Source organism: Leopardus geoffroyi, chromosome A2 (genome assembly GCF_018350155.1).
Source record: "Leopardus geoffroyi isolate Oge1 chromosome A2, O.geoffroyi_Oge1_pat1.0, whole genome shotgun sequence".
Classification (NCBI taxonomy): Eukaryota; Metazoa; Chordata; class Mammalia; order Carnivora; family Felidae; genus Leopardus; species Leopardus geoffroyi.
This window is the reverse complement of record NC_059331.1, coordinates 3,567,347-3,685,673: the sequence shown is the minus strand read 5'-3', so window position 1 is coordinate 3,685,673 and position 118,327 is coordinate 3,567,347. Positions and strand designations below refer to the sequence as shown.

General features: G+C 56.9%; 5 protein-coding genes and 3 long non-coding RNA genes across 18 annotated transcripts; 3 read left to right on the top strand and 5 right to left on the bottom strand.

Annotated features, from left to right (window-relative positions):
• Positions 1–2,080: 2,080 nt before the first annotated feature.
• UHRF1 (ubiquitin like with PHD and ring finger domains 1) lies at positions 2,081–36,321 on the bottom strand. Of its 2 annotated transcripts, XM_045491622.1 has the most exons (17): positions 36,171–36,321; positions 34,699–34,865; positions 25,996–26,259; positions 25,113–25,273; positions 22,075–22,290; positions 16,570–16,670; positions 16,262–16,448; positions 15,552–15,675; positions 15,326–15,433; positions 14,936–15,040; positions 14,033–14,139; positions 10,857–11,019; positions 10,640–10,777; positions 8,792–8,951; positions 8,562–8,716; positions 6,809–6,913; positions 2,081–3,644 (listed from the first exon to the last, which is right to left on the bottom strand). In XM_045491622.1, exons 2-17 carry the CDS (start codon positions 34,849–34,851, stop codon positions 3,498–3,500), a joined length of 2,394 nt encoding a protein of 797 aa, XP_045347578.1. In that variant the 5' UTR covers positions 34,852–34,865; positions 36,171–36,321; the 3' UTR covers positions 2,081–3,497. The 2 variants fall into 2 exon arrangements, with proteins under 2 accessions (XP_045347578.1, XP_045347577.1); XM_045491621.1 differs by lacking the exon at positions 36,171–36,321 and having other exon boundaries at positions 8,562–8,951; positions 34,699–34,851.
• On the top strand, positions 34,772–52,362 carry ARRDC5 (arrestin domain containing 5). 3 transcript variants are annotated; one of them, XM_045491623.1, is made up of 4 exons: positions 34,772–34,862; positions 38,392–39,103; positions 41,010–41,215; positions 51,794–52,362. In XM_045491623.1, exons 2-4 carry the CDS (start codon positions 38,752–38,754, stop codon positions 52,319–52,321), a joined length of 1,086 nt encoding a protein of 361 aa, XP_045347579.1. In that variant the 5' UTR covers positions 34,772–34,862; positions 38,392–38,751; the 3' UTR covers positions 52,322–52,362. The 3 variants fall into 3 exon arrangements, with proteins under 3 accessions (XP_045347579.1, XP_045347581.1, XP_045347580.1); XM_045491625.1 differs by lacking the exon at positions 38,392–39,103 and having other exon boundaries at positions 34,859–35,210; XM_045491624.1 differs by lacking the exon at positions 38,392–39,103 and having other exon boundaries at positions 34,859–35,222.
• Positions 52,363–54,226: 1,864 nt separating this feature from the next.
• On the bottom strand, positions 54,227–55,774 carry LOC123605156. Its single transcript, XR_006715603.1, has 2 exons — positions 55,602–55,774; positions 54,227–54,636 (listed from the first exon to the last, which is right to left on the bottom strand). It is a non-coding gene; the product is annotated as an uncharacterized LOC123605156 (long non-coding RNA).
• Positions 55,775–64,143: 8,369 nt separating this feature from the next.
• Positions 64,144–83,114, top strand: PLIN3 (perilipin 3). 6 transcript variants are annotated; one of them, XM_045491615.1, is made up of 9 exons: positions 64,199–64,262; positions 66,660–66,839; positions 66,978–67,062; positions 70,388–70,586; positions 70,722–70,804; positions 73,967–74,264; positions 78,775–78,974; positions 80,324–80,449; positions 82,253–83,114. In XM_045491615.1, the coding sequence occupies exons 3-9, from the start codon at positions 66,994–66,996 to the stop codon at positions 82,595–82,597; spliced, it is 1,320 nt and encodes a 439-aa protein (XP_045347571.1). In that variant the 5' UTR covers positions 64,199–64,262; positions 66,660–66,839; positions 66,978–66,993; the 3' UTR covers positions 82,598–83,114. The 6 variants fall into 6 exon arrangements, with proteins under 6 accessions (XP_045347574.1, XP_045347569.1, XP_045347571.1 ...); XM_045491614.1 differs by lacking the exon at positions 66,660–66,839 and adding an exon at positions 66,304–66,442 and having other exon boundaries at positions 64,219–64,262; XM_045491616.1 differs by lacking the exon at positions 66,660–66,839 and adding an exon at positions 66,300–66,442 and having other exon boundaries at positions 64,220–64,262.
• On the bottom strand, positions 81,052–91,394 carry LOC123605152. 3 transcript variants are annotated; one of them, XR_006715601.1, is made up of 5 exons: positions 90,770–90,947; positions 90,263–90,344; positions 82,276–82,568; positions 81,885–82,000; positions 81,052–81,501 (listed from the first exon to the last, which is right to left on the bottom strand). It is a non-coding gene; the product is annotated as an uncharacterized LOC123605152 (long non-coding RNA). The 3 variants fall into 3 exon arrangements; XR_006715600.1 differs by lacking the exons at positions 81,052–81,501; positions 90,770–90,947 and adding an exon at positions 90,996–91,394 and having other exon boundaries at positions 81,513–82,000; XR_006715599.1 differs by lacking the exon at positions 81,052–81,501 and having other exon boundaries at positions 81,513–82,000; positions 90,770–90,948.
• Positions 91,395–100,331: 8,937 nt separating this feature from the next.
• Positions 100,332–102,748, top strand: TICAM1 (toll like receptor adaptor molecule 1). The gene is made up of 2 exons (XM_045491619.1): positions 100,332–101,252; positions 101,375–102,748. The coding sequence occupies exons 1-2, from the start codon at positions 100,464–100,466 to the stop codon at positions 102,623–102,625; spliced, it is 2,040 nt and encodes a 679-aa protein (XP_045347575.1). The 5' UTR covers positions 100,332–100,463; the 3' UTR covers positions 102,626–102,748.
• A 4,842-nt stretch (positions 102,749–107,590) lies between these two features.
• LOC123605153 lies at positions 107,591–109,552 on the bottom strand. The gene is made up of 2 exons (XR_006715602.1): positions 108,589–109,552; positions 107,591–108,186 (listed from the first exon to the last, which is right to left on the bottom strand). It is a non-coding gene; the product is annotated as an uncharacterized LOC123605153 (long non-coding RNA).
• A 3,650-nt stretch (positions 109,553–113,202) lies between these two features.
• On the bottom strand, positions 113,203–116,905 carry FEM1A (fem-1 homolog A). The gene has a single exon (XM_045491612.1). It carries the CDS (start codon positions 116,767–116,769, stop codon positions 114,802–114,804), a length of 1,968 nt encoding a protein of 655 aa, XP_045347568.1. The 5' UTR covers positions 116,770–116,905; the 3' UTR covers positions 113,203–114,801.
• Between the last annotated feature and the right edge of the window lie 1,422 nt (positions 116,906–118,327).

The following is a 118,327-nucleotide window of genomic DNA, read 5'->3' as shown; positions in this document are numbered from 1 at the left end:
ACTCTTCATCCCAGCTCAGGCCATGGTCTCATCATTCATGGGTTCGAGCCCGGGTCAGGCTTTGTGCTGACAGCGATGCAAGGCCTGCTTGGGATTCTCTCTCTCCTCTTTCGGCCCCTCCCCTCACTTTCACGTAAACTTTCTCTCAAAGTGAATAAAAAACTTAAAAAAAGATCACAACAAAGTCAACCGGGTGGATTTTAAAACGGGTGGTTAATCCATATAATGGAATATTATTCAGCCTTTATTTATTTTTTTTTTTAATTTTTTTTTAACGTTTATTTATTTTTGAGACAGAGAGAGACGGAGCATGAACGGGGGAGGGTCAGAGAGAGAGGGAGACACAGAATGGGAAGCAGGCTCCAGGCTCTGAGCCGTCAGCCCAGAGCCCGACGCGGGGCTCGAACTCGCGGACCGCGAGATCGTGACCTGGCTGAAGTCGGACGCTTAACCGACTGCGCCACCCAGGCGCCCCTATTCAGCCTTTAAAAGGAGTGAAACAGTGACACGTGTTCCCATGTGAAGACCCCCGAACGCACGACGCTCAGGGGGGGAACCAGACACGAGAGGCCATGCGGGGTGTGAGTTCACGCATGTGAAACGTCCCGAACAGGCTCCTCCACAGACGGGAAGGGGGCTCGTGGGGGCCGGGAGAGGGGGATGGGATTCCTTTTTAGGGTGAGAATGTTCCGGAACTAAAGGTGATGGTCGCGGGACTCTGAACATACTAAAAACGAGTTAACTTTACACTCTCAATGGGTGAACTTGAGGGCAACGCAAAGTGTATCTCGATAAAGCGGTTACATAACCATAAAAACCAAAGCAAACCAGGAAAGAAAGACGCCTAATATTGTGATCGCTTCTGCCCGGCATTTCCACAGTTTCCTGGGTTTCGCTAATTTTTTTTTTTTTTTAATTTTTTTTTTTTTTCAACGTTTATTTATTTTTGGGACAGAGAGAGACAGAGCATGAACGGGGGAGGGGCAGAGAGAGAGGGAGACACAGAATCGGAAACAGGCTCCAGGCTCTGAGCCGTCGGCCCTGAGCCCGACGCGGGGCTCGAACTCACGGACCGCGAGATCGTGACCTGGCTGAAGTCGGACGCTTAACCGGCTGCGCCACCCAGGCGCCCCAAACAGGGTTTCGCTAATTTTTAACAAGAGACGTTGTTCGTAACTTTTAAAATGAGAGGAACGTCCAAAAAGCCAACAGTCTCGACAACGCACCCACCTCCGTATGCTCTGCCCCTGGGGGCTGGGGGGCCGGCCTGGGGCACGTCTGGGGCGCTTCCTCTGCGCGTTCACACTTGACATTTGACGCACCACGAAAATGGCCCACGCAAGAAGTGTTACAACTCAAAGGACTGGAGTATTTCCGCAGAGGAGCACAACCATCAGCAAACCTAGAACATTCCCCTCGCCCCGCGAGGCGGCCCGGCCCCTTTAGCTCTCTGCCCCGCCCCCACCCGACGTGCTTTCAAGGGCACGCTTGATGCATCGCGAGGACCAAACGGGGCAGAACGTCTTCCTGGCTATTAAGTCAGAGCCGCCGCGTCAAGGAGAGGTGTGGGGACCAGGTGGACGGAAACTCTTCCCTCTGCAGGATTCAGCTGAGCCCTTCCCTGTAGTTGACGGTTAACCCGTCACCATCCTTGACCTCCAACTTCTGCTGGAGACAAGAGAGCGTGTCAGGCCGCCAGTAGCCCCCTGGCCCGCAGAGACCTCTCTAGGATCATGTGACTTCAGGCCGAGCTCCTAATGGAGGGGGTGGCTGTCCGTTTCCTCACACGTAAACGGGAACAGTACCACTGACCTTGGGGGGCAGGAAGTGAGCCCTGGTTCCAAGCCGGAAGGCTGGATGTGGCCCCTTGGCTCGGGCTGGCGGGCCCTGTAAAAGTCCCAGCCCGATCACGGCACACCGCCTTGTCGTCAGTCCGTTCTCTCCTCTGGAGGGGACGGATGCCACCTGCCAGGCCTGTCTTCCTGGGGCTTTCGTGAACAGAACGTGAAATACGGGGAACCGAAGAGGTCCCCGCCTGGCAGACCACAAAACCATTTGCCGACAGAAGACACAACCCAACGCATCTGTAAAAGGCATTTATTCCAAGAATCTAAAATTTGGACAAAGAATATTGAACTGTTTAGAAAAAGCCTACACAGGATTTCGCTGCTTCTTCCTAATACATTAACAACCTAATAATAAGGAAAAAAGAAAGACTTTTTAAAACGATACCACTCCAGTTTGTCTGCAGTTATGGGATTTAAAATATTCCTGTTCTATTGAGGTAAAAGCTGCAAACTTTGGTAAAGTTAGAAAAATTAACAAATCATTCCAAAAAAATACAAAACCAAAAAAGAAAACAAAACAAAACCAGAAACACAACCAAACCCTAAGTTATAGTTTTCTTGGTACATATACAATAACTACAAAAAAATTTCATTCAGAAAAAAAGTACTTAAAAAAAATTCCCTCTTAGAATTCTCGATCGGGGAGTTGAAAATTCAGTGGAAAGGATGGACAAAAAAGAAATCTCCCCCAAACACTCACCCGCTATCGGGAAGAACAGGTTAACCACAGTTTTAGGATCTGGTTGGCATTTTCGACAATTCAGTGCTAAAAAGAGAGCCCCAAGTTTCCAACAGAAGAAAAGACCCAAAGGCACTTGAACATGGCTTCGAACGTCCGCTTCCGTGGCGCGGCAGACGAGACAGCGGGCACTCGGCCGCCCGCCCAGCCCCGCGCGGAGGTCCGGGGGCGGCGGCTTCGGGGCGACTCCTGTCCGCTCACCCCGGGGGAGGAGGGCTCCGCGTGGGGCAGCTGCCACGTGAAAGCAAACTTGGGGGATGGCTTCGGGGCCGGAGGGGGCTCCTCGCTTCTTGTCACCCTCCCCGTGGGTGACGGCGGGGCCGGCCACCCCCGGGCCGCCAGCAGGCGCTGCCTTGCTGGCTTCTAGGCGGCAGGACGCGCGGTCAGGGAGATGCGCTCGCTTTCAACTTCGGAGGCCGAAGCCACGCACCTTGAAAAAGATTGTTCTGGGCGGCCGGGCGCCTTCTGGCTCGGCGGCGGCGGGAACTTCTGGAACTTGGCGCCGGGAACACGAGCAGCCTTCGCGCCAAGGCGTTTTGAATTCCATCTTCGGAAAAAATTGTTTGTGTTTGTTGTTCTGCTGATAAACTGCAGGCTTTGTATTTTTCTAAAACCAAAACACAACACTGAGAAGTCCAACTTTCTTTCCTTCTTTCTTCAAGCCGTAATACAAACTCCGGGAAATGTGTAGGTTAAAACAAAACAAAACAAAACAAAACAAAACAAAACAAAACAAAACAAAACCAGGAAGACGAGGCTTTTTTGGGAGTGGAGGAAAAGCTACCTGTTTAAGTTAAGCCCACTAAAAACAAAAGAGGGGGCCAAGACCCCTGTGACACGTTTTTTTTTTTGTTGTTTTTTTTTTTTTTTTTTTCCAAAAAAAAACACTACCGGCGAGAAGCGTTTGAGGATCACCGCCCGCTGCCGTAGCCGGGGAAGAGCTGGTTGAGGACGGCCTGTAGCGGCTGGTTCACCTGCATGGCATAGCTCCGGCCCAGGTCGTAGCGGCAGGCCGGGCAGCTGAACACCTGCGCCCGGAAGGATCTGTCCAGGCAATCCTGCAAGACAGAGCGGGGTGAGCGGCACCGTCCGAGCCAGCCGCCCGCGTCCCCAGGACGGAGCCGGCGACAATTACCGACGTCTCACAGGGTCCGGAGGCCCCTCCTGACCGTCGGTCTCGCTTTCTACCTCTAGCCTGGCCTCCCCGGGGCTCCTCACGGACTCCAAGCTCGTCCCGGCCTCCAGGCCTCGGTACTGAGGTCGTGCTGCCCCTCAGCTCTGTCCTCTGGCTCTCCTGGCACTCACACCTCGGCTCGGACCGCCTCCTCAGAGGGCCCTTCCTTGATGACCCTCGAATGTCAGAAGCGGCCCTCACCCTACCTGTCTTTTTTTTTTTGAGAGAGCACAAGCTGGCGGGGGCAGGGGGTGGGCAGAGAGGGGGGACAGGATCCGAAGTGGGTTCTGCACGGTCAGCACTGAGCCCGATGCTGGGCTCAAACTCACGAACGTGAGATCAGGACCTGAGCTGAAGCCAGACCCTCCCCCCCCCCCCGTCTTAAAATGGCACCTTCCCCTTCCGGGAATCATCTTCCACGAATGTCCTCGCGGGACACGGACCAGACAGTCCCCACCAGCACCAAGCACAGGACCCCCACGTGTAGCACGTGCTCCATAAACGTGTGCTGGTGGGGAGACAGGGAGGAAGGGAAGGAAGGATCTCCGGCCCTGAGCCAGATTTCCGTCTGGGTTCCAACTCGATTCTCAACCGAGCGACCGCTGGAGAAGAAAGCCGGGTGGGGACAGCGGAGCAGCGGACCAGCCCGGGAGAGCCAGCCGCCCGCTCTCACAAGCGGAGCTGCCAGGCCCCCGGCCGGGACCCCGCACACAGGGATGCGAGCACTGGTGGGCGTGTACCCGACGGATGGCGTCGGGCGCCTGGGGGAAAGGACAAACTCGACACAGGGGAAAGCCTGCCGGTGCCACGGCACATCCGACCGCCGTGCGCAGCCTGAGGCTTCCCGTCTTAGTCGCAAAACTCCCGCATCCTTGCCAGTAAGGTCTACGGCCCTGATTCCGGGGACGAAAAACACGACTAAGATTCGGGTCCACGCTCAAAATTCCGGCTGTGGACTGCTGCGTTGTTCACGACGGCCACAAGATGGAAACACCCTAAGCGTCCATCCACACACGCTGGGATATCATCCAGCCTCAGGGAGGAAGGACGTCCCGCCGCCTGCTGCCGCGTGGACAGACCTGGTGGTCACCGTGTGCAGTGACAGGAGCCGGACACAGAAGGACTCGTCCCGCGTCACCCCACGCACAGGGGGTCCCCAGAGGAGTCCCGTCCACAGGGACAGAGAGCGGACGGTGGGAGCCAGGGGAGGGGCAGGGGGCGGGGAGTCCGTGCTTCATGGGGACAGAGTCTCAGTCTGGGGAGGTGGAAAGTTCTGGAGATGGAGGGTGGGGGTGGCTGCATGACAGCGTGGGTGTGCCTGATGTCAGAGAGCTGTGCGCTTGGAGATGGTGAATAAGGCAAGTTTTACACGGTGGGCATTTTACGACAATAAGATAATTTTTCAATCAAGTAAAACCAAAATCAGGGGCACCTGGGTGGCTCAGTCGGTGGACTGACTTTGTGGCTCAGGTCATGATCTCACGGTTTGTAAGTTCAGGCCCCGCCATCGAGCCCACGTTGGATCCGGGGTCTCCCCCCTCTCTGCCCCTCCCCCACTGGCTCACACGTGCGCGCGCGCGCGCTCTCTCTCTCTCTCCCTCTCTCCCAAAAACGAGTAGACGTCAAAGAAAACAAAATAAACCAAAATCAGATGCTAGGACGTGGGGGCCAAGGCCGCCTTCCTGTAGCACCCCGCCCCCCCCCCCGAGGCTGAGGTTCTTGCCAGGGATCAGCAGCCTGTCCGTCCACGGCACCCACCGCACCGGCTCCACGGCGAGGCTCGCTGCCAGACCCCCCACCATCCGCTCCTTCTCTGTGGCCTGACCCGGAGCCCACCGCAGCACCTGTCACCTGGAGTCTGAAGGTGTCACTCCATTCCTTTGCACCGAGTCAACTGAGGCTCAGAGGGGCCGGGTGGCTCTCCAAGGCCACACAGCTGGGAGGGGCAGAGCCTTGCTTGGGGCACACGGGGCATCTCTCCCCGGCCACACGGCTGAAGGCACCGATCGGGCCACGAGGCAGGGCAGCGGGGCCCAAGGACGGAAAAGTGAAGGGACTGACCCGCCACACTGCTTGGAGGTCTGAGCCCCTCCCCTGGCGTGACAGCTAACACTGAGGCCTGCACGGAGATGGCCCGAAGGCGAGAAAGGAGGCCCGCAACTCAGACAGCCAGGGCAGGGCGCTCGGGAGGCAGGGACAGCCTGTTCTCAAACTGCCTGCCTGCGCCGCACAGAAGTCCCTACCAACCGACTCTGACCAGAAGACGCGGCAGAACGACCACGCTCACCGGTGCACCCCACCGAGCGACTCTGCCTCCGGGGGACACTGGGTGGTGTCGGGGACAGCTGTAGCTGTCAGGACTGGGGGTGCCTCGGGGAACCGAGTGGGCGGGGCCAGGGATGCCGGTAGGCCCCCCCCCCCCACAGTGCCTGAAACGCCCCCGGCCCACCCTGTCTCGGCCCCTCCCAGGCTCCCCTCCCGCCCACCCTCCTAAGACGGACTACCCTCCGGGCCCACCTCCCACCCCTCGTCCCCTCGAGGCCCCCCGCTGCCTGCCCGTCCAGGCTCCTGCCCCTGCCGCTCTGCCTACCTGGAATGCTGCCTCCACTAGGAAGCCCTCCCTCCTGCCCGCCCTTCCCGCCCCGGACCCACAGCCATGGTGGGGGTTGGGGGAGAATGTTCCAGGGGAGGGGGGACGAGAGAACACTCCCAAGGCAGGCAGGCGAGGGCCTGCTGGAGAGACAGGCACAGGGCCCCTATGGCTTCAGGCCACAGGGAGGTGGGCAGCGGCGGCCTAGGTCCCCGGTTTTACTCTGTGGCACGCTGGAGGCACGGGAGGATGAGGTGCAGGGCAGGGGGGTGACGGGAGCCCGGGACAAAGGCCGGGAGGCCACCTGGACAGCCACGACCAGGCCCTGGGCAGCCTGGGCGCCTGGAGCACGTGGCAGCAAAGCCCCCGTGCCAGGGGGTGGCGGCAGGCGCGGGGCAGTGGGAGGTCACGCCGTCCCTTCGGCAGCTTCCGGCCTGGCCCGCGGCCGCCCCTCTCACCTTGCACACGTTGTGCTGGCACACGGTTGTGATGGGGCGAAACACCAGCTCTTGGCAGCAAATGCACTGGAACGTCTCCTCCACTTTACTCAGGAACTTCTGGAACTGGAGGAAGGAGAGCGTGTGAGCCAAGCCCACCTCTGAGCGGCACGCCCACCCAGGGCGGAGGCGCCTGTTGCCCGCCCCCGGTTAACACAAGAAAACAGCAGCCCCGAGAGGCCCCGAGTCCGGGGTGGGCTCGTCAGCGGCTGCTTGGGCGTCGGGGTCCACCGCTGGGGGCCACAGAAGAAGGCCTCTCAACGTGGAGCTCAGAGGCCGGGGGAGGGGGGCCAAAGATGGGACAGGCGGGACCGGGACGCCACAGCAGAGCTGGGAGGGCGGCAGGCAGCCGGGGAGGGGCTGCCCCGGGACGCTGCAAGGAGAAAGGCGACCGGGAGGACGACACACGGCCGGCTGGGTCACGGCCCCCAAGACGCCACACCTGAATCCCGGGACCTGTGGTGTCACCTCGTGAAGCTAATGGGACTTCGCAGACAGGGTTAAGGACGCTGAGACGGGACACTGCCCTGAGTTATCCAGGTGGCCCCATGTCATCACAAGGGTCCCTGTGAAAGGGAGGCGGAGCCCGGAGCGACGTGCGGGGCCCAAGGATGCGGCACTTGCAGACGCCGGGGAAGCACGGGAAATGGGTCCGGCCCTGGAGCTTCTGGAAGGAGCCGGCCCTGCCCGCACCTGGCTTTGGCCCCTAGGCACCCATCCGGGCTTCTGCCCTCCAGAACTGTGAGAGAATGAGGGTTTGTGTTGCTATGAGCTCCCAAGTCCGTGGTCATTCGTCACGGCTGCCGCAGGAGTCCTGAGCAGGAGCACTGCGGGGGAAGGTCCTCGCGGCCGAGGGACCGTGAGGGCGAAGGCCCCGAGACAGGATGACCGGACCAAGAGCCGGGGTGGCTCAGTCGGTGAAACACCTGGCTCCCGCTCACAATCTCACGGTTCGTGAGCTCAACCCCCACATCGAGCTCGGCACTGACAGCGTGGAGCCTGCGTGGGATTCTCTCTTTCACGGTCTCCCTGTCCTTCCTCTGCTCGCTCGCTCTCTCCCCAAAGAAACTCAAAAAAGCAAAACAAACGAAAAGAGGACATCAGAGTCGACAGGCAGGCCCTGAGCGTACATGATGGACTCTGGAGAGCGAGGCAGGGGCCGCGGTGGCCCCTGACCCGTCCATGTCATTTGCTACACTCAGAGCAGGAAGACCGAAAAAAGACAGGCCTGGTTTGGCGGTTCCTTAGAAAGCTGAGCACAGACTGACCTGACGATCCGGCGCCTGGGACTACGCCCGAGAGGGGAAAGCTGGGGACGTGCCCCCTCGGCGGGGGCGTATTTGCTTTGCACTGCTGTGCGCAGGGACAGAGGCCAGACACAGAAAGAACGTCCCGCGTGACCCCACGCACAGGGGGTCCCTAGAGGAATCCCGTCCACAGAGACAGAGAATAGATGGTGGGAGCCGGGGGTGGGGGGGCGGGGGAGTCAGCACTTCATGGGAACAGAGGCTCAGTCTAGGGAGATGGAAAGTTCTGGAGACGGGTGGCAGGGGCGGCTGCACGACAGCGTGCGTGTGCCTGAGGCCGCTGAGCCGTGCGCTGAAGGTGGTGATGATGCTGAACTATCTCCACCCGTCACGTAAACAAGGGTGAGGGGAGAGGCCGCCCAGGCCGGGCAAGCGGGAGGGCGGTGGGGGGGGGGGGGGACACTCACCGGCCCGTCTTTGAGCGACTTCAGGATCTCGCTCCACAGCTTAGTGTTGTTCTCGTCCTCCTTGATGAGGCTGCTCTGCTGGGCCGTGAGGCTATAGGGCTCCACCTTGCTTTTCTTAGGTGTCCCTCGCGGGGACCCAGCACTGGTCTTGCCCCCTGCCGGGACAGAGCGGAGTGGGTGAGGGCAGGAGGCTGAGCGCGCACGTGGGCGCCGCCCGCAGACACACCTACCTCCGGACTTGCACTTCCGCTTGCCCTTGCCCTTCTTGGGGGAGGTGAAGCCCCCCTCCTCGTCCTCGTCCTCGTCCTCGTCCTCCTCCTTGGCCTCCCTCTTGCTGTTCTCCTTCTCCTTCTCCCTTCTGGCCCGGGCCTCCAGGTAGCCTTCCGGGTACTGCAAAGGGTCAAGTCGGGCGGTGAGAAGCACAGGGTCCGGGCACCGGGGGCCGCCTCGGCCGGCGCCCTTTCCGCCACCTCACCCTGTCGACATTCCGTCCCCGGTCCCCGCTCTGGCCTCCAAGCCTTGGACTCCCTCTCCCGGCTCAGCCTCCAGGGAGCCTCGGGCAAATGCACCTCCAACTGTCCAACTTCTCAGGAATAAGAGGGCTGAGGGAGCAGCGTGGCCCTGACGGGGTGGAGGGGAAGCGGTCGGACGAGGGGACGCCTGGAAAACGCTGCGCAGCAGCTCCAGCAAGCGAGAGTCTAATTATCACCCTCGCTATTTACTTTTGTTAAATGTTTATTTCTTTTCGAGAGAGAGAGCGAGCGTGCAAGCAAGTGGGAGAGGGACAAAGAGAGAGAGTACACGAGCAAGCGGGGGAGGGGCAGAGCAAGGGAGGATGCAAAGCAGGCTCCGCACTGAGGACGCGGGGCTCGAACCCAAGAACCACGGGATAACGACCCGAACAGAAATTGGACGCTCGGCCAGCTGAGCCACCCAGGCACCCCTATTTCATTCAGAGGTGGGCAAACTCCTCCCCTCCCCAGGCGCCAGGCAGGATTTCTGCCTTCAGAGCCCCGCTGAGGCCCCGCAACGAAAGGGGGCGCCCCGGGAGAACTTCATTTACAAAGAAGTGGCCTCAAGGCCCTTGCTCGCCAACCCAATTTAGAGGAGTCTGGGGCTCCTCTGGGGTCTGACAGGCATTACTGAGTTAGAACCCCGTCTCCGAGGCACCTACAGTCCTGTGGGACTTTCTGGGGTTTCGTCAAGAGATCGACAAGCTTCTTTAGGAACACAATCGTGAAGTCGTGAATATTCCGGGAGCTGGTGTTCCCGTCCCCTGGCTGTTTCCCTCTCCCGTTCCTTAGCCTCTGAAATTCTCCGAGGTACAAACATCACGTTCAGAAGACGACTCTTCGGTGACCCTCGGTGGCGGGGGGGGGGGGGGGGGGGGGAGGGGGGGCATCTGATTCTCAGTGGCAATTAAGATTCCTTAAATAGTCCCACACCGACTTATCAGCTGTAGAGACTCGCCGTACTGAACAGAAAAGCCATAATTATGGCGCAGCAAAGGCGCGCCCCGCACCGGGTGAGCCCTGGGAGATGGGATCGGGAGGTGGGCGCCCCGGCTGCTGGGCGGAGGGGAGCGAGTGCTCGGAGGGCGCACCCCTCCCCACGTCACACCGGTTTTGTGGGTTTGCCTGGAGGCGCCGTGGAGCCTGGCGAAAAGGAGGAAACCGGATGCCGCGCGGATTTCACACAAACCCCTCCCGGAACACGGCTCTCACGAGGAAGTGTGGTTCTCCACCCTCGAACCACGCACGCAAACACCCGCCCACCCCCCAAAATCCGCGGGCTGAACGATCCCAAGGGTACAGCCCGCGAGGTGCAACCAGGTGCCCGGACGTCACTTAACATCACAGGAACCCGGGGGAGCTTCCGGCCGGGAAGGCAGGCCCCCGCTGGCCGGGCCCCCCCCCCCCCGCCCCAAGCTCCCGGAGGCAGGCTCTGCCCCGATCCCCAGCGACCGGCCGGGAAGACGAGGCGCGTCGCAGGGCAGCTCCTGGCTCCGCGGGCATTAGGCCAGAGGAGTCCGGAGCGGGGCTCCCGGGCGAGAGACAGCAGACCCGGCCCGGACGCACCTGCATGGTCAGCCCCAGCTTCTTGATCCGGTCCTTCCCCTCCTTCGTCCAGGGACCGGGTTCTGCGTCGTCCCGCCGGAGCAGGTAGCGCCACACCAGGAAGCCGGACTTGCCCTTCTCCGGCCAGTACCTCACGACCTGCGGGAAGCGGCCGGCGTCGGCAACGTGGGGGGCCCGGGGCCGCGCGGGGCCGGCGGGGGCAGGCAGGGCCGCTCACCTTGTAGATGCCGTCGTACCGGTTGCCCTCGGCGGGGGCGTACTTGCTGTGCTTCCGGCCCTTGACGTTCCGCACGACCCGCACCGGCTTCCCCGACCGCCAGTCCTTGGCCTCGGCCCCTTTGCGGTCGTTGATGGGGGCGCTGCAGTTCAGGGCCAGCGCCCTGTGGGGAGAGCGAGGCCCCGTGAGGGAGAGGCCGGCCGGCGTCCACCCCCCCCCCCCCCCCAAAGAGAGGCTCACGCTCTCGCCGCTAGGGCGCGGGCCTGACCTTGTCTGGAGAGAGGGTGTGGCAGACGGGGGTCAGGTTCAAAAGAGATCAGAGCGGGCTAGCGTGGCCCTGACTGTCCTTATGGGAAAAGGGTACCGGAGGGGGGGTGTCTGGGTGGCTCAGTCGGTTCAGCATCCGACTCTTGGTCTTGGCTCAGGTCACGAATGATCTCATGGTTCGCGAGGTCGAGCCCCGGGTCTGGGTCCGGCTCTGGGCGGAGCGTGCAGAGCCCCACTTGGGATTCGGTCTCTCTCTGTCTCTCCGCCCCTCCCCCGCTTGCTGTCTCTCTCAAAAGAAGTTTTAAAAGCTCTAAAAACATTAGTTAAAAAAAAAAAAAGGAAAAAGGAACAGAGGCACAGCACCCGGGGGAGAAGCCCACGTGAAGGAGGCGAAGGCTGGAGGGACGCACCCACGAGCCACGGGACGCCAGAGACCGCTGGCGGCTGCCAGCAGCTGGAAGAGGCCGGGGGGAGGGGGGCGGGGGGGGATGCTCCCCCACAGGCTTCACAGGAAGCACGGCCCCGCCGACCCCGGGATTTCAGGGTCTGGGCTCCAGAATTACGCAAGAATGAATTCCTGTTGTTTTACGAACCACCCGCTCGTGGTGTTTTGTGACAGGAGGAGCCGCAGGACACGAACACACCACGAGGAGGTGTGCGAAGCCACGCGGGGCTGGGAGGCCCGTCCCACCGAGGGGCACGGAGGCCCCGGGACAGGCAGACCGGGGGTCAGGCTCAGCACAGACTCACTGGCAGCGTCTTCGTGGCTCAGAAGGAAGAGACGAGAATGTGGACGCACGCTTCCCGCAGGATGACTACAGACACGTGGGTCCAGCTCTCGTCCCGAAAGTGAGCTCAGGGCAGTCCCCGCATTGTCCAGGCTTTCCTGAACACGGCTCCCAACAGCCACCGAAACTAAGCTACTCCACTAGCCAAACAACCGTGTAACACAGCACGCCCTCCCCCCTCGCCATTTAGTTACTTGTTCTGCGATTTTGTTTATTTACTTAAGTTTATTTATCTGAGAGAGAGGGGGAGAGGGGGAGAAAGCACACGCGCACGAGCAGGGGAGGGACAGAGAGGATCCCCAGCAGGCTCCGCATCACCAGCGCAGAGCCCGACTCGGGGCTCGAACCCACCAACCTCGAGATCGTGACCTGAGCTGAAGTTGGATGCTTCACCGAATGAGCCACCCAGGCCCCCTGAATTCTGCGATTTTAGACAACGGTATGATAAATATCACTACGTACAGAGGTGCGGGGGGGAGGGGAGGGGCTCAGTCGGCTAGGTATCTGACTCTTGATTTCGGCTTAGGTCACGATCTTGCGGTTCGTGAATTCAAGCCCCACATCGGGCTCTGCACTGACATCACGGAGCCTGCTTGGAGTTCCGTCTCCCCCTCTCCACCCCATCCCCACTCACGCACGCGTGCACGCTCTCTCTCCCCAAAAAATAAACTTTAAAAATAAAATCTTAAAAATATACACAGGTCACTACACGTAAGATTCTCATGCTCTCGTGTCTCACAAACACGCTTCCAAAATAGAATTGCGGGGTCACGGATAAGAACGTTTTCAAGGCTCTCTATACATATAGATAACTTTCCGAGAAGGTGGCACCCACCTGTGTTTCTTTTTTCTTTTATTTTTGAGAGAGCGCAAGTGAGCGAGGGGCAGAGAGAGAGACAGAGACAGAGAGAGGGAGGGAGGGAAGGAGAATCCCAAAGCAGGGCTTAAGTTCACCCAATATGGGGCTCGAACTCACGAACCCTGAGACCATGACCTGAGCCAAAGTCAGATGCTTAACCAACAGAGCCACCCCAGGCGCCCCCGCATCTGTATTTCTACCAACGGTGGAACACTAGTCTCGGTCTTGACATTTCTCAACGTTTTAGAGGTTCTGGCCAATTTTACAGGGGGAAAAAAAAAGGAGTTCACCATCGCTTCAATCTGTATTCTCTGATTACCAACACGGAGTAAGCTTTCGCGGTCATTAAGGATGTGCGTTTCCTTTGTGAACGGTCTGTGTGTCTTTTGCTATTCCCTATTAGTTTTTCTTATTGATCTGCAACAGCTCTTTATATACGAGAACACAGCCATCACATACCATGTCTGTAGCAGACTTGTCCCCCAAACAGTCACCTGCCTTTTCATTCTACATATGGGTTTTATTGATGCAATGTGTAACATCTAGGTCATCACATCGCTTGTCGTTTTCTCGGTTTCATGATGCTTTTTGTGCTTATAAAATCCGTTGCCAATCTGCAGGGCGGGGTCGGCAATCACTGGCCCGCCACTTGGTTCTGCAAATAAGGTTTTGCTGCAACACAACCATGCTTATTCATTTACATGGGCTCTGAGGCTGCTTTTGTGCCACGACGGCAGCATTGAATGGTTACAAGAGAGACCATGCGGCCCACAAAGCCAAAAATATCTATAATCTGGCCTTTCGGGGAAAAAGTTTGCTTTAACACATCTGAAGGACTTTAGCAAAAGGAAGGTAAAAAAAATGGACGTACGTCATCCCTATGTTCTACCACTCTTTCTTTTTTTTAAATGGCAGACTTTTTTTAATGTTTACTTTTGAGAGAGAGAGAGAGAGAGAGCACACGTGAGCAGGGGAGGGGCAGAGAGAGAGGGAGACAGGACCCGAAGCAGGCTCTGTGCTGACAGCACAGAGCCCGACTGAGGCGGGGCTGGAACTCACGAACTGCGAGATCATGACCTGAGTTGAGGTTGGACGCTTAACCCACTGAGCCACCCAGGCGCCCCTCCACCGCACTCTTAATGGGACTCTAACTTCCTGGACAGGACACCCCAAAACAGAACCAACCCCGCCCCTGTGCAGCTGCCACAGGACGAGGCGGAGGCACGGCTGGCGAAGAAATAAGAAAACCCGCTTCGGCAAACCTGTTGGTGTTGGTGAGCTTCTGATCACAAGACTGCTCCGCGGTCCGCTTGTTGCCAGAAAGATCTCGACCACCGCTGCCCGTGTACGTGAAAGAGTTCCCGTGGTCCTGAAACAGAGAAGGACAGGCTGAGCCCTCCACACACAGGAGCACAGACTCCACCGAAAACAAACCCACACACGCCCGTTAGGATGTCAACAGACACACAGAACGTGACAAGTGCAGACAAGGACTGGACAAATCGGGACGCCGTGAGGGACGAGTAAGAACGCAAACTGGCACAGCCACGATGGAAAATGGTACGAAGGTTCCTTGAAAAGTTAAAAACAAAACTGCCATACGAAGCGGCAGGTCCCACTTCTGGGTCCACACCCCAAAGAACTGAAAACGGGGCCTTGAGAAGGTGTTTGCACACTCACACTCAGGGAAGCATGGTCCACGATAGCTAAACGTGCAAACAACCCCGGCGTCCGTTGGTGGATGAAGGATTAACAGTGTGTCCATCCACACGCCGGAGGATGACCCAGCCTCAGGAAGGAAGGACGTCCTGCCGCCTGCCACCGCGTGGACGGACCCGGAGGACACCGTGCGCAGTGACAGGAACCGGACAGAGGAGGACACGTCCGGTGTGACCCCACGTACAGGGGGTCCCCAGAGGAGTCCCGCTCACAGAGACAGAGAGTGGATGGTGGGAGCCGGCGGGGGGAGTCCGTGCTTCATGGGGACAGAGTCCCAGATTGGGACATGGAAGGATCTGGAGACAGATGGCAGGGGCGGCTGTAGAAAAGCGTGCGTGTGCCTGATGCCGCTGAGCTGTGCGCTTAGTGATGGTGACGATGATGAATTTTATGTGCATTTCCCACAGTTTTGTTTTATAACTCCAGACCATCTCCCCCCCACTCACCACGTCGTCCTCGTATCCGCCGGCCAGGACCAGGGAGTAAGCCCCGTCGTTGCTCCGGCCGTGGATGCCCGCCACGTGAGGTCGATGGACCCCCGACTCGCTGACCTACAACGATCACCAAGAAATAAGTGGCACCCTCGGGACGGGCTGCGACAGAGACACTCAACCCCAACGCCCTGGCTCCCTCCCACTTTCAAAGCCAGCGGCCGGACTCTTCTGCCAAAGGCGTCATCACCCCTGTTACCAGAGCCTCTCCCCCAGACACCCCGAGTCTGAGCCACACCCTGGAAGGAACCAGCCTGAAGCCCAGCCCTGCCGCCTTCCCTCGGGGTGGCCCTCGCCCAGGGGCGGGGGCCTCTGAGGCCCCAGAGCCCAGGAAGTCGGGGGTACCTGGACTCTGAACCTCCACATGGTGCCCACGGGGATCCCCGGGATGGGTCCGTAGTGGTTGGACGGGACGATGGTGCACTCCTTGGTACGGCCCACGCACGCCATGCCCTGTCGGTCCGGAAACAGAGGCAAGAGCAGTTTGAGCGCTGGCGGGCCAGGCGGGGCGCGGGGGCGGGGCTCAGTGGCGCGGAGGCGGGGCCGGGGCGCGGGGGCGGGGCCGCCCCACCTTGCCCCAGTCCCGCTGGGAGGAGGACGTGGCCGATGCCATCTTGGCCTTCTTCTTGCTCTCTTTCAGCTTCTCCCCGGCCAGCACCACCTCGCTGGCGTCGTTCCGACACTCGGGGCAATACCTGCGACGGCAGGGGCGTCACCTCCGGCCCGCGCCCGGCCCCTCCCTCGGGCCCCACACCGCAGACACGCCGGCTCCCCGACTCCCTGCCGTCCTGCGCTGGGGGAGGGGGGGCGTTTCCATTTCGATGCCGGCGCCGGCGCGTTAAACGAGAAGCCCAGCTCACGCGTGGCGAGCGACCCCACCGGGCAGGGCAGGGCAGGGCAGGGTGGGAACGTTCCCCTCGCCCCGGAACGTTCTACTGGACGGCAGACGCTCGTCCCTCTCCCACGGGAATTCCCGGGGCCTCCCGACGAGGTCGGCAAATCCGGCTGGGATACGGGACACACACGGGGACGCTCGACGGGCACCTGCTCGCGGCCGCGGACTCGGTTTCCCCACCCCGGCGAGGGCGAGGTGTGCGAACGACAGCCGCGAGGAGCGGCGGCAACGAGCCCGAACAGGTTGGAGGGGGGGGGGGATCCCCGGCCCGGAGCCGCGCCCGTCGCCACCGCCCCGTCCACGTCGACGCGAGCGTGGTGGCCGAGAGGCCGCGCTTCAGACGTGCCGTGACGCCGGCCCCCCCGAGCCCCGGCCCGCCCGCTCACCACTCGTCCTCCTTGGGGATGCTGCTGAGGGGCGGGCGCAGGCAGTAGGTGTGGAAGGCCATGTCGCACTCGTCGCACATGAGCTGCTTGTCCGGGTCCTGCTTGCCCCCGCACAGGTGGCAGGCGCACACGCGGCAGGCCTTGTTCTCGTCGTCTCTGCAGTGCCTGCAGGAGGGCCCGCTCTTCCCTGCGCACGGGACGGCGGGCTCAGCGCGGGCGGCGCCAGCCGGGCACGGTCGGGACGGGAGCCGCCCCCCCCCACCCCACGCCCCACGCGGCACACACGGTGGGGCGGGGCCCGAACTCACTTCTCATCGGGTTTTCCACCACGGGGCTCCCCTCGCCCGGGCGCTCGATCTTGAACACCTCGTCCACGAAGATGATGCGACAGTCATTGAGAGAATCGTCCCTGTGAGGCAGAAGCCGTTAGTCAGACCGTTCCAGCTGGCCGACCCGCCCCGGGGGCCTCGGCGGGGACCCTGCCACCTAACGCGGCTCGCAGAGCGCACGGGCAGCTCTGGTCCGAATGCTACGGGGGCCGCGAGCGTCCACGGAGCTCCTCCCCTCGCCAGGTCAAGTCCCACCGGCTCAGAAACCAGACGAAAACCACACGCACACCGGGGTTTCATCACGTGATGCGTCTGAGAGAATAACGTCTAACCTTGCGGCAGGCAAGACCGACGGAATTAGGCCCCGCATACAAAACCTACAGGTAAAGTCTGATTCAATTTCCTGGTCTCAGACTACAAAACTCTGATAGCTTAAAGGGACCCCCAGTGAGGGGCGCCAGGGTGGTTTAGTTAAGTGTCTGACTCTTTTTTTTTTTTTTTTGGGAGACAGAGCAGGAGCAGGGGAGGGCAGAGAGAGAGGGAGACACAGAATCCGTAGAGGGCTCCAGGCTCTGGGCTCTCAGCACAGAGCCCGAGGCGGGGCTCGAACCCACAAGCTGTGAGATCATGCCCTGAACCAAAGTCAGATGCTCAACCGGTTGAGCCACCCAGGCGCCCCCAAACGTCCCAGTCTTGATTCCAGCTCATGTCATAATCTCACGGTTCTCGAGATCAAACATCAGGCTCCACGCTCAAAATGAAACAGACATTTAAAAGAAAACAATGACCTCCAGGCATCAATCCAACAACTCCATCGACAACGTCCCCAATGGCAACCGAATGTGGTCACCAACATGGGCCGCCTGTGGAATTCTACGTTTTCTAACAACCATCCTGGAAAAGTAAAAACAGATGGAACTCGGGGTGCCTGGGTAGCTCACTTGGTTAAGCATCTGACTTTGGCTCAGGTCAGGAGCCTGTGGTTCATGAGTTCAAGCCCTGCATCCGGCTCTGTGCTGACAGTACAGAGCCTGCTTGGGATTCTCTCTCTCCCTCTCTCTCTGCCCCTCCCCCACTTGCACTCTTTCTCTCAAAATAATAAATATATAAGCTTTAAACAACAACAACAACAACAACGAACCGGGGGCATCTCGGTGGCTCAGTTGGTTGAGCGTCCAACTTCGGCTCAGGTCATGATCTCGTGGTTCACGAGTTCAAGCCCCACATTGGGCTCTATGCCGACAGCTCAGAGCTGGAGTCTGCTTTGGATTCTGTCTCCCTCTCTCCGCCCCTCCCCCGCTCATGCTCTGTCTCTCTCTCAAAAATAAATAAACATTAAAAACGAAAAAAAAAAAAGCAAGGGGTGCCTGGGTGGCTCAGTCGGTTGAGCATCTGACTTTGGTTCAGGGCATGATCTCTCTATCCGTGGGTTCAAGCCCCACGTCAGGCTCTGTGCTGATAGATCGGAGCCTGGAGCTGCTTCGGATTCTGTGTCTCCCTCTCTCTCTGTCCTTCCCCTGCTCGTACTGTCTCTCTCTGTCTCTCAAAAAACGAATAAATGTTAAAAAAAAAAATTTTTTTTTAAAAGCAACGGAATTGATGGGAATGCATTCCATGTAACCCAACGTACACAGAATATTATTTCAACCCATGAGGACCGTTACGGCACTGTTAACAAGCTACTTGGTGTTCTTTTCCAGCACAAAGTCCTGACGCCCAGTGTGTGTCTCACACTCCCGCCACGTCTCAGCTCGTGCTGGCCACGTTTTGGTGCTCGACAGCACGAGTGGCCACAGCCACGGCCCTGGGCCACATAGGCCCAGGTCGCCCCACCAGTTCACAGGAAGCCCGGGGGGAAAAGGCGCGTAGGAGGTGGCGCTGGGAGATGCGCAAGGCAAAACCCCGCTGCGGGGATGCTTTGGCACAAACAACCCGGCTTCTGCAACAGAGAGCCCGGCCAGGAAAGGGGGACGGCAGAGAACCGGAGACTGAAAGGGAACAGCAGCTTGAACGATACATGGCAACCTAACTGAAGCCCATGCACGTTACACAGATCCCGACCAAACGGATGGCCGAGGGAAAAAAGGGGAGATAACTGGAAGACGAACCAACGACGGAACACGTTACTCAGAAATTAGGACCGGGGCGCCGGGCTGGCTCAGGCGGTGGAGCATGTGACCCTCGATCTTGGGGTCGTGGCACAGAGGCCACTTAACGTGAATCAGTTAAAAAGTGAAAAAAAAATTGCGATTCATCTTTGCATTGTGATGGTACTATTACAAGTAAGTTTCTTAGGAAGAGTCACCTTACGGAAATAACCCGCAAGAGACGCATGGATGCGACGGCTCAACGCCTGGGCGTTACCTCACTACGCTGGGGGCAGTGGCATTGTCAGAGGAAGGAAAGTGACAGGAATCCATTGCTAGTGGACACGCCCTTGCAGGAAGGCGAAGGAAGTTCCTCCGACAGGTAGGAAATTATACAGGAAGGCATCTGAGGAGCACAAGGAGGAGAGAAAAACAGAAAGGGCAGAAGTGTGGGCACACACGACAGATTAGCCTCCGTGCACGTCCTCAAGGCCATAGGGGAGGACTGAAACACAGATCCTGACACCGTCCGCTTCTCGGGGACTATGAAGGGACAGACACGAAGACAGGTTTCTACTCTTCACCCCAACTGGCAAAAGTGACCACCGGTGTGTCACGTGTTTACAGCGAAATCCAGAGAAACCCCTAGGAAAACCACGCACAGCGACACACTCGGGAGACCACACGCAAATCTGCACAGAATCCTGTAACACGTTTTAAGTGACCCACGGGAAACGGAGGAAACAAAGAGGGAACAAAGTCCCAGCACAGCATGATTACCGGAAGCGTGAACGGTCTAAACGTGCCAATTAAGAGGCAAGATGGCCAAGTGGACTAAAAAACGACCCAGTTGCATCCTGTGTACGGGAACGTCGCTTCCAACTCAACCACATCGGTTGAAAAGTCAAAGGGAAGAAAAGGACACAGCATGCAAATGGTAACTTGCAAAAGCCAAGCAGGTATGTCATACCCTCCCCGCGGAGCCAGGAAAATTAAAACAACGGAAAGATCTTTGACCAGGAGGACGGAAATGCCCTAAAGGTGTGTGCACCAGACAAGAGCCTCCCAACTGTGCAAGAGAGGCAGACTGGTCGCAGGGCCGCACGGGGCACCTGACAGAGAACCAGACAGACAAGCAGCAAGGATCAGTAGTGAGCACCACCAGAGAACAGACTCTCACAGAGTCAAGCAGGACATTCTGCCCACCAACAGAATATACTTTTTTTTAAGGAACCCCAGAATATTCACCAAGTTAGACCCTCCCTAGCAGGGGCCATAAAACAAACCTCAACATATTTGGAAGTGAAATCACACAGAGTATGTTCTCTGACCACAATAAAGTCCAGTTAGAAATCAGCAACAGAAGGACAGCTCAAAAGTCTCTGAACACCTGGGAATGAAACTCAATACTTCTAAAGAAGCCAGGAGCCAAAGGGGGAGTCTCAAAGGAAATTAAAAAAAAAAAAAAAATTTGAACGGTGAAGAAAAAGAAAAAATACAACATAGCAAAATATGTGGAAAGCAGTTAAGGCAGTGCTCAGAGGGAAACGTATAGCACTGAGTGCTGATGTTAGGAAAGAAAACGGCTCAGATCAATAGTGTAAGTTGCTACCTCAAGAAACTAGAAAAGGAAGAGAACCCAAAGAAAGAAGAAGGGAGCAAATTTAAAAGATGAAAGCAGAAGTCAATGACATTGAAAACAAGAAAAGATAGGGGCGCCCGGGTGGCTCAGTCGGTTAAGCGCCCGACTTCGGCTCAGGTCATGATCTGGGCTGGGTTCAAGCCCCACGTCAGGCTCTGTGCTCACAGCTCAGAGCCTGGGACCTGCTTCTGTTTCTGTGTCTGCCTCTCTCTCTGCCCCTCCCCTGCTCATGCTCCCTCTCCCTCTTTCTCTCTCAAAAACAAACATTAAAAAAAAGGAAACAAGAAAATAGAGACCAGCAATGAAATAACACACTGGTTCTTTGTTAGCAATGACATAGCTGCACCCTGGCCTGAGCCCCAGGACCTTGCTCCTAAATGCCAGCATCAGCCTCTGCCCTGGTGTCCCTGCTCCCACACTGCCCCCTACAGTCCATTCCCCTCTCGGCCACCAGAGCTAGGATTCTTAACTGTAGGTGAAAGCGTGTCGCTCGTGTGCTTAAACGCTCCAATGGCTGGCCGCAACAGACAATGAACACCAGTTCCGTACCTCTCCATGATGCTCGGAGGCTCCCACAGTCTTGGTTCCTCCCACCTTCTTTCCCTCCACTCCACCCCACTGGCTTTCTCCCCAGACTACAAATGCGCCAGGTATGGCCCTGCCCCAGGACCTTTGCACTTGTCGTGCCTGTGCTTAGGACACTGTTACCCAAATACTTGTGTACGTATACATGATACATATGATGGAATATTATTCAACCACAAGAAGGAAATCCTGACACCTGCTACAATGTGGATGGACCCGGAGGACACTGTGCGCCGTGACAGAAACCAGACACAGAAGGACACGTCCTATGTGACCCCACTCACTGGAGGTCCCTAGAAGAGTCCCGTCCACAGAGACAAAGAGTAGATGGTGGGACCCAGGGGTGGGGCAGGGGGGCAGGCAGTCAGTGTTTCATGGGGACAGAATCTCAATTTGGGGAGATGGAAAGTTCTGGAGACAGATGGTGGGAGTAGCTACACAACAGTGTAAGTATGTTTGATGCCCCTGAGCTGTGTGCTTGGGAAAGTTTAACATAGTAAGTTTTCTGTTATATATATTTTCTCTCTCTCTCTCTCTCTCTCACACACACACACACACACACACACACACACACACACAGAGGCAAGGTAGGGTAGGGCTTGGCAAACACTTCCTGCAAAGGGCCAGACGGTAACTATTTTTGGCTTTGCAGGCCACACACTCTCTTTCCCAACTAAACAACTCTGCCCTTGTGACACCAAAGCAGCCACAGATAACCGTTGAAGAGATGGGCGTGGCTGTGTGCCAATAAAACTTTATTTGCCAAAACAGGCAGACGGCCGGATCTGGTCCGTGGACTGCAGTTTGCCGAGCCCTGATGTGGAGGACATCCCTACGTGCGCTTTGCTTCTGTGCGTGTCTATGCCTGCTTATGCGCAGAATATCCCTGGCAGGTAACAAGAAGACAGGTCTCCAGAAAGGACAAGCGGGTGACCAAGGGAAAGAGAAGGGAGAATATTCCTTCGGTACTGTCCGGACTTTGACCCATTTGAGATTATGACTATTCACCAAACTCCAAACAGCACAAAAAAGAGAGAAAGGCAACTTGAAATCTCCACTGTCGGGACCTGGGGCTCAGAGACGGTCCCCCGAGTGAGCGTGTGGCAGAGACCGAGGGCCTCACCCAGACGGCGCCGGCCGGACAGCCGCAGGGCCCGGCGTATCACTCACCCGAGCCTGACGTTGGCATACAGCTCCCGTGCCGTCCGCGTCTCACGCTTGCGCAGGATTTCCGCATCGTACCAGAAGCCACGCTCCTTGGGGTTGTCGGGGTTATAGTTGAGCATGACCACCTGGCCGACCTCTATCTCCTGCCACTGCAGAATGGTTCGGGCACGGGCCCGCACGTCGCGGGGACTCATCTGGACCACTCCATTCTCCGGGTAGCTAGGAAGAAAACCCCATGCTCAGATCCCGGGGGGAACACCCGACTTCACTCCCCGGGGAAGGAGATAGAAGCCGACGCAGAAAAGGCTGTGCCAGCGTGGGTGTGGGTCACTTTGATCACGGTGGCCTGTGAAGTCCCCTCCCCAACAATCTCCTTGGCGGAAAATACACAGCCAAAGAAGACATACCCCGATTACAGAAGGTGTTGTGGGTTCAACTGTGTGTCCCCCAAAAAGACATGTTGGGAGTACTAATCCCTGGTACCTGGGAAGGAGAGCTCACTTGGAAATAGGGTCTCTGCAGATGCCATCAAGTCAAGAGGAGGTCAACACTGGGGGGGGGGGGGCCTAAATGCAATGACCGGTGTCCTTATTAAGAAGAGGAAATACAACACGGGGCGCCTGGGTGGCTCAGTTAAGCGACCAACTTTGGCTCAGGTCATGATCTCACGATCGTGGGTTCGAGCCCCGTGTCGGGCTCTGTGCTGACAGCTCTGAGCCTGGAACCTGCTTTGGATTCTGTGTCTCCCTCTCTCTCTGCCCAACTTCCCCCATCTCCTCAAAAATAAATAAACATTTAAAATTAAAAAAAAAAAAAAAATAGGGCGCCTGGGTGGCTCAGTCAGGTTCAGCTCAGGTCATGATCTCACGGTTTGTGGGTTCGGGCTCTGTGCTGACAGCTAGGAGCCCAGAGCCTCGTTTATTTAAAAAAGGGTGGGGGAGGGCACCCAGATGGCTCAGTCAGTTAAGCAACCAATTTGGGCTCAGGTCCTGATCTTGTGACTTTTGAGTTCGAACCCCGTGTCAAGCCCTGTGCTGACAGCTCAGAGCCTAGAGCCTGCCTGGGATTTTGTGTCTCCCTCTCTCTCCCTGTCTCTCTCTGTCTCTCTCTCTGCCCCTCCCCTGCTCACGCTCTGTCTCCCTGTCTCTCTCAAAACTAAATAAAACATTAAAAAATTAAAAACAGGGGCGCCTGGGTGGCTCCGTCGGTTAAGCGTCCGACTTCCACTCAGGTCATGATCTCGCGGTTGTGGGTTCGAGCTCCGCGTCGGGCTCTGTGCTGACAGCTCTCAGCCTGGAGCCTATTTCGGATTCTGCGTCTCCCTCTCTCTCTGCCCCTGCCCCTCTCACATTCTGTCTCTCTCTCTCTCTCTCTCTCAAAAATAAATAAACATTAAAAAAAAGAAAAAAAACAAAACAACAAGAAGAGGAACTTTGACAGACAGGAGAGTGACGCGTGAAGACAGAGCCAAAGACTGGAGGGACGCGGACACAGGCCAAGGACTGCCAGCCGACACCAGAAGCTCTAAGAAGCAAAGAGGGACCCTTCCCTAGAGCCTCCGGAGGGAGCGCCGCCCTGCCGGCCCCGTGATTTTGACTGTGGACTTCTGGAGTCCAGAGCGGGGAGAGCACCAACTTCTGTTACTAGAAGCCACTCGGCAGTGCCACGTACTTTGTTGGGGCAGCACCCCCCGCCCCAGGGCTTACTACAGAGGACATCTGTGGAGGCAAAAGACTGCTGCCTGCCTCCCTGTGCCTCTACCGGGAGGGGTTTATGGACAGGGGCTTACCTCGTTACAATAGGAAGTCATTATTCCAAACATTCAAGAGTATTCTAGCAGCCTCAAATAAGGCATAAAGTAATTGGGCTGAAAGAAACACTCTACCAACAACGAGGTTACACCTCAGCTGAAGGGGAACCCCTAGATCTATCACGACTGCCCGCAGCGCCTCGTGCCCCCTCTTCTCCAGCAAATGTTCGAGAACGAGGGTTGCCGAACTTTCCCCGACGGTCAGACAGTGAATATTCTAAGGTTTATAACTACCCAACTCTATACAAGCAAAACAGCCACAGGCAATATATAAACAAACGGGCGTTGATGTGCTCTGATAAAGCTTTCTTCACAAATCCGGGTGGCATAGGGCTGGGGACGCGGCCCGAAGGCCGCAGTGTGTAACCCCCTCCGAGAGGCCGCGGGTCCTGCAGGGACGGACTCCTTCCTCCAACTCTTCCAGTGGGTTTTTGCAGACTGAAGGGAGGATGTGCCAGAAACCGGCAGGGAAGCCGATGGGGCCCCCACACCCCCCCCCCTGGAATGTAAACTCCCTGGGGAGGCACACGCCCTCTGTTACGGAAGGAGTCGTGTCCCCCAAAGTCCCCAGGTCGGAGCCCTAAGCCCTGATGTGACTGCACGTGGAGGTGGGGTCTCCAGTGAGGGGAGCAGCATTAAGAGAGGCCGTAAAGGTGGGGCTCTAGTCTGACGGGACTGGAGTCCTTTGAGAAGGAGACACCAGGGCTCTCTCTTGGCCCCACAAAGGACCGGCCGCCTGAGGACACAGTGGGAAGGCGGCCATCCAAAAGCCAGGAAGACCCTGCCAGCCCCGTGATCTGGGATCTGCAGCCTCCAGAACTGTGACACGTAGCCGTCCGGCCTGTGCGGTCTTGCGACGGCCACTCAAGACACCCGAGGAGCACATCCGAGGTCCTCTCCATGACAGACGGGGACTCCCCGTGCCTCGCACACAGTAAGCGCTCACTAAGTACTTGTGCACTCCAGTGAGGGACAGACGAGAGACTCGGGAGCCGGTTCATGCAGTGGCGACACGAGGCACGAGCAGAATAAAACAGGAAGCAGGGTGGGCAGGGCACCTTTCCAACTAGATGACCCGAGGAGGAGGGGGTCCGCCTGGCTGTGGGTCCCCGAGACGTGGCTCCTCGAGGGGTGGCCTCCTGTGTGGTTTGCTGGCGTGGGTGGTGCCAACCTCCAGGCCCCACATACACGGAGCCAACGCCCCGGCCCAGCCACCCTCGGTGCCACTCACTCGTCATATTTGACGTGGTAAATGATGTCGTCTTCGGGCGTCACGCTGGAGGTAGAGCTGCAGGGCTCGTCTTGGGAAGGTGCCTTCCTGGTCACCCTGACAACCTGCGCCTCGAACCACGCCCCCATGTTCGTGTCCCGAGCATCCACATACTCGTTGACCTGCCAGGGGCGAGAAACCGAGGACACTGGTCCGATCGGCAACGCTGACCACAGACGCCGCAGGCTCTCGGGCACCCGGGACTTCGGGACCAGGATCAGACCCAAGTGCCCACAACAGGATTCCTTGGCTGCGGCACCGCCGACATTGGGGCCCGGTCGCCCTCCGGGCGGGGGTGTCCCAGGTGCTGTCGGGGACTGAGCAGCATCCCCGGCCCCCCGCCTGTCGATGCCAGGAGCACCCGGAGCGGGGACAGCCACAGACGTCCCCAGGTGTCGCCAAGTGTCCCCTGGGGGCAGAATCGCCTCTGCTTTGCAGTCCCAGGGAGGCCAGAACGCCGGTCTTTCAAGATAAGCTGGGAACCCAGATCTTTATGTGACGCTGGCTGACCTCAAGGGTGGCAGCGAATTCAGGGGTTTCGCGGCCCCTGGGAAGGGCACAGAAGACCCCCGCACAACCCAGACACAACACTCACCACGCAGGATCACAAGGGAATGCTGGGATATTCTGCTCCCACAGGGATGCTCCAGGAGCCCACCCACTGGCGATTTTCATGAGCAGCCTGCCCGCCCTCCTGGGACCGAGGTGGGCACCTGGGAAGCCAGGGACGATGGAGGGGCAGAGGGGCAGGGGGGCAGGCTGCCCGGCGGCCTGGGGGCGGAGAGACTGGCCGGGCGGGGGGCGGGGAGCACACTCAGCCCCAAACCTTCTGCGCGAGACCCACCTTGTACAGACCCAGCTCTGTCTCGTCCCAGGCGTCTTCATCCGCTAAGCCCGCCTTCCCATCCGCCTCCGAGGCCGCCTCGCCGCTATTGGAGGACTTGTCCGACTCGCTCTGGCCCAGGCAGCAGCCAGAATCGGTATCTGACAGTTCAGAGTCCTTCTCCTTGCTGCTGCTGGGGGGGAGCACCAGGCTTTGGCGGACCAGGAGCTGGATGGTGTCGTTCAGGCGGACGTCATAGTCGAAGAGAGTGTGGCCGTCCTCCATCTGCAGAGACACCGAGGCCAAGGTCACTGGCCCGCCAGACACCTGCCCTCGCCCTCCCGGTGCCAGGCAGGACTCCGCCACGAGCACGGTACCACACCTGCCCTCGCGGAGGCCAGGATCTAGCTGAGATTACGGGACGACACGACCTATCAACTCCCGGGGGGTGCACGCTGTCACCCCTTCCCTCGGGGCCCTTACGCCTCCAAAGATATTCCCTGTGTCATATGGCGAACGTTCTGTGAACACACAGCATAACATCCCACGTCAGGAGAGGTTTTCTTTCTTTTTTTCTGAACGTTTATTTATTATGAGAGAGGGAGCCGGAGAGAGGTAGGGAGAGAGGAGTGAGAGAGACTCCCAAGCAGGCTCTGGACCATCAGCGCAGAGCCCAACGCGGGGCTCGAACTCACGAACCGTGAGATCACGACCTGAGCTGAAATCACGAGTCGGACGGTTAACCGACTGAGCCACCCAGGAGCCCCAGGAAGGTTTTCTTAATATTCTGTCTTTCGTAACTTTTATCACAATAAAAACGCGTTACCTTTATCACTGGTTCTAAACGGAGGGCAATTCTGCCCTCCGGGGAACGCTGGGTGAGGTTCCCTGGCTCAAAAATGTCTCTGGTGTGAAGGCAGAGAAACTCCGCGCTAGTTATTTAGGGGAAAAAATGGGAGCGCAGGCCCTGCCCACACTGGGCAGCACAGCCACTCCCCGCAGGGTCACACGGTCCAAAGCAGGGTGAGCCCCGGTGTCTGCGAGTCACCCCCTCTCTCCCTCCACTCGGCGTGTGTATTTAAACGTGTGCAGCGTCCCAGGACATCAGAAGGTCAGGCTGTTACAGAACGCAGAGACTCCTGGGGGTGAATGGAACCCCCTAACCAAGGGGGTCTCGCTCAGGGTGATCCTGTCCCCAGGGGACACTCGACGAGACCTGGGATCGTTTCGGTTGTCACAACCGGGGTGCTCCCAGCATGAGCGGGCGGGGCCGGGGAGGCCCCCACAACAGGGAGCGACCCAGCCCCCGTGTCCCCGGTGCTGAGGAGACCCCATCCTAGATGCACCGATGCACACACCCAACAGTCCGCAGTCCCTTTGGAGGCTCTGGCCCTCGCTCGGCCCCTCTGCCCACCGGAGTCCCTGCTAGCAAACCCTCCCTGCCAGCCAACTCCCGTGGGCCACCCTGGGCGCGTCCCGGCAAGGGCGCGTGAAGGAGTTTTACCTTCTGAGCCGCATCCCGGTGGCCCAAAAGGCCAAGGAGTTGTCTTTTGCTAGACACTGTCCCGGGGTCCTCTGCCAGCTCCCAGCAAGGACCCTCGGTGCATCTAGGTCTATCCCGATGCCCCAAGGCAGGTTTCTGCACTGCGGACACACGGGGCCGGACTGTTCCCTGCAGGACCCTCCTGGGCACCACGGGGGAGCGGCAGTGCCGACCCCGCACGCTCCCTGCCAACCCCAGATGTCCCTAGACACCGCCCACCGTCCCCTGAGGGCAGAACTCGCAGGTTCAGAGGCAGTGTCCTGAAGAAGAAGGAGGAGAGAGGACAGCAGACACGAATCAACTTTCCTTCCTGCCCGATGTGCCGGAAGTGGTGGTTCCAAGGCCAGGTGGCGGGCGAGGTCTCACACCAAAGCGCGGCTCAGGGCCCAAAGCCCCTGCTGCACTGGCTGCTGGTCTTTTCTTCACTGGTCACAGGCCGGAGAATCTGATGAATGATCACCCCGCTCCCCCGGGAGGATGCACCTGAACACATTAACGCTTGCCTACGGCCACAGGGAATTCCGCGACCCCGCTCCCCCCTCCCCCCACCTGTTCACCTGGCACGACGGTGCAGCCTCCGATGTGCCCAGCCCTGCCCACGTGCCACGGGAAGGCCAGGGTCGGGGAGACATGATGCCGGCCCTCCATCACAGGGCCAGCACAGGACAATGGGTAGAGGGGACACAGATGGGAAGGAAGAGACCAGACTGGTCAACCTGCACACCCATATGCACCGCAGCCGGGCTCACAGCAGCCTAAGGGCGGAAACAACCCAGCGTCCATCAACCGGGGCGGGGGAGGGATACACACAACGCGTCTGCCGCGCACGAACACGTCACCCGGCCTGAGCAGGAGCGAGGCGCCCACACCCGCTGCCCCGCGGACAGACCCTGAACACCTGATGCTCAGAGAGGGAACCAGAGACGGGAGTCCACACGGGGAGTGACTCCAGAACAGGCTCCTCCAGGGACAGGAAGGGGACTCCTGGGTGCCAGGGGAGGGGGGAGGGAGCGACAGCTAGTAGGGATGGGGCTTCTTTTTTTTTTTTTTTTTGGAGGTTTTTATTTTTGAGAGAAAGAACGAGAATGAGGGAGGGAGGGGCAGAGAGAGGGAGACAGAATCCGAAGCAGGCTCCAGGCTCTGAACTATCAGCACAGAGCCCGACGCAGGGCTCAAACCCACAAACCGTGAGATCATGACGTGAGCGGAAGTCGGATGCCTAACCGACGGAGCCACCCAGGCACCCCAAGGACGGGGCTTCTGTCTGGGGCAATGGAATGTTCTAACCTTGACTGTGGTGATGGATGCACCATGCTGTGAATATAGTCAAAAGCACTAGACTGTGCACTTTAGGGGGTGAACGGTGTGGTATGTGAATCACATCTCAATAAAGCTGCCATTTATTTATTTGTGTTTTTCTTTTTTTTTTTTTTTAATTTTTTTTTTTTCAACGTTTATTTATTTTTGGGACAGAGAGAGACAGAGCATGAACGGGGGAGGGGCAGAGAGAGAGGGAGACACAGAATCGGAAACAGGCTCCAGGCTCTGAGCCATCAGCCCAGAGCCCGACGCGGGGCTCGAACTCCCGGACCGCGAGATCGTGACCTGGCTGAAGTCGGACGCTTAACTGACTGCGCCACCCAGGCGCCCCTGTGTTTTTCTTTTTTAAGGGAGAAAAGGAGTCCAAGAAAGGCAGGTACTGTAGGATTCCAGCTCTGGGACACTGTGGAAAAGGCAAAGCCACAGAGACAGCAGGGGCTGGGGGAGGAGGGACTGAGCAGGTGTGGCACCAAGTTCGGTTTCAGGGCAGCAAGGCCCCTCTGATCCACAGTGGCGGGTACGTATCGCCACACGTGTCCAAACCTGCAGAACGCACGCCAGGAAAGAACCCTGATGTCACCCATGCGTTGAACGTAACAGACATGCCACCCTAGCGGGGATGCCGACAGCTGGGGGGGGGGGGTGTACATAGGAGGCAGGGTGTACTAGAAATCTCTGAACCTTCCTTTTAATGGTGCAGAGAACCTAAGATCCAGGTCATGTCCTCACAGCCATGAGATCAAGCCTCATGCTGGGCTCCAGACAAGGGAGAGCCGGTGGGAGAGAGGTGGAACCAGGGAGAGCGCAACCGGGCCCCTAGAGTCCACAAGGGGTCAGGAAGCCCTGACCGTGCAGGAGCAAGGACACAGACAGAGGCACAAATAGGACAGGGAAAGGGGCATTCGGGAGGTGGCATAGCGCATAATTCACAAGCTGGTCTGGCTGCTTCCTGAGGCCACTTCTGGAACCTTCCAGCAAGGCCCCCACAGTCCGCAGGAAGCTTGCGCAAGTATTTGCTGTAAGAGAAGGTATGCGTTGCGTGCCCCTCTCCCTCCACCTTGCCTGCCCAAAGCTGTGCACAAACGTTCTGTTCAGGAACCACGGGGCAGAGAGGCTGGGCCCAGGCCTGCCTCATGCCAACGTGTTCGGCATCAGGTGCTGGAACATTCCACGTTTGGATTCGTTTTCAAGAGCCTAAAATTCCAGAGCCTCTGGCCAGCTCAGTGGGTGGAGCGTGCGACTCTTGATCTCAGGGTTGTGAGTTTGAGCCCCACGCTGGATATAAAGATTACTTAAAAATAAAATCTTAAAAAAAAGAGAAAAAAAGGGGGATCCTAAAGTTCCGGCGGAGGCTAATGGCATGAATAAAAAGTACAAAAGCCGAACGACAGGCGATCTGCACCTCATGGTAGCAGTCCTAACGTTAAAATTAAACTCGAAGTTAACATCTCGTAGGACAGAACTCTGCACTGAAAAATCCCTCAAACTGCCTATTCTGGAACATGTATACGTGGTTTGGGGCCGATAACTCCGTAAGTGACAATTCAGGTCTAGGCAAAACTGCCCACAGTATTTATGTCCGTCTGTCTCTCTCTCTTTTTTTTAGAGGGAGAGAGCAAAAGCAAGCAGGACAAAGAGGCTGAGAGGGAGAGAGAGAGAATCTCAAGCAGGCTCCACACTGACAGCATAGAGCCTAACTTGGGGCTCGATCCCACAACCGTGAGAGCAGGACCTAAGCCAACAAGACTCGGACACCCAGCCAAGCCACCCAGGCGCCACTGTCTTTCTTTTTTAATCCAAGTATGCCTCCTGGACGTGTGGCATTTTCGGCCACGCATGCCGTGCAAGGGCGAAATAAACACGTACACGATTTGACATCTAAACACGCTGGTTCCCGTTGGACACTGGGATTAAAAACTTGCCACGCCTACCACTGCTGCCCACTCTCTGCCCCCTGGTGACAATCTCGAGGGCTACTTTTCAGGGTGCAGGGTGCTGCCCAGAGGCACGAGAGGCCAGGAAATACACGCCCCAGGGCTTGACAAGATGTGGTTCTTCAGTCTGCTCGGAGCAGCCATTTCAGCGAGACGTGGGGGCGACAGACGCCAGAAGGGGCTTACCGTGGGCCTTGAGCCTCATACCAAGAGGGAGGGACCCACAGCTGGAGGAGGGAAGGGAGCACTGACAGGGCCTGTGGGTGAGCTGGGAGAGGGAGGAAGCAGGAAACTAACTGCTCTGCAGCCCTTCCCGGGGGCGCAGCCCTGGCCCCTCACCTGCCCTGCTTGGCCTCCAGGCTCTGCAGCAACCCGACATGCAGACAGGACACACGGACAGAGATGGGAGACAAGAAAACACGTGAAGCCGGAGCCCAGATGCGGCAGAGGGGACAGGGCTCCCCGGTTCAGCAAGGACAGCAGATGAGCACCTCAAGGCCACGCACGACCCCTCCTCATCACCAGTAGCTCCGTGGGGTCTTCAACAGGGTCCAAGGGACTCCTGAGACCACACAGTTTGCGCACCCCTCCCCGGGAAAACCTCTCTGCAACACGGCGTCCTAGGGGACCTGTTCTAGTACATTCCGCGGCAACGCTGTTCCTGACAGAAACCCTGGACCCCGAATGGAGGCGGGAAGGGGTGTAACTGGCAGGCTACAGCCAGTGTGACAGTCTAGCCTGCACCTGTTTTTGTAAATAAAGTTTTATTGGGCTCCTCCTGAGACACGCCCATTCATTTGCATACTATCTCCAAGGGCAGGGGTGAGCGGTCCTCACAGAGACAAATATTTACATAAGGGGTTTGCTGACCTGGCTTAGCGGGAATGCCCTCCAGCTGGGAGCTGGGGGGAGGTGGGGGGGACCCTGCCTCGAACAGCCTGAAGGGCAGGACTCTGCTGCCCGACTCTGACTCTGCCCTTCAGGAAATCGGGGACAGCGTTCAGGAAGAGCCAATTTGAGCTGGTGGGGCGCGAGGACACGAATAGGCCCTCGCAAGGCCGTTCTCAGGGCGCCATTCAGACTGATCCTTCAGACTGTCCTTAGCACAGCTTTTGAGGCCCGCGAGGCCGATTTAGCGGTTTTCCTAAATTATCTACTAAATCAGTACTTCCCAAGTGGCGGCAAATGCAGGGAACGAGCCGGCCCCCCCCCTGGCGTCAGCAAGGCCGAGGGGGAGAAACCCAGAGCCCACGGATTCATTGCACCTTTACCGCTAACCGGCCGGACCTGGCCGTGACCGCCCTGCTTTCTCACCAGGCCGCACGACAGCCACTTCCTTGGGCAGGGAACGTGGGGAGATTATGTGAAGAGCACAGCACCGCACCTGAGCTCAAGTCACCACGAAGGACAGCCATTGTCATTTTCATGGGCAGCCAAAAAAAAAAAAAAAAAAAAAGGGCGCCAGATGCCTCTCGCCCTTGCCCAGGCTGGGCCTGCCGCCCGAGTCCCTGCCCCCATTCCGCCTTCTTGCATTTCCGCCAATCAAGCGACATAACCGCCAACCTATTCAGCCTAAACAACCCGGCCACGAAACCCTCCCATATCCTGGAGAAAGACTCAGCTAGGTTCTGCTTTATCGGCTCAATCAACCTCACTGCAGCCCTTGGACTACTACATGTTTCTTTTGGGGGGGGGGGGGGGTGCGAGGAAGGATTACAAAGACTCTAGAACATTCTGTGAAAACAGCACTCTTGCCCCCACTGGAAACTGCGCGGCTTTCTATCACCTGTTAGCTTGGTCTGTTTGCAGACTTGACTCACTGAGGTGCTGCTATATAGGCCTTTGTCCCCGTCCTCCCCCCGCCCGGTCGCTGTCCACACCTCCCGGCAGCCAGGCCAGGGCCTCGCCCTGCATCCTTGGGGAAGTTGCATCACGCTCCAGGCTCGGCTTCCTTATCCAGAAGCCAGAAGTGACGACACATTCCCTCACAAAGCTGCCGAGTGGGGCCCGTCTCTCATCGCTGACATCCTGAAAATTAAAGGTACAACATACGTGTCTAACGCCCGCAGGTGTTCGTGTTAGCGTCCCGCTTTATAACTTACACAGGAGTTGTAAGGACTTCTGTGTGGAGCAGATATCACATTACGAATGAAGGGTGATGGGGGTTTGATTACGTGGGCGTAGACATTTGTCAAAACTGCAAAGGGTCCGTCTGCTTTTGGTGCGTCTATCTCACTGTATACAAATGCCACCTTAAAAAACACACACACACAACCACACACAAACTGATATTGAACTCTGATGACAGGCGTGCTCAACTATTTAGAGAGAGTGTGAACTAGCATCTGCAACTTAGTTTGAAACGAGTTCCCAAACATACAGTGGCTTGGTGGACAGAGAGGAGGGCAGAGCAAACGGCAATGACGCGAATATGGAGACGCAAATGCAGAGAAGCGTCCGTGGGAAGGCCCAGGGGTGGGTGCTTAGGTGTTCATGGCTCTTGTGACTTTTCTGCAGGCTTGAAATGTAACAACTGTAACATACGCCACCTGGGAGAAGCTCACAGCTATTCAAACTTGAGAGGACAGGATCCAGCCCACCTCTGAATTACGCTGTGACCTGTTTCGGAGGTTCTCAGAAACTCCGCTCCACGAAGAGACTGCGTGGCCAAAAGAAGTCAGCCTGGATGCCACAGAAACGAGCCGTTGTTGGAGGCGGAAGACAGCACCTCGGCAGAGGTTACTCACAGCCCTGCCTTTTTTCGAAGTCACAGGCGACCGAACAGTCAAAGCCCCCAGTTCGCGGGACCGGCTTCCCCTCCCCAGGCAGGGCGGGCTAACTCAGATTCTCAAGACATTGAAGTCATCCTGCCTGTCGCAGGAAGGAGGTGAAAGGTCTCCCAAGGGCACCACAAGCCCAAGAAATTAATCATCAGGTCTCATTTCGTGTTAAGCACGCTGGATCCTCCCAGCCCCCAAAAATCCTGGCGGGCCAGGCGCAGTGTTGATTTCTCAATCGAGACACCAGATGGCAGCAGTACCCACTTCAAATGCAACAACAAAGTCAGGCACGCGCACCCCAACTGAAGACTTTTAATCCGGTACAGTCGCTACACCGCTGTCCCTACCGCGCACCCAACTCTGGGATGGCCCCTGCAGATGGGACTGGCGCTTGGTGTCGTGCTATCTTATCCCACGCCCAGGGAAATCCCACTCGCAGGACGTGCCATCTCCCCCAGAGATAGCGACAAAAACGGAAACCCCCCTGCTGCCCCTGGAGAAAGCGTCCCAAGTGTGGGCAGCTGGGAAAGCAAGGGTGGCCATTTTAAACGCCACCAGGGGCCCAGGGAGAGAGCGAGAAGAAAGGAGACGGAAAAGCGGGGCCCGCAGACCCGTGGAAAGCACAACGTCCCGCTCGCTCTGCACAGCGGGCCCAGAGCGGCGGAAATTCCTGGCAAGCAAGCGCCATCTCCGGACTCTGAACGAGCGGATCCAAATTTCCAGAAAACAGATTCTGTGGGGTCAAACTCTAAATAGGTACAGGCCGTGGGCCAGCAGCGTGTGTTTCAAAGAAAAAACCTGCTCCCTTCCATCCCAGTGTCTGAGTAAGCGATTCGAGGCTCTTCCTCGAAATTCATCCGTCCTCCATTGGCCACCTCCAACTTCTTTCTCTAGAAATCATTGGGAGGGGAGCTTCAAAAAACCGGGCAGGCAGAGTTAAAAGCCCAAACGCTACGGACTGGAGTGCCAGCTTCCTGCCCGGTATGTCGATCTGCGAGTGGAGCCTTTGTTCCTAGCTCAGGCATTTGAGGTTTCTGTGGAGACGTGAAGCGGGACCGGACGAGGGGCGGGGAGAGTATATGTACTACGCCAGGACCAGGCAAGAACAAAGGTGCTGGGCGGGCGGCAGCCGGCGGGGCGGGTTTACCTGCTTGCCCCTGTAGAAAAGCCTCTGCAGGCCTGGCTCCACGTGGAACAGCCCCTGGATCTTCCTCCTCAGCTCCTCCACCTTGGTCAGCCTGGACAGCGAGTCCACAGTGTGGGCCACCTTGCCGTCCATGGTGCGAACCTGGATCCACATGGCGTCTGCTGGTGCTGAGGGGGAGAGAGCGGGACCCCTAGGTCAGTTCCGTTGCTGCTGCCACCACCAGACCGTGCCATTCTCAGGTCACCTTGGCCTTTGTCCACCCTGAGGACACTAGGAAACTCCGCGAACGCCCTCCCGGCGCGTGAGTCCCCGAACTAGCCACAGCTGACCAGGGCCCGGCAGAGGAAGTGAAGGAATTAATGCATTAATGACCAGCAAGGGCGGAGAGGCGAGGAGGGAGAGTAAATTAGGGGAAGGCAATCGGCATCTCGGACCACTCACTCCAACCCACTCCGCCTTTCACACAGGGAAGACAATCATGTCCAGAGCAGGAAGGAGGACACGGCCGAACGGTGAGGGGCCAGGTTCGTTTGTTTATTTCTTCGTTCGTTCATTCATTCATTCATTCATTCATTCTCTGAATTAATACTGACGCAAGGGGAAAACCCAAAAGTCCGGCGCGGGTTGGAACTTCAGAAGTCCCAGTAACTCAACTAAGTGTGACCCAAGGGGGACGATCCCCCCCACGCCCAAACCCCCGAGCCCCCGACCCCGGGCGCGCGCGCCCCCCCCCCCCCGCGCGCGTGCGCGCGGCGCGGCCGGCCCCGCGGTGGCCATGGCAACAGGCCGCCCCGTCCCGGCCACCCCCGCGCGCGCCGCGCGACTCACCTCGGCCCCACCGCGGCCCCGCGGGCAGTCTCGCGCTCCCGGCACTCCGACCCACGGACTCTGAGCCTCTCTTATTCTCCCGCCCGTCCGCTCGGGCCACGCCAACTAGCCCACGCCCACCCCCACCGCCGGGACCGGCCGAGGGGCCCCGCGCGCCAAATCCCGCCCCCCTTCACTTGAGCCGCCTCGCTCATTGGCTCCGCCGCGCCCGGCTGCCCCGCCCCGCTCGCTCCCCATTGGCCCAGGCGCGCCCGGGGAACTAAGGGCGCGCGAAATCGGGCTCGGGCGCGACAATTGAATCGCGGGGCGCCCCGCGCGCAGGCGCGGAGCCTGACATCCTCCCCTGCGGCTCACCAGGCCCTCCCCCACCCAGCGGGCGCGACCCCCGCGGGGCTCTGGGGACGTTCCCCTCGCCCCGGGCAGCGCCCGGGCTGCCAAGGACGACTCCCGAGGGCCGGCGGGGCGGGGGCAGAGCCCGAGACGGCGTGCACAGCAGCCACGCCGCGGGGCACGCGTGCGCCCGTGCTGGCCGCACGTCCCCGGGCCGCTCGGGAAAGTTTTCCAAAGTCTCCGCGCCCGGTGCACCGAGCCCTTCCCTCCACCCCCCGGCCCGGGCTGGCACCCCGATCCGTCCGGAGGCTCACCTCTCCGGCCGCCCCGATCCGCTCTCCTGCTTGCGCGCCTGGCCCGGCTGGGGATGGCGATGGAGACGCGTGTGTGGCCCCGGACCCCGCGCCGACCTGCCCGTAACCCGGAGCGCCCTGGACGGCCACCACTGCCCGCCGCGCTGCCAGCTGCTCTGATTTTTTTTCCCGCGAAAACTCGGCGTTTGGGAGTTGCGGGGCCGCGGGAGGCCGCGCCAGGGGCGGGCGCCTGCCTGGTGATTGGCCGCTGCAGTGGCGGGAAGCGAGAAAGGGGGTGGGGGGCGCCCCCTCCCCGATGCAGCCCCACTCCGCCCAGCCGGCCACGGCCCCGCCCAGCCCTGCGCGCTCTGCTGGGCGCGCCCAGTGTGCAACCCGGCCCGGTGGCGGGAGCTGGGCCCCCCTAACTACGTGCGTCCCTCAGGAGCCCTAGGGAGGGACCCCGGGTAAAGACCCCCTGACCTTTTAATTCCTTTCCCACAGCCCGTCTCCCCGGGCACGGGCACTCACTGACAGTAGGGCAAGGAAGGCCGGAATCAATGTTTAAACACCGCAGTGGGATGTTGGGGCCCCTCTGGAGACCGCCTGCACCCCGATGGCCAGCCTGACCGCCCCAAGCTCTATTTCCTGGCGTCAGGGCCTGCTGGAGCTCCCCACCCGCAGGGCTTGTTTGCTGGGTTTTCCCGCCTCGTTTTCCCGCCTTCTCCGGCTGTCCAGGCGGGCAGGGCTGCCCTGCCCCCTCCGCCCTGCTTGCTCTGCTCTGGCCAGTCTTGGCGGGCACACAGTGACCCATGCTGGGCACCTACAAAGCGCCTGGACACGGTGTTCAGAGCTGGGGGGCCCAACAATGGGCAAGGCCGACCCCCGTTGGTGGTCTCCAGACGGGTAAATTCTTGTCTGGAGAGACAGCAACAAATAAATAAATAAATAAATAAATAAATAAATAAATAAATAAAGCAAGCTAATCATTTCAGATTCTATTTGCAGCAAAGCCAGGACAGTGGCTGGAGAGGCATGTGGGAGTGGGCAGGGAGGACATTCCGGTTGAGGTGGAGAGGTGGCCTCTCTGAACAGATGACATTTGAGCTGCGATCTGAGATAGAAACCAAGGACAGATGGGTCGAGGAGGCACGGCCAAGCTCAGAGGCGGGAAAAGGCTTAGAAATGTGGGGGGGAGCATAGCCAAGAGGCCAGCGTAGCTGGGCAGAGAGGGGATGAGGTCAGAGAGGTGTCACCTGGGGCCTCAAGGGCCACCAGGAGGACTTTGGTCTTCGTGTCTTGAGCGGCATGGGAAGGCAGTGAGCAGAGTCCCTTCTGCTGTTATGTCCCCAGGTGGCAGACAGAATCATGTCCCCCACAAAGATATCCCTGGAGCCTGTGAATACGGTAGCTTCCATGCCAAAAGGAAGTTTGCAGATTAAATTACATTAAAGGTCTTTAGGTGAGGGAGATTATTCTAGATTGCGCAGGCTGGCCCCAAATCATCGCAAGGGTCCTAATAAGTGAAAGAGAGTGGCAGAAGGGCCAAGTCAGAGGAGAAGTGACCGGGGAAGGAGAGGTTGGAATGATGAGGTCAACAGGCAAGGAATAGGGCAAGAGTCTCCCCCAGAATCCCAGAACACCTTGATTTTAGCCGAGCATCTCCAAGAGCTTACAAACCGCTTAGGAGACAAGACGGCAATGTCTACAGAAGACACCGTGTAAAACAAAGCAAGACACAGCAAAGACCGTGAATGAGGCCTGCCGGAGTCTGCAGAATGGACATTTCCTGGCACCTCTCGTGCTCCAGCGGCCCTCCCACTTAGGCATCAGCCCACGCGCAGATCAGGCACCAAGAAAACCGTCAGGGGGGCACAAGGCCTCGGTCTCCTTTTTTGCAAAATCATATATTCTTGAAGGTCATTAAGTCGCTCGACAAACTTACTGACACCTCTCTTGTCTGAACCAGGCCTGGAGCCAAGCCGACGTGGGCGGGCACAAAGTTCCTCCCGCCCTGGAGGGACTTTCCCATTCGATGGGGGAGACACAGGTGTAAAGGGAAATGTCAGATGGGTGAGAGGGTGTTCGTGCAAAGTGGAGCACCCAACACTCTAAGCATCTTCGATCGGGGCACACCAGACTTCATACCCTGGCCATATCCATAATTTTTTTCCGACTGGGGTAAATAGCCATTAAAATGACAATGGAAGCGGGTGAGCCTAACCAGCGTATGAACCCTGAGAAGCGCGCGTACTGCACATGGGGGCCATCTGACAGAGCAGAAAATCCCTTGGGGCTCGTTCCTCGTTCCTCTCCATCTCTAAGCAGAGCTCATGATGCCTACCTTACCGGAGTGTTGTGCAAACTCTTCCCACCCAGGCCTCTGGCCTCCTGGCACGATGACAGGCGTTCCCAGTGTGGCAGGAATGTTAGGGTCTGTGGCTGTTTTTGCGTATTCATTTGTTATTTCCTAGGAAAAAGTGGTCAGGTTGTCATTTCCCCAACCAGTGAGGACTTTGGAATTCCCAAGCCGCCCCACCACCCCGAACAACAGCCTCGTCTCCCCTCCCGGCCACTGGAGGCCCCTTCCCAGAACCCTGGCTGGATGATGTCACAGACAGGTGACCTCACTGTGGCAAAGGAACCAGGGATCTCAGTGTCATGGGGGAGGGGCGAGGATGTTCCTCCACCACCCCAACCCCCCATGTCTGTGGTGAAGTCGATCGAATTAGTGTTGCCCAAGGATGTGGTCTACCTGGCCGGCTCCAGCATAGAAGGGCAGGTGGTTCTAATACTGAACAGCACCCTGGTGGACCCCATAGTGAAGGTGGAGCTCGTGGGAAGGGGTTACGTGGAGTGGAATGAAGAAATCGGGAAATCCCGTGATTATAGCAGGGATGTTATTTGCAACAACAAGGCTGACTATGTGCACAAGACGAAGACATTCCCAGTAGAGGGTAAGGACGAAGCCAGCAGCCAACTCTAGCTATGATAGGAAGCTGGGTCTGGAAGGTAAACACATGTGTTAGTTGATCAACAAACCCCCAGGGATACCAGACAGGGGCAGAGGCCTGGTTCCTCCCCAGGAGGGAGGCTATGTATAAACAATGACCATCAGATACTCACAACACGAAAATAACAAGACAGGAAGAGCTGAGCAGGACCCAGATATTCAAAATGAACTATCAAAGTCGTTCCCCTGGAAAATGCTATCCTTAGCCCCATGACCACTTTGGGAGGCCAGTAAAAAAAATCTTTCTTGTGATTTTACAGATAAATCTCCCTCTAGCAGTGAACTCCGAGGAGACAAAGATAAGGAGTCCTATGGTCACCGGGAAAGAGAGAGGGGCAGGGAAGACATTCTAGGGAAAGAATAACTCGGCCCCGACTCCACGAGGTTCAGATCCAAAGTCTGGACAGACACCAGGGAGGCTGAGCTGCCCTGGAGCTACATGTCCTTTCCAAAATGTGTTCACGGGGGTGTTCCCGGGTGTTCCACAACCCTTGGCCAATGCTCAGCTAGACAAAGTTTCATTCTGGAATTTTAAAAGTTTTAGATAGGGAGGTCACGGAGGTCCCTTCAAAGAGGTGACTGCTGAGCGATGGGAGGGACACCAGCTGTGCAGATTTCTGGGGGTTGGAATGGTAGGGGCGGGCGCCTGGATGGCTCGGTCAGTTAAGCGTCCGACTTCAGCTCAGGTCACGACCTTGCGGTTCGTGGGTTCGAGCCCCGCATCGGCCTCTGTGCTGACAGCTCAGAGCCTGGAGCCTGCTTTAGATTCTGTGTCTCCCTCTCTCTCTGCCCCTCCCCTGCTCACACTCTGTCTCTGTCTCAAAAAATAAACAAACTTTAAAAACATTTTTTTAATTAAAAAAAGGAAAAAGAGGGGCGCCTGGGTGGCGCAGTCGGTTAAGCGTCCGACTTCAGCCAGGTCACGATCTCGCGGTCCGCGAGTTCGAGCCCCGCGTCAGGCTCTGGGCTGACGGCTCAGAGCCTGGAGCCTGTTTCCGATTCTGTGTCTCCCTCTCTCTCTGCCCCTCCCCCGTTCATGCTCTGTCTCTCTCTGTCCCCAAAATAAATAAACGTTGAAAAAAAAAAAAAAAACCTAAGATAAAAAAAAGGAAAAAGAAGGTTCTGGGGCAGGAACGGCCCCATGCCAGTCCTTACTGGCCAGCAGCCGTGTTGCCTCTCCGTGTCTCAGTTAACCTATCTGGAAAATGGGAGCCAGAAAGTCTTGCCTCATAAGATTGTTTTGGGGACTTAGTGACCTAATGGTATACGAAGGGCTTAGACCTGCGTGGGGCACACAGGAAGGGCGTCATAAGTGTCACTTTTTGCAAGCAAACAGTCCCCACCCAGACCTCCCCCAGCGTCAGATACCAGCCTTTCTGATTGCCCAGCATTCCACCTCCAAAGCATGAGCCCAAGCCTTCAGTGGATTCACTCATTTATTTCACAAACATTTATCGAGCGCCTTCTAGGCACAGCGTTGTGCCCGGTACTGGGGATGCAGGTAGGCGCTCAAGACGTGTTTGTTGAACGAATGAATGCGTGTCTGAGGGGCGGGACCTCCAATTTTGCAGATCCAGAGTAGCGGTGAGCACATCCCCGTGGGTAGCTTGGGGTGACCACCCCAGCCACATCACCCGCCCGGGGCCATCCCCCTCCAGCCCGGCTGAGGCCTAGGCCTGACATCTGTAGACCATGCAGAGCCCTAAAAGCACAGAGCTCAGCCTAGCTCAGGGATGGGTGGGCCAGGCCCAGAACAAAGCCCTTGCCAAAATAATAAATAAAAAGTGGGGGGAGGAAAAAAAAAAAAGATTCTAGAACCTTCTGATGGCATTGGTGTGTTTTGCTTTCAGATAATTGGTTAAGTGCAGGCAGCCACACCTTTGACTTCCATTTCAACTTACCTCCCAGGCTTCCTTCTACCTTCGCCAGCAAAATTGGCCACGTCTCCTACTTCGTGCAAGCCTCCTGCATGGGTCGGGAGCACGTTCTAGCAAAGAAGAGAATGTACCTGTTGATTCAAGGGACTTCAGACTTCCATCAAGAAAACGCACTGCAGGTAGTGATAGGAGAGGAGCAGGGGTCGGACCTGTCCTCAAAGCTCACCGGAGGCAGGGGGAGGTGGGAAGGCAGGGGACAGAGGTGGCCCCCACCAGGAAGAGGGAAAAGGCACGGATGGTTCCCCAGGCCAAGTTCACAAAAGGCGAATCAGAAACCAGGGCAGGCGCAAGGCCGGGGCTCTCAACCGGGACAATTCTGCCTCCCCAGCGGGCACTGGGTGGTGTCCAGGGACATTTGTGGCTGTCACAGCTGGGGGGAGGGGAGCTACTGGCATCGAGTAGGTAGGGCCAGGGCAGCTGTTCAATACCCCCCAGTGCCCTGGACGCCCCCTACAGAGAATGAGCCGTCCCCAATGCCCTTGACCCTGCAACAAGTCAAGACTAAGCAGAGACCTCCCTGTGACCCACGGGTGAAAGAGCTGCCTGGATGCTCGGTGACTCTCCAGGGTCTTTGAGCCCTCAGACAGCAGAGATGGTGTCCCCACAAAAAGAGGCATGAGGGGCGCCTGGGTGGCGCAGTCGGTTAAGCGTCCGACTTCAGCCAGGTCACGATCTCGCGGTCCGTGAGTTCGAGCCCCGCGTCGGGCTCTGGGCTGATGGCTCGGAGCCTGGAGCCTGTTTCCGATTCTGTGTCTCCCTCTCTCTCTGCCCCTCCCCCGTTCATGCTCTGTCTCTCTCTGTCCCAAAAATAAATAAACGTTGAAAAAAAAAATTTAAAAAAAAAAAAAAAAAGAGGCATGAAAGGGGGTGGCCTCTGGCCCTGGAAAAGGAAAGGCCATGTGATGTTGGTCAGGCTAAGCAAAGGAGGTTTTCTAGATGGTTCCTGGAGGGCCAGGTGCAGAGAAGTCAAGGTAGAAGTCAAGGTGGGTGGAGTGACGTTGGGCCAAGTAACTTCCCTGGGGACTCTCATCAGATCATGGTGGCTCAGATGGCTGGCGTTTTAGTTTTCGAGATCCAGGTAGGAATCCCAGAGCCCGCCCCCCCCCCACCTCCATTTCATGTTTCATGTAAATCCCGAACTTCCCACGGTGCCCGGCGCAGGTTGGAGGATGTGCCCCAGAATCTTGTCCCAGCTGCCATCTCCAGTATTATTATGCGCGTGACAAGAATCACCTGTAGCCCAGCCAACCTCTTGCGATGGTCCTGGAGGGTCTCAGGAAGGGTAGATGCTTGGAGGGGTGGACCAGCCCGGGGATGATCAGGCCTGAGCTCAAGGGCGCTTGACCATCTGCCCCCTGTGTCACCCTGAGCGAACTATGGCCCTCCTCTGGCCTTCCCTTTGGAAATGTTGGTGCTGGGTCGGACCCAGCCTGTGATTCCGTTGACAGATATGCTATTAGCTGGGTGGCCTTGGGCAGTTAACACCTTTCAGGGGGCCCCCGGCAGGGTTGGGGGGGGGAATCGGTTGAGCAGCTGACTCTTGATTTCAGCGCAGGTCACGATCTCGCATGTTTGTGAGTTCAGGCTCCGCCTTGGGCTCTGCACTGACAGAGCAGAGCCTGCTTAGGATTCTCTCTCTCTCTCTCTCTCTCTCTCTCCACCCCTCCCCCACTCGCTCTCTGTCTGTCCCTCTCTCTCTCTCAAAAATAAATATTAAAAAACAAAACAGAACAAAACAAAACACCCCGGCTCCCGGAGCCTTGACTTGACTGTCCTGATCTGCGCAATGAGAAGAAGAAAACTACTTCCCTTGATGGGTGCCTGTGAAGACTGCAGAGTGTTCAGCACAAAGTCTGCACACCCAGGAGGTGCCCAGTAAGTGGGAAGATCTAAAACCAAGATCATAGCAGCAAAGGGAGTTATCACACATGCGTTTTGAGGATATGAAAATACTGGGTTTTTCTGACTACTCAGTACTGTCTTAACCAGACTGGTCAAGGGAGGCCTTTTTGAGGAGGTGACATTTTAGCAGAGAATTGAAAGAGAAGAGGGGGAAAGCCATATGGACATCTGGGGTAGAGGGTTCCGGGCAGAGGGAGCAGTCCGTGCAAAGGCCCTGGGGCACAAGGCCCACCTCTGATGGAGGTGGGAGCCCTGGTGGGCAGAGGGTCGTCATTTCATTCCCTTCAGCTGCTTTGGGGAGGATAGACAAGAGGCGGCAGGGTGAGGGCAGGAGCTGGGGCACCAGGGCAGAGGTTACCGCTCTGGTGCAGTGAGCAGTGATGGGGCTCAACCAGGTACAGGCACGTTCTTGACCCCAGTCTGCCCTCAGAGCAGCCAGAGGCAGTCAGGTGATGACCTTCCTCTGCCCACGGCCCTCCCCGTCTCCCATCTCATTCAGGGTAAAGGCCAAAGTCCCCGCTGCCCACAAGGCCCTGAGCGACCTGCCCCATCCCCACCCTGCCCTCCCCTCTGCCCTCCCTCCCCTTTGCTCCCTCTGCTCCAGCCAAACGGGCCTCCTCAATGTTCGGCCCACACTCCAGGCCTGGGCCTGCCCCAGGGCCTTTGCACGGGCTGTGCCTTCCGCCTGGAACACTATGATATGATCTTCCTCTCCTTCCTCCTCCTCCTTCAGATCTCTGCTCCGAGGCCACGTAGTCACTGAATAAACTGTCGCAACCCCAACAGAGGGCACTTTGGCTGCATCTATCCAAATGAAAGTGAACACGCACTTTGTCCCAGCCACTGCCCTTCTAGAAATGTCTCCTACTGATGTTCTTTCACGCGTGACGTGACCTCCTACAGCAATGTTTTGGTGGCAAAAAAAAAAAAAAAAAAAATTGGAATCAGCCTAAATGCTCATTGCTAGGAGAATGAAACCGGCAGGGTGCTGTCCAAGGTATACTCTACGGAAAAGTTAAAGAGAAACAAAGACCGGACAAGGACGTGTCAGTCCCGGGGTGTCGTGAGCGCTGGGAAGCTCAGAACCCCGAGCCCCGCGGCAGCCCGGTGGTGAGAGCGTGAAATATACTTCCTTGCAGGTGTAGCAAACGACTCTCCGGAAGGAGGCCAGAGAAACTGACAAAACAGCCACTGCCCCCCTGGGAGGGGAGCTGGGGAGGGGGGGAGGAGCAGACATTTTCCCCTTCCACTTAAAACAAAACAAAACAAAACAGCTTTATTGAGATATACTTCACATACTTTATAATCGCCCTCCTCCGGTGCGCAAATTCAATGACTTTTGGTGTGTTCACAAAGTTGTGCAGCCGGCGCCTCTGTCGATTGTAGCACGTTCTATTCACCCCAGAGTGAAATCCTACATCCCTTAGCTGTCACCCCTCAAACTCCCCACATCCCCTCCCCCAGCCCCTGGCAACCACTAATCCATCCGCTTCCTCCCTCCCTGGGTTTGCCAGTGCTGGACATTCCATGAAAATGGAATCGTAGGGTAGGGAGCCTTTGTGTGTCAGCTATCTCCCACCCGCTCGCCTTTGTGCCAGCTCCGGTGATGTATCCTTTTTTATGGCTGAATAATATTCCAGGGCAGGGATGGGACCCGATATTGTGTATCCATTCCTGCACTGATGGATACTTGGGTTGTCTCCTCCACCTCTCGGCTGCATAGAGTCAAGGTACTGCACAGGTCGTACAAAGTTTTGCATGTTTCTCTTGGCCTGATACCTCGAGGGGCATTGCTGGGTCAGATGACGAGTCTGTTTAACATTTGAGGAACCGCCGGCCTGTTTTTCCACAGTGGCTGCCCTGTTTTCCCGTTCCCTTTAGCCAGGCTCGAGGGCTCTGATCTCTTCACCTCCTCTCCGCTCTTTGTACCTTTAAGAGTCTTGAAAGATGGGACCCCGTTGCCTCTTCCAGGAGTCAGTACCGTTTGGAAAAGGCACTTGTCCCAGAGACATTTCCTAACCACTGACTCTAAGCGAGCCCCCACCCCACCTCTCCTTCACTCCTGCCCCCCACCCCCCGCCATTTTGCATCCCACCACAGCCTCATCAGAAATGACCTGGTTCATTTTCAATGTGCCAGTTATGTGTTCGTTCCCCCCCCCCCCCCCCACCACCAGAGCAGGGACTGGGCTGGTCTTACTTCTTTTTTAGGTTTTTTAAGTTTTTTTTTTTTTTTTTTTTTTAAGTCATCTCTACACCCAACCTGGGGCTCAGACCCACAATCCCAAGATCAAGAGGCACACGCTCCTCTGACTGAGCCACCCAGGCGCCCTGGGACTAGGCTTGTCTTAACTGCTATGGGTTTTCCTTGAACTTGGCACTAAATCGATGCAAACAAATACTGGTTGGATGAATCCCCCCACCCCCCACCCCCAGAGGCTCACCTATGCCAAAGGAATGCGGGGCTCTAAGACACTCCCAGATCCGGGAAATCCAATGTGGGGTTTGTACCCTCAACATTATTGGGTATCAGAGGGCTTTGGCCACCCTGCCTGACCTAGCGTGGGAGGCCACTGGGCCAGGGCTGGTATTTCTTGGCCCCTCTCTCAGCCACAGGCCAGAGGTACAGGCTTGGCCTTGAGTTAGGGCAGCCACTTCCTTAACACCTGCAGGGTTCTAACGCATGCGAGGAATTTTCGAATGAATGACGAGGGATTTAGAATAAAACTGCCTGCAATTAGCCTCCTGGAGGAGAGGGAGGCGGAGAGGGAGGAGGAGGCGGGGGGTCAGAGGCTGAGGGTAGAGGTGAGGTCACCTGGGGTCAGGGGTCAGCCCTAGGTCTCCAAGGGAAAGCAATCCTAGTGTTTCCAAACCTCAGACCACGCCCATTCATGGGTCGGAAAATCGATTTAATGGGACGCCAGTTCATTTGTATAAAATGCAAGAATACATAAGGCCAAAATGGAAAGTATTAGAAAAAAGTCAATTTGGGGGGTTGCAAACATTGTGTGTGTGTGTGTGTGTGTGTGTGTGTGTGTGTGTGTTTTAAATAGAAGAAGAAAACAGAACAGAGAATAAAATGAGTAGAATAGGAAAGGAAGAAAATATGGTTGGTGGGTGGCAATTAATTTTTTTTTTTATGTTTATTTATTTCTGAGGCGGAGAGAGACAGAGCACGAGTTGGGGAGGGGCAGAGACAGAGGGAGACACAGAATCCGAAGCTGGCAGCCCAGAGCCCGACGCGGGGCTCGAACTCACAAACCGTGAGATCATGACCTGAGCCGAAGTCGGTCGCTCAACCGACTGAGCCACCCAGGCGCCCCCAATTAATTTTTTTTTTTTTTAATGAAAGAATAAGGGCGTCTCGGTGGCTCAGTGGGTTAAGCGTCTGACTCTTGATTTCGGCTCAGGTCATGATCTCACAGTTCGTGAGTTTGAGCCCCACGTCACGCTCTTCATTGACAGCGCGGAGCCTGCTTGGGATTGTTTCTCTCTCTGCCCCTCCCCTGCCTGCTCGCTCTCTCTCTCAAAAAATTAAAAAAAAAAACAACCCTCAAATATATACTAAAACATGAAAGAATAGAATAAAATAGGTCAGAAAATATAAACGTGGTGGGTTTTGCAACAAGCTTTGTTTTTACAACATCAATGTGTTGGACAGAATATAATAGCTTTGAATAGACTCCAGAATTTACCAGAAAAAAATTAATCTGGTGGGTTACGACCAGCTAATGTTTTATAAATTTTGTTTTTATATGAAACAAAATAATAGAATAAAGTAAGTCCACTAAGCATAACGGGAAAATGAATTCAGAAGGTTGCAATGAATATAATTTTTCAATTTTTTAACATTTTCATTTATTTATTTTTTTTTAATTTTTTTTTCAACGTTTATTTATTTTTGGGACAGAGAGAGACAGAGCATGAACGGGGGAGGGGCAGAGAGAGAGGGAGACACAGAATCGGAAGCAGGCTCCAGGCTCTGAGCCATCAGCCCAGAGCCAGATGCGGGGCTCGAACTCACGGACCGCGAGATCATGACCTGGCTGAAGTCGGACGCTTAACCGACTGCGCCACCCAGGCGCCCCAACATTTTCATTTATTTTTGAGAGACAGAGACAGAGGGTGAGCTGGGGTGGGGCCGAGAGAGAGGGAGGCACAGAATCCGAAGCAGGCTCCAGGCTCTGAGCTGTCGGCACAGAGCCCGACGTGGGGCTCAAACTCATGAACCGAGAGATCACGACCTGAGCCGAAGTCGGACGCTCAACCGACTGAGCCACCCAGGCGCCCCTGTGACGAACATTTTTAAACGAATACAGTAAGTAGAATACAGTAAAACAGAAAGTACCAGCAGGCATGTGTCATGGATAAGTATTAGTCCACGACACGATTTCTCTTTCACAGACCTAGACGTAGATGCAAACACAGGTTGTATTCTCTGTCACGATATTAAAATCTATGTGTTTGTGACACGCTCTTCCAAAGGAGCCAGCCAGGCGCCCCTGAAATCTACGATTTAACCATGAGTTACGGTTTAAAAAACAAGAAGAAGAAAGTATATGTGACAGATACTGTACGTGGCCCACAAAGCCTAAAATATTTGTTACCAGTTTCTTTATGGAAAACGTGTGCCAGCTTGTGGCGGAGAGCAACTCTCCTGTGTAAGTCCAGGAAGAAAGGTCGTCCGGATGTCTGGATGTTCCTTCTAGCCCTTTTCTGACATCTAACACATAGAAACTATGTAAACATCCATCTCGTAGAGGGGGGCTGCCTGAAGAAATAAACTATAAACTATTTTGCGACACGCTCAGTGGCCATGGTGAAAACACACCAGAACAACAGGTGTGTTGATACAAATGCATCTCAAGCCCCGAATGCTGAGCTAGAAAAGCCAGTTGCTGGAGAACGTGGACAGCTTGATTTATTTAAAGCATTAAAATATGTAAAACAGGATTGTGTACTTCTCCCCCAAGCAGATGCATTTCTACGTAATATGAAAGTTGACATGAGGGGCACCTGGGTGGCTCGGTTGGTTGAGCATCTGACTCTTGATATCAGCTCAGGTCTTGATTTCAGGGTCGTGAGTTCAAGCCCCGTGCTGGGTATGAAGCCTGCCTAAAAAAAAATAGAAGAGAAGAGAAGAGAAGAGAATAGAAGAGAAGAGAAGAGAAGAAAAAAGGGAAAAGAAAAGTAAACTTCATGCGAGAATGACAGATGCCAGTCCGGAAAAGAAGGGGAGGGGAAAATGGGGCAAAGCACCCAGAAGTCACCCAATTTCAGTCAAATCAGTAACGTTTCCTTTCTTCCACTGGTTAGAAGACACATTTGTGCTTGTTACATTATTCTTTCTAAAAAAAATATTTTTTAAGTTTATTTATTTATTTTTGAGACAGAGAGAGAGAGAGAGAGAGAGAGAGAACGCAGGGGAGAGGGAGGGAGAGAATCCCAAGCAGGCTGTGTGCGCTCAGCGCAGAGCCCAGTGCGGGCCTTGAACTCATGAACCGTGAAATCATGACCTGGGCTGAAACCAAGAGCTGGACACTTCACCGGTTGAACTGCCCAGGCACCCCGCTATGTGATTCTTTACACGCTTTTTTCTGAGACAATAATCTGGCGTAGGTCCCTCCGTGTATGTCGTAGGAGAACAAATGTGTAGGTACAACAAACTGAAATTTCCGTGACATTCCGTGAAATTCGGGATATTGCCCTTTGCAGGTGGGGTTGCCGCCTGGGCAAGTGTGAGGCACTTTGGGGAAAAAACTAGCAAATTCCTTCTTCTTCTTGCATGGGGGTTACAAGCGAGTTGACTTGATATTAATTCACAGTTGCATATTTGCTCTGTGGGGTATTCTGTGTCTGAGTTTATTTTTTTTTATTTTTTTATTTTTATTTTTTTTTTCAACGTTTATTTATTTTTGGGACAGAGAGAGACAGAGCATGAACGGGGGAGGGGCAGAGAGAGAGAGGGAGACACAGAATCGGAAGCAGGCTCCAGGCTCCGAGCCATCAGCCCAGAGCCTGACGCGGGGCTCGAACTCACGGACCGCGAGATCGTGACCTGGCTGAAGTCGGACGCTTAACCGACTGCGCCACCCAGGCGCCCCTGAGTTTTTTTTTTTTTTTTTTAATCTGCAGATATGGGGCGCCTGGGTAGCCCGACTTCAGCACTTTCTCTCTCTGCCCTTCCCCCATTCACACCGTCTCTCTCTCTCTCTCAAAAATGAATAAATGTTTTAAAAACTTAAGATAAATAAATAAATAAATATCCGCTGATATGATAAACCCCCCATTTCAGGATGAAGAGGGCCAGGGGTGGGAGGACGGCATTGGGGAGGGGCCCATGGGGGCCTCGACTAGAGCTTGGTTTTATTTATTTATTGGTTATTTTATTTATTGGAGTGTATTTGTTTACCTTGAGAGAGACACTGTCAGTGTGGAGCCCGATGCGGGGCCCGAACTCAGGAACCATGAGATCAGGACCCGAGCCAAAATCAAGAGTCGGACACTTAACCGACGGAGCCACCCAGGCACCCCTATTTTTTTGGTTTTAAATTGTGGTAAAATATACATAAAATTTACCACTTAACCATTGGTATCAAATACATTCACATAGCTGTGCGACACTGATATATTTTTAAATTTTTTATTATTTCTTTAAGTTTGTTAATTTAGGGGCGCCTGGGGGGCTCAGTCGGTTAAGCGTCCGACTTCGGCTCAGGTCATGATCTCGCGGTCCGTGAGTTCGAGCCCCGCGTCAGGCTCTGTGCCGACGGCTCAGAGCCTGGAGCCTGTTTCAGATTCTGTGTCTCCCTCTCTCTGACCCTCCCCCGTTCATGCTCTGTCTCTCCCTGTCTCAAACATAAATAAACGTTAAAAAAAAATTTTTTTTTAAGTTTGTTAATTTATTTTGAGAGAGAAAGAGTGTGTACTCAAGCAGGAGAGAGAGAGAGAGTTCCAAGCAGGCCCCACACTCAGCACGGAGCCCAACACAGGGCTCGAACCCACAAACCGTGAAATCGTGACCTGAGCCGAAATCAAGGGTCAGGTGCTCAACCAACTGAGCCACCCAAGCGTCCCCTGATACTTTATTCCTTAAATGAGCAGCGATCTGGAACAAATCAGGAGAATTTGTAAACGCTGATGAAGCAGGTTGTGGGAACGCGGCAGCGGGGTGCTAGGCTCTGGGGGCGGGGGCAGCCCTGATGTGTAATGTTTACCAACTTCCCTGGTGAAAATACTCCCATCAGAGCCAGCTTCAAGCGACCAACTCGATGTCACTAATGGGGATTCGGAGGGACGTTTGCAAGTATTTTTGGCACGATTTTTTCCCTCTCTCTCTTTTTGGTATGCTGAAAGGGAACACACACACACACACACACACACACACACACACTTGTAAAAGTATCAAGTTCCTCTGCAAGAAGATACCGGAAGCCAGCAAACGTGGAGAGCGATGATTCTAAGCCCACCCCACATCACGTTGAATCCTTTAGAATATTGTTCACAAATAAAAAGTAAAACGTCACCCAAGCCACTCAGTAAATATAATATGTGACTTTATCTGCAACCCAGCAGCTAAGTTGATAGAATGGCTGCCTTTTGAGGCATTTATTGAAACACGTTACATAATTTCAACTCTACAGTTTTCTTAAATTTTTTTTTTCAATGTTTATTTATTTTTGGGACAGAGAGAGACAGAGCATGAACGGGGGAGGGGCAGAGAGAGAGAGACACAGAATCGGAAACAGGCTCCAGGCTCTGAGCCATCAGCCCAGAGCCCGACGCGGGGCTCGAACTCACGGACCGCGAGATCGTGACCTGGCTGAAGTCGGACGCTTAACCGACTGCGCCACCCAGGCGCCCCTCAACTCTACAGTTTTCTTTTCGTAATTCAGAGCCCGGAATATTTTCTCCTAAAGTCTGAACTACTTGGGCAAACCCTAGGTCTCTGGCAAGACATCTCCTGTCTTCTAGAAATCCAATGACCAGGGGCGACTGGGTGGCTCAGGTGGTTGAGCACCTGCCTCAGCTCAGGTCATGATCTCATGGTTTGTGACTTCGAGCCCCACATTGGGCTCTCTGCGGTCAGCATGGAGACTGCTTGGGATCCTCTGTCCCCCTCTCTGTCTGCCCCTCCCCTGCTCACATGGGCGTGCTCTCTCTCTCTCTCTCTCTCTCTCTCTCTCAAAAATAAATAAACATTAAAAGAAGAAACAAAGTGGGGCTCCTGGGTGGCTCAGTCGGTTAAGTGTCCGACTTCAGCTCAGGTCATGCTCTCACAGTTCACGGGTTCGAGCCCCGCGTCAGGCTCTGTGCTGACAGCTCGGAACCTGGAGTCTGCTTCGGGTTCTGTGCCTCCCTCTCTCTCTGCTCCTCCCCTGCTCACGCTCTGTCTTCTCTCCCTCTCAAAAATAAATAAACATTAAAAAAGAAAGAAGGAAGGAAGGAAGAAAGAATCCAAGGTCCAGAGAAGTCAAGCCACTTATTCAGGGTCACACAGCAAGTAAGCAATGGAGGTGGGGGTAAACCAGGGTCTTGTGGATTTCAAAGGCTTCTTTTGCAGAGGAGGAAACTGATAGTCAGAAAGGCAAAGGGAATTGAGTAAAGGAAGCTGGGAGGCGATGCCAGGCTTTTGGCTGCTAAATCCCCAAGGCTCCAGATCCTACCTCGGGGCCTCCTACTTAGGAGAGTCCCAGCGGTTCCAGGCTTGCAGGAGCTATGGTGGAGGAACGTTAGGCAGGCGAGCGGATCCCGTGGCCGTGACCCCTCACGGTTGCCCATCCTCCCCGATTGCAGAACCCTCTGTTGGTGGAGGCTGAGAAGAAAGTCTCGTACAATTGCTGCATCCAGGGGACCATCCGCCTTCAGATCCAGATGGAAAAGAACATCTTCGCACCGGGGGAGGGAATTGTCTTCACCACGGAGATCAGCAACCACACCGGCAAGCGCATCAAGACGGTGGTCTTCGCCCTCTACGCCCACGTGCGGTACGAGGGCTTCACCCCCAAGGCGGAGCGGCGGTCGCGGGAGGACAGCAGCGAGCTGCTCCGGCAGGAGGCCAACACCCAGATCGCGCCCTTCGACACCACCAAGATCGTCAGCACCCTCAACCTCCCGCAGGTGCTGTCCGTGAGCAGCGGCACCCGGGACGGCGAGATCATGAGCACCTGCTATGAGCTGGTCAGCACGGTCCATCTGCCGTGGTCCCTGACCTGTGTGAAGGCCAAGGTTCCCATCATCGTCACCCGTGCGCCCGTGGATACCGCCGGCTGCCAGCCGCTGGAGGGGGCAGCGTTACCCGCGAGCCAGGAGTGCCAGAATTAAGCGCCCAAACTTCTAAATATTAAAAGTTTTATTGGACGGTATGAGCAGCCCTTTCTTTGTCTCGTAAGACAGGCTTCAGATGAGTCACAGTGGATGGGGCGGGACATGCCTGAACCTCCTTCGCACACCGCAGCCACTTAGGTATCGCTTTCTCCCGATGGCCAGGAGAAGACCAGGGGAAGGGACAAGACCTGGCAGTCGTCCCCGCCCCGGTTGGCGCTCCAGACCCATTTCCTGGCTGGGCTCTTACAGTGCCTAGACCTGGGGTCCACGGCTGGGGTGGTTCAGCCCTCTGGGCATACCAGCAACGTGCAGTCGTAAGGGCTGTCCCCACGGAGGGGAACAGGGGCTACTCCGAGCATGGCGGGGGGGGGGAAATGGGGGCCAGAGATGTGGCTCACTGTCCTGCAATGCCCAGGATGGCCTCACCCCAGAGGATGACCCAGCCCCAACGGTCCACAGTGCCAAGGGGGAGAAACCTTGCGTTCGTCATTTGGGCGTAAAATTGAGTTTCATCCGTAGCTCACACTGGACACCAGAATAAATCCCCGGTGGGTCAGGCGGTGCAAATCAGGGTGACCCCTCCAGTCTTTGTGAGTTACCTCCTCTCTCCCTCCCGCTTGTTGTGTGTATTTAAATGTTTACTTATTAATTTATTTATTTATTGACAGAGAAAGAGAGAGAGAGAGAGCAGGGGAGGAGCAGGGAGAGAGGGAGACAGAGTCCCAAGCACGCTCGTCACCGTCAGCACAGAGCCCAATGCGGGGCTCAAACCCACGAACCATGAGATCATGACCTGAGCTGAAACCAAGCGTTGGACACTTTAACCGACTGAGCCACCCAGGTGTCCCTTGAGCCACCCAGGTGCCCCTTGATGCGTGTATATAAATGTGTGCAGTATCCCAGGACCTCAGTAGGTCAGATGATTATGGGATGCAGAGTCTCCTGGAGGTCAATGGAATCCCCTAACCCAGTGAGTCTCACCCATCGTGGCTCTGCCCCCAGGGGACACTGGGTGAGGTCTGGGGGCATTTGTGGTTGTCATGACTACGAGTGCTCCCGGGCGTTGAGTGGGCGGGGGGTCAGGAATGTGACTCAACATCCCTAGTGAACAGGGTTGCCCCCACAATCAAGAAAATCTGGCCCCGGGGCGCCTGGGTGGCGCAGTCGGTTGAGCGTCCGACTTCAGCCAGGTCACGATCTCGCGGTCCGTGAGCTCGAGCCCCGCGTCGGGCTCTGGGCTGATGGCTCAGAGCCTGGGGCCTGTTTCCGATTCTGTGTCTCCCTCTCTCTCTGCCCCTCCCCCGTTCATGCTCTGTCTCTCTCTGTCCCAAAAATAAATAAACGTTGAAAAAAAAATTTTTAAAAAAGAAAATCTGGCCCCAACAGACTCTTAACTACAGACAACAAACTGCTGATTACCGGAGGGGGGGGGGGGGGATGGGTGAGATAGGTGACGGGGAGGAGTGTATTTGTTGTGATGAGCACTGGGTGATGTACACGAGTGTGGAATCACTATCCTGTGCACCTGAAACTCATATCACACTGTATGTTAACTAAGTGAAATTTAAATAAAAACTTAAAAAAAAAAAAAAAAAAGAAAAAGAATGATCTGGCCCCAAATGTCAGCCCTGCTGAAGGGGAAAGGCCCTAGGCTGGGGAAATCCATGGGGGCAGGTGGCTGCCAAGTCCCGGGGTTGGGTCTGAGGGCCCCTTACCCAAGTCAGGGCCTGTCCCTCCTACACTCACAGCCTCCCAGGGCTACCCCTCTCAGGGCAGACGTCAAAGTCCTCCGGGCATATGGCCTGCACATCGGGCCCATGTCACATCCATGACCATCAGTCACCGGCACCTGACCTCCCCTACATTCTGTCCTCCCTGCAAATAAAACTCCAGGATGCCTCGTTAAATTTGAATTCCAGAAGGACAGTAATATTTTAGCATAAGTACGTCCCATTGCCTTACTCGGGATATACTTAGGCTTAAAAAAAATCATGCGTTGTTTATCTGATATTCCGGTTTAACTGGGTGTCCTGTATCTTATCTGGCAATCTGCTTCCTCAAGCAACCAGGAGACTCTGAACACAAATCAGGCACTTCGGTCCATTGGGTCCCCTCGGCACTCACCCTGGCCCACCAGGCTCTGCGCGGCCAGGAACGAAGGAACGACTTCCCTGATGTCACGCCAGATTCTTATTCTTCTCCCGCTGCTCAGATCTTTGGCTTCTGTCTTCTTCAAAGCCACATCATCCATACCTCCTCTTTCAGGAAGCCTTCCAGACATACCAGGCAGCACCTCTCACCCTCCTCGGGTCCTGAAACATGGGTGACCGTCAAGCGTCATTTCTGCAGACGATAAGTGCAAATAATAACAGAAATGACGGGGACAATAATAAGACCCTGGCAAGGACTGGCTCATTTTCCATCAGGGTTTCCTACTTCCTCCTGGGCACATGGCTGGACTACATTTCCCAGTATCCCTTGCAGTTAGGTGTGGCCACGTGATTGGCCTGGCCAATGGGAGGTAAGATGATCATGGCCAATGGCCCTGTGACTGATCTGGTTAAGCGACGGAAGTCACTTCAGGGCCAGATCCACACTACAAACTTGCCATAGGAACCTTGTTCTCTCTCTCCCCTTTTGCCAGCTGCTTGCAGAGGAGTGTTTGGAGGGGAGCTGCCCCAGGACACTTGATTCGCGCTTGACTGGTGCAAACGCAAGGAATAAAACTTTATTGAATAAACAACAAATAACAATAAATAAATAACAAGTTGAAATTTGCTTATTCCAGCCATTGGTGTACCCTAGGATTTCTCCGCGTCTGCTACTCTGATTATTTTTGTAATGTTTAGTTTTTGAGAGAGAGAGAGCACAAGCAGGGGAGGTGCAGGGGGGGTGGGAACAGAGAATCAGAGGCAGGCTCCGCGCTGTGTCAGCACAGAGCCTGATGCAGGGTTCAAATTCACAAACCCGTGAGATCCTGACCTGAGCCGAGGTCGGCCGCTCCACCGACTGAGCCGCCCGGGCGCCCCTAGTCTACTCTTATCATACAAGTAGCTATATTTATGGAGGCCTTTGGACATTTGGGGGGGCATGGACTCAATGTGGCCACAGCCAAACCTGTCACGTCACCTTCTCCCCACCCTGCACCACCGGTTCAGTCCTCAGCTCCCACGTCGATGAAGTTACCTGAGTCGCTTATCCCCCCAAATTCTGTTTGTTTTACTTCCTCAGCAACTCTGTTAACCTGACCCGAATCCAGACCACCATCGGTGCTTACGTGGACGACTGCAGTGGCTGCTTCCCAAGTGGGCGTACGTTCACCTCTGCCGTTTCGTCCATTGTCCACACGGCAGGCAGAGAGCGAGCCTCTCAAAACGGAATTGTGATGACTGGAGAAGCCCCGCCCCCATGGCTCTTGGCTGGAGGCTTTAGTTCCTGGCCACCTGGGCTCCCTGGCAGGGAGGCCACGGTGACTTTTGTGACCGAGTCTCAGAGTGTTGGACACAATCGCTTCTGCCATATTTTGTTTGTAAGAAACAACTCACTCGGGGGGCGCCTGGGTGGCGCAGTCGGTTGAGCGTCCAACTTCAGCCGGGTCACGATCTCGCGGTCCGGGATTTGGAGCCCCGCGTCGGGCTCTGGGCTGATGGCTCAGAGCCTGGAGCCTGTTTCCAATTCTGTGTCTCCCCCTCTCTCTGCCCCTCCCCCGTTCATGCTCTGTCTCTCTCTGTCCCAAAAATAAATAAAAAAACGTTGAAAAAAAATTAAAAAAAATAAAAATAAAAAAAAGAAACAGCTCACTCGGTCCAGCCCACACTCACAGGGAAGAGAATTAGGCTCCACCTTTGTAAAGGAGTATCGGGGTGCCTGGGGGGCTCAGTCGGTTAAGCATCCGATTTCGGCTCAGGTCATGATCTCACGGCTGGTGAGTTCGAGCCCCGCGTCGGGCTCTGTGCTGACCGCTCCGAGCCTGGAGCCTGCTTCCGATTCTGTGTCTCCCTCTCTCTCTGACCCCTCACTGCTCATGTCTCTCTCTCTCTCAAAAATAAACATAAAAAATTTTTTTTTTTTTAAATAAAGAAGTGTCAAAACACTATGGAGGGGCGCTTGGGTGGCTCAGTTGGCTAAGTGCCTGACTCTATTTCAGCTCAGGTCATGATCTCACGGTTTGTGAGTCTGAATCCCAAGTCGGGCTCCAGCCTGCTTGGGATTCTCTCTCCCACTCTCTCAAAATAAATAAATAAACTTAAAAAAAGAAAACATTTGTGGATGTTTTTTGTTTGCTTTTTTTTTTTTTTTTTTTTTTTTTACTTTAAACTCTACACCTGACACGGGACCTGAACTCATGACCTGGAGAGGGAGAGTCACACGCTCTACAGCCTGAGCCAGCCAGGCATCCCTTTGGGTGTATTTTTTTTTTTTTTCAACGTTTATTTATTTTTGGGACAGAGAGAGACAGAGCATGAACGGGGGAGGGGCAGAGAGAGAGGGAGACACAGAATCGGAAACAGGCTCCAGGCTCCGAGCTATCAGCCCAGAGCCCGACGCGGGGCTCGAACCCATGAACTGTGAGATCACAACCTGAGCCGAAGTTGGACGCCCAACCAACTGAGCCCCCCAGGCGCCCCTATAATACCCAAGCTTTACATGGTTCTCACTGTGCCCCAGGCACCAAGCCGAGCTGTGGACTGCCCCGCTTAATCCTCCCCATCATCTGTGAATCAGGACAACAGCCATCAAGGGTCATCACTGCCCCCATTTCACAGACCAGGCAGCAGAGGCTCACAAAACCAGGATGAGATCCCCTAACCACCGCTCAGCAGCGCGTCGGCTAAGGAGGAAGGGACGCATCTCAGAGGTGCAGAGCTGAGGCAGGTGACCGGCTGGCCAGCGGCCCTCAGCATCAGTGGGTGGCCAAGCCGAGATGGGGACCCAGGGTGGTCTGAGCCCGTCCTGGGGGCTGCGGGTGTGAGTCCTCATTTACCTCTCCCCTGGGCACCAGCGCCCTTTCCTGTAAAGCTTACAGGGCATCATGGAAGCAGCCGGAAATGGCGGTGCCCGAGCAGGGCTGGGAGTCTGAACCACAGGCTCTCCGGACGTGGGCTTTCTCATCTGTACAATCTGTAAGGAATTATTACACTTAAAATAATGTGACTACTGATGATCGCCATGACGGCTTTTAAATGTGAATTGTTATCACTCACCGTGGCACAACTTGACATGTGGGGCTGGATCACTCTCTGTGGGGGCTTCCCTGGGGACTGTGGGGGCTGGGCAGCATCCCTGGCCCCACCCCCTCCACGCCGGGAGCACCCCGAGTAGGAACGACTGCAAATGTCTCCAGACACCCCAAGTGGAGGCAGAATCCCTGAGAGTTTTGAAGGCAGCATTGCCCCAGGTGGCAAAACCCCTGTCCGCGTTATAGGGTCGAAGTCTATGTGGAGTTAGTGTATCTGACAGAGTCAATGCTAATGAGATTCCCAGCTCTGCTATTTATATGCTGTGTGACCTTGGCTGAGTCACTTCCGTCTCTGAGCCGCAGTATCCCCACCTGTAAAACTCGAGTTCATCATTCATCCCTCCTTCCCAAAGATGCAGGATTAAACAGCCTACGTCTATAAACGCGTCGGCCAAAGTAAGCACTCGCCCCCCAGATACTTTTGTCACCGCAGCTGGGGGCTTCTGGAAGATTCTGACGCACAATGGCGGCCGGGCTCCTGCCCCCTCCCCGCCGCCGTCGGCTGCCTGCCTCCCCTCTGGGCCCCAGATTCAGGAGACCACACAGGCGGGCGTTGGGAACACTTCCTGTGCGGTGGCCTGTGGTACCCACTGGGACAGGTGGGCCAACGGGAGAACACAGCTGGGACCACCCCACTTCCTGCCCCGGGGGGAGGTGCTTCTCACGTTCCTTCGCCCCCACCCCCAAAGTAACACCCCCCAGCCCCCCAGGAACCCAAGCCACTGCACCAGCTGCAGCCGCCAACTCAGGGGACATAGGACAGGCGGGGCCCAGCAGCTGCCACCACGGAGCCTGCCCCGCTGGGAATGTCCTCCCCCCTGCTGCTGCCACCTCCGGCATTCCGATCCCAAGGGGGTGACCTGGCCTCCCCCGTGTCCAGGACATGTGAGCCCTGAGCGGGCAGGGGGGCTGGGGGGGGGGGTGTTCTTTTGCCATCCTGGGTGACAGGAGACCCTCTCTGGCCGGAACCCCCAGATCCCAGGTGCCTCCACTGCTCACCTCAAGGGACTGTTCGAGGGGGAAGGGGCCGGTTGCCAGGACAACAGCCCCCCACCTCTGCCTGTGAACAAAGGGGCAGCCGGGAGAGCCAAGAACGGGGTGTTCTTTCCCCACCAACGTGACTGGCACATCCTGGCAGCTGACGCCTGGCGGTCCAGGCCCTGAGCTGCTGGGCCTGGCCACCCCAGACAAGGCCACTCAGTGTAGGGGCAGCGGGGGGTGGCTGTGGCCCTGAGGGATCTAGTTCCTGGTCAACCGCCCCTAGGCCTCTGTCCTTCCGGCACATTCTGACGAGGAAGTCAGCCCGCTCTGCCTGCAGGACTTCACAGAAAGGCCAGGGGGCCTCAGATGTCTGGCTCTGAGCTGGACGGGCCACCGGAGCTGGGTGGAAAGAGGCCACACAGAGCCCTTCCCTCTGCCGGGACCCCTGGCCTGGCATTCTGGGGCTGGCGGTGCCCAGTGGGACCTGACCGGCCCGGGAGGGGCCGGCCCAGGGGACAGTGGGTCTCAGAGCTGCTCCCCTCCCCCCAAGCCCGTACCTCCGTGCAGGGGACAGCGGGCAGCTGGCGCCATGAGGGCGGGGGGGGGGGGGGGGGGCGGGGACAGGCCAGGGCCTGCATGTTAAAAGACCCCCGGTTTCCCGCGGCGAGCCGGCACAAGGAGACAAAACCTTGCCTTCTGGCCATCGGGCCACAGTTGGTCAGACTGTCCAGCCACTGGCTGGAGCTGAGTCGCTAGGGAAGACGTAGGCAGGTCTGCTGCGGCTGGGGTGTGGCTCCCAGGAAAAATACAGGACGCGCAGCGAAACGAACATTTCTTAGCATGAGTATGTCCCTTACGATATTGGGGTCATACTTATGCTAAAAACTATTCATTGTGTATCTGGAATTCACATTTAACTGGGTATCCTGTAATTTTACTCGATAAATCTGCAACCCACGGGCTCTCAAAGAGGCAAAACTAAACTCACCAACGCCCTCCCAAACTCATTCCTCCGCTGGTCCCAGCCCCGGGGAGGGCCTAGGTGGCCTCCGCCCCCCTGGGTCCCTCGCCACAGGCGCGAGTCAACCTCACCTTCTGAACCATGGCCTGTCCACTCCCTGCCGTGGTCTCTCCCACCTACCCCCACCCTCCCTGCAGGCCTGGTCATGGGCCATCAGCTCCCGCCTACCCTGCCCTCACCCCTGCCTTTCTCTGCCTCTTGAAGACTCCACCCCCCTCCCCAGAGACCTAAACAGGGCCTCCCTCCTCTCAATCCCCCGTTTCAACGATAAAGGCCGAAAGCTTCTGCTTGATGAAGCCCCTTCCTCAGCAGAGCTCCAAGCAACCCCTACTCCTGGTTCCCAGCCCCCTCTCCCAGAAGGCGCCGTGGTTTCCCAAAAGCTTCCTGCTTGTTCAAGACCCCAGCTATGCCCCCACCTGAGTCAGGTGCCCCTCTTCTCCGCCCACAGCCCTCCAGGGCTCCCACCTCCGCCTCTCCCCACCCCACCGGGGTGTAAGCCCAGGTCCTCCCCTAGCCTACCTGCCTCGTCCCCTCCCTCTCTCCCCGCCCTGGATTGCTCTGCTCTGGCCACTTGGGCGGGCCTCTTCGCCCTTCTTCCAACACAGCAGTCCAGTGCTGCCCCAGGACCTTTGCACAGGTATTCCTGTTGCCTGGAGTACACCTCATCCGGACGGCCATTTTCTGTTTCACCACTGTTCAGCAAAGCACACAAGAGGTGTTTACTACACACTTCCTGAATGAGTAATTCATCACGGTGCCTGGAATGTCCTCCTGTATTGCCCTTTCCTCCTTTCTATGACTTCCGCCTTTTCTGTAAGACTTCCCTCAAGCAGGTGAGCTCGTTTTCCCCTTCCTGATTTCCTTTATCCATAAGGCGGCCCAAGACATTTTCCAATGCTCCCTCCCACCCGCCCTTGCTGACCATGCTTCAGAACCTTCTGTGGCTCCCTAATGTCCTCAGGGCTCCTATCAGCCTGGCCCTGACCGAACTGTCGGACTTGGTCTCTCTTCCCTGACACCCTGCCCCCACCACATTCTACCCTCCAGCCTCTCACTCTGCACCTTCACACTCTCTGTTCCCTGTGCCTGGAATACCTCTCCAGGGCCTTCACCTGCCTGATGCTGATTCCTCTCTCTCAGGACTCGGCCTAGACGTTACTTCCTCCTGGAGGCTTCCCAGGACCACCCACAGCCTGGGTCCAGCCCTCCTCTGGGCTCCACTGTGCCTGTGTAGCTCCAACGCGGCCCAATCGCCTCTATTTTTGACCCTTGGGCACCAGAGCCAACTTACTCGTCAGACCCAGGAGACCCAGGACCCATGACACTTTTAAGGGCCCGTGGAAATGGTTCTTTTCAACTTATCTTACGATCAGAAGAAAAGAATGAATGCAATACCAGTGCAGTTGTAAGAGGTCATTTGCAATATTTTTTTCATGGAGGGAGGGACTCCAAAGTGCCTTAGGGCTGTGAAAGTCTTTTTTTTTTTTTTTAAGTTTATTTATTTTGAGAGAGAGAGAGAGACAAAGCAAGCGTGAGCAGGGGAGGGAGGGGCAGAGAGAGAGAGGGAGAGAGAGAATCCCAAGCAGGATCTGCGCTGTCAGTGCAAAGCCTGATGCGGATGAGGCTCAAACTCATGAATCGCGAGATCAAGACCTGAGCGGAAATCAAGTTAGACGCTTAACCCACTGCGCCACTCAAGCGCCCCAGTGCTGTGAAAATCTTAATGGAGCCCTTCTAGTCCCTGGCAAGTGTCTCCCTACTGGGTTATAAGTGCCTTGAAGGTGGTAGAGGCTGAATCCCCAGGGCTGCAGAGCACGAGCCTGGTACACAGCAGGTGCTTAATAATTGTTTGCTGAATGACTGAATATGCAGTGAATCACTAGGTCCTCACAGCCAGGCCTGACCTGGCTCACACATAATAAAAGATGCTTGATAAATGGATGGATGGATGGATGGATGGAAGGAGGGAAGGGTCAGACTGGATGGAGGGGACACCTGGGCCAAGCAGAGACCAATCTGGGACCAGCAGCGCCACCTAGTGGCACAACGCTGGTCAGTCTCTCCTTCCTCTAGGCTCGGCGCAAAAGAATGGGAGTTTTCAGAGCTTTTCCACTGGAAAGTGTGCCTAGAGAAGAGGGAGGGGAAGCCGGGAGGAGGAGGAGGAGGAGGAGGAGGAGGGTACATTGAGATCTCAGACAAATTCCAACTACCGATTTCTGGTTTTTCGACCTGGAACATCACCTCTTTGACCCTCAGCTTCCTCATCCAGAAAATGGGGGAAATTAAAAGCAGGCCTTTGAATAATGTAATAAAATAGCTCAGAAAACAGTATGTTTCTCACCTCCCACCCTGGGAATAATCCTGGACAGGTGTTGCCCTCAAGGAGCCCACCCAGGCGAGGAGGTGACAGAGGGAGGACGTGGCTGGGGCAGAGAGAGGGAAGTGAGTTTGGGGGTAGAGTTGTCGGATTTAGCAAAAACAAAAACAGAAAAATAAAAAGGATGCCCAGCTCAGTTTGAATTTCCGGTCAGCAAGGAATCATTTTTGAACGCTGAGTATATCCCAAACAGTGCACGGGATATACTTATACCCCCCCCTCCCCGCCTCAAATGTATTCCTGGCTGACCAGAAACTCAAATTGAAGTGGACATCCTCTATTTTGTCCGGGAGCCTTCGCCTGGGGGAGACTGAGGAGGTGGGCAGGAAGACTTCCAGGAGGAGGAGGCAGTGGTGCCGAAAAGCGAGCACTAAGCCTCTGGTCGTGTAGCTGCTGCTGGTGGTGCGGTCCCCTCCCCCACCCACATACGCACATGCACAATGGCCAACGCCCCGGCTTGCCCCTGGCGGAGAGCTGAACGTGGGGGTTGAGCACCGCGCTAGGGAAGAAGGTGGGCATGGCCGTTCTCCTTTCCTTCAAAAGTTGTGCTACCAGACATTACCTCCAGTGACTCTTGAACTGTGTGACCTTAGACAACTCACTTAACCTCTCTGAGCTTTATCCATCCCAGGACTCTTCTCCTCCATTACCCCCTCATCAACTTCCTGGCGGGGCGTCCAACTTACCAAGCATGGTCTGCCTCAGGGCCTTTGAACGTGCTGTTTTCCCGGATCTCTAGGGGGTCTCTCCTTTTCTCCCTCGCTTCTGCATTAAGAGGCCAATCTGGGAGGCCTCCCTTGCCCACCTTATTAAAAATCACACCCCCATTCTCCCATCTTCAGTCCTTTGCTTTTCTCAGTAACACCACCACCCGACCTACTATGGATTTCACTCATTTCTCGTTTATTGTCTGTCTCTGCCACTGGGTGGTGAGTACCACAAGGCTGGGATCTGGATCTGCAGCTCCAGAAAAATGGCTGAGTGGATGAGTAGGAACGCGAATGGGTAGGAAAAAAAGGCCAGCGGCCGATGTGAAACCTGTGACTGCTGTGGCTGGTTGCTTTAACCCTCGTGGTGTCTCAGACTCACTTGAGAATCTGACGAGCTGCACTTGGTTACTTAGATGCGAACATTCAGTTTCCTGATGTGCGAGAGCCATATGGCGCTGGTGGCCACCATATTGAATGCCACAGAATTCCAGAGCATTCCCAGCGTCTCAGAAAGCTCTACTGCATGGTGCTAGTGTGGTCACTGTCGACAAACCACAGTCACAGATACCAGTTGGTTTTCTTGTTCTTTCCAGGGCTTCAGAGACCCCACCCCACCCCACGTGATGTAGCAAACTTGTGGCTCCTGAGGTGAACACAGCCCCAGTTGGGTTTTGTTTGGTCCAGTGGTTTTTGTAAAAGGCAGAGCACTTTCTTTAGTCTAAAATCTTGGTGGATGTGGGAATCTCTGGGTGGGTGTCCCATAGGGCCACTCTCTGCCACGCTGCCAACGCTTTAGCGGAGGCACTTACTTCCTTCTGGCCCTTGGGACCACCTGAGTGTGAGACTTTGGTTTATAGACCAAGAGGATAAATGATTGGGGGGTGGGGGGGGGGTGCAAACAAATCCAAGTGGTTGCTGCTTTAGGGAGGGGTTGATCCAGGAGTCGGAGATCTGGAAGTTGATCCCTGCACTACCCTTGACCGACCGTCTCTGGGCCTCAGTTTTCTCATCTGTAAAATGGGGATGATAAAGGAACCGTTTGGGAGGATTAAGTGGTACCATGCAGGTCAAGACCGGCAGAAGGCACTCTTTATCTGTTCACCTATGTGGCGAAGGCTCTGTTCACATTGCTGGGTCGAGCTTGGCTCCATCACCTTCTCAGGGTTGGGACTCGGTTCCTGACGCGACGGGGCATCAAACAACGATCTCTGGGGTTCTCACGGCCCCTGGAGAAAAGGGGGGACTGGGGGAGGGGGTGGGGATCCCAGAACCTGGATCGCACCTCCCTGCGCCGAGTTCATAGGATCCCGAGGTCGGGAGGGGCGCCCTTTGCTGGATCAGGCGTCTTCCAAGGGTCGCCCGACTCAGACACAGGGCGGATCGCGCGCGCGTCCAGCAGAAGTCCGGACCTTCCTGGACTTCACTTGTGGCTCCAACGTCCCGGACCGGGCGGGGCCGAGGCCTGACGGCGGGCAGCCTCTCGATACGATTGGCTCTCGGGCCCGCCACTCCCGAGCGCCCGCCCCCTTGAGTATAAAAGCCTCCCCAGGGGGTCAGCCCCAGACCGTTTCCGAGCTGGCTGTCGCGCCCTGCACGTCCCGCTGACCGCGGTGAGAGGCGGGGGGCCCCATGGAGGCGGGGGGCGAGGTCCGCCGAGTCCCGGGGCGTCCCAGGGGAGGAAGGAGAGGGGAGGACCTTCCTGGGAACTCGGCTGCTCTCTTCGGCCTGGGGAGGGGTCTCCAGCCCTGGCTGAGCTTTCTTGTCTCTTTCAGTGCCCCACCCCCCACCCCCCACTCAAAAAAAATCCAATTTCTGGAACAGAGTCAGACTTTCAAACTCTCTCCTCTCAGTTCCTGAGACTTTTTTAGGGGGAGGCAGAAAGAGCCCCTAGAAGTGGCAGTATTAAGGCGGGGGGGGGGGCGGTAGAGTCCCCATTATAAAACACATCCTCTCTAAAAACAAAAACAAAAACAAAAACAAAAACTGTGTTTGCTTTGCAAACGCAGTTTGGAGGCGAGCAGCGGCAGCCTGTCCGGCACAGGAAATCGGCCCTCCCGGGGCTTTAGGGCGCCCCTACCCCTCCTCCTCCGCCCCGCCCTCCGCCCCCAACCAGGGGACTGTCTTTCTGCCTGGCGAAACCCCCTTTCCAGCAAATGGATTTGCCAACTGGGGGCTTAACTCCTCCCACACCCCGGTTTCTGGTCGCCCAGCTGACCCTGGGGAGCTCGCGGGCGGCCCCCACCCCCCCCTCCCTTGGGTGGGTGTGGCCAATGGGTTGCTCTGGGCGCCTGGGAAGGCCTACCCATAACCTGAGTCCTTGAGACCTATGTCAGGATTGAGTCCAAGGGCCGGGCCTGGGGCCTCGGTGTCTGGGAACTTTGGAAGTTGTATCTTAGCATGCCCTGGCGGCTGGACGTCTGCGCAACTGCAGCGTTTCAGCTAACTCTTGTTCTGGGGGCTGGAGCTGGCTGCAGACCAGTTGCAGACCCCAGGGACTTTGCGGGGGCGCTGACATCTGCAATGCGCCCCCCGCCCCTTGGTTAAACCCGCGCCAGGAGGGATCGATGGGCAAAGGGAATGGGAGAATGGGCGTCCAAGGTGCCCAGGTGAGCTCAGGCTCCGGGGAAGGTGGGGGAAATCATGGGACTCGTGATGGTCACCAGGGGCAAGTGCACCTGCTCGCCCCACTACCCAGCTGGGGACCTTGGTAACAAGCAGGAGCTCCTTCCTGACTGGCTTCGCATGTGTGTGAGATGGTTCTGTTTATTGACCACCTACTACGTGCTAGGCACTGAGCTAAGTGCCACATGTGCAGTCCCTCTGCCGATCTGCAGGGACTCCGAGCTGGGAACGCTTATCCCCATTTTGCAGATGGGGCAGGCAAGGCTCTGCCAGAGGGTGCTGCTCTCCCAAGCTCCCACCGCTAGCGAGTTGCAAATTGGACCCCAGAACTGGTGCTCTCGGGACATCCGTTTGCTGGATTGTGCCCGGGGGACAGGGCAGTGCGCAGTGCGGCGGCCAGGTGGCCGGGCCCCCTTCCTCTAGAAGGAAAGACTCAGAATCAAGGTCAGGGGTTCACAACAGGCTCCTCCCAGAAATACCGGAAGAACCAGCCTCGAAGGCGGGCTCTACCTTCAGCGCCGTTTCGCAGGTGAGGGGGCTGAGGCCAGGGGAGAGGAGGCTCCTTGCTCAACCACGTATAGCATGGGCACAGCTGGGACTCTTGCCATCTGGGTCTGACACCCACCTGCCCTCGCCTGGCCAGAAAAACGGAGCGCACCTGTGACTCCCGTCGTACCTTGCAAACGTGTGCAGGAGACTCACCTGGGGAGCCTCCCTGGCCACTCCGGAGCTTGACTTGGTCTGCAGTAGGGGCAGGCACCGTCTCTCGTGTGTGTGCATGTGTGTGTGTGTTAATGTTTATTTTTGAGAGAGCTCGAGTGGGAGGGGGGACAGAAGGGGGGACAGAGGATCCGAAGTGGGCTCAGTGCTGATCCCATGAACCCTGAGATCGTGACCTGAGCCACAGTCAGATGCTCAAAGGACTGAGCCACCGAGGGGCTCCATATTTTTTTTTCTTTTTAATGCTTAGCTTTTTTTTTTTTTTTTTTTTTTGAACTGGTAATATTACCTACCTGGCTCCAAAGTCAGAGGCCTGCCCCAGCCACCTGATCTTCCCTGAAAGGTGGCCACTGTTAACAGTTTCCTGTGTCTGGAGATTCTGTGCCAGCAGACATCTTTGCCGCCCCACCCCCACCTTTCGTCCCTGAAGGTCTCCGGCCAGTTACACGTAGGTCTCTGTAGCCACTAGCCGGGCTGTGCCCCGTCTTCTCAAGGCCCCTTCTGCTGGGAAACCGGGTTGTTTCCAGGGTCTTGTTTGGGCCGACACAGGTACACATCTCTGCCCGTGTGGCAGTGCAGGTGTGGGACCAGCCCCTGCAGGTCTCTGGGTCAAGGGGAAGATGGCTCTTGAAAGCAGGTAGCCATCGGCGAATTGCTGTCCACAGAGGTTTTGCACCCCAGGTGCCTCCCCAAAGTGTTGATAAAGTGGAACCCTTGGCTTTGGCCTTGAAGGCGTGGCCCACAGCTGCATCAGCAGCACCTGAGAGCTTTTTAGAAGCAGACTCGGGGCCCCACCCCAGCCCTGCTGAACCGGCACCCGCATCTGCGCGGGCCCACGGGTGCAGGTGAAGGATTGGGAGGCAGGGCCCTAAAAAACGGGGGGGGAGGGGGGAGGTCGCAGGTCAGATGTGAACCCGGACTAACTCCTGGGGGGGGGGGGACAGGGCACGCTGTACCCTGACTGATCCGTGCGTCTGCCACAGTGCCTGTTCCTGAGAAATGTCTGGCAACGGGACAGAAGCCACCGTCAGCAGCAGCCCGGTGACAGCGGAAGAACCGGTACAGCAGGTGAGGGAGGTGGGGGGGGGCGGGGCCTGCTGGTAGCACGTGGAGGTCAACGGCGATCTTTCTGCGGGTGAGGGTCCCTCACCCCGGACACGTGTCTCACGGGTGGGGGTGGGGGCAGAACCGGAAACCCCAGAGGCTTGGGGGAGAGCAGGGCTCCGCCCCGAATCGCCCGTCACCCTGGGTTTGCCTGTTCCGGGCATTCCCTATAAATGGAGTCCTGCGATCTGAGACCCCTTCGTGTCTGGCTTCTGCCCCTGAGCATCATGTTTTTGGGGGCGTATCCACATCGTGGGTCGTCCGTGCTTCGTCCTTTTCTTGAAGCCGAGGTAAAACGACACATAACAACGACACAAATACTGTGCTGAATTGTGCGCGGTTCAGCGGCGTTGAGTACCTTGGCCACGTGCAACCGCCACCGCCATCTAGTTCCGGAAGCTTTTCCTCCCCCCAGATGGAAACGCCATCCCCGTTACCAGTCATTCCCATTCCCTTCCCCTCCTCCCCAGCCCCTGGCCCCCACTAATCTCAGTTTACCTATTCTGGACATTGCAGAGTGAATTTTATAAATTCACTTTTATAAATTCACTCTGCAATGTCCAGAATAGGTAAACTGAGATTTACCTTTCATGGTAAATTTAAGGTAATTTACCTATTATCTTTTGTGTTAGGTACCTCCTGAGTGAAATCCTGCAGGATTTGTCTTTTCGATTTCCTTCCTTTAAAAACTGTGTGTGTGTGTGTGTGTGTGTGTGTGTGTGTGTGTGTGTGTGTGGAGGGCGGGTGTGTGGCGGGGTCAGGGGAGGTGCAGAGCTAGTCACGGGGCTCCAACTCGCAAACCGCGAGATCATGACCTGAGCCAAAATCAAGAGTCAGATGCTTAACCCACTGAGCCACCCAGGCATCCCTGATTTTTTTTTTTTTTTTTTTAAGTAAACTCTACTCCAAACACAGAGCTCGAATTCACGACCCCAAGATCAAGAGTCCCATGTTCTCCAGGAGCCAGCCAGGTGCCCTGACACTATGAATTTTTTAAAACCTACCTTATACCATACTTTTTTTTTTTTCTCTTTAATCCACTCACCAAATCATGGACATCTGGGTTGTTTCCACCTAACTTGGCCGTCAGGAATGCTGTGAACCTTCCTGGGCGAGTCTTGTGTGGATGTGTGTGTCTTGTCCCTGGCGTAGATTCCTAAAAGCAGAGTTGCTGGATTACCCAGGAGATCGGTGACTAAGTCCTGAAGAGATCTCGTGGGTAAACCCTGGAGGCAGACGGTCTGAGTCTAAGGCCCAGAGTGGCCGCTGCCTGGTTTTGTGATCTTGGGTGACTTACTCAACCCCTCCATGCCTCAGTTAACCCTTCTGTAAAATGGAATAACATGCCCCACCTCCCGGGACTGGCGGTTAAGTGCGTTCAAACGCGAGTTCACACGGTGCCTGTGAGTCTTCTGCCGGTGTCTTCACACGAGTGATCTTTGCAACTCCTACTGAACAGGAATGGATGCCCGCCCCCATGTGATGGGTGGGGAAACTGAGCCTCTGTCCCAGCAACTCCGTTCTGCTCCCGTAGGCTAAGAGCAGCCATATTCAATATGTAAATGAACAGGGGCGTGGCTGTCAATAAAACTTTATTTACAAAACCAGCCGGCAACGGAATATTAGCCACATAAAGGAATGGAGCGCAGACACCTGCCACCATGTGGATGGATCCGGAGGATGCTGTGCACAGTGACAGAAGCCAGACAGAAGGCCGTGTCCTGTGTGACCCCACTCACGGGGGTCCCTAGAGGAGTCCTGTCACAGAGACAGAGTGTAGATGGTGGGAGCCGGGGCTGGAGGCAGGGAGTCCATATTTCGTGGGGACAGAGCCTCAGTTTGGGAACAAGTTCTGGAGGCGGATGGCTGGGGGTGGCTGCGTGACAGTGTGCGTGAGCTTGATGCCACTGAGCTGCGTACTTAGAAACGGTTAAGATGAGGGGCGCCTAGTGGCCCAGCCGGTTAAGCGTCCAACTCTTGGTTTCAGCTCAGGTCATGATTTCACAGTTCGTGGGTTCAAGCCCCACATCGGCTTCGTGATCACAGTGTGGAGCCTGCTTGGGATTCTCTCTCTCCCTCTCCTCTGCCCCTCTCCTACTCATGTTTTCTCTCAAAATAAACTTTTTTAAAAATTAAAAAAAAAAAGGGGCGCCTGGGTGGCGCAGTCGGTTAAGCGTCCGACTTCAGCCAGGTCACGATCTCGCGGTCCGTGAGTTCGAGCCCCGCGTGGGGCTCTGGGCTGATGGCTCAGAGCCTGGAGCCTGTTTCCGATTCTGTGTCTCCCTCTCTCTCTGCCCCTCCCCCGTTCATGCTCTGTCTCTCTCTGTCCCCAAAATAAATAAACATTGAAAAAAAAAATTTTTTTTTTAAATTAAAAAAAAAAAAAAACAAACCTAACACTGATACATGCTACCATATGGAGCACCGACCTTGAACACACGACGCTCAGGAAGGGAACCAGACATGAGAAGCCCCACGGGGTGGGAGTCCACGTGTGTGAAACGCCCAGAACAGGCTCATCCACAGACAGGAAGTGGATTCCTGGGTGCTAGGGCGGGGGGAAACAAGGAGTGACCATTCTGGGAGTGATGACAAAGTTCTAGAATTAGCTGCTATGGTTGTACAACCTTGTGAAAACACTAAAACCCTCAAAATTGTGCTTGCTTTTTTTTTTTAATATTTGTTTAAATTGCGTTTTTAAATGGTGGCATTAATGGTGTGTGAATTACTTCAATAGAGCTGTTAGGAAAAAACAGACAAGAATAAGAAAATCACCGGGCGCCTGGGTGGCTCAGTTAAGCGTCCAATTTCGGGCTCAGGTCATGATCTTGCGGTCCGGGAGTTCAAGCCGCGCGGCAGGCTCTGTGCTGACGGCTCAGACCCTGGAGCCTGCTTCGGATTGCATGTCTCCCTCTCTCTCTCTTCCTCCCCTGCTCACACTCTGTCTCTCGGTCTCTCTCTCAAAAATAAATAATTAAAAAAAATTTTTTTTAATAAGAAAATCAGGTGTGGGCCCCCCACGGGCTGCAGCTTGCCGACCCCAGCTGCGCAGGGCTCTCGTCTCTGGTCACTGGCCCACAGTGGGTGTCAAGTGCACGTTCAAACAGATGAGGGGGAGGGGCTGCGATAAACGAAGCCCAGAGCGGAAGGAACCCCCAGGCCCCGGCTGGTGCAACCACGTGGCCACAAAGCAAGCGCGGGCCGGGCCGTTTCCTGGCCGGGAGGGAATTCGAAATTGCAGGGCACCCCAAGTCCCAGGCCCGGCCCCCTGAGTTGCCTGTCCCCGTAGCCGAGCGTGGTGGACCGCGTGGCCGGCATGCCCCTCATCAGCTCCACCTGCAACATGGTGTCGGCGGCCTACGCCTCCACCAAGGAGAGCCACCCCCACGTCAAGACCGTCTGCGACGCGGCCGAGAAAGGCGTGAAGACCCTCACGGCGGCCGCCATCAGCGGGGCCCAGCCCATCCTCTCCAAGCTGGAGCCCCAGAGTAAGCAAAGCCCCGGCGAGCACGGAGCCTACGTCTTGGCTGTTTGGGGGGGGGGGGGGGGAGCTGCCCCTCCCCGTCCCCGAGGGGCGTGCCCGCGCCCCAGTCTCGATTTCTGCCTCGCCCTGTCTCTTGCAGTCACGTCAGCCAGTGAGTACGCCCACAGGGGGCTGGACAAGCTGGAGGAGAATCTGCCCATCCTGCAGCAGCAGACGGAGAAGGTAACTGACCTCCACCATCGGGAGCCCCAGGGGGCGCGGGGGCTCAGCCGGGAGGGGGTCCCCCGGGGCACGGAGTGTGGGGTCCCATCTCAGCGAGAACAGACACACGCGACCACTTCCTCCCCGACGCCTCTTGGGTCTGTCCCCACCACCCTCACTGGAAGAATGCTCTGAACACCAGCCAGCTCTGTTCAAACCCCCCCCCCCCCCCCCGCGCTGTGCCTCTCACCCTGCCTGGGGCAAAAACCGAGGCCGTCCTTAAGGCCCACGCCGTCCCCCCGCCCCTGCCCTCATTGCCCACCTCCCTTGCCTCACGCCAGCCTCCGTACTCAGGGTTCAGTAACATCAGTACCCGTGGGCACCGGACACGGTGATAGAAACAGAGTGCCTGCCCCTGTGGAACTTTAAGGGGAGAGCCGGGGATGGGGGGAAGCAAATACTGTGAACACCTCCGTCTCCGTCCCACCCCGGGACCTTTGCACGTGCACTTCCTTCTTCAGGAACCCGACTCTCAGGCCTCCGTTCTCATCCCACCCCTTCAGAGGCCTTCCCTTCTCTCTCAAAGAAGGTCCTTCTAGCTCAGCTCTGTCCAGAACCGTCCCTGATGTACATGTTCGTTCTCTGCGCCGCGTCCCGTGTGGAAACTACCAGCTGTGCGTGGCTCCCGAGCCCTTGGAACGTTGGCCGGCGTGGCTGCGAAACTCAATGACTAATTTTAAATGGAAATGGCTGCAGGTGGCCAGCAGCCAGCATCGTTCTGGCACACCGGCGCCGCTTTCCTGAGCTCTGAGTCACAACCCGCACAACGAGCTCCTTTAAAAGCCCACGGTTCGGCGGTTCGGGCGTATTCACACCGTGGAGCCGTCGCCACCCATTTTAGAACATTCCATCACCCAGAAACCTCACGTCCCTTAGCCGTTATTCTCCTTCCTGCCAAACGCCCCGGCCCCCACGAGCCCCCTTCCCGTCCGTGGATGAGCCCGTTCTGGACGTTTCACACACGGGGACTCACACACCTGTGTGGCCTCTCGTGTCTGGTTCCCTCTCTGAGCGGCGTGGGTTCGGGTCCGCCCGCGGGGGCGGCGGGGGTGGGCGCCTCGCTCCTGCTCGCGGCCGAGGGACGTGCGCGTGCGCGGTGGACACGTTCCTCTGTGGACGTGCGCGTGCGCGGTGGCCATGTGCTTATTCCTGCCTCCGCCACAGACACATAGGTCGTTCCCGCTTCTTGGCTATAATAACACTGCTGTGCGCACTTGCGTAGTTCAGTTTTTTTACGACATGAAATGTGTTGTCTTTAACCGTTTCTAAGTGCACAGCCGCGGGCATCAAGCGCGCTCACATTGTCCTGCAGCTCCCCTTGCCCCCCGCCGCCATCCGTCTCCAGAACTTTCCATCTCCCCAAGCCGTGACGCTGTCCCCATGAAGCACGGACTCCCCACCCCTGGCTCCCACCGTCCACTCTCTGACTCGGTGGACGGGACTCCTCTGGGGACCCCCTGTGCATGGGGTCACGCAGGATGTGTCCTTCTGTGTCTGGCTTCTGTCCCTGCGCACAGTGGCTTCCGGGTCCATCCACATGGTGGCAGGTGGTAGGACGTCTTTTTAAGTCCGGACGAGATTCCAGTGTGCAGATGCACCACGTTTATTTTTTCACCTGTCAGTGGTTTGCTTCCACCTTTTGGCGATTGTGAGGCACGTGTCCAAGTTGCCTTGGCTTGTAAGTTTGCCGCCATCTGAACGGCTTTTTAGCTGCCGCTCCGTCTCCCCGAGTGGGGTAAGGGCACAGACTGCTTCTTGCTCTGTCTGGTGCCCATCATATAGCCTGGCACGTAGTGGATGCTTAGTCTCCGCTTTTGCCATGTGGGACCATTAACAGGCTGGGCATTGAAGGTGGAAATTGCCCAGTTCACAGAAGAATGGAAAAATATTGGCATGAGCCACCTCCTAAGGGCTGGGCACTCGTGTCCTTCTGTCCTGCTGGTGCCACATGAGGCCAACATTCCTTCCGTTTATAGAAGGGATGAGCTCAGGGTGACATTCTAGGAGGCCATCCAACAGAGCCCCTCCCAGCTCTTGACTTAGAGGCACAGCGCTGTCCAGACTCCAGGCCTTATGAGGTCACCCCCTAACACACACACACACACACACCAGGAAATGGCAGCGTTCCCCGTTTCTATGGGATGTGGTGGTGTCACAGCTGGGGTTCAAACTTGGGCCGGCATGAGCTACGTGACCGCCCCCGTGGGCACCTTTCTCCACCCAAAAGAAGCCAATTCTGAGGACCTAGGTGGCTCAGTCGGTTAAGCGTTCAACTTCAGCTCAGATCATGATCTCACGGTTCGTGAGTTCAAGCCCCATGTTGGGCTCTGTGCTGACAGCTCAGAGCCTGGACCCTGCTTGGGATTCTGTGTCTCCCTCTCTCTCTGCCCCTCCCCCACTGGCACTCTGTCTCAAAAACAAGAACAACTAATTCCCACGGAGACGAGAGGTCTAGGTGTCTGGCAGGATGCCAACTTGAAAGAGTGGGAGTGGGAGTGGTTGGTTGGTAACTTTCCCGAGAGTTCTGTGCCCATAGATCTGCTTAGATTCTTCTCTGCTTAGATTCCAGAAGATCAACACTCGTTGATCCACAAATGCCCACCACGTGCTGGACCCGCTTCTCCTCCTGGGATATACAAGCCTGGGGGAGGGGCAGAGAGAGAGAGGGAGACACAAGCCAAAGCAGGCTCCAAGCTCTGAGCTGTCAGTGCAGAGCCTAACGCAAGGCTCAAACCCACGAACCGTGAGATCGTGACCTGAGCTGAAGTCGGACACTTCACTGAGCCACCCAGGCGCCCCCTTAATTACCTCTTTAAATAGTCACATCCTGAGGTCTTCGGGATTAGGGTTCACACTGTGGCCCGTAACACTGTGGATGAAGAAACAGAAGCGCAGAGAGGTGGAGTGAGTTACCTGAGGCCACACAGCTAGGACCTATCAAACCAGGATTCAACCCAGGCTCTGGAGCTCAGGATCTTCCCTGCCAGACTCAGTGTTGACCCCTGTGCGTTCACCCAGGAGGGGGCAGTCCTCCCTTTGACCTCCCCAGAGGTTGGGGCGCAGGGGTGGAGGGACCCAGGTATGAAGGGAGGACGGGGGTGCTGATGCTGGCCTGTGTTCCAGGTTCTGGCAGACACCAAGGAGCTGGTCTCGTCCAAGGTCTCGGGGGCCCGAGAAGCCGTGTCCAACACCGTGTCCAGCGCCAAGGACACAGTGGCCACCCGCGTGACGGAGGCGGTCGATGTGACCCGGGGCGCTGTGCGGACTGGTGTGGATGCCACCAAGTCTGTGGTGGCCAGTGGCGTCCAGTCGGTCATGGGCTCCCGGGTGGGCCAGGTGGTGCTGAGCGGGGTGGACACGATGCTGGGCAAGTCCGAGGAATGGATGGACAACCACCTGCCCATGACGGACGCTGAGCTGGGTGAGTGCGGCCCTGGGGCCCGGACCCCTCCCCAGACCTCCCCCCTCCTTGCGGCCACCTAGGGTGTGTCCCTCAGTGCCATATCAACGCCGCCGTGTCTCCTTGAACCTGCGGCCACCTGGACCAGGGCAGTGGCCTCCGCCCTGGCCCCCGATGTCTGTTCTCTTTGAAGCAACCACCAGAGGGCCCCCGTGAGCACCGCAGTCAGGTGCTGACCTCTGCCCACAGCCTTTCAGGGCTCCCCCCTCCCCTCATTCATTCCACTCCGGCCATGCTTCCGCCCCAGGGCCCTTGCACCAGCTATCCCCTCTACTGGAAACGTCCTCCCCCTAGACGTCGGGAAGGGTAGTTCCTTTCTGCCTGCAGCTCTGTGCTTCAACGCCACCTTCCCAGTGAAGCCTCTACGGTTGCAGTCTCCCTCGTCCATACTGTGTCCTAAAACCTGCCCCCCACCCCCTCCTCACTGGGCTCTGGTTTTTCTGCCTGGCACTTAGCATCACTTCCACGAAGCAGACACTTCTTTTTTTTTTCAACGTTTATTTATTTTTGGGACAGAGAGAGACACAGCATGAACGGGGGAGGGGCAGAGAGAGAGGGAGACACAGAATCGGAAACAGGCTCCAGGCTCTGAGCCATCAGCCCAGAGCCCGATGCGGGGCTCGAACTCACGGACCGCGAGATCGTGACCTGGCTGAAGTCGGACGCTTAACCGACTGCGCCACCCAGGCGCCCCCGAAGCAGACGCTTCTGTCTTGGTTTTCCTGCTGTGCCCCTTGTCTAGGACGGGGCCTGGTGCTCAGGAGGCATTCAACCCCAAGCGTAAAATCACTCTCCTCTGTCGCTCCCCTCACCGCCCCCCCCCCTGCCCCAGGCATTTATCTGTCCATTCAGATGTTCCTTGAGCACCTGCCTCCTGACTGCCTTTCAAGTCCTGGGGGGATACGTCAGTGCACAGAATTCTGCCCTCAAGGAACTCACTGTATAAAGTATAAGGAAGTCAGGTCAAAGGAGAGAATTCCAGGGGGAGGGTGGGGTAGATGTTTCTGAGACGGTGAATGGAGGGAGGGAGGGAGCGAGCTGCGTGGCTGTCAGGGCAGAGAAGGTGCAGAAAACAAAGGTCCTGGGGCAGGACCTGCCTGGTGTGTTAGAGAAACAGGCAGAGTGGGTGAGGGAGAGAGGGGGAGGAGGGGAGGGCCAGGGGAGGGGCCAGGGCAGGTCTGCAGGGCCTTTGGGGGCGTGGGGAGGACTTGGGCTTTTCCCCTGGGGAGGTGGGAGTCCTGGCGGGCTGTGGGCAGAGGAAGCGGAACTTGATTGGGTGCTCACGGGCGCCCCCTGGTGGCCGCTGCGGGGAGGACGGGCGGGCGGGCGGTGCCGGTGAAGGCAGGAGCCCAGCGGATCCAGGATCCAGGGCTGGACGGAGCGTACCCTGCTGGTCCCTGGGGGCGTGATGGGGGCTAGGCCAGGCGGGAGCAGGAATGAAGACGGATAAGCGGGGGATGAAACTGTTGAGACAAAAGCCGGTCTTATCTGTGGTCCACAGTCCTCTTGTGGTCCTGTCCCCACATTCTGGGGACAGCCATCCTTTGGACATTTGTGTTTTTGGTTTTTCATCCTTTGCACATTCGTGAAGGACTTTTGCCACACCGCGATGCGGACTCTGGTGCCCACGGCAGCGAGGGCCCATGGGGCTGCGTGTAGGTTAGACACCGTGCTCCATCCGGCTTTGGCCAGAGACAGATGTCCTCAGACACTACCCAGCGTCCCCTGTGGGGCAGACTCACCTCCCAGGTGAGACGCCCTCCTTCACCTGTGCTGCAACGTTCATGCAAAGGGAATCATGTGGTTCCCTGGTGGGTTAGCACCTCTGTTGACGATTGGAATTGCAAAACGTCACTATTCTAAGTATCTCTTTTTTCTCTGTTAGCTGGGAAACTTCCCTGGGGAAAGTTCTCTGTTGCAGTGTTAATCACCCCAGGTACAGCTCGCGGAGGAAACACAGAGCCCGCGGGGCTAACTGGTTGGAATGCACAGGCTTACGTGACATATTCCAATGCTACGCATTTGCTTTATCAACATTTCACTTGTCCCATTGCTTTTGGGCAGTTGGAGACCCTCCTCGAGTTGGCTCTGCGTCTCCGTGATTCTCCCTGGGAATCCTCAGTGCAAAGTGGTAGTCGTTGGCTTTCTGGAGAAACTCGATGATTCAGGCGGGCTGGTGATCTTAAGCCCTGAAGCATGTGGTTTGAATGCAGATGTCCTGTGTCCTTTGAGTGTCCAAAACCTGACCTTGAAACTTTTTTTTTCCTGATATTTACTTTTTGAAAAAGAGAGAGCAAGGGAGGGGCAGGGAGAGGGAGACATAGAATCCGAAGCAGGCTCCAGACTCTCAGCTGTCAGCACAGAACCCGACACGAGGCCTGAACTCACAAACTGTGAGATCGTGACGTGAGTCAAAGTCGGACGCTTAACCGACTGAGCCACCCAGGCGCCCCTGTGACCCTGAACCTTTTGAAGGAAGGGACCTGCCAGCCAATAGTAGGTGCTGAAGTCAGGTCGAGTCAGCCGTGGGAGCAGCAGTGTCTCCTGGAGGAAGGTCTTGAACCAGGCCCGGAGGCCACTGCGGAGAACGGATCCGTCTGACCAGCCATGCTTTTTTGTACTTTCTGTCCACCCACTAAGGATGAGGTCACTGTGCACACGGGTGCTCGTGGTATTGGGGTGGCCTGTAGGTGAAGGTAGGAGTTTTGTAGCCGCGTGGCGGAACCAGGCATGTGCTCGGGGACTCAGACCATGAAAACAGCCCTCTTTCCTCCCTCTCCTCCTCCCCTCTGCCAAGGGCACCTGCCAGCTGGCTCAGACGTGCTGGGATCCTGCCAGACATCCTGGCCTAAAACAGCAGAGCCACATTCACTTCCAAGGGCAGCACCCCAGGGCGCCTGGGGGCCACGGAGAAGTTCTGGACTGCAGTAGGGCAGGTTGAGAATGTTGCTAGTGTGGGTTAGTCTTTGCAACCCGCCTTGGGTGGGGGGATGGGAAGGTCTGTTTTTCTCGAAACGCAGGTCGTTTTCTCTGCCCGAGTGTCCCACGTGTATGCTTGCTGTTCTCTTTTTTTTTTAATGCTTGTTTATTTTAAGGTCGGGGGGGGGTGGTGCAGAGGGAGAGGGGGAGAGAATCCCAAGCAGACCCCACTCTGTCAGTGCAGAGCCCAGCTTGGGGCTTGAACTCACAAACCGTAAGATCATGACCTGGGCCAAAATCAAGAGTCGGCCGCTTAATCGACTGAGTCCGCCCCCCCCCCCCCCCCCAGGCACCCCTGCTGTTCATTTTTGAAATGTCATGAAATGACATTCTCCCCAGCCGACTCTATCAGACTACCCCCAACTCCACATCTGGCCCACCACCTGCATTTGTAAATAAAGTTTTATTGGCACACAGCCACGCCCATCTGCCTCCATGTTATCTGAGCCCTTCTGCAGGACAGCTGGAGAGCTGAGTAGGGCCAATGTAACTGCTTGTGAAAACAAAAATATTGACCGTCTGGCCCCGTGCCAAAAAAGTTGATCCACCCCTGGGTTAGAGTGTGTTCTTCTGGAATGTTTAGCGTTTGTAGAAACCGCTGAAATCCCCCGATCGAAGGCTAACCTTGATTGAGCTGTGGGTCAACAGCAGCCTGTGGGATTTCCTTCCTTTACTTTCTGTCTCTTGTTGATGGAACAGTGCCTGGCCCGAAGCAGCGGCAAAAATACGTGGCTAAAATGGGGACCTCACTTAACCAGGCTCTTCCTGCCCCACCAGAGGTCATCCGTTGTGTTACCCTGGCCGTGTGTTCGTGCTCCCTGTGCTATTTATTTAACACCCTTCTTTAAATCAGCTTTTCAAGATTCTTTTAGAAAGACTGATGTTATCACTTACTGAAAACAGAAAGCCAAATCATCTGCTATAAACCGCTAGCAAAAATCGCGAAATGCTCACTTGGGCGCCTTTTTTGACGCAAGTAGCTCAGATGCCACAATTCAGACAGCTCTGACTCGGGTGGCCCTACGGAAGGGGAAACTGAGGCTGCGTGGCACAATCACTTTAGAGCAGGGGGTGGTGAACATTTTCTTAACCAGATCGGTAAATATTTTTGGCTTCGTGGGTCAGTCTCTGTTGCAACTACTTATGTCTGTTAGCACAGAAGATAGGTAAATGAACGGGCGTGACCGTGTGCCAATAAAACTTTGTTCCTAGGGACAAGTGGTATTTGGCCCGAGGGCCCGGGTTTGCAGACCCTCGTGCCCTTCCAAGGCCTCTCGATCTTGGGAACTGCGGCTCTCATCATGCCCATTTTGCAGATGGGGAAAAGCAAGGCGGGGGACCCCTTCGCTTCCAAGGCTCCACAGCTTGCGAGGGGCACAACTTGGGCAGGTGCGTGCAGGCCCGAGGGCCGCACGCCGGAGCCTGAGCGGTACACGGTACACGCGGCCGGGTCCCGGCCCTCACGGCGCCTCTCCTTCCTTCCTCCCTGCAGCCCGCCTCGCCACGTCCCTGGAGGGCTTCGACATCGCGTCGGTGCAGCAGCAGCGGCAGGAGCAGAGCTACTTCGTGCGTCTGGGCTCCCTCTCGGAGCGGCTGCGCCAGCGGGCCTACGCTCACTCTCTGGGCAAACTGCAGCTGACCCGGCAGCGGGCCCAGGAGGCCCTGCTACAGCTGGCACAGGCACTCAGCCTGGTGAGGCCCCGCCCCTGCCCCGGGGGCTCCACCCACATCCCCCCCAGCCCCCGCCCCCGCCACTTTGCGATCACATCCTGCCCCTTCCTGCCAGGCTTTTTTCTCTCTGTTCTCTAAGGAGCTAAATTCCCATTTCTCTCTCTCTCTCTCTCTCTCTCTCTCTCTCTCTCCTGAGCTTCCTGTACTGAGTGCTAGCTCCTCCCTCTTTTTTTTTTTTTTCTTTTTCTGTAGAGAGAGGAGGGGAGGGGCAGAGAGAGAATCCCAAGCAGGTTCTGCACTGTCAGCTCAGAGCCACAAACTGAGCTGAAATCAAGAGTCGGACGCTTAACTGACTGAGCCACCCAGGCGCCCCCCCCGCCTTTTTCTATAATTTAAAAAAATTTTTTTTTCTTTTAGTGTTTATTTACTTTTGAGAGAGAAAGGGAGAGAGAAAGAGACAGAGCATGAGCAGGGGAGGGACAGAGAGGGACAGAGACACAGAATCCCAAGCTGGCTTCAGGCTCTGAGCCGTCAGCACAGGGCCCGATGCGGGGCTTAAACTCACAAACCGCGAGATGACCTGAGCCGAAGTCAGATGCTTAAGCGACTGAGCCACCCAGGCGCCCCTCCTCCCTCTTTTTCTTCAATTTTTGATTGGGGTAAGATTGGCCACTTTTAACCATTTCCAAGCGCACAGCTCAGCGGCATCAGGCACGCTCACACTGTTGTGCACCACCCCCCCCCCCCCCCCGCCATCCGTCTCCAGAACTTTCCATCTCCCTAGACCGAGACTCTGTCCCCATGAAGCACGGACTCCCCACCCCTGGCTCCCACCATCTACTTTGTCCCTGTGGACAGGACTCCTCTGGGGACCCCCTGTGCCTGGGGTCACGCGAGACGTGTCCTTCTGTGTCTGGCTCCTGTCACCGCGCACGGTGTCCTCCGGGTCCCTCCACACGGTGGCAGGCGGCAGGACGTCCTGACTTTTTAAGGCTGAATAACATTCCATTGAAACGGTTTTCAAGGCTCTGCTACGTTCCGTTGGCCAAAGCCAGTCACGGGGCCGGGCCCAGTTACAAGGAGCAGCAGACGAAATGGGAGGAGGTGCAGGGAATGTGTGGTCCCTCCCTTTGCAAGCGGCACATATGTGCCCCTGTCGGTGATGAGACCACAGCGGGGAGAGCATACGTGAGCACAGTGTCCCGCTTTCCTCCCCTTCACAGACCACCTCCTCCCGGATAAAAGGACGACTCTGTGGGCCTCTCTCCGGACTCCTGCCTCTCCTGGGACGCGTGTGGGGCTCCGCGGGCATTGGCCAGGGGCTGGAGGCAGCCTCTCACTCTCTCTCTCTCTCCCCTCCCCTGCTCCAGATGGAAACCGTCAAGCACGGAGTCGATCAGAAGCTGGTGGACGGTCAGGAGAAACTGCACCAGATGTGGCTCAGCTGGAACCAGAAGGAGCTCCGGGGCACCGAGGAGAACCCAGCCAAACCGGAGGTACCAACGTGGGGTGCCTGTGGGATCCTTAGGGCCCTGACTTCCTTTCTTCTCCGCGCCTCTGTCGGATGGACCTACCTGCCTGGAAGGCTTTCCACAGCCTCTCCTGCCATTAACCACCTTTAGGACGTGACGGCACCTCTTCCAGGAAGCCCACCTTGATTTCCTCCTTTAGGTGTGGGTGTTGCTTTGAACTGCAGGACACTTGTGACGCCTCTCAACCTGCTGACCTCTAAACCCTGCCGTGTTTCCCTTCTCCTGTGTCCCAGCGCCAACGTGTCCACTACGGATGGGGGGCGTCACTCAGCTGCGAGCAGGAGTGAGGCGCCCACACCTGCCGCCCCGCGGACGGGCCCTGAACACACGACGCTCAGGGAGGGAACCAGACACGAGAGGCCCCACGGGGTGTGAGTCCACGTGTGTGAAACGCCCCGAACAGGCTCATCCACAGACGGGAAGGGGTTCAAGGCTGTCAGAGGCTTGGGGAGGGGGTCAGGACGGACTGCTTCATGGGCAGGAGCCTTCTTTGGTGGGTGATGGAATGTTCTGGAGTTCGAGGCAGTGGTCGCACAACCTTGTGAAAGTACTAACAACCACGGAACTATATACTTAAAAGGGCGAATTTTCTGGTCCGTGAGTTACATACGTCTATAAAAGAAATTGAGTTGCGACATAAAGCAGATGGTAAACCCTTCAAAAATGGTATTTGTAAAGATATCACCTGCTGTCTCTGCAGGTGCAAAATTGTTAGCATTCAGACCCAACTACACCTGCCTCCCTCTCCCTTCTCCCCCACCGCGGACCATGGCAACCTCGAGATGTGGGTGTTGACTCTGGTCGGCACCTCCCTGTCAGGTTCAAGTCCCGAGCCGGCGCTCTGATGGCGGGTTGAGGGCAAAGTCCTGCCTCCCAGCCTGCTCTCTTCCCCCCCCTGTGGTGGGGGTGGGGTGTTAAGGTCCCGACGCACGCATTTACACTTCCGTCTCCCCCACCACACAGCTCCTGCCTGGAAAGTTCTTCCAGACATCCTCTTAAAAAAAACCTGAAAACGTCTTGAGATATTAAAAAAAAAAAAAAAGCTTTATTGAGATATAATTCACATGCCATACGGTTCACCCATGCAGATGATCCAGTGGTTTCTCGCGTGGTCACAGGGCTGTGCGAACATCGCCACGGTGCATTTAGAACGTTCCCACCAACCCCAAAGGAGATCTTGTCCCCGTTGTAGCAGACGCTCTTTGTCCCCAGCACCCACGAACCCCCTTCCTGTCTGTGGATGAGCCTGTTCTGGCCGTTTCACATTCTGTGGGGCCTCCCGTGTCCGGTTCCCTCCCTGAGGGTCGTGTGTTCAGGGTCCGACTGCGGGGCAGCAGGGGTGGGCGCCTCGCTCCTGCTCGAGGCCCCAGTGACGTTCCCCTGTGTGGGTTTTGTTTACCCGTTTACAAGCTGATGGGCTTCTGGGTTGTCTCCACTTTTGCCTCCTGTGGATCACGTCCTGTGACCAGCCCCAGCCCGTGTATGGTCGCGTCTCCATTTCTCCTGGGTAGATACCTAGAGATGGAACGGATCGCTAGTCCTATGGAAACTCTTAACGTTTTGAGGGACCACCGGACTGGCTTCCGAAGTGACTGTGCCTCTCTATGTCACTTGGCTCAAAACTCAAATAGAGCTGGGATCCCAAACCACCGTGCTGGACGGGCTCGCCAAGGAAAGGTTTTCTGGAAGGTGGGCAGGAGAACCCCCACTTTCTCTCCCTGGGCTTTGGATCCCAAAACATGGTCCTGAGTGTCCGCCCCTTCCCAGCAGGTGGAGTCCCAGACGCTTACCATGTTCCGCGACATTGCCCAGCAGCTGCAGAACACCTGTGCCTCGCTGGGGTCCAGCATCCAGGGGCTGCCCTCCCACGTGAAGGACCAGGTTCAGCAGGCTCGCCACCAGGTGGAGGGCCTCCAGGCCACCTTTTCTGGCGTCCATTCCTTCCAGGACCTGTCCAGCACTATCCTGACGCAGAGCCGAGAGCAGGTGGCCAAGGCCCGAGAGGCCCTTGACCACATGGTTGAGTACGTGGCCCAGAACACGCCCATCATGTGGCTGGTGGGACCCTTTGCCCCGGGAGTCGCTGAGAAGGCCCCAGAGGAGAAGAAATAGGACAGTCAGAAGGGGGCTCGAGCGACCTAGTCTTTCCCTGAGGGGTCAGCATGAGCGCTGGACCCTTCGCCCCCTCACCTCGCTTGGAACGTGTCTCTTGCCTTCCTCCCAGCCCATCTCAGCTACCACGTCGGGGAGCGCCCTCTGCCGCCTCGGAGGAAGCACTGCCTGCCTTCATCAGTCATTAGGGGGAGGTTCCCAGAAACAGATTTTTTCTAGAGGGCCCTCAGGCCCCCTCCAAATTTTTTCTTCTTAGAAACAAAGGCTAGGTTTCTTACATCCCACCTGTGCTACATCAAGGCCCCTGGATATCCGCCTTTAGCTAACGGACTTGGACTTCTGGCTTGCGAAGTGGCCCTTCTGGGGTGTGGGGTGGAGGCAGAACCGCTGAGACCCGTTCCGGAGCAGACGGTGGGGGGCGGGGGGCCCTGGGGCCTGCCCGCCGCTCGCGGGTGCCTGGAGTGTCACCGTTGCCTTAATAAATCTCACCTGCAGCTGAGTACAGGCTGTGTGCGCACGCGCATGCGTTCCCAGGAGCCGAGCGACGCGGGGTCCGCGGGTGGCCGCCTCGGCCCGCTTCCCTGCTCTGCTCGCGAGGAGGGGAACAGGACAGGGCCAGATCCGGAGTGGGGCTCAGAGCTCTCGTCCAGCCCCTGGGACAGGAGAAGAGCAGGGCGGGAGGATCCTTCACCTCCCCCACCGCCGCCAGGCCACGCGCTGCGGTGTGGGACGCTTAGGAGACCGAGCCACCCAGGCGCCACTAAAACCTGTCACTTTTTTTCGAGTAGCCCTGAACGCTTCTCATCACGAGAAAGAAATCGTAGCTCTGGCAGACATTAACTTCTCGTGCTCGTTTTGCAATATACACACGTACCAAATCACTATGTTCTACCCCTAACACGGATACCGTGCTCTATGTCGATTGTATCTCAATTTTTCAAGAAGGTTGAACACGTTTGGGGGCAATACAAGAAAAAGAACATGCAGGTACAAATTCAAAATTAGACACAACGGGGGCGCCTGGGTGGCCCAGTCGGTTGAGCGTCCGACTTTGGCTCAGGTCATGATCTCTTGATTCATGAGTTCAGGCCCCTCATCGGGCTCTGTGCTGACAGCTCAGAGCCTGGAGCCTGTTTCGGATTGTGTGTCTCCCTCTCTCTCTCTGCCTTTCCCCCGCTCATGCTCTGTCTCTCTCACTCTCAAACATGAATAAATGTTAAAAAAAATTAGGGGCGCCTGGGTGGCGCAGTCGGTTAAGCGCCCGACTTCAGCCAGGTCACGATCTCGCGGTCCGTGAGTTCGAGCCCCGCGTCGGGCTCTGGGCTGATGGCTCAGAGCCTGGAGCCTGTTTCCGATTCTGTGTCTCCCTCTGTCTCTGCCCCTCCCCCGTTCATGCTCTGTCTCTCTCTGTCCCCAAAATAAATAAAAACGTTGAAAAAAAAATTTAAAAAAAAATTAGATACAACAGAAACCCTGCCTCTCAAACTTGATACTGAATACTTCCTACACGCAGTCCCCGTACAAAGTGATTATAGTACAAGCACAAGCCCTCACCGTCCAAAGAGCCGGGTGTTTGCTTGCGTGCTGGCCCGGCCCACGAGCTAAGGACAGTTTACATTTTTCTTTAATTACCTAAACAAGCTCTACCCCCAACATGGGGCTCCAACCCGTGACCCCAAGAGCACCCCAGTGCCTTACCCCCGGAGCCAGCCAGGCACCCCAGCATAGTTTACATTTTTAAAGCGAACAAAAATAAGCAACAGAGACCCTCTGCGGCCCGCAAAGCCTAAAATATTCACTCTCTGACCCTTTACAGGGGAAGCTTGCCAGGCGCAAGCTTAAGACCTTCCTGTTAACGTCTCACTGCTTAGAAGCGTCTCTCCCAGTACTTAAGAGCTGCGATGTGTTTTGCTGCGGTAACTTTACACATCACTGAGTCCCGCTTACGAGACTAGGCCTGAGGGTGTCGGCACATCTCCAGCAGAGGGTGATGATAGCAGGTTTGGGGGCGGGGAAGCGAATGATCAGTGCTGGAGCGATGGCTCCAACGTCTGTCCTCGAGCAAGACACAGGCGTGAGGAGAGGGATTTAGGGTCTCCAGCCCCACTAGAGAACTAAAACGACCCTGTATGCAAAGGCAGGACAATGTCACCTTCTCCTGGGGGCTCTGGCCTGTGGACAAAGGTTTACAAACCCTTAAGAAAGCCTGGGTGGCTCAGTCGGCTGAGTGTCCAATTTTTTGTTTTGGCTCAGGTCACGAATGCGGGGTCATGGGATCAACCGACATCGGGCTCCGTGCTGAGCCTGCAGCCTGCTTAAGATTCTCTCCCTCTCGCTCTCCGTCTCTGTCTTCTTCCCCCTCCCCTCTTATGCTCTGTAAAAAAAAAAAAAAAACAAAAAAGATTAAAGTCATTTGTGGGGTGCCTGGGTGGCTCTGTTGGTTGAGCACCCGACTCTCGACTTTGGCTCGGGTCATGATCTCACCACTCATGAGTTGGAACCCCACGTCAGGCTCTGCCCTGGTGGTGTGGAGCCTGCTTGGAGTTCTCTCGGTCTCTCTCGTTCTCCCTCTGTCTCTGCCCCTCCCCAGCTCGTGCTCTTTCTCAAAAAATAAACATAAAAAGTCGTTTCTAAAAATAAAAAGCGGGGCGCCTGGGTGGCTCCGTCGGTTAAGCGTCCGACTTCAGCTCAGGTCATGATCTCACGGTCCGTGAGTTCAAGCCCCACGTCGGGCTCTGTGCTGACAGCTCAGAGCCTGGAGCCTGTTTCAGATTCTGTGTCTCCCTCTCTCTCTGCCCCTCCGCTGTTCATGCTCTGTCTCTCTCTGTCTTAAAAATAAAATGTTAGGGGCGCCTGGGTGGCGCAGTCGGTTAAGCGTCCGACTTCAGCCAGGTCACGATCTCGCGGTCCGTGAGTTCGAGCCCCACGTCAGGCTCTGGGTTGATGGCTCAGAGCCTGGAGCCTGTTTCCGATTCTGTGTCTCCCTCTCTCTCTGACCCTCCCCTGTTCATGCTCTGTCTCTCTCTGTCCCAAAAATAAATAAACATTGAAAAATAAATAAATAAATAAAAAATAAAATGTTAAAAAAAATAAAATAAAAATAAAAAGCAATCTGGGGCATCTCCCCTGTGTTCTATCACTCCTGTTCCTGAGTTTATACCCAAGCTCAGTGTGACCACATGTCCCCACAAAGGCCCCCAAACGTTCATGGCTGCTTTATTCTCTTTTTTAAAAATGTTAATTGAGGAGCCCGGGTGGCTCAGTCGGTTGGGTGTCTGACTTCAGCTCAGGTCACGATCTCACTGGTTCTGCTCTGTGCTGACAGCTCAGAGCCTGGAGCCTGCTTCGGATTCTGTGTCTCCCTCTCTGTCCGCCCCTTCCCTGCTCATGCTGTGTCTCTCCCTCTCAAAAGTAAACATTAAAAAAAAATTCTTAATGTTTATTTTTGAGAGAAAGAGAAGGAGAGAGAGAGAGAGAGAGAGAGAGAGAGATTGCAAGCGGGGGAGGGGCAGATAGGGAGAGGGAGAATCCCAGGCAGGCTCAGTGCTGTCAGCCCAGAACCTGACTTGGGGCCTGAACTCACGAACTGAGCTGAGATCAGGAGTCAGACGCTAAGCCAACTGAGCCACCCAGGTGACCCTGCTTTATTCTTAATAGCCCCAAACTGAAACAACCCAAGTTTACATCCAAAAGAGAAGAGGCAGATAAATTGGGAGAGACTCAGAGTAGCGGAGGAATTGCACTTTGGGATGCGCAAGACAGGGCAAATCACAGTCAAGTCCAGAGAACAAAGGGAGGACTATTGCCTTATAGAAAAAAGGTGAAATACTATACAGCAAAGAACAAAGATAAATTCCTGATATTCACAATATGAAAGTTAATAAAGGAGTGCCTTGCTGGCTCAGTTAGCGAAGAAAGGTGACTTTTGATCTTGGCGCGGTGAGTTCAAGCCCCACGTTGGGTGTGGAGGTTACTTTAAATTATTGATTAAAAGATTAAAAATACTTTAAATTGGCTGATTGAAATACTAAAAATAAATCAAGAAACACTTATTTTTAAAAAAAGAAAATAAAGAGGGGCGCCTGGGTGGCTCAGTCGGTTGAGCATCCGACTTCGGCTCAGGTCATGATCTCACAGTTCGTGAGTTCGAGCCCCGCATGGGGCTCGGTGCTGACAGCTCAGAGCCTGGAGCCTGCTTCCGATTCTGTGACTCCCTCTCTCTCTGCCCCTCCCCTGCTCATGCTCTGTCTCTCTCTCGGTCTCAAAAATAAATAAAACATTAAAAAAAAATTTTTTTTTTTAAAGAAAAAAGAAAATAAAGAGAAACCTCATTTAGAATGGAGTCAGGAAGCCCCGAAAGGGGGAGCTCAGCTCTCACACGTAAACTTTGGGCAGGAGGAAGATTTTCTCCTGACCAGCAACAACCCAGCCAATGAAAAACCACTGTAACTCAGCCAATAAGAAACCACCACAAGTCAGCCAATGAGAAATCACCATAACTCAGCCAATGAGAAGCCACCATAACTCAGCCAATGAGAAACCGTCCTCTGCCTGAGCGCCACCTCTCCTGCGGGGGACTTTGCTTCAAAGCAGCTCCTCCCGGCTTCCTCCTTTTTATCTAGAAAGCAACAGTCCTCCCTTTCCTTCTCCGGCCTGGGCTGTGGTTTGCCCTGTCTTGCCCATCCCAAATTGCAATTCCTCCGCCATTCTGAATAAGCTCATTTTGCTGATAAAATAACCGGCTGTTTTATTTTTAAGGTGGAGTGCGTTAACATAGGTGAAGCTCACAGTCACCGTGTTGAGCAAAAGACACCAGACACGAAAGGATCCATACTGGGAGTCCGTTTCGGTGACGTTTCGGAACACAAACTCAACTATGGCGACAGCGATCGGAGGAGGATTGCCCGCGGCGCTTGGGGGCATTCCAGGGGTTGGAAGCGACGTGCACACACACGTCTTGATCTGGGTGTGGGCTGCAGGAAATGGGTACCCATGCAAAAGTCCTCTGAGCTGTCCATTTAAGATTCACATGCCTTAGGGCCTATGAATTATCCTCCAACACAAATTAAGAAAGAGAAAGTAACATGCAGTGGTGGTGGGGGGAAATGAGCCCTTTCCCTTTCCGGTGGGAGTGTGAACCAGGAGCCTTAATTTGGAGAACAGTCGTGCAGGATTTAGTAAGAGTGAAAATGTATATTCTCCACGTCTGAGGAGAAGTCTCAGAAGTTCCCCTTCTCCACAGCTGCCCTAGAGAAACGCTGTCCACTAAGACCCCGAAGCATCTCCAGGTTACAAGGGGGGGGGGGGGGGGGAAACTGAGGCACATTTCAGAGAGTTCATCCTGGGCTCCATCCCACAGCTACAAAGTGTAAGAGTAAGGATTTGAACCCATTGCGAAGGCAGCCCCGGCCTAGGGTTTACAACCACCACCACAGAAGGTTGCGATGCCTTTTTTCGGGAATAGTGGAAACAAACTGCGTGTCCAATGCCTGGGGACTCAGTAAGTTGTACTACAGTCACGCTTAGTGAGACCATAACACACTTAAAAAGAACAAGGTTGGGGCGCCTGGGTGGCTCGGTCGGTTGAGCGTCCAGCTTCGGCTCAGGGCATGATCTCAAAGTTTGTGGGTTCGAGCCCCGCATCGGGCTCTGTGCTGACAGCTCAGAGCCTGGAGCCTGTTTCCGATTCTGTGCCTCCCTCTCTCTCTGACCCTCCCCCATTCATGCTCTGTCTCTCTCTGTCTCAAAAAATAAATAAATGTTAAAATTAAAAAAAAAAAAAAGAAAAAGAAAAAAGAAAAGGGGAGGTGGGCAACTGTACCGGTCTGCAGGTGGTCAGATTTACGCATCTGCAGCTCAGGGTTTCCCCTGGAAGCCTGGATGCTCCGAGCAGGTTACCCTCTCTGAGCCTCAGTTCTCTCACCTGTAAAATGGGCACATTCAAGTCCATCTGGGAGGATTATTTTAAGGCAAGGATCAGATGACCATCGAGAGGTGTTCGGTGTGGGGACAGGTACCTAATGAAACTCCAAAAATTGGTAAGAGTGATGGGGGGGGACCCAAGAGGCATGGAAGATGGGTTTAATGGCCTCTCCACCTCTAGCTGCAGAAGCTCCAAAGGTAGGGACTTCTTCCTTTGTCCCCAATGGATTCCCAGAGCCTAGACATGCCTGGCACACAGTAGGTGCTCAATAAAATCCCTCCCCCGCCAGAGACTCACGCTAAGCAAGGCACCCTAGGTGGGGAGGAAATAGCATCCGTATAACTTCCATTTGATTCCCCTCCCATGACTCTTTACACGAACTACGAACTTCGGCCTGGGGGCCACGGACCTCTTCAGAACCCCATGATGGACTTCATGAAGTCATGGAAAAAAAAAATTCACAACTTTATTTCCACTGACTTTAACCGATATTCACCATTTCCTCAATTATGAATGAAGGCAACGGCAGGAGCTACGACTTTGTCCCCAATAGAAAACCACAGAGATTTTCATATCAGATTGCATTGCCGCAAACAACTCGAAATACGGCGCTCATCACCGCTGTAAACTCACTGGGGTTATTGGATCTTGTCAGTTAATGTGGGGGTAAGTAGAAAGGTATAGCCCTAAGCATGTTTCGGTGGCGCTCTATTTCAAAAGTGTTTTAAAGTGATTATCTTACAAGTATTCAACACATTTTTTTTTTTTTTTTTGAGAGAGAGCGAGAGAGCGTGCGAGCAGGGGAGAGGAGGAGAGGGAGAGACAGACAGACAGGCAGACAGAATCTTAAGCAGTCTGCATGCTCAGCGTGGAGCCCAACTCGGGACTCGATCCCATGACGCTGGCATCACGAACTGAGCGGAAATCAAGAGTAGGAGGTTCAACTGACTGAACCCCCCCCCCGACACCCCAAACACAATTTTTTATTTTTTTAATTTATTTTTTAATGTTTATTTACTTTTGAGACAGAGAGAGAGGGAGACAGCGCGAGCGCGCGTGCGCAAACGGGGGAGGGGCAGAGAGAGAGGGAGACACAGAGTCTGAATCAGGCTCCAGGCTCTGAGCTGTCAGCGCAGAGCCGGACGCCGGTCTCGAACCCACAGACCGTGAGATCATGACCTGAGCCAAAGTCGGGCGCTTAACCAACGGAGCCACAAACACAGGCGCCCCAAACACAATTTTTTAAATTGTGGTAAAATAGGCTTAACATGAAATTTACCATCTGGCCCTGCACAGCTCAGGGGTATTAAGCACGCTCACGCCGTTGTGCAACCACCCCCATCTCCAGAACTTTCCATCTTCCCAAACTGAACCTCTGTCCCCATGAAACACTGACTCTCCGCCCCCCCCCCGCCCCCGCCCGCGGCTCCCACCATCTACTTCCTGTTTCTATAAATTGGACTCCTCTAGGGACTTCCTATGAGTGGAATCAGACAAGATTTGTCCTTTTGTGTCTGGCTTGTTTCACCGAGCATAATGTCCTTGTGGTCCACCTATGTTGTAGTGTCAGATTTCCTTCCTTTTTAATGCTGAATAATATTCCCGTGTGTGGATGAACCACATTTCCTTTATCCATTTAGTGATAATGGATCACGAAGTTGCTTTTAAAAAATATTTTAGTGAATATTTTTACTTGCAAAACACTCCTTGTAAACCTCTTGTACTTTGTTTTATGTACCTACCGATGGTGTTTTCAGAAGAGGCTCCGAGCGTCTCCACACTGGCAAAGAAATCTGGTCAGAGGCATTATGATTTTCATTGGCCCTTCGTCCATTAAAACAAATAAACAAAAATTATATTTTGCAACTGTGTTGGTGTAAAGACGACTATGACCCAGGATGGGACTATATTCATTGTTTTTGTTTTTGTTTTTCTGATTTTAAAAGAAATGAAAACATTTTCGGAGGGGTGGGGGTGGCTGAGAGTACGATGGTCCCACATCTTAACTCTGCCCAATGGACATGTGGGCGCTGGGTCCGGGACCCCCTCAAAAAGGCTAGGACCCCTGATGAATGTTTAAATATCCTGTCCGCAGCTTCTAGAAATGCCATCTGGCTGCTCTTTTCCCAGCCACCCGGGGATCCCCAACCCCACCCCCAGGGTGGCCAGGACCCCCCTTCCGCCCGATTTCGGGTAGCCTTCCGCCGATATCACTCCAGCCCCCTGTTTGCGGCAGTGGAAAGCGTTACCACTCGCCGAGATGATCCGTTTTTTTGAACCGGGGTTACTTTCTCCCCAGACTGTGGGCGCCCCGAGGGCCAGGCTCTGTCCCTTTCGTGGTCCCCAGCTCCGGCGCCCGGGAGGTGCCCAAACTTGCCGAAGGCCGCAGACCGAGCGAAGGGGGGGGGGGGGGCGGGATGTCGCTGCGGGGTGTCTCGGGGACTTTCCCTGTCCCGCGGGAAAGCGTGACCTCACCTTCCTGCCAGGCTCCCTGCGGGGCGCGGAAGGGGCGGGCGGAGGCCAGGGGTGGAGCCGTCTGAGCGCCGTCCGCGCTCCGCCAGTCGTGGGCCCCGTCGCCGGGCCACCAGCCCCCGCGCAGAGGACGGAGCGGGACCCCGGGTAGGTGGCGGGGGGGACCAGGGGGTTAGCGTCGGCGGGGGAGGGCACCCCCGACGCCTGCGGCTCCTCTCCAGGGTTCGCGACCAGCTGCACCCCCCCCCCCCCCCAGCTCATGGCGCCCTCGCGCCCCTTCTTCGGCGTCCCCCTCAACGCTCGGCTCCTCTCCCGGGTGGCCCTGGTCCTCCCCGACCCCCTGCTTCCTCCTTACCCCCCCCATTGCTCCTCAGCACCCCAGATCTCTTTCCAGCACCCCGAATTCCTTTCCAACACCTCGAAGTCCACCCCCCCCTCCCGGATCCCTCCCCAACACCCCAATTCCTTCCCAACGCCACCGATCTCTCCCCAACTCTTCTGGACTTCTCCCAGCACCCAGCAGTCCTCCAACCCGGATTTCTCCCCAACATCCGGTGCCTCTCCCCAACCCCCCCCATTCCTCTCCAGCCCCCCACCCCATGTTTCTGATTTCCTCCGGGAGCTTGGAGCCCCCTTCCCCGGTCCCTGTTCTTCCAGCCCCGCAAGCCCCGCCTCTCCCGCTCGCCCCTCGGCCCCCAGCCCCTTCGGGGCCTTGAAACCACTTTTTCCAGGGGCTCCCGGAACCCCCCTCCCCGGCAGGAGCCTGCTTCCCTCAGCTCGGCCCCCGCACCCCCGCCCCTTCCCGTGGGGGACAGGGTTGGTTGGCTGGTCCTCGCCTCCGAGTCCCTGCAATTCGCCCCCCCCCCCCCCCCCAATGGCTGCTGGCAACATTCTGATCTGGGTGGCCCCAGAGAGCCTCACGCACTGGGCCTTTCCTTCCCTTTCCCTGTGGCTGAAGTAGGAGGTTGGGAAGGGGCCGCCGCGGGGACACCCACGCAAGCTGGAGGTTGGGGGGGGGGTTGTGTGGGGGGCTGTGTGTCATGGGGGGGGCCCTAAACCTGCCTGCGCCCGGCTCCTCCTCTGAATAGGGACATGTGTTCATCCTTCAACACACATTTGTGACCAACCTCCCGCATGCCAGGAGACCCGGTTCAGGATGCTGGGCACATCGTAGGGGCAAAGCAGGGCCCCCCCCGGAGCCCTCCGTCAGGACAAATAAGCAAAGCGAGATGATGCTTGCCGAGTGCAGAGAATGCATTTCCAGCAGCTTCTCCGCTGGCCTGGCTTGCGGATTCCTCAGATCCAGGCATGGCAAGGGGCCGGCACATAGTAGGTGCTGTGTGAGTAAGGGCAGGAACCCTGGAGCCAGGCTTCCTGGTTTCAATCCCTGCCCCTTTACTTTCCACTTGTGTGACCCAGGGCAAGCCGCTGTACCTCTCTGTGCCTCCCTTTCTTGTGTGTAACTCGGCAGTCAAAATAGTCCTAACTTACAGGGTTGTCATGGGCTTAATTCAGTGTCCATAGTAGATGCTCAGGAAACACTTGTTGACATTTTTCAGAGGCAATCTAGATACGTTTTGCCTTCCGTGCCTTGTCGTATTTCTTTTTTTTTTTTTTATAATTTTTAAAAATGTTTATTCATTTTTGAGAGAGAGAGAGAGAGAGAGAGAGAGCGCAAGCGGGGGTGGGGCAGAGAGAGAGGGAGACACAGAATCCGAAGCAGGCTCTGAGCTGTCAGCACAGAGCCTGACACGGGGCTTGAGCTCAAGAGCTGTGAGATCGTGACCTGAGCCGAAGTCGGACGCTTAACCGACTGAGCCACCCAGGTGCCCCTATAAATTTTTAAAAAATATTTTATTTATTTTGAAGTGGGGGGGGGGGGCAAAGAGAGAGAGAATTCCAAGCAGGCTCCAGAGCCCGATGCGGGGCTCCAACTCATGGAACGGTGAGATCATGACCTGAGCCGAAATCAAGATGCCACCCAGGCGCCCCTGTAACATTTCTTAATTAGCCAAAAGGAGGGAGTCGTGCCTCTACTATGCGCCAGTCCCTGGTGGAAAGCAGATTAGACTTTTTGTCTTGCTGGGGAGAGGAGTGAGTCAGCAGGAAACATTTATTGAGCGCTTACTGTGTGCCAGGTGCTGTTCTGTCCATTCGTTGATTGATTCTGGCAGTATTTATTAAGTACCTACTGTGTGCCAGTCACTAGGTACAGCTGTGTAACAAGACAAACGCACATCCCGGTCTTAGGGGTGCTCACTCCGGTAGGGTGTGGTGCCTGTGCAATAAAGTAGGTAAAATCTATCCTGTCAGGTAAGGAGAAAGACAAAGCAGGGGGTGTGGGGAATGGGCTTCAGTTTTAGGCAGGGTGGCCAAGGGTGACCTTGATGAGGAAGTGACGTTTGAGCCGAGATCTGAAGGCAGCAAGGGAGCCAGCCATGTGGCTATCTGGGGAAGGGTGTCCTGGGCTGAGGGAACAGCTAATGCAAAGGCCCTGAGGCAGGATCCAGTCTGGCATATTTAAGGAACAGCGTGGCTGGATCTGAGGGAGCAAGGGGGAGTGGAAGGGGGTGAGGTCGGGGAAGGGAAGGGGGAGGGTGGGAACAGGGAGGACTTGATCCAAGGAGTCGTGACTGAGATAACCTCTGATTTCTCCCTCCTAACCACAAAGCAGCTCCTCATTGTCTGTCTAGAACATTCAGGACAAAAGCCCAGGTACCCCCCTTACCTCCTCCTGCTCCTCTCCCTTTCTCCAAATTATCCACAAACCCAACCATTTCCTTCCTTGAGGCTCCCCCCTGGCCCAGCGCCCATCATTGCTGGGCTGGGCCAGTGGTCACCTCCCCCCAGGTCCCAGGCTCCTCTCCCTGCTCCCCACAGTCCGTTCTTCCGGAAGCGGCCACTGGAGGGCGCCTGTGAGCCCCTGAGTCAGGCCCCGCTCCCCTCTGCCCACAGCCCCCCCAGAGCTCCCATCTCCCTCAGGGTAAAAGCCCAAGTCTTCCCCGTGGCGTTCAAGGCCCTGCAGGACCCCGCCCCCTTTCCTTCCCTCCCCCTCACACACTCCGCGCCAGCCACACGGGCCACCTCCCCATTCCTGCAACACGCTGGACTCTGACCTGCCCCCGGACCTTTGCACTTGCGGCTCCTTTTGCCTGAAACTGTCTTCCCCCAGATGGTCACCTGAGTTGCTCTCTTACCTCCTTCAGGTCTCCACCGACATGTCATTTCCCTCCAGAGGTCTCCCGTGCTCTTCAGGCTTCTGGAACCTTTCCCCCCCCCCCCCCCCCCCCCCCCCCCCCCCCCCCCCGTTCCTCACTGCCGCACCCTGGCGCGTTTTCTTCGCGGCCCGTTCCATGCTCTGCAGCGGGTCACGGTCAGGTTTATTATTGGTCTCCTCCAACTAGACTGTGAGCTCTGCCCGTCTGGGGCTGCAACAGCAGCCCTTTGCCAATACGAGGTGCTCGAGAAAGATTTGTCCAGTGTGTGAAGAGACCTCAGAGACTGCGGGAGAGTCGGGGAGGAGGGGATGGCCAGGAGCCAGATGTGGTTAAAAATGCTTTAAAAAGAGGAAGAGGAACGGGGCGCCTGGTGGTTCGGTCCGTTAAGCACCTGACTTCGGCTCAGGTCACGATCTCGCAGTCTGTGGGTTCGAGCCCCGCGTCGGGCTCTGGGCTGCCGGCTCGGAGCCTGGGGCCTGTTTCGGATTCTGTGTCTCCCTCTCTCTCTGCCCCCTCCCCCGCTCACGCTCTGTCTCTATCTCTCAAAAAATCCATAAACATTGATGGTGGGGGGCGGATCCCGGGAGGCGGGCAGGGCTGGTGCAGCCACTGAGTCAAGCTCAGGCTGGGTCAGGCTCAGGCTGGTGGGTGAGGAGGGAGAGAAGGGTGGGTGGCTGTAGACAGTTGCCAGGAATGCGGGAATGCAGGCCCCGGGGCAGTCCTGCCTCGCGATTCTGAGCCCGGCTCAGAGCCTGAGCCTTCCCGGAGGGGGTGGGGTGGGGGGGCCTCAGCGCCCGCGGCTGTCGTGCCCGGCGCTTTTTCCAGATGTTCCGCAGGCGTGGACCCCTTCGGTCCACACCACTAGCAGCGAGGGCTTCTCACTGCACCCATTTCAGAGATGCAGAGATCGAGGCACCCGTAGGCGCACGGCCTGCCCAAGGTCCTAGCCTGGAAGTGACAGAACTCAGGTTAGAACCCCAAGGGCATGGTCCTAGCGACTGCTCCCGCTTGCCCTGGCGGTGACTCCTTCCAGGCGGGCATCACACCGAGGAGGCGGACTTCGGCCCTCGCACGAGTGGGGGCCGTTCCACTCTCGGGGACTCCATTGTTGCCAGTGGTGTGGTTCGAGCCCCGCATCGGGCTGGGCGCTTCGGACCCTCTGTCCCCCCCCCCCCCCCGCACCCTCTCTGCCCCTCCCTGGCTCTCTCCCCCCACCCGAAATAAATCGGAGGGTGCATGTCAGCACATCTGGTTTTTTTCCTTGTAAGTTATAAACACAGCTGCTCCCAGGAGTCCTTGGCGAGCGCAGAGAACAGTCGACCTGTGACTCACGGTCACGGCTGTGGAAGGGGCAGATCAGACCGTGTTTCTAGCCGCGGTCTTGGTCATTTCAAACAGATTTGACCTACGTGTGTAAGCCGATTTTTTTTTTTTTTTTTTTTTAGTTTTTATTTATTTTTGAGAAAGATACAAAGAGCAAGCAGGAGAAGGGCAGAGAGAGAAGGAGAAGCCCAAGCAGGTGCCACGCTGTCAGCGCAGAGCCCCAGGCGGGGCTTGAACTCACGAGCCCGTGAGGTCAGGACCTGAGCAGAAATCAAGTCGGTCCTGGGGGTCGGGGCTCCAACACACGGATTTTTCAGGGGGACACAGGTCAGCCGGTCACGGCCACTGAAGCCTGCGTGCTGCATGATGATTATGTGGGAGAGAGAGAGAGAGAGAGAGGCTTTTGGTCTTAAGGTTACAAACATTGAGGGGCGCCCGGGTGGCTCAGTCGGTTGAGCGTCTGACTTCAGCTCAGGTCGTGATCTCACGGTCCGTGAGTTCGAGCCCCGTGTCGGGCTCTGTGCCCACAGCTCAGAGCCCGGAGCCTGTTTCCGATTCTGTGTCTCCCTCTCTCTCTGCCCCTCCCCAGCTTGTGCCCTGTTTCTCCCAATATAAACAAAGATTAAAATAAATACATAAATAAAAGGTTACAGATATTGGGGCCAATTAGCTGTTCTGCCCGGTCACGTTGGTTGAGTTTGCCCCTCTGAGGAGCGGGGGTGCAAAGCCACATCCCGGTTTCTTGTCAAACGTCTTCTGTAAAGGACCAGAGAGTGTTTTCAGCTCTGCAGCCACTCAACTCCGTGGCTGTCGTTGGAAGGCGGCCACGCGCTGTGTGTATATCAGTGGGCATGGCTGGGGGCCAAAATACTTTATTTGTTTCAGTAAATAAACTGCCCTCTGGCCTGGGCAGTTATGCACAGTATCATGAGAGCGGTCCTTTTTTTTTTTTTTTTTTTTCTTCCTTTTTTTAAACTAATCTCTATGCCCAACATCGGGCTTGAACTCACGACCCCTAGATCAAGAGTCGAACACTACCGACTGAGGCGGCCAGGAGCCTCCGTCATCAAGCCAGTCTTGATTTTAAAAATCTGCAGGAGGGTAGGGAGTGAGCTGGGGTGGGGGGGGGGATACCCAGCAACAGTATTGCAGGCAGAGAGAGCAGCTGGTGCAAAGGTCCTGAGGCAGGACTGTGCCTGGTAAGTTTAATGAACAACAGGAAGATCCGTGGCCTTCGGGGGACCCACTAGATTGGGTGCACCTGGGTGGCCTAGCCGGTTGATTGCCAGACTTCAGCTCAGGTCACGATCGCACGGTTCGTGGGTTCGAGCCCCACGTCGGGCTCTGTGCTGACAGCCCGGAGCCTGCTTCGGATTCTGTGTCTCCCTCTCCCCTCTGCCCCCCCACCCTTGCTCGCACTCTGTCTGTGTCCCTCTCTCTCTCAAAAATAAATAAACATTTAAAAAGTTTTAAAAATATTTGAATTGATTGCCCACTTGACAAAACTTAGCAGTTTCCTGAAACTCTGCCTTTGCAGCTTCTTGCCTTGAAGTAGTAGCCAGTGTGGCCCCGCGGAGTCCTTCCTCCTCGTGGCGGCACACCTAAGTCACAGCCACCACATTTAGACAGGTCTAAGGTGGTTCCAACTTCTTTGGTCCCGCCTCCCTCAGTGTGAAAGTTCAAGTCCTCTGGACTACCCGCCAGGTCTCCTCCCCCTCCTCCCTCTCTCCTCCTCACCCACTCAGCCGTGCGGGCCTTCTCCCTCCTCACTGCCCCTCCATCAAGCTGGGCTGGTCCTGCCCCAGGGCCTTTGCATATGTAGTTCCCTCCTCCTGGACCTCTCTTCCCTCAGATGTCCCTATGGGTCCTCTCTCCATTTTTTTTTTTTTAATGTTTATTCATTTTTGAAAGACAGAGAGACAGAGCACAAGCAGGGGTGGGGCGGAGAGAGAGCGGGACACACAATCCGAAGCAGGCTCCGGGCTCTGAGCTGTCAGCACAGAGCCCGACGCGGGGGCTCGAACCCACGAACCGCGAGATCCTGACCTGAGCCGAAATCGGATGCTCAACGGACTGAGCCCCCCGGGCACCCCTCACTCTCTCCATTTTTACGTCCTGTTGAAATCTCTGTCATCGTTGACGCCTTCTTGATTCACGTTGTTTAAAACTTCAACCACCCACCCCTGACTCATGGGGTTCGAGACCCTCCTTCCCGCCTGCTGTTTCTCCACGGCGTTTGTCCCCAGCTGATACATATGCTGTGAGCGTCCCTCACTTGTGGGTTGTCTGTCCTCCACGCGAGGAAGTCGGCGGCCTTTGGGGGGTCTGTGCTGTCTCGCCCCCCGCCCCCCAGCCAGCACTTCGGCATGTCAGGCCGCTTCTGTTTCTGAAACAGCCAGACAGCCACCTGCCTCTATGTCCTTCCCCCCAGCGCTGCCCCCTCCACCCCCCTGCCCCTTCTCACCCGCTTCTCTTCCGCCCTGCTCCCTGCGTCGGCTCAGTCCCGTCCGCCTTGCACCTCTGCCCCCAGTGCTGGCTCTCCCCGTGCCGTCTCCAACCTTTCTGGAGTCTTTGACCTTGGCCCTGGGGCCCCGGAATGGCCTGTATCTACTCAAAATGCACTTAAAAAAAAAAAAAAATCCTGAATCGTTTATGCAGTGAGGTCCGTGATTTATCAGCAAAGGGGGTTGGGTTGGTTCACGAAGCAGCTCTTGGTCTGTGCCAGGATCGCTCAATGTCAGCAGCTGGCAACATTGGGTCTGGATCGTTCGGGGCGGGGGAGGGCATCCTGGGCACCATGCGGGCAAGGAGGGGTGAGCGGCATCCCTGACCCTACCTACTCGATACCTTTCTGTGTAGTCGCGACACCCACAGATGTCCTCAGACATCACTGAGGGTCCGGGGGCGGGGCTCAGAACTGTTGTTAGTTGAGAAGGACGTCTGTACCCTTAGGGGTGTCATCGTGGGCACAAGCGTGAACCAGGCAGTAGGTCCCAGCCCAGGCTGAAAGGCATATCAAGCGTTCTCAGCCTCCTGGAATGGATCTGAAGTGGCATTTTTTTTTTTTTTTCTCAATCTGAATATGACCTGCTTTCAGCAGCCGGTGACCTAAGTTCCGAGGTTTGGAACAGTGTCCCTAGCATCTGTCGTGCGCACTTGGGAAAGGCCTTTTTCTGTGCCCGTGGTTTCATCCACAACATTGGGACCATAGGAGCTCTGGCCCCATTCATTCATTCATTTATCCCACACGTATTTGTTAGGTCCCTGCTCCAGGTCACGAGAGTCTCAGCCCCCTCCTCTGGTGCCCCAGGGTCAGGAGACAGGTGACAAACGCGAAAAGTCTAACGCACAAGGCACGTCCACCCGTGACGCACTGTGGGGGAGCAGGTGACGTGGGCGAGACAGACTGGGAAGGACGGGTGTGGATGTGTAGGGCTCCCGAGACGGTGCCATTGGGCCTGAGAGTGGAAGATGACAACAGTGTCGCTCAGGCAAGGGTCTGACGAAGGAGCCAGCTTGGCTTTTTTTTCCTCTTTCTTTCTTTTTGAAAAAAAGAAGACGAGTAGCCACAGCCCGGTCACGCGCGGAGCTGGCTGTCAGCAATGGCTAGTGTCTCATCAGCACGGCCCGTATCAGCCGCTGCTGCGTAAATTACCCCGGAACCTCCTGGTTTAAAAACACCAAACACTGGGGCGCCTGGGTGGCTCAGTGGGTCGAGTACCCGACTCTTGATTTCAGCTCAGGTCGTGGTCCCAGGGTCGTAGGATCGAGCCCCGTCTTGGGCTCTGTGCTGTGTGGAGCCTGCTTGAGATTCTCCCTCCCTCTCTCTCTCCCTCTGCCCCACTCCCCTGCTTGCCCTCTCTCTCATAAATAAAAAGTGAAAAGGCAACCCACGGGATAGGAGAACATATTTAAAAATAAATAAAAACAACAAACACTTATCATCTCACACAGAGAGAGACTGGGTGTCAGGAATCTGGAGGAAGGTGAGTTGGGGGCCTCTGGCTGGAGTCTCTCCTGAGGTCACGGTCAAGCGGTCGGCCGGGGCCGCCTCATCTGAAGGCTCGACCGGGGCTGGAGTTGCTGGGAGCCCAGGCCACCCCCTCATGTGGCTCATGGCGGGCGGCCTCGCTTCCTTACCCCCGATGGGGTGCCAGAGAGTGACCACGCTGGTGTTTTATGTCACTAACATAACAGCCTGTCACTTTTGCCGAGGTCTGTCGGTCACAAAGGTGGATTCTGGGTTACGGCTGGAAGCCCCGCCCTGGGCTGTGAATGCCAGGATGGGGGTCCCTGGGGGCCACCTGGGAGCCTGACCACCTCCCTAGCGAACACGTATGGGATGCCTGCTGACTTCCAGGCATCGGGGCTCGGAACTTTCCATAAGGCTATGGCAGCACAATGCCCTGAAACGATCCCAGCAGTGGGCTTATTATTATTCCCAACAGGCAGTGGAGTTTTGTGGCTGCGCACGCAGCCTCTGGAGCCACGTTTCATGGCTTCAAGTCCCAGCTCCGTGACCCACCGGCTGTGTGACTTTGGGCAAGGGACCTCATGTCTCTGGACACATTTTGCCATTTGCAGGTGGGGGAAATCGTAGCGTCGCCCTCTCGGGGGACACCAGGCAAGTGTTGGCGGCTCTCGTGTCGCAGAGGAGGAAATGGAGGCGGGGGAGGGGACGCGTCTTTCTCAAGGTCACCCTGGCAGGCAGTGCTGGCGCTGAAGGCAGGCAGGTGGGGGCGTCTGGGCCCCCTCCCAGAGCTACCCCCTTTCTGACGGTGTCTCTCTCGCCCCACAGGTCGGCCCCAGGGTCCCCCCGTGGGATTGGGGTGAGCACGTCGGGGGACACCCAGCATGCAGGAAGGCAGGTGCTGCGGAACATGCCTCCAGCCTCCAGTGTTGCTGCCCGCGGCTGCACCCACCTGTGCCCATGGCCTGCACGGGCCCGTCGCTCTCTGGCGCCTTCGACATTCTAGGTGCCACAGGCCAGGACAAGCTCTTGTACCTTAAGCACAAGCTGAAGACGGTCCACCAGGGCTGCCGAGGGGCAGACCTCCTGCACGCCATGGTGCTTCTGAAGCTGGGCCAGGAGACGGAGGCCAGGATCTCCTTGGAAGCTCTGAGGGCGGATGCAGTGGCCCGGCTCGTGGCCCGCCGGTGGGCCGGCGTGGACAGCGCTGAGGCCCCGGAGGAGCCCCCAGACTTGTCCTGGGCCATTGCCCGGGTGTACCACCTGCTCGCCGAGGAGAAGCTGTGCCCGGCCCCTATGCGGGACCTGGCCTACCAGACAGCCCTCCAGACGTTCAGCTCCAGGGACGACCACCGGCTGGCCGAGCTCCAGGGAGAGGCCCGGGACCGGTGCGGCTGGGGCGTCATCCGGGCCCCTGGGAGCTTCCAGCCCCTTCGCTCCGATCGGGGCTGCCTCCCGCCATCCTCGGTGTCCCCCTCGGGCACCCGCAGCCTTCCCAAGCCCATCGAGGGCCTTTCGGGCTGGAGCAGAGGGTGTTCTCTGAGATCCACCAGCAGCCCCGCCTCCCTCGCCAGCAACCTGGAAATTAGCCAGTCACCCACCATGCCTCTTCTCAGCCAGCACCGCGGCTGTCGTGCGCCCAGCAAGCTGTGTGAGGAGCCCCGGGCAGGCCCCGGGCCCGAACCTGAACCTGCCCCCACAGGCTGCCAGGAGCCTGAGGAAGTGAGCTGGCCACCATCCGAGGAGGCTGTCAACCCTTCACCTGGGGACACAGCCGGCCCTCCATCGGGGTGACTGCCGGGCCCCTGCTGGGGGAGACCGCTGGCCCCTCATCGGAGGGCCCCTCTTTGGAGGACCCCTCATCCGGAGAGACTGCCGGCCCCCAGATGCCACCAGACAGCCCGGGCCCTAGACTTCCTGAGGTGGTCCCAGATGCAAGCCCCACTGGCCAGCCCGACGCCCCCAAAGCTCTGGAAAGCGGCACCCGCTACCCGGTGGAGTGCAGCCACGTGCTGGCAGCCCCCGCATCTCTCCCCTTGCCCCCCAAAACCACTTGCCCTGACAAGGACCAGACCCCCCTCTCACTCCCTGTAGAAGATACCGCTTCCCAGAGGACCCCCCCATGCCCCCCCACCCCCTCGGCCCCGAGGACCTCCGCGCCCGGCCCTTCTCCATCCATCCCTCCTTCCGCTTGCTCCGCCGCCTGGAATCCGTGCCCCCCGCCCCCCGAGTTGGAGCCAGAGCAGAAATTCTACAGCTTTGTGATCCTGCACGCGGGGGCAGACGAGGACATTGCCCTGCGGGTCCGAGAGAGGCTGGAGAGCCTGGGCGTCCCGGATGGCGCCACCTTCTGCGAGGATTTCCAGGTGCCCGGGCGCGGCCACCTGCGCTGCCTGCAGGACGCCCTCGACCACTCAGCCTTCACCCTCCTGCTGCTTACCCCCAACTTCGACTGCCACCTGGGCCTGCACCAGGCGGGCCAGTCCCTGATGAACAGCCTCACGCGGCACGAGTGCCGGGACTGCGTGATCCCCTTCCTGCCCCTGGAGAGCTCGCTGGAGCAGCTCAGCCCGCACACCTGCAGCCTGCTCACCAGCCTGGTGTGGCTGGACGAGCGCTCCCAGATCTTCGCCAGGAAGGTGGCCAACACCTTCAAGCCGCAGAGGCTGCGAGCCCGCAGGGCCCACTGGAGGAAGGAGCAGGACGTCCGCGCCCTGCAGGAGCAGCGCCAGCAGCTGGAGGGCGAGCGGCAGCGCGTCTCGGCGCTGAACGCCGCCTACTCGGCCTATTTCCAGAGCCACTCGGCCTGGCAGGCGCAGATGGAGACGCTCCGGGTGGCCTTCGGAAGCCACATGCCCTTTGGGACTCCGGGGCCCCTGGGAGCGCCCCCGCCCTTTCCCTCCTGGCCGGGCCACCAGCCGCCGCCGCCCGCGCCCCCGTGGCTGGCCGGCGCCCCGGCACCCGCGCCTGCCTTCCCGCAGCCCCCGGCGCCCCCCCAGAGCCCGGGGCTGCAGCCCCTCATCATCCACCACGCGCAGATGGTGCAGCTGGGCCTCAACAACCACATGTGGAACCAGAGAGGGACCCAGGCGCCCGAGGACAAGACGCAAGGCGCGGAGTGACCGGTGACCCCGGCCTTGGGGACGCCCGCACCGTGCCCGGGGCGGGAGGAGGAGCGCGACGTCGTCTGCAACCTTCAGGACATCGCTGGGGAGACCTTCGTCTCTCAGGAAGTCGTGCAAAATGGGCCCCGGCGACTTTCTGGCGCGCAAGGAGGAGGGGGGGGGGGCGGCGCGGAGTTGGTGGTGGCATTCGCGGATTCTCGCCCGGGTGCTGGCGGTGGCGGGGAGTGGGCTGGGGGATGTGGGAAGTGTGTTTCGACTTTAATAAATATTTATTGAACGCTTCTCCAGTGCCGTTCCACTCCCGGAGACGTCTAGTGTTCCCCCAAAAAGGGGATTGGAAGGGAGACGCTGGGACCGGAAGTTGCGCTGTTTCTCTCATTTCATTGGGCAGGGCGTAGTCACGTGGTCCCTTTGGCTGCAAGGGAAGTTGGGAAATGTAGTCTCCTGGGCAGTGTGCTTTGCTGAAAGTTTTGGTTCCCGTATCACAGAATGTGGCGAGAAAAGACACAGGACATTTATTACTTGATTGCTGTAACCCCCCCCTTTTTTTTTTTTTTTTTTTTTTGCCTGGGAGGGGTCCTGCCTTGATGCCCCCCCACTACCGCATTCTGGGCTCAGATCCCACCATGCGATCTTAGGCGAGAGCCTTGGGCTTGCGAAGCCTCAAGCTCTCATGGGAGAAGTGGGCTTATGATGCCAGTGTTTCAAGGTTGTCCGCAGATCCTTTGCGACACACTCACGCTCCAGGGGCAGTGTAAGAGCTCATTAATGGCAGGCCCGGAGAGGAGGGGGGCTAATCTTTTTCAGAGTCACAGACCTTTGGGAAGGAGTAGAATTAACATTCGTGGGTTACTCACATTTACGGATTCCAGAGGCTTGAAAGATCTCAACGTATTTTGTTTTATTTTTTATTGGTATTTATTTGTTTATTTATTTTAATTTTAATTTTTTTAATGTTTATTTATTTTTGAGACAGAGCATGAACAGGGGAGGGGCAGAGAGAGAGGGAGACACGGAATCTGAAACAGGCTCCAGGCTCTGAGCTGTCAGCATAGAGCCCGACATGGGGCTCGAACCCACGAACCGTGAGATCATGACCTGAGCCGAAGTTGGACGCCTAACCAACTGAGCCTCCCAGGCGCCCCTATTGGTATTTTTTTTAAGTACTCTCTGTGCCCGACTGGGGCTGGAACTCTGGACCCCAACATCAAGAGTCACAGGCTGCACTGACTGAGCCTGCCAGGCGGCCTTGAACCTATTTTGAATCCCCAAAATTGAATGCCCTCGGGGTACAGGCTTACATCATTGGGCTCATTTTACAGAGAAGAAAAACAGGCTCCAAGAGGTGAATTGTGGTCCCCAAGGTCACACAGGTCAGGAGTGGGGAGATTGTAATTTCCAAGGGAAGGAAAGGCAAATTTGAGCTGGTTAAGCCGGGAAGCTGCTGGCCCCTCCCACCCAACTGCTTCCTGCAAACATGAACTTTGCAAGCCTTTTCCCCCTTTCTTGGGGCCCAGGAGGGCGGGCCTGGCTGACTCACCCAGGCCGTCAGATACGACTTATTATTTTAGTGGCTGACTCAGATTTTGCCAGGGCCTTCGTAGCACTGACGTCAAACCCGGGGAGGAGCCCCTGAAATCAGCTTGCAGGGCGCTCCAAGGTGGCGTGGGTTCGTGGACAGACCGTTTCGAATCATCGACGCGGGAGCTAGCTGCAAATAACGGGGCAGCTGCAGTGAACAGGCCATTTGGTTCGTTCAAGTAACATTTATGGGGTGCCTGCTGTGTGCCCGCATTGGAGTGCAGTAGGGGCACCCAATACATCTGTGCAGTCGGAATCGGAGGGGAGGGAGCAGTGAATGAATCATCAAATGAAGCAGAGATAATTTCAGAAAGTGAAGAGACATCAGAAGAAATGAACAGTGACATGGGAGTGTCCCGGGGGGGGGGGGGGACTTTGGACCGAGTGCCCAGTGGGGGCGTAAGGAGCCCGTGTTAGAGCCAAGGCCTGTAGAAAGAGGAGTTGGCCGGGATGAGAAGAGTTTGAGGACCAGGTGATTTTTCTGGAAAGAGGACAGAGCTCCTGCAAACGCCCTGGGGTAGAGCCCTGCCTGGCACGTTGGAGGAACAGCGAGAGGGCCCTGTGGCTGGAGCAGAGTGAGCGAGGGGGAGAGAGGGTGGAGAGGAGGAGGGGAGGAGATGCACGGCTTTGTGGGCCTGGGGGAGGACTTGGGCTTTTCCCTCGGGAAGGCGGAAGTCCTGGAGGCCCTTAGCAAGCAGAGGATGGGGGTGGGGTGGGGTGGGAATCTGACTCCAGTGCTCACAGGCGCCCTCTGGTGGCTTCTCTGGGGAGGACAGACTGGGAGGTGGGTGCACGTGTGAGCGAGCCAGCGACCAGAGCGGTGGCAACAGACCCTGGCGAGGCCGGCCACCATGGGGGCTGGACGCACGTTGGGGGCAGAGGAGGGACAAGCGGGCACGTTCAGAGCACGAACTCCTATTAATCCCTGAGAAATTGTGAGACTCGGAACAAATCACAGCTCTTTTCTGGGCCTCATTTTCCCCATCCGTCCGTGGTCCCGGTGACTTCGGGTCTGGAGCTCCAACACTTCCCACGTCCCTGTGTCACGGCAGCATATTTAAAGGACAATCACTTTGAAACCCCTGGGCTGAGGGTTTTACATGCCCCATGAACTTGTTTCGCCCTCCCAATAGCCCAGGGGCTGGAGACTATCCCTGCCCCAATTTACAGATGAGGAAACTGAAGCCCAGAGAGGCGAAGTTATTTACCCAAGGTCACACAGCACGCAAAGTAGCTTTTGGGGGCAGAAGAAGGAGCCAGATGTCCCTCTGCCGGATTCTAGCCCCTACGGAGGTTGTGCACACTGTGAATTCATGGCCCCCTTTTTTTTTTTTTTAATCTGTGAAATAGTCTTGTTTTACTTTTTTTTTTTTTAAATGGATGTTTATTTATTTATTTTTTTTTTGAACGTTTATTTATTTTTGGGACAGAGAGAGACAGAGCATGAACGGGGGAGGGGCAGAGAGAGAGGGAGACACAGAATCGGAAACAGGCTCCAGGCTCTGAGCCATCAGCCCAGAGTCTGACGCGGGGCTCGAACTCACAGACCGCGAGATCGTGACCTGGCTGGAGTTGGACGCTTAACCGACTGCGCCACCCAGGCGCCCCTGTTTTACTTGTTAATTCCTGGTTTCTCCGCCACACCCTGCATACCCTGAGAGCACCGGGGTGGATCTGTCTGGGTCCCTGCGGCGTTTTCAGAACCCAACCCAGGAAGTGGAGCAGAGTCATTGCTCAGTGAGTCCTTTGACCGACAACGCGGGCAGCCGTGTCTGTGCGGGGCGCGGCTCCCCACCCGCATGGGGTTCACCGGGCACTGAGTGGGCGGGATGTGGAGTCATCCATCTGCTTATCCAACCCACATTTACTGAGCTCCTCCTGGGCGCAGGCCCTCTGGGCACAGTGGTGACTCAGTGGTCACCATGCCCCCAAGGTGACGCAGGACGACCCCGTTCTGCTCTCCCAGGCTCGTGGTCCGCTGCCACAGATGGAGACGTTACGGGGCGATGAGGCCTGCGATGGAGAGGTGTAGGGGGCTCCGGAGGCCCAAAGGGGACCGTTGACCAACCTGGGGGGGGGGGGTTGAGAGAAGCTTCTGGAAGGAGGAAGTAAGCTGAGACTTGAGGCGTGAGCCATGGGTTGGGGAGAAAGTTCGTAGAGGTGGGCACAGCATGGACAAAGGTACTGGGGCGAGAAAAGCCCGCGGCTAGGACTATGGCCAGGCGCGGCCATGGCCGAGGTTCCCCAGAGCGGGGCGGGGACGCTCAGCCACACGTCCTGCCGTCCTGGTGCCCCCTGCTGGCTGCCACCGTCCCAAGGCCAGTGTGCCCCCAGTGGCCCCAGGTCTGGGGTGTTTCTTGGGAAACCCCTGTCCCCACTAGAACAAACAGCCTCAAGGAAAAATAGAGGGGAATTTTTTGAAAATTTCCCCTTCTTTAAAAACTGTGAGATATGAGGGCGCCTGGGTGGCTCCGTCGGTTAAGCGTCCGACTTTGGCTCAGGTCATGATCTCACGGTGTGTGAGTTCAAGCCCCGCATCGGACTCTGTGCTGACAGCTCAGAGCCTGGAGCCTGCTTCGGATTCTGTGTCTCCCTCTCTCTGTCCCTCCTCTGCTCGTGCTCGGTCTCTCAGAAAAAAAAAAAAAAAAGAAGAAGAAGAAACGTTAAAATTAATGTTTTTAAATAAAAACTGTGAAACATGAATCAATAACAGATGATTTATTTTCAGAGGTTCTTAGCTGTGTCCCTGCTTGGAAGGGTGTCTTTCCGAGATGGTTAGATCTTGTACAAAAATCTCCCGCTCCCTGGGCCCAGAGAGGGCAAGGCATTGCCCAGTGTCACACAGCGCATGCGTGACTGCCACTGGGCCTGGGCAGAACTTGAGAGGCTTTGAGTTTGAACCTTGCACATCCCCTGCGTCTCCAGCGCATTTTGGGTGTCCCACCAGAGGGCGCCTGTGAGCACCTCCTGTGACACAGCCCTTCAGGGCTCCCACCTCCCCGGGGCGGGGGAGCCGAAGTCCTCCCCGCGGGCCCCCGAGGCTCTGCACGACCTGCTGTCCCCTCCTCCGTCTTTCCCCCCTAGCCTAGTCTGTGCGAGCCACATGGGCCTCGACCCGCCAGGTGTGGTCCTGCCCCAGGACCTTCACGTGGGCTGTTCCCGCTGCTTGAAATGCCCTTCCTTCAAATGTCTACATAGCTCCTCGCTCACCTCCTCCAGATATTTGCTCAAATGCCATCCTCTCAGGGCAAGCTTCTCCGAGCCTCCCGTTTAAAATAATTTACAACCACATCCACCAGATCCCCCCATCCTCCCCCACCCTGCTCTATTGTTCCTTAATGCTCAGCGTTTTTAGACTGATGATAGTAATAATGTCACTTATTCATTGAACGCCTGGTTTATCATCTGCCTTCCCCATGAGGATGGGAATTTTATCTGGTGAGTTCCCTGCTGGACCCCAGTAGCTGGCACACAGCAGAGGCTCAATACATGAATTTGAACGAACGTGCCAACCTTTCTCTCTTTCGACCAATCTCTTTGTTCCGTGTTCCCCACGGGGCTCACAGCTCTGTGGGGAAGACAGACGCGCCACTAGGTGGTTGCAGCCGGGGTGGTCCTGGGTGTGACGGGGGACGCAGGGGCCACTGTGGGGGCCTTGGGGTCGGGGGCGGTCATGGGAGGCTTCCTGGAGGAGGCATTCCAAGAAGGAAAGGCTACTGCAGGCGGAGGGTACAGTCCGTGCAAAGACTCCGAAGGATGGGGAGGAGCCAGTGTGGTCGACCTGAGTACAGAACCTGTGTCCTGTATGTGGCGCCCCCTTCCCCCCAGAACAGGATCCTGCGTTTATGGGGGGGGGGGGGGGGGGAGGGGGAGGGTGAAATCCAGAAAGCGCTGCAGTGAGCGTTCTGCGCCACCAGGGGTCGCCATGGGACAGTGATTCCGGGTTCTCCCCTGCCTGGAACCGAAGAGCATTCCTCCTGAAGAGAGGCCCCAGAGACCCCAGAGAGTGCCAAGTTCAGGTCATGCTGCCACGCCCCTTTCCCCGCTTATCGCCTCCGTAAATAACAATAGCAGCTGTATAAACATCCTCATTAACTGGGCCTTTGGAAATTGTTCAGTCTAAGGCTGTTGGGGATCAGAGCCCAGAGAGGGCAGACACCTGCTTTAAGTCACCCAGCAACAAGGCCGGCCCACCCCAGCCTGACCCGCACAGTGCCCCCTCCCACCCCCAGTGCCTCTGGGCGCGGACCTTTTATTTTTAACTTGGTCAGTGGCTCTGGCCTTTTTATAGCCCTGGGAGGTGCCCAGGGTTTCCAATTTCCAAGGGAAGTTAAAAAAAAAAAAAATTGTACTCTTCCCAAGAAAAGGAGCTTCCTGACCTCTGGGGGTGTGGGGTGGGGGGCTGGCCCCATCTCCTGTCTTCCCTGACGCTCCCCGGGGGGCCCCTCAGACCTCTTATCGGGCTCTCTGCCTGTCCCCGCCCTGCGAACCCCACGCCCCTCCTCTGCGGGGACCTGGGCAGTGGAGGTTGGCAGGCCGGCCTGGCGCCACATGCCCGCCGCATCCCTTGCGGGTCGCTGTGTCGGAGCCCCTTTGTCACGTGGGATCAGACGTGCTCTGGCATCAGCCCGCCCATCCCCCTTGCTCACCTGTCTCCTGTCCCACAGGTTCTTTGCTGGCCATCTGCCCTCTTCTTGAAGGTCTTTTCTATTTCTCGAGTCATTTAGTATTTTTCTTTAAACAGGCTTTAAGATTACCCCCCACCCCCCTTTTTTATTTCTGGAATTGGATCGCGGTGATGGTTGCACAACCTTGTGACTATAGTGAAAGCCACTGAACTGTATGTACGCTTTGGAATGGTGAATTTCATCTCAGTAACAAATTGTAACAAACTCGTCTTTATTTTAAAACTCGGGGTCATTTTCGGTACGAACATCTGTAAACTCACATGTCGTGGTGGGGGAGGGGAGGCTCGCTATGCTTTGTCCCCTAAGACACGTTCAAGAAAAGACTCGAAAGCTTTCCAAATTCATCTGTGCATCAGATGTATAAATGAGCGTGCAGACAGCAGGCGCCCTGTAACCACACAGCTCTTTGTGCACTTAGTATGCGCCGGGATGTTGTCACAGACAAACCCGTTTACTCCTTCCTGCGATGCTAGCAGGCAGCGGCTCCTGCCAACCCCATCTTACAGATGAGGAAACGGAGACTCGGGGAGGGGCTGGTGATGTTGCCAAGGTCACGTGGCCGCGGTCGGAGACCAGAACCACCCTCACCACACACGTTTCATTCAATTTTACTTAACTTGTTTTTTAATATTTAAAGAATTTTTTTTTTTTTACAGTTATTGATTTTTGAGAGACAGAGTGAGAGCACAAGTGGGGGAGGGGCAGAGAGAGAAGGAGACACAGAATCCGAAGCAGGATCCAGGCTCCGAGCTCACCAACCGCGAGATCGTGACCCGAGTCGGAGTCGGTCACCCAACCGACTGAGCCACCCAGGTGCCCCGAAGTATTTTTTTTTTTTAAGTTTCTTAATGAAGTTATTTTAATCCCAGCACAATTAGTACAGTGTTCTGTTAGTTTCAGGGACACAGTACAGGGACTGAACACTTCTATGCTCGGTGCTCAGCAGAAGCATCAATTTTATTTGACTTTTAAAAGAACCAGGGCCACCTGGGTGGCTCAGTGGGTTAAGCACCTGACTTGGGCTCAGGCCTCCATCTCAGGCTTCGGGGGGGTTCCAGGCCCGTTGCAGGGCTTTGCTCTGACAGCACGGAGCCTGCTTGGGATGCTCGCTCTCCCTCTCTCTGCCCCCCCCCCCCCCCCCACTTCTCTCTGAAAGTAAACTTAAAGAAATAAATAAAAGGACCAGCTTTGGGGTTCACTGGTTTTTCTCTGTTGTGCATCAAAAACTTTTTTAGAAGTTTTCTTAAGGTCAGTAATCTCGACACCCAACGTGGGGCTCGACCTCGCGGCCTCGGGGCCCAGACTCGCAGGCCCCTGGCTCCGGGAGCCCTCATTTGTGCATTTCTGTCTCACTGATTTCCACATGCTTTGGGTTGACTTTCCAGCTTCCTACGGTGGGGCCCCGGGCCGGGGGCTGGCGTGCCCCTCCTGCGAAGGGCACAGTAGGTCCCCCGACCTTGGGGGCCTGACGCCTCTGTGCCAAGCGCTCCGTCGCACCACCCGCAGTATGAAAGCGCCACGGGCACCGTGCGCCCTCTATGCCAGCACCCCCCTCCCCCAGCCTGTTCCTGAAGCTGCAGCCAGGGGCCTCCAGGCTTCCGTCGGGCGGCATCTCCCCTTGGCTTGAAACCGCAGTGGCTGCCCAGTGCCTGGCTACGGGCCGCCAACCACCTGCCTGTGCTCCCCCCGGGGCCCCCCAGCAGCTTCCTCCCTCACCCCATCGGGCCACATGGGCCTCCCTGTGAATTCCTTTATTCGTGCAACAAACTACCGGGTGTCAGCCCCTCTTGTAGGCACTGGGGACACAACAGGGGACGAGCTGGTGTGGTTGATGTTCTAGGGAAGGGGACACAGGAACAAATAAGGAAGCAAATAGGGGTCATCTCAGGGGTTAAGCTATACGTGTGGGCTGGGAAGGAAACGCACAGCGGGAGGTGGACGGCTGAGAGGCTTTCAACAATCTGGGAGGGCTGCGTGGAGGAGGGGACATCCATCCGATCAAAATTACTGCTTGAGGAGCTTTTGATCGAGGGCATCAAGGCACAGGGCAGGGGGAGGCTGCACTGGAGCTCAAATGTCCCACTCAACACCGAGGTTCGGAGTCTCTTCCACAGCCCACGGAGGGCAAAGGTGCCGGGGTCCCTCCCCAGGAGTGCCAGTGTTGCCCAGATCTGGGCTGGGTCTTGCCTAACACACGGGGCGACACCAAACCTAACTCGGGACTCCACACCCCCTTCTCCAGGGACACGCAGTTAGCACCCTGCTGTGCCAGCAGTCCCAGGGAGGGTCACCTCCCCTTTCCAGGCTGTGATGTGATTCCGACCCGTGCTATCTTTAACCCGAGGCTGGGACACTCCCCTCCCTGTAAACACTGCTCGGATGACACCCCTGGAATCCGGGGGTGGGGGTGGGGGGCGAGCGTGGCCCAAGTGTCTGGGGAGGAGCTGTAGTCCCACAGGCAAGAGACACCCCTGCGTGAACTCACCTGCTCCCTTGACACGTGGGCGCCGAGGCCACGCAGCCACGGGGCTCCGGAAGGTCTGATAGGCGAGTACCGAGCACTGAGCACCCAGCAATGAGCAGAACTGAGGTGCTCCATTCGGCTTCGTGGAGGCAGGCAGTGGCTCCCACTGGTGGGGGCGCCGCATGCTTTCTCGACCTTGGGCTTCAGCCTCAATCCTGAGCTCCCGGACACGGGGCCTGGATAGCTGCCCCCACCCCCCATCACCTGCCAGTGACTTAACACTTCCCGCCGGCTGAGCGGCTTCAGGCAGCCTGCTCTCTCTGCCACTTTACACAACCCACCTTCACTCGGCCTACTGGGGACGTGGGCTCCCCCTATAACCCTCACAAGCCGACAGGGGAAGCAGCGATGAGCTCACCTCACCCCTAGGGGCCCCGAGACTGGCCAAAGCCAGAGAAGCTGGGACCCTGGCCTGCACTCCCCCCGCCGCCTGCCACCTGGGGACCCCCTCCCCCCAGCCCCAGGAACCGGAACCAGATCGTCTGCAACGGTTTGGAGCAGTGGGATCACCTCTCACCTGACACCCGAGCGGGCCGTTTTTAAGATGGCCTCTGTGGCCTGGGGGCGAAAGTCGCACTTGTCAGGTCTGAGCTCGGAAAGAGAGTGTTTGGCCCCGATCAGCTTTCCTCTCTTTCCTCTCGGGCGAGTCTTCTCACACCCCAGCGGCCGGTTTCCCCCACTTGCAAAACGGCAACAAGAACACCTACTTCAGGAGGCCTGGGTGGCTCAGTCGGTTAAGCTTCCGGCTTCCGCTCAGGTCACGATCTCGCGGTCCATGGGTTCAAGTCCCGTGTCAGGCTCTGTGCTGTCAGCGCAGAGCCTGGAGCTGCTTAGGATTCTGTGTCTCCCTCTCTCTGCCCCTCCCCTGCTTCTTCTCTCTCTCTCTCTCTCAAAACTAAATGTAAAAAAGACACACACAAAAAAACACACCTACTTTACAAGGGCTGCTGTGAACAGCGATTCAGGCGGCCCATGGAAGCACGTGGAATGGTGCCAACAAATGCTTGGGCCGGTGTGGTGTCCCCTGAGACTACTCTGGAGCACCTGCTGATTCAACACCCACTCCTCCCAGGCAACCATGTGTTGCCACTACAGCGGAGCGGGTGCTGTTAGTGGTCGGACCCCCGTGAAACCAGGAGCCGGAGAAGCAGCCTGGCCTTCCCCACTGTCGTGCGAGGGGGCGACACGGAAAAATCAGCCTCGATCCGGCCGGTGCAATCCTGACCCGAGGGGGCCTGCACCGTGCCTGGCGCACAGGGGGCAGCGGGACCTACTCAGCGCGCCAGACCAGGGAGCAGTGCTCTCACTGTGCTACCGTACGGAGAACTGCAACTACACGAGGGAACCGGCAGGAGAAAGAGGGACCAGATTTTCCTCCCTGACCGGAACCGCAGAGCTCGGCCTCTTGGGCCCTCCCCCGCTGCCCCAGCCCTGCCTCGCCTTCCGGGAGGGCCAAGCCACCTCTTTGGAGCCTTCCCTACCGCAAAGCTGGGGGTTGGGAGAAGTCAGCGGTTTCCCTCCTTTGCCACGGGCAGAAACATGCCACTTCCCAGGGAAATCCCACACAAGGTCCCAGGACACAGACAGAAACTGCCCCAGTGAGATGGTGGCCCGGGGGCTGGGCTCTGCGAGCCCCCACACCGCGACCTTTGCGCCGGGCGGCACCCTCTCCCCGCCTTCTTCCTGCCCACCCCGGGGGGGGGGGGGAGCCGTCCATCCCCCCACCACCCCCGTCCCCCCACGGCTGCCTTTTAAATGACTCGGGCACCAGCGCGGAGACGCACGATTTAAACTGCCTCATTGCTTTATTCCGTGCTTTGAAGGGACAGGGACACTTTCCCGCCTCGACGGAAGGTAAAACCCGGCCTTGCCAATAAATAACGTCCTAACTAACACTGCAAATGCAAACGGGGCCCAGGGGCCCGCTGTGGCTTCTCGAGGCCTCCGTGCAGCTGCGAGAGGAGCCTGGGGGGGGGGGGGTTGGGGGGAGAGACACCCTCTCCAGGCGGGGCCCCGCCTCCTGAGCCCAGGAGGCCACTTCGTCCTCTGCCACCTGCCACCGCCAGCGCCACCGGCCCGCGGCTGCCGGGGGCGTGGGCGGCACCGCTGCGCTTGGCGCATGCGCGCCCTGAGTGGTGGGAAACCGAGATTTCTCATCACCTCACTGGCAACTTGTGGACATTCGCCGCCTCCTCCAGCTCAGTTAACAGCGAGTGGGGACCTGGCTCAGGAACACCTGCGTTCAGGCTTCCAAGCAGCTAAAAAAAAAAAAAAAAAAAAAAAAAAAGCCTAGAGCCGCGGGGCTGCGCACAGCCACACTGCGCATGCGCGCGGGGCCCGGGAGGCTGAGGCGACTGCACTTCCTGGGACTCCGAAACTGAGACCCTGACCCACTCCGACCGTGCGGGTCCTTGCCGGGCCGGGGAGTGACGGCCCCGCCAGCTCCTTCGGCGCCTGGCCCGATCGTTGCTTGGAAAACGCCCCTCTTTGTGATTCGCGTGGAAAGTTGGGGGAGGCCCAAGTAGAAGGCAAACAGGGAAGTTCTAGAAAATGGACAGTCGCCTCGCTTTAGGGACCGCCACCAAATCCTCCACACCACCGAGCTCACGCCTGGTAGACAGCCTCGCCGCCTCGGCCACGGCAAAAAGCTCCCTGTGTGACATCAGCTCATTCCGTGTGACCAAAAATTCCCAGGAAAAGAAAAAATACGGCAGCACGACTTCTGGCCTCCCGCGCCACGCCTGTAACCTGCCCGCTCACTAAGAAACGCAACACCACACCAACGAAAGCCATGCGAGGGGCAGGCCGCCCGGGCAGGGAGCCCTGCCCACGGCCCGTGGTGACGGCAGGGGGGCAGGGAGCAGGGCGCAAGCGTGCTGGAGAACTGAGAGTCGGCCCGCTTCTCCGACCTGCCGCCTGGGAGCGCCCCCCCCCCGCCCCCCCGCCCCCGTCCTCACACGGCACTCGGCCGCAGGGGGGCGAAAACGCAGGGACCCGATCCTCAGCTTCTTCCCGGTTCTCGGAAAAGAAGGCAAAAGCTTCGATCCCTCCGCCTCGAGGCAAGAAGGCAAAACTCCTCCGAGACCCGGGCGGATGGGATGCGCGGACGCGCGTGCAACTTCCCCCGATCAAAGACAGGCTCGCGGGCTCCCGGAGAGGGCCAGTTCCTCGAGCGCCTGGTGCGGAAGGCTTCGAGCACCAACGACTTGCTGATTCCTTTCCCCTCTCCGCAGAGCGGAGGGGACGGGGGCTCTGGAGACTGGAGGGCCCGTCTGTTTCCCGCTGCCCAAGGGCTCGGGGGAGGGGGGAGGCGGGAGGCGGGAGGCGGGGAGACGAGCGTGGGCCCCACTCTTCCGGCTTCTCGGCTCTCAGGACCCCCGTCAGTGCAGCTCGATGAAAGCCTCCAGCTCCTCGGGGATGAAGCCCTTGTAGGGGATCTTGTTTTTGTCCAGGGCGCGGGCCGCAAGGCACTGCAGGGTCACATAGTTGAAGGGCTGAATGGTGCTCTTGGCCAGCAGCTTCTCGTCCAGCAGCTCGTAGGCGGTCTTCTTGAAGGCATTGGTGGCATCCATGTGGGCGCCCGCTTCGATCAGGGCGTTCATGATCCCGGGGCAGTTGTTCTGGGCCGCTATGTGCAGCGGGGTGTTGTTGTCAAAGTCCCGGCTGTCTGGGTCCGCCCCGCAGTCAAGCAGCACCTTGACCACCTGGGGAGAGGGGAACCGGCCCACCGGGTAGCGGCCGACGTTGGTGGTGTCCTTGTCCACGGCCATGTGCAGAGGGGTGAAGCCGTTCCTGCCCCGGGGGGCGCACTTCAGCAGCCGGTACACGGTCTGGTGCTTGAGGTGCTCCTGGTCCGGCGTGCACTCCACCTTCTCCAGCAGATACAGCAGGTGGAGGATGATGGCCAAGGCCTTGGTGAACTGGGCCGAGTCCCCGGGCTCCTTGGGCAGCTGCAGGGCCCGCTCCACCTCCCGCACCCCTTTGCAGAGCACGCCCATGAGGTCCGCGAAGCCGATCTGCGCGCCCGGGCTGCCCTTGGCCGCCCGGTCCTGGAGCACGTACGAGAAGAGTTCGGCGAAGGAGAGGAAGCTGCTGGCGGTCATGGGGCTCAGGGGCTCCAGGTTGTTCTGCTGCATGTCCAGGGCGTACTTCCACAGGCGGATGCAGCGCTCGAAGTTGCCCGAGTCGGCGTATACCGCCCCCCGGTAGCGGATGTAGTAGGACGTGTCCGGGTGGGCCGGCCCCAGGATGCGCTCCCGGACCAACAGGGCCTGCGTGCGCATCTCATCCGGGTCGGTTATGAGCGCTTCCAGCTCCTCGGCGGTGGTCACCTCCCTGGAATAGTCATAGGCCAGGACCAGCTGCGGGGGCTCCGGTTTGGGCAGATAGGCGCCGCCCTGGTGACGCAGCTCCATGGCCCGTCTCCAGTGTTTCAGGGCCCCGAGCAGGTCCCGCTTCTTATCCACGTAGGTGGCTCCCAGCAACTCGAGGGCTTCCACGGCGGCCTCCCGGCTCGTGGGGCAGCAGCTCTCGTACGCGTCACCGAGCGCGTCCTCCGGGGAGGAGCTGCGGCCGCGGGGCCCCGGGGGCGGCACACATCCCGGGCCGGCGGAGGGGCCCCCCTCCCCGGCAGGCTGCTCCTGGATGAGGTACTCCACGATGTTGGTGTGGCCCGTGACGCTGGCCGCCAGCAGCGGGGTCATGCCGTAGCCGTCGCGCTCCATGCGGGCGTGGCAGCCGAGCAGCAGCTGCAGGATCTCCAGGCTGCCGGACTCGGCGCAGTCGTGCAGGGCCGTGTTGCCCTTGGCGCTGCGCCGGTTCACTTGGGCGCCCTGCTCCAGCAGGTAGCGGGCGATCTCGCGGTGGCCCTTGTAACAGGAGATCATGAGGCACGTGTGGCCGTGCCGGTTGGCCACCTCCAGGTCGGCCTGGTGCTCGCCCACCAGGTAGCGCACCACCTCCAGGTGCCCGTCGAAGCAGGCGGCGCGCAGCGGCGTCGAGTTGGTGCGCGTCGTGCGGTTCACCGACGCCCCGCGGCGCAGCAGGCTGCGCACCACGTCCAGGTGGCCGGCGGCCGAGGCGGCCCACAGCGGCGGCGCGCCCTCGATGGTCTCGCCGTCGAAGTGCACCGAGCCGCCCGCCTCCACGCTCGCGCCGCACCGGTCCACCAGGTACTCGACCACGTCCAGGTGGCCGTAGCGGGCGGCGATGAGCAGCGGCGTCCCCCCGCCGGCCACCTCACCCGTCAGCTCGTCCAGCTCCTCCCGGCTCCGGCCGCTGAGCAGCTTCTGAAGCAGCTGCAGCTTGCCGTCGCGGGCGGCGTTGTACACGGCGGTGCGGAGGTCCATGGTGCGGGCTTCCGCCAGGCCATGGGCCGGCCGCCGGGGGACGCGGAGGGCGCGGGCTAACGCCCGGAGGGGCGGGCGGCAACCTTCACCGTCTCCCCCGCCGCCATCTTAGGGGCTTCTCCGGCGGAACAAAATGGCGGGCGCGTCCTGGCGCACCGCGGACTCAGGGGGGCGCGCAGGGAAATGTAGTCCTGGGAGCCGGCCTCCCCCTCAAGACAGACGAGGGACGTAGAGGGTCAAGACTACCGCTCCTAGAAGGACGCGGGCCAGCAGAGGGGACCTGGGAGCCCGGTGCATGGTGGGGATTGTGGTTCCGAGCGCAGAGGGTTGGGGCGGAACCTGGCCGGGCGTGGACTACAATTCCCGTCGCGCAACGCTATCACCATGACTTCTGGGAACCCGGGCAAGTTTGACGACGTACTTCCTGTGGCTCTCTCCGCGCTCCGGCCCACAGGAAACGCGGGCGCGGGCCGAGAGACTACATTGCCCGAGAGGCATCGCGAGCGAGTCGGAGCCAATCGGGAGCGAGAACGAGGGCTAAGCCGGCCCAACGGCCCGGTGTGATCTGGCTGTGGCGTGGCGGAGCCGCTGGCCGGCAGGGGGCGCTCGGGAGAGGCGGGAAGGCTGGCGGCGCCTAGGACGGTAAGGGACGCGGGGGGGGGGGGGGGGGGGGGGGTACGCGTGTGGCCCTAAGGGCGGGTGTCCCGCGCTCAGCTCGCTTCTCAGTCATTCGTGTGCACGCATACATTTATTGACTCCCTCATGAATACACGATTGAACACTTAACGTTGCTTCCTCCAACACTCGACACCCTGAATACAAAATCTACACTTGACTTAGACCGCCTAGGCCCTTGGTCAGCGGACCTAGGTCTTAAATATCCTTCTGAGTAAAACCTCTGGGGTTGGGGGCTTCGAGAATTTCGGCCACTCGCCCAAGGACACGGGCAAGGAAATGGCAGGGTCGGGATTTGAACCCGGGGAAAGGAGGCTACGTCATTGGCAGGACCCCGTGCGAAATGAAAATGTGGCCTCCCTGGGCTCAAACTGTACTCCGTAATTCCGTGAGCCTGATTAAGTGAGGGAACACTACCTTCTTGCAACACTGTTCCACACCTCACTTGGCCGCCTCTTGGACCCTGTTCAGGTGAGACTCCCGAGTCCTCCTGTGTGAGCCCTTGACCCGGTGGCGCTCCCTGGATGCCCTCCCTGGCACCACTGACGTTCTCCAGGAATCTTCGGGAAAGACTGTCTGAGTCAGCTCGGGCTGCTATAACAAATGCCACAGACGGGGTGGCCGTGTTAGTCAGGGCTCCCAGAGAAAGAGAACCCAAGGCTACGCACGGAATTGGCTCACGGAATTACGGAGGCCAGGAAGTCCTCTGATGGGCCATCTGCCAACTGCAGACACCGGAAAGCCAGTGCTGCGATTCAGTCCGAGCCCGAAGGCCCGAGGATCAGGAGAGAGCTCCGATTCCCGAGACCAGGAGACATGGGCATCCCGGCTCCGGCAGGGAGAGCAAATTCTCCGTCCCTCCACCTTTTTTTTTTTTTTTTTT

Coding starts and splice junctions, on each gene's coding strand:
- PLIN3 (XM_045491613.1), top strand. CDS start 66,994: ATGTCTGGCAACGGGACAGAAGCCACCGTCAGCAGCAGCCCGGTGACA. Junction 70,805..73,966: donor TGCAGCAGCAGACGGAGAAG/GTAACTGACCTC, acceptor CCTGTGTTCCAG/GTTCTGGCAGACACCAAGGA. Junction 80,450..82,252: donor AGAACCCAGCCAAACCGGAG/GTACCAACGTGG, acceptor GCCCCTTCCCAG/CAGGTGGAGTCCCAGACGCT.
- TICAM1 (XM_045491619.1), top strand. CDS start 100,464: ATGGCCTGCACGGGCCCGTCGCTCTCTGGCGCCTTCGACATTCTAGGT. Junction 101,253..101,374: donor GGCCACCATCCGAGGAGGCT/GTCAACCCTTCA, acceptor TCATCCGGAGAG/ACTGCCGGCCCCCAGATGCC.
- UHRF1 (XM_045491621.1), bottom strand. CDS start 34,851: ATGTGGATCCAGGTTCGCACCATGGACGGCAAGGTGGCCCACACTGTG. Junction 10,778..10,856: donor GGTACGACGGCATCTACAAG/GTGAGCGGCCCT, acceptor CGCTTCCCGCAG/GTCGTGAGGTACTGGCCGGA. Junction 3,645..6,808: donor GCCAGCACAACGTGTGCAAG/GTGAGAGGGGCG, acceptor TCTGTCTTGCAG/GATTGCCTGGACAGATCCTT.
- ARRDC5 (XM_045491623.1), top strand. CDS start 38,752: ATGATGTCACAGACAGGTGACCTCACTGTGGCAAAGGAACCAGGGATC. Junction 39,104..41,009: donor GAAGACATTCCCAGTAGAGG/GTAAGGACGAAG, acceptor TTTTGCTTTCAG/ATAATTGGTTAAGTGCAGGC. Junction 41,216..51,793: donor ATCAAGAAAACGCACTGCAG/GTAGTGATAGGA, acceptor CCCCGATTGCAG/AACCCTCTGTTGGTGGAGGC.
- FEM1A (XM_045491612.1), bottom strand. CDS start 116,769: ATGGACCTCCGCACCGCCGTGTACAACGCCGCCCGCGACGGCAAGCTG.